General features: G+C 34.3%; 12 protein-coding genes, 4 long non-coding RNA genes and 5 other non-coding genes across 29 annotated transcripts; 6 read left to right on the top strand and 15 right to left on the bottom strand.

The window, feature by feature from the left end:
* The first annotated feature begins 5,633 nt into the window (after positions 1–5,633).
* Positions 5,634–13,170, top strand: LOC25482134 (S-adenosyl-L-methionine-dependent tRNA 4-demethylwyosine synthase). The gene is made up of 8 exons (XM_013610642.3): positions 5,634–6,582; positions 6,976–7,091; positions 7,629–7,804; positions 11,536–11,726; positions 11,808–11,894; positions 12,160–12,317; positions 12,413–12,623; positions 12,706–13,170. Exons 1-8 carry the CDS (start codon positions 5,746–5,748, stop codon positions 12,856–12,858), a joined length of 1,929 nt encoding a protein of 642 aa, XP_013466096.2. The 5' UTR covers positions 5,634–5,745; the 3' UTR covers positions 12,859–13,170.
* Positions 13,171–16,573: 3,403 nt separating this feature from the next.
* Positions 16,574–17,173, bottom strand: LOC112421287 (uncharacterized). Its single transcript, XM_024782392.2, has one exon. The coding sequence runs from the start codon at positions 16,983–16,985 to the stop codon at positions 16,656–16,658; it is 330 nt and encodes a 109-aa protein (XP_024638160.1). The 5' UTR covers positions 16,986–17,173; the 3' UTR covers positions 16,574–16,655.
* Positions 17,174–22,861: 5,688 nt separating this feature from the next.
* On the bottom strand, positions 22,862–26,009 carry LOC25482131 (F-box/kelch-repeat protein At3g23880). 2 transcript variants are annotated; one of them, XM_039833048.1, is made up of 3 exons: positions 25,815–26,009; positions 24,564–25,685; positions 22,862–23,630 (listed from the first exon to the last, which is right to left on the bottom strand). In XM_039833048.1, the coding sequence occupies exons 2-3, from the start codon at positions 25,640–25,642 to the stop codon at positions 23,585–23,587; spliced, it is 1,125 nt and encodes a 374-aa protein (XP_039688982.1). In that variant the 5' UTR covers positions 25,643–25,685; positions 25,815–26,009; the 3' UTR covers positions 22,862–23,584. The 2 variants fall into 2 exon arrangements, with proteins under 2 accessions (XP_039688982.1, XP_013466093.1); XM_013610639.3 differs by lacking the exon at positions 22,862–23,630 and having other exon boundaries at positions 24,109–25,685.
* Positions 26,010–30,645: 4,636 nt separating this feature from the next.
* Positions 30,646–34,401, top strand: LOC25482130 (uncharacterized protein At1g01500). The gene is made up of 3 exons (XM_013610638.3): positions 30,646–30,763; positions 31,173–31,930; positions 33,719–34,401. The coding sequence occupies exons 1-3, from the start codon at positions 30,742–30,744 to the stop codon at positions 33,950–33,952; spliced, it is 1,014 nt and encodes a 337-aa protein (XP_013466092.1). The 5' UTR covers positions 30,646–30,741; the 3' UTR covers positions 33,953–34,401.
* Positions 34,402–34,536: 135 nt separating this feature from the next.
* Positions 34,537–37,602, bottom strand: LOC25482129 (phosphatidylinositol transfer protein 3). The gene is made up of 6 exons (XM_013610634.3): positions 37,461–37,602; positions 37,012–37,115; positions 36,443–36,619; positions 36,256–36,354; positions 35,650–35,895; positions 34,537–35,055 (listed from the first exon to the last, which is right to left on the bottom strand). The coding sequence occupies exons 2-6, from the start codon at positions 37,075–37,077 to the stop codon at positions 34,762–34,764; spliced, it is 882 nt and encodes a 293-aa protein (XP_013466088.1). The 5' UTR covers positions 37,078–37,115; positions 37,461–37,602; the 3' UTR covers positions 34,537–34,761.
* Positions 37,603–42,498: 4,896 nt separating this feature from the next.
* Positions 42,499–45,278, bottom strand: LOC112418721 (uncharacterized). Its single transcript, XR_003008769.2, has 3 exons — positions 45,118–45,278; positions 42,970–45,022; positions 42,499–42,882 (listed from the first exon to the last, which is right to left on the bottom strand). It is a non-coding gene; the product is annotated as an uncharacterized lncRNA (long non-coding RNA).
* Positions 45,279–46,299: 1,021 nt separating this feature from the next.
* LOC112418723 (uncharacterized) lies at positions 46,300–48,089 on the bottom strand. The gene is made up of 3 exons (XR_003008779.2): positions 47,687–48,089; positions 47,259–47,335; positions 46,300–46,740 (listed from the first exon to the last, which is right to left on the bottom strand). It is a non-coding gene; the product is annotated as an uncharacterized lncRNA (long non-coding RNA).
* Positions 48,090–58,287: 10,198 nt separating this feature from the next.
* Positions 58,288–63,938, bottom strand: LOC112418720 (uncharacterized). 6 transcript variants are annotated; one of them, XR_003008763.2, is made up of 7 exons: positions 63,712–63,935; positions 62,070–63,623; positions 61,875–61,983; positions 61,376–61,415; positions 60,385–60,720; positions 59,907–60,037; positions 58,288–58,689 (listed from the first exon to the last, which is right to left on the bottom strand). It is a non-coding gene; the product is annotated as an uncharacterized lncRNA (long non-coding RNA). The 6 variants fall into 6 exon arrangements; XR_005645695.1 differs by having other exon boundaries at positions 60,385–61,415; positions 63,712–63,937; XR_003008764.2 differs by having other exon boundaries at positions 60,385–61,415; positions 61,896–61,983; positions 63,712–63,937.
* A 2,115-nt stretch (positions 63,939–66,053) lies between these two features.
* LOC25482128 (60S ribosomal protein L13-1) lies at positions 66,054–69,082 on the bottom strand. Its single transcript, XM_013610633.2, has 5 exons — positions 68,976–69,082; positions 68,758–68,873; positions 68,086–68,219; positions 66,618–66,776; positions 66,054–66,483 (listed from the first exon to the last, which is right to left on the bottom strand). Exons 2-5 carry the CDS (start codon positions 68,864–68,866, stop codon positions 66,262–66,264), a joined length of 624 nt encoding a protein of 207 aa, XP_013466087.1. The 5' UTR covers positions 68,867–68,873; positions 68,976–69,082; the 3' UTR covers positions 66,054–66,261.
* A 2,947-nt stretch (positions 69,083–72,029) lies between these two features.
* Positions 72,030–76,819, top strand: LOC25482127 (glucan endo-1,3-beta-glucosidase 7). 2 transcript variants are annotated; one of them, XM_013610631.3, is made up of 5 exons: positions 72,030–72,186; positions 73,075–73,742; positions 74,517–74,879; positions 75,294–75,609; positions 76,509–76,819. In XM_013610631.3, exons 1-5 carry the CDS (start codon positions 72,132–72,134, stop codon positions 76,544–76,546), a joined length of 1,440 nt encoding a protein of 479 aa, XP_013466085.1. In that variant the 5' UTR covers positions 72,030–72,131; the 3' UTR covers positions 76,547–76,819. The 2 variants fall into 2 exon arrangements, with proteins under 2 accessions (XP_013466085.1, XP_024631149.1); XM_024775381.2 differs by lacking the exon at positions 76,509–76,819 and having other exon boundaries at positions 75,088–75,351.
* A 3,461-nt stretch (positions 76,820–80,280) lies between these two features.
* LOC25482126 (protein LIKE COV 3) lies at positions 80,281–83,524 on the top strand. Its single transcript, XM_013610628.3, has 6 exons — positions 80,281–80,794; positions 80,995–81,047; positions 81,408–81,517; positions 82,222–82,389; positions 82,899–83,123; positions 83,272–83,524. The coding sequence occupies exons 1-6, from the start codon at positions 80,660–80,662 to the stop codon at positions 83,379–83,381; spliced, it is 801 nt and encodes a 266-aa protein (XP_013466082.1). The 5' UTR covers positions 80,281–80,659; the 3' UTR covers positions 83,382–83,524.
* Positions 83,525–85,952: 2,428 nt separating this feature from the next.
* Positions 85,953–94,752, top strand: LOC25482125 (protein ESSENTIAL FOR POTEXVIRUS ACCUMULATION 1). 2 transcript variants are annotated; one of them, XM_013610626.3, is made up of 9 exons: positions 85,953–86,125; positions 87,335–87,423; positions 87,593–88,477; positions 88,560–88,689; positions 89,580–90,371; positions 90,534–93,207; positions 93,468–93,658; positions 93,783–93,842; positions 94,114–94,752. In XM_013610626.3, the coding sequence occupies exons 1-9, from the start codon at positions 86,053–86,055 to the stop codon at positions 94,488–94,490; spliced, it is 5,271 nt and encodes a 1,756-aa protein (XP_013466080.1). In that variant the 5' UTR covers positions 85,953–86,052; the 3' UTR covers positions 94,491–94,752. The 2 variants fall into 2 exon arrangements, with proteins under 2 accessions (XP_013466080.1, XP_013466081.1); XM_013610627.3 differs by having other exon boundaries at positions 93,465–93,658.
* Positions 94,753–95,675: 923 nt separating this feature from the next.
* Positions 95,676–109,807, bottom strand: LOC25482124 (DNA-directed RNA polymerase III subunit 2-like). The gene is given in 17 exon segments (XM_039833015.1): positions 95,676–95,951; positions 96,587–96,715; positions 99,321–99,419; positions 99,592–99,642; positions 99,743–99,781; positions 100,272–100,331; positions 100,799–100,909; positions 101,016–101,121; positions 101,480–101,511; positions 101,513–101,548; positions 101,945–101,997; positions 102,087–102,177; positions 102,338–102,410; positions 102,652–102,744; positions 108,049–108,170; positions 108,291–108,373; positions 109,659–109,807. Coding segments are annotated over 16 exon segments (1,227 nt in total). The 5' UTR covers positions 108,366–108,373; positions 109,659–109,807; the 3' UTR covers positions 95,676–95,894.
* Positions 109,808–115,392: 5,585 nt separating this feature from the next.
* On the bottom strand, positions 115,393–115,479 carry LOC112418788 (small nucleolar RNA R38). Its single transcript, XR_003008868.1, has one exon. It is a non-coding gene; the product is annotated as a small nucleolar RNA R38 (small nucleolar RNA).
* A 76-nt stretch (positions 115,480–115,555) lies between these two features.
* LOC112418811 (small nucleolar RNA snoR20a) lies at positions 115,556–115,638 on the bottom strand. The gene has a single exon (XR_003008891.1). It is a non-coding gene; the product is annotated as a small nucleolar RNA snoR20a (small nucleolar RNA).
* A 115-nt stretch (positions 115,639–115,753) lies between these two features.
* LOC112418808 (small nucleolar RNA snoR64a) lies at positions 115,754–115,831 on the bottom strand. The gene has a single exon (XR_003008888.1). It is a non-coding gene; the product is annotated as a small nucleolar RNA snoR64a (small nucleolar RNA).
* Positions 115,832–116,236: 405 nt separating this feature from the next.
* On the bottom strand, positions 116,237–116,319 carry LOC112418791 (small nucleolar RNA R16). Its single transcript, XR_003008871.1, has one exon. It is a non-coding gene; the product is annotated as a small nucleolar RNA R16 (small nucleolar RNA).
* Positions 116,320–116,402: 83 nt separating this feature from the next.
* On the bottom strand, positions 116,403–116,487 carry LOC112418793 (small nucleolar RNA R16). The gene has a single exon (XR_003008873.1). It is a non-coding gene; the product is annotated as a small nucleolar RNA R16 (small nucleolar RNA).
* Positions 116,488–118,684: 2,197 nt separating this feature from the next.
* On the top strand, positions 118,685–119,591 carry LOC112417979 (uncharacterized). The gene is made up of 2 exons (XM_024774151.1): positions 118,685–118,694; positions 118,840–119,591. The coding sequence occupies exons 1-2, from the start codon at positions 118,685–118,687 to the stop codon at positions 119,589–119,591; spliced, it is 762 nt and encodes a 253-aa protein (XP_024629919.1).
* A 5,653-nt stretch (positions 119,592–125,244) lies between these two features.
* Positions 125,245–126,694, bottom strand: LOC112419017 (uncharacterized). The gene is made up of 3 exons (XR_003009024.2): positions 126,321–126,694; positions 126,091–126,248; positions 125,245–125,330 (listed from the first exon to the last, which is right to left on the bottom strand). It is a non-coding gene; the product is annotated as an uncharacterized lncRNA (long non-coding RNA).
* Positions 126,695–134,072: 7,378 nt separating this feature from the next.
* LOC25482119 (uncharacterized) lies at positions 134,073–137,426 on the bottom strand. The gene is made up of 3 exons (XM_013610620.3): positions 136,720–137,426; positions 135,518–135,856; positions 134,073–134,828 (listed from the first exon to the last, which is right to left on the bottom strand). The coding sequence occupies exons 1-3, from the start codon at positions 137,005–137,007 to the stop codon at positions 134,325–134,327; spliced, it is 1,131 nt and encodes a 376-aa protein (XP_013466074.1). The 5' UTR covers positions 137,008–137,426; the 3' UTR covers positions 134,073–134,324.
* Between the last annotated feature and the right edge of the window lie 5,387 nt (positions 137,427–142,813).

Here is a 142,813-nt window from a genome sequence, read left to right as displayed (position 1 = left end):
TCGAAATGTGAGTTTTGGCTAAGTGAAGTGAGTTTCCTTGGTCATATTATTTCTGGTGATGGTATAGCGGTTGATCCATCAAAAGTTGATGCAGTATCGCAATGGGAGACTCCGAAGTCGGTGACTGAAATCAGAAGCTTCTTGGGTTTGGCTGGTTATTACCGCAGATTTATAGAAGGATTTTCAAAGTTAGCATTGCCGTTGACTCAGTTAACCTGTAAGGGTAAGTCCTTTGTGTGGGATGCTCGGTGTGAGGGTAGTTTCAATGAATTAAAGAAAAGATTGACAACTGCTCCTATTTTGATCTTACCTAAGCCGGAAGAGCCATTCGTTGTTTACTGTGATGCGTCTAAGCTGGGTTTAGGAGGTGTTTTGATGCAAGATGGCAAGGTGGTAGCATATGCTTCTAGGCAACTGAGGGTGCACGAAAAGAATTATCCCACTCATGATTTGGAGTTAGCTGCGGTGGTTTTTGTTTTGAAAATTTGGAGACACTACTTGTATGGTTCCAGATTTGAAGTGTTCAGTGACCACAAGAGCTTGAAATATTTGTTTGACCAGAAGGAATTGAATATGAGGCAGAGGAGATGGCTTGAGCTGTTAAAAGATTATGATTTTGGGTTGAATTACCATCCGGGAAAAGCTAATGTAGTCGCGGATGCGTTGAGTAGGAAGACACTCCATATGTCTGCTATGATGATGAAAGAATTTGATTTATTGGAACAGTTTAGAGACATGAGTTTGGTGTGTGAGTTGTCGCCTCAAAGCATACAGTTGGGGATGCTAAAGATTAACAGCGATTTCCTGAATAGTATTCGAGAAGCACAGCAAGTGGATGTCAAGTTGGTTGATCTAATGGTTACTGGTAATAGTATTGAAGATAGTGACTTCAAGGTTGATGATCAGGGTGTGTTGAGATTCAGAGGTAGAATTTGTATTCCTGATAATGAAGAAATGAAAAAGTTAATCCTAGAGGAAAGTCATAAGAGTAGCTTAAGCATTCATCCGGGAGCTACGAAGATGTATCATGATTTGAAAAAGCTGTTTTGGTGGTCTGGGTTGAAGCGAGATGTTGCTCATTTTGTGTATGCATGTTTAACTTGTCAGAAGTCTAAGGTTGAACACCAGAAACCTGCAGGATTGTTGACACCATTGGATGTACCGGAGTGGAAATGGGATAGCATTTCTATGGATTTTGTGACGAGTTTACCAAACACTCCGAGGGGACATGATTCGATTTGGGTTGTGGTTGATAGGTTGACGAAGTCGGCACATTTTATTCCTATCAACATTAGTTATCCGGTAGCTCAGTTGGCTGAGATTTATATACATAGTGTGGTAAAGCTACATGGAGTTCCTTCGAGTATTGTGTCGGATAGGGATCCGAGGTTCACTTCTAGGTTCTGGAAGAGTTTACAGGACGCTTTGGGTTCGAAGTTGAGGCTGAGTTCGGCTTATCATCCTCAGACAGATGGTCAGTCGGAGAGAACGATCCAATCATTGGAAGACTTGTTGAGAGTGTGTGTGCTTGAACAGGGTGGAGCTTGGGATAGTCACCTACCATTGATAGAGTTCACCTACAACAACAGTTATCACTCGAGTATAGGAATGGCACCATTCGAAGCTTTGTATGGTCGAAGGTGCAGGACTCCGTTGTGTTGGTTTGAGTCAGGAGAAAGTGTTGTGCTGGGACCGGATTTGGTTCAGGAGACTACAGAAAAAGTCAAGATGATCAGAGAGAAGATGAAAGCGTCACAGAGTCGACAGAAGAGTTACCATGACAAGCGGAGAAAGGCCCTTGAGTTTCAAGAGGGTGATCATGTATTTCTAAGAGTGACTCCGATGACGGGTGTAGGACGTGCTTTGAAATCGAGAAAGTTGACTCCGAAGTTCATTGGTCCGTATCAGATTTCAGAGAGAATCGGAACGGTGGCATATAGAGTTGGCTTGCCACCACATCTATCGAACTTGCATGATGTGTTTCACGTGTCACAACTTCGGAAGTATGTAGCAGATCCTTCACATGTTATTCCGAGAGATGATGTACAGGTTCGGGACAATCTCACAGTTGAGACTTTGCCGTTGAGGATCGATGATCGGAAAGTAAAGGCATTGAGGGGCAAGGAAATACCCTTGGTGAGAGTCGTTTGGGGCGGAGCAACTGGTGAAAGTTTGACTTGGGAGCTGGAAAGTAAGATGAGGGACTCGTATCCGGAGTTGTTTGTTTGAGGTAAGATTTCGAGGACGAAATTCAGTAATTTGGGGAGAGTTGTAACACTCTAATTTTTTATTTAATTATTTTTAATTGTGTGGTGTCATTTATGTGATTTTTGGTGATTTATGTAGTGTATATTTATTTATTATATGATTATTTTATTAAATAATTAAAATAATATAAGAATAGGATTAATTATTATCTTGGGGGTTATGAAATAATTAACATAATTAGTAGGGAGTTAATTGCTAATTAGGGAGTGGGAGGTTACATTTTGGGAGTTGAGAAAAGGAAAGAAAAATAGAGAAAACAGTTTTACGTGAAAACAGTCTGGTTTTGGGAGAAAAGCTAGTGCAAGGGAGAGAAGCTTAGGAATCATTGCTGCTGTATTTTTTCTGCAATTCTAAGGTAAGGGTGAGGTTTACCGCAATTATATAGATTCTGAATGTTGATTGTGTTCTAACAGGTTTATGTGAGGATTTGGGAGAAATTGGGTTTTTGTTGATTAAGGAGTTTTGGGTGTAGGAATCATAGAATTGAAGGTAGAAATGGGTTCTGGGTGCATAAAACCTTTCATTTCATATCTGTAAACTAATTTGGGGAGTGATTTGAGGAAAAATGGGATTTTTGGGAAAAACCTGCATTCTGCCCGTACTGAAGTTCATCGCTCGCCTCGCGAGTAACCATTACTCGCCATAGCGAGTGAACAACTTCATCGCTCGCCTCGCGAGTGATACAGCTCGCCATGGCGAGTAACCTTGTAAAAATCTGGATTTTGAAAAAGTTGTTATAAGCCGTATTTTGGGTAGTTTCGTGTACCTAGATGATTCTTAAGAGGACTAGAGCAAGTTTTAAGTGTAAAAGATGATTAGGGAGCTTAGAATTGAGGTTTGAGTGAGAAAAATGTCATTTTTCCCGAGAGCACCATATTTCTGTTCGCCTCGAGTTCGCCTCCAACTCGCCATGGCGAGTACCTGTTTTTCTGAGCTCGCCATAGCGAGTAGATGAGCTCGCGAGGCGAGCTGCCCAGTATTTGGTTGGTTAATTTCTGTTGTTGTTTGGATTGTGTATTTGGTTGAATTATTGCATGGCTTGTATGCTGATATATATTTCCCTGGACGTTTTGGTTGGTTTTGATGAATGGATGCTGACTGAATGAATGTTGTATTTAATTAAATTCCCTTAAAGGTGTAAGTTGGTTGGTGAATCATATATACGTATATGTCTAGGTTGGTTGGTATGTAGATATACTCTATGAGGATTAGTTGCATTAACATAACAGTGGGAGAGCTTCGGCTCTGGAATGCTTAGTCGTTCAAAGTGGTGGAGTACTAGTTACTCAAAGTGGTGTAGTGGTGAGGACTTATGTCCTGTTGAGAATGCTTTAACCATTCGACAGCGGTGTGGGTCACGGCCCTGATTTTTGGTACCACATGCATGGGTGTTTAGAGGAGTCTTAGTGGAGTGGTGATAAGTTGTATATATTGTTGAGAGGTGTATGAATTAATATTGTGATAAGATGCGAAAATGATGTTATATAAACAATAATAATGTTGATGATTTATGATAGGGTGTTAGATTCAATTGATGTATTCTTTATCTATATTTTGTTGTGAATCTCACCCCTTCTGCTTGAAAATGTTGCCCTTCCTATGGGTAACTTGCAGGTGATCCTGAGTAGTTGGTGGTGGCTCAAGTGTCTAGGGCTCTGATACGTGGGATGGGATTTTATTGTTTAAATTCATTCTATGTATCAAATTTTGGTTAACGTTGTTGTAGCCCTATGATTGATGGAATATTTTATGTTGAGGCTTAATGCCAAGATTATTTTGGATAATGGAGTTTAATTTAAAGATTATTCCGCTGCAGTTTAATGAAGGATGTTGTTAAATAGTTTTAATCTATTTAAGAATTTATATTTTGTAGTGTGACATGCCGTTTAATGTGGAACTCTGATTTTATAATTTATAATTAAATTGATTTTGGGAAACGGGGTGTTACATATGGGAGAGAGCTTTACACGTGAAAGAGGAAAAAAATATATAACCGTATAAGTGAACAGTAAAAATATATACGATGGTGTCGTATTTTACTGTTCACTTATACGGTTATATATTTTTTTCCTCTTTCACGTGTAAAGCTCTCTCCCATATGCAAACACTTTATCCTCTCCCTGCAACGCCTCTGCAACTCAGATCTGTTCCACCGGCTTCGACGAATGTCTCATCGGCTCCGACGTCACTCCCTTGATCTCATCGGCGACCATGACATCACTCTCTTGATTTCAATCGCGATATCTCTCTCACTGTGTTCTCGCTCAGATCTGTTCTTTAACGGCGGATCTGTAAACTGATGGCGAGGAGGAAAACGATAGTGGAGAGGACGAAGGTCATGGTGCCAAGGACGAAGGTGGGTATTTGAACTGAGAAGTTGGTGGCGCGATGATGGTGGAGGGTGGTGGTGGCTGTTCATATAAGGGTAGATTGAACTGGGAAGAAAGAGAGGAAGAAATTGACAAAGTACCCTTAATTTCCAATTGAAATCTCAATTATGCCATTAAACTTTGATGGAAATTACATAATTGTCCTTGGTGTCGAATTTGTGTCTTTTTTTTTGTGTTCAGTTATCATTTCTGTATCAAAAAAATGGTAATCTTGTTGATAATGTTCTAAAGCATAGTGGACACAATGATGAGAAAGATGTTGATCATCATCATCCAGTACGTGATTGCAAAATGTCTCTTTTTCCAACCAACAACTAGAGTTACCCTTTCCACCATCAAAAAAGAAAACTTTTAGATATTCAATGCTACAAACAATAATCGGAGTGAGAATCACTCATTCAAGATTAATCTTACCACAAGTCTTACTTTATTTTATTTTTTTCTTTTCTTTTTAAAAGTTCTTATATTTTTTTCTTAAATATTTATTCATTTTCATCCTGCAGCCATCAATTTCATCATTTGAGGATAACTGTTCTACGAGTCCTTTAGTTTTGCTCAAAATCACTTGAGTTATCGGATCGTAATTTTTGATCGAACAAAATTTATCGAATGTAACTATTGATTGTACAAAATTTATTGGATCGTAACTCCTAATCAACTATTTATTCATCGAATCAAATTGTAACTTCACATCAACTTATCTAAGGGGTTGAGTAATCCGAGAGACGCATGGAGCAGCGTCTAATTCAAGCGATACAGGCAGACTGCTAAGAAAATTGCTTTTCTCCCATATGCTTTTGCTCATCCCCATCAAACGTAAGTTAACTCACACTGAAAAATACACCTACGTAAGTTAACTCACGTTGAAAATGTACCGTGAGTTAACCCTGTTTTGATGGGAACGAGTAAAAACAGATGGGAGAAGAGCAATTATCGACTGCTAAAGCCCACCAGGCCTTAACAAAACAACCGGGCTTCTAACTTCAAAACCTAAAGCCCACTAAACAGCACTCCCTCTTCGTCTTCATTTTCCCTCCCACGGCGTTTTCCACCGCCACACTTCCACCATCATCGAATCACCATTACCATGCCATTCTCATCAGTCCCAGCTCGTCTCACACTCCTCGCTCTCTTCTCCGCCACAACCTTCTACTTCTTCTACAAATCCCGCCGCTTACGAAACCTAAAACAACTAACCCTAAACTCCCAAAACCCTAACACTAACCCTAAAATTCTCTTCATTTCTCAAACCAACACTTCCAAAACCCTCGCTAACCATCTCCACCGTTTCCTCACCTCAAACAACCTCGCATTCGACATCATCGATGGCAGAAACTACGAACCCGAAGATCTCCCTAAGGAAACGCTTCTCCTTATCGTTGCTTCCACTTGGGAAGACGGTAAACCACCGCCGGAGTATAAATTCTTCGCTGATTGGCTTGCGGAGAGTTCGGAGGATTTTAGAGTTGGTTCGTTGATTTTGTCGAAGTGTAGATTCGCGGTTTTTGGTGTCGGTAGTGGAGGTTATGGTGATAATTTCAATGCTGTTGGTAAGGAGATTGTGAAACGGATGAAGGCTTTGGGTGGTAATGAGATGATTCCGTTGGGGGAAGGAGATGTTAATGGTGGTGAGGTGGATGAGGTTTTTGAGAAGTGGTGTGGGAAGGTTGTTGGAATGCTGAAAGGTGTTGACGATGGTGGTGGTGATTTGGAGAATGGGGAGGAGGAAAGTGGTGCTTTGAGTTCCGATGAAGAGGAGTCTGACGAGGAGGAAGAGGCGGAGTCGGAGATTGTTGATCTAGAAGATATTGCAGGTAAAGCTCCTTCAAGGAAGTTGGTGGCTACAGTGAAGGAGAGTAATGGGAGGTTGAATGGAAAGAAAGAAATGGTGACTCCTGTTATTAGAGCAAATTTGGTGAAGCAGGTATATTGTTTTTCAATTTTTACTTTGTGTAATGTAATTCATATATGCGTTGCATTAGATTCCAATTTCTTATATTGCTTATTTAGTGAGTTTGTCAGAAGAGCTATTGTGATTTTGGTATCATGGTGATATTGCTTGCTTACTTGGTACTTGTTTGGCATCACCGTGAGTTTGTCAGAATTATGATGACCCACTGTGATTTTGCAAAAGCTACACTCTGGTTTGGATTTTGCAAAATTACTATGGTGATCCAACAGTGATGCTAAATATGCAGTTATTGTCAATTGATTGAACTTTCTGTTTGTTACATTAGATATGCAGTTTTTGTCAATTGATTGAACTTTCTGTTTGTTACTTAAGATGTAATGTTTTTAAAATATGATCGATTTACAGGGTTATAAGATTATTGGTTCACACAGTGGTGTCAAGATTTGTAGATGGACTAAGTCACAGCTTCGAGGTCGAGGTGGTTGCTACAAGCATTCATTTTACGGAATTGAGAGTCATAGGTAATTGAGACTTGACTTCCTCTACAAATTACTTAAGTTCACGTTTCATTAGCATTTGGTTTTGGTGGTCTGAACATCGTTTATGTTTCGTGCTAGCGGGGACAACTTTATTATAATATATGTCATCCTGTAATTACCTTATTTATGCCAATGAAAACCTAAATCTCAAAATGGAGCTTGTTTGTTTTCGATGTACGTTTCATCGATGGTGTGACAGTTTTTAATCGTTGATGGATTGAACTTAAATTTGAATGAAAATAAGTTTGTAAAGTAATCAGGAAGAGAGAAGAAACAGAGTGTATCTTTTTTTTTTAAGTAACTTTGTGTTGGTATTTGACATGGCTTTAGAAGAAGAATGTTCTGGATTTATAATTTCTGTTGTACTTTTGCATTATCTGCAACTTTTGATCATTTCATGGGTTTTATTAAGTATTTTTTTGGTGCTTGTTATAAGTGGATTTATCTTCTGCTTTATGTGTTTGCAATCACACCTCAGCTATCATATATTCATTTTATCAACTTTTATGAGTGAAATAGGTGCATGGAGGCAACCCCTAGCTTGGCATGTGCAAATAAATGTGTTTTCTGCTGGAGGCATCACACAAATCCAGTAGCGAAAAGTTGGGTGTGGGAGATGGACGATCCAATAGAGATCGTAAATTCTGCAATAGATCAGCATACAAATATGATTAAACAAATGAAAGGAGTTCCTGGTAATTTTATATTTTCTTTGCTGTTATCATTTTAGAAGTTTGACGCTGCAACACTGTTGTCAGGTTGATGGACTTACATATGTTAATAGTGATTTAACGAGAGTAGCTCTAGATCATAACATGCACACTTTCATAAAGTAGGGTAAGTTTCATACGGGAGACTAGCTCTAGCTGTAGATTATAATGTTTGCGTGCAGGAGTTTGAGGGAAAAATAAATGAGGGTAAATTTTTTCATTTGACATAAGTATTCTCTTATTTGATTTTTTCCTATTATGAGATCATCATTTATCCTTTATTTGATTATATTCATCACTACCTCTTTCCCTAAATACTCCAGTTGAAAAAAAGTATCTTGTCCCTAAAGACAAACCCCTTTTCAAATTTCTAGGAGCACTACTTTTTTTTTTTATTAATAAAAAATACTACCAATTATTGTTCACCTAAAACATCAATTGGGAACAATTTTGGAACATCTATGCACGAAATGGACAAATTTAATACACTGTCGAATTTTTTTAATGTGTGATATTGAGAGAATAGTCCTTACAATAAGGGAGAACAGTAGCAATTTTTAATGGTTGTCAAACTCGCATTTCCAACAACAGATATGTTGGAAATGCTCAAAATTATTTGACGAGGGTTTGGAGCAAAAGAAGAAATAGAGAATTATCCTGGTTGAAGAAAGCGAGACAAACGGCAATCCCAACAACATCTATGTTTTTCATTTCAAACTTGAAGTGGGGAACTCAACGCCGCCTTAGATGCACCGACACCGCCATTATCGATACTGCTAGTGCTTCAATGTCTAACTCCAACGAATCAACGGAGATCGTGGCTGTGAGAGAGAAGCTGATGCATGATCTGAAAATCCCCGCGGATAGAATGGAAGACACGATTTTGAGAGAAGAAAGGGAAGAATATACAAAATCTCTTTTAAGTCGTAGAATCAGAGAATGAGGTAAAAAAGAGAGATTAAAGCTCCAACTACTGTTTTCAGTAATGTGAAACATGATTTCATTTCTCCGACGAGAATTGACAGTGGCGATAATGTTTCGTCAACGCTGAGAATTATTATTAATAGCAATAAGATTGAAAGACCGAAATTTTCTGTTCACCTTTTTCAAGGAAGGAAATCGAGGAAGATTTCATGGCATGGCTGGGCCGTCAACCAAGGCAAAGGTTTTCAGAAATAGTCTCAATCCGATTCTTCATCATCAAAACACTTCCCTTTCCCGTTCCTCTTCGCAGATCTCCTATTTTGATTTGCATCAAGAACCTCATACATTTCAGCATTAACCTCCCTTAACCACAATCCAGGGAAAACATTCTGCAAAAAAAAAAAAAAAATCAAATTAGGAGTTTATAATCAATGAAAGATTTAAACAAAGCAATGTCAGAGAAAATAATTTTTAATCAATAAGGAAAAACATGCAACTAATGTTTCGCATGCTATGAAAAGAGTTTTTGTATATTCTTCCCTGATTCTACGACTTAAAAGAGTTTTTGTATATTCTTCCCTTCTCTCAAAATCGTGTCTTCCATTCTATCCACGGCGATTTTCAGATCATGCATCAGCTTCTCTCTCACAGCCACGATCTCCGTTGATTCGTTGGAGTTAGACATTGAAGCACTAGCAGTATCGATAACGGCGGCGTCGGTGCATCTAAGGCGGCGTTGAGTTCCCCACTTCAAGTTTGAAATGAAAAATGAAAAATAAAAAATCAAATTATGAGTTTATAATCAATGAAAGATTTAAAAAAAGCAATGTCAGAGAAAATAATTTTTAATTAATAAGGAAAAACATGCAACTAACTCTAGGCCGCTTTTGTCTTGACTGACGGCCCAAGCATGCTATGAAATCTTCCTCGATTTCCTTCCTCAAAAGCTGATCAGATAATTTCGATTTTTCAATCTTATTACTATTAATATTACTTCTCAACCTGGATGAAACATTATTGCCGCCACCAATTCTCGTAGGAGAAGTGAAATCACGTTTCGCATTACCAAAGACGGTAACCGGAGCTTTTATCTCTTTTTTTTGCCTCATTCTCTGATTCCACAACTTTAGAGTCTTTATATCTTCTACACTTTCTCTCAAAATCGTGTCTTTCATTCTATCTGTGGCGGTTTTCTGATCATGTATCAGTTTCTCTCTCACAACCACGATCTCTGCTGATTCGTTGGAATTAAACATTGAAGCACCGACAGTATCGATAATGGCGGCGTTATTGCATCTGAGGTGATTTATTAGTTTTTTATAACGTATTTTATTTTTCTTTGACAAATAAGACAGTAGTCGTTGCCGTTTTCCTAGAATTATATGTAAACCCCTTTGAGATAAATAGTCTTTTGGGTGTAATTCCAAATGTGAAGTAAGTCTTAGTACCTTATTATGGAAATTGAATACTTGAAATTCAACTGATCCGGGGTTTTCTTCTTCTTGTTTTTTTTTTTTTGTGAAATAACAAGTATAAATGAATTTTTTATCATAAAATGAAATTAAAGCTTTTCTCTCCCCCTAGTTTTTGGTAGATATTTGCTTTGAGTTCCCCACTTCAAGTTTGACATGAAAAACATGTGTTGTTGGGATTGCCATTTGACTCGCCTTCTTCAATCTGGATAATTCTCTATTTCTTCTTTTGCCTTAAACCCTCCTCAAATAATTGAGCATTTCCAATATATTTGTTGTTGGAAATGTGTTAAGTTTGACAACCATTGTTATTCCCTCATTGAAAGCACCATTTGAGAATCTCTCAATTTCACACATCAAAAAAACTAGATAGTGACAGTGTATTAAATTTGTGCATAGAAAAATTGTTCTTCAATTTATGTTTTAGGTAAACAATAATTATTGGTATTTTTATTAAAAAAAGTGCTCCAAATAAAATGTCAATGGTTTAGGTTTTTTGAAACCCAAAGAAATCTCAATTGCTGTAGCTCTCTACAACACAGGTGCATCTAATATCTCAAATGTTAGCCCATCTGAGAGGAGGTAAACAATGTTTTATCGAGTCTCATCCCATAGCTCTCTGCATAAATGAATTCACAAACTAGAAAACACATGTTTGCAATCAGGCCAGGTAGGCGAAAGGATCCATCTCTGATGTGCTGAATTCTGGTCTGGTCTTATCCAGTGGCCGGGCCTGTCACTATCCACAAAGTACTTCAATAGATTCTTGAGTTTGTTCTTTTCCACAAAGTACTTAAACACGTCCAACGCTGTGGTTTCCTATTTGTGCTACACGCCAACATTTCCTTGTTTCTTTTTGTTTTCAATAATTAATTAATAACCGATCATGCGACTTAAGAAAAGCATACACATAAACAAAATATGAATAATAAGAAAATGTTTTTGGTCAAAAAATAAATAAATAATAAGAAAACGTTTTTTTTTATGGGGAGTATTATATTATTTAATTAGTAAGTATACAATTTATTTGTTATGCATATACATGAATTTATTGCGATATATATGTCAAATTTATTTGTGAAATTATGAATTTATTTGTGATCCCTCCCTGATCTTGTCTAGGATTTTGATTTTGACCCATTTTGTAATGTCGTTTTCCATATTGGCATTGCAAAGTTGCAAATATTTTTATAAATAAGTAAAATCGGACTCCAGCACCGTTATATCATTTTGACTGATACTGGGAGGATTAGCTTCAAAACAACCAACCGTTCTGCATATAATTAGTTTCAAAATTGGCTCATTTAACTCTTTTTGTAGGAGTCACCTCGGAGCGATTAACTGAAGGCATGACACCACGGCATTGTGCATTATCTCTTGTTGGTGAACCTATTATGTATCCAGAGATAAACACACTTGTGGATGAGTTGCACAAAAGGAGGATTTCCACTTTTCTAGTTACAAATGCACAATTTCCTGATAAAATTAAGTTGCTGAAGCCTATCACCCAGGTTTTGAGGTTTTCAGAATTTTATAATTTGAACATGCTGGATAAGCAAGCCAAACTTAATATTCTTGTTTGCTGCTTGCAGTTATATGTCAGTGTAGATGCCGGAACAAAGGACTCTCTTAAGGCAATCGATAGACCACTCTTTGGAGATTTCTGGGAAAGATTTATTGTGAGTATTTTTCAATGTCAGTGAAAATCTAGAAAAGTATAATCAAATCATGAATTCATGATGTATGATGTATGTAACTACTCTGATTAGCAGCCTAGCTGAAATGCATTTATTTGTGTTAAGAGTTTAGTTCATATATCATGGACTCTTTACTGCATGATCGCCATCTGAAGAAGGGGCGACTGCGCTGGATTTTATTTGACTGTTTGATGATACTGTGTCCTCTTGATCACATTGTCTATGTATTTTGATAACTATTTGCCAGGATTCCTTGACTGCTCTGAAGGAAAAACACCAGCGCACTGTATACCGCCTGACCCTGGTGAAAGGATGGAATGCTGAAGAAATTGATGCTTATTATAAACTCTTCAGTATTGGAGAACCCGACTTCATTGAAATCAAGGGTGTTACATATTGTGGCTCGTAAGTCTCCCCCTCTTCTCTCTCTATCTCTACCCCTTAGTCCAGCTAAATTCTTGATTGAAAACCATCTTCGAATGACAATGAACTCTTCTCAGGACTGCTACATCAAAATTAACAATGGAAAATGTCCCTTGGCATGCCGACGTGAAAGCTTTCTCGGAGGCTCTGTCTCTGAAAAGCCAAGGGGAGTATGAAGTTGCATGTGAGCATGTTCACTCGTGTTGTATCCTCTTGGCAAAAACTAAGAAGTTCAAAATTGATGGCCAGTGGTATACATGGATAGACTATGATAAATTTCATGATCTGGTGGGTGTTTATTTCCCTATTACTTTGGACTGAATTTGGATTGTTGTTTTGTTTCTGACATTTATCATCAATTTAAATTCAGGTGGCTTCTGGAAGTACTTTTGACAGCAAAGATTACATGGCTGCCACACCATCCTGGGCCGTCTATGGAGCTGAGGAAGGTGGATTTGATCCAGGACAGTTGAGATATAGGAAAGAGAGACATCACAAGTCGAACCGCAAAGAATCAGGTTAGAAGTTAGGCTTTGGGTAGCCAACATCCATTTCCCCTTTCATTTCTTTATTGTGTAACTATAGGTATTATTACAACATATTTCAATAGGATAGTTTTGTAATACAATGCTTTAGACATAGGTTAAAGCATTCCAGTGTATTTAAGTCCCAATGTTTTCCCATTTCGAGGCAATTGAGGAAAGAATTTTGTAGTTATTTTAATTAATTATTGTAGTTGCAGAATATAGAGATTAGTCTTGCAGCTATTTGTTTTTGAAATTGAGATTTGAAGAATATCTTGAGTTTTCCTTGCAATAAATAGCATTCCGTAGTATTTGCTCTGTTGTAATGTTGCTAACATAATAGTATTTTGGTTTGAAGAGAGGTAGATAAAGTGGTAATCATAATGCAAAGCAAACAAATAAAATGTATAAATCTTAGAACAATATTGCACTCGTTCCTTTTTTCTTCTTGGGGGTTCATTAGTTATTTATTAAGGTTTTAAAACCTTGGTAGCTATTGACTTTGATTGGCTCATAGCCAAGTCTTCACAGTTTCAATATTTTGTTTGTTAAGAATAAATATATATTTTAGTCCTTGAAAGGTTAAGTTTGCATCAAATTGACAGCAATTTAATCCATCAATCATATGTGATATCCAAACATAATTTTATACAAAATCCATGAGATTGAAAATTTGAAATATTAAATTAAATTGATGTCATTTCTTTCTTATTTTTGAACGACTGAATTGTTATTTTTCTTGTCTTATTGTGTGACTGAAAGGATGCTAATTATTTATCTGATTAAATTAATATCACTTTCTATGTATAAGTGATTAAATTGTTATCGTTTGTAATTTGGTTATTACAATTATAAAATCCCTTTTAAGGATCAAAATGGTAGTGTGTTTTCTTTATTAAATTGCATCCTAATTATATTATTGAAGTGAAAATCCTACTAGTACCTCATGTGATTTTTTTCCATACTGCATCACCCACTCTGTTCATATGCATTGAACTCGTGGAATTGTGAGTCATAATCTAACAATGTATCACTAAGTTATATGCATAATTTAATTTTTAAAATTTGGTTTCTGATGTTGCAAGTTGCAAGATTTATTAATAATTGTCCTGCGTGCAAATGTTAGACTTATAAGCCATATTTCCCTTTTTCCTTAAACACGCTTTCACGCAGTGGCACTAACAATTGCATTTTTTCTTAGTGGTCCCTATCAATTACACACATTTTCCATGGATGTACTTAACTAAGGAGTAAGGACTAAGGACATGTTTTAAACTGATGACAAATTTGGACCGTGATAGAATCGTCCTGTTAGAGAACTGACTCAATTCAATTTCGAGGGTCAAGGTTACTTGGTTAACCGACACTATTTGGCCTGATTTATTTTTACATTAACAGTGTTTATAGGCATTAATAAAAATCTCATGAATACTACTAAATAACACTAATAAAAACACTATAGTTTTTACTTGGATTATTTTCGTATCACCTTCAAATTTTGATAAATTGCATCTACGAAGTAAAAAGTTTTTTGTAACTACGTAATCGTACTACCCAAAGAAAGTCGGTAAAGATTCTGAGACGATGGTACAGATTTCCTGCTTTTGATTTGGGAATGGAGATTTTTGTATTTGATTCATTTGTCATTATTATGAACGAGAAGAAAAAAAGAGAACATATAGAAGACAACAGATCAATGAAGGAAATATACCAGTATTCAAGTCTCAAGGATCACCATTTTTAAGTTACACAAGCTTGCAACGCAATGTATAAAACGCCACTAAATCCTTAATGAAAGAGTGATAATATTTGTACAAACCATATGATAACTTTTGTGACAACAAACCTTCTTTTTCTTTATTCTTAATAGAGAGAAAAAGAATGGGAGAGAGTAAGAACATAATGTGAATATGAGAGATAATATTGTTTAAAAGTTGTCACAAATGTTGTATATATATCATTTCTCTGATGAAAAACAAATTAAGACGCAGCAAGGAAACACTAGATCATAGGTTGAACGTGCTTGACCATGCTCTGGACAAAAGCATAATACAATGTTTTCTCTCTGTATGGCACTGTTTATAGGGTTAATAGTGTTTTTCACCCCTATAATATATGTCATTTCTGATTTTCGCCCCTATAAAATTTTCGGTTTGATTTGCACCCTCGTAAAATTTTTATTTTCCGGAAAACACCCCTAATAGGCCATTTTCAGAATTTTTTTTCAAGAAATTTTGGTTTTTGAATGGCCTATTAAGGGTGTTTTCCAGAAAATAAAAATTTTACGAGTATGCAAATCAAACCGAAAATTTTATATGGGCGAAAACCAGAAATGACATATATTACAGGGGTGAAAAACACTATTAACCCCTGTTTATAATAACCAGATACATGGAGTTGTCAATGTGAGTTACAAAATATATCAAAATAAGTCTTATTCGAATCATTAAGCCTTAAATTTATTGTTAAAAGCACTTTTACTCAAATACATCTAAACATAAATAACTTTACATGAAAATCACTTTTATTAAAAATCAATTTTGCATAATCAATTCGCTCAATCACTTTTTGTAACTGTTGAACCAAATATACATTAAAGCACTTGGATGATTTAGAGGAGACTTGATTTTGTTTATAGAATTGATTCTATTTGAAGCTTTTTATAATTGAGTTGAACTTAAAATTTATTGTGAAAACCACTTTTACATAAATACATTCAAACATAAACCATTTTACATTCTACTCATTTTTATTCATAATAATCAATTCATTCGACACCTCATAACCAAACATGCACTTAATCAAAACACACAAACAAAGGTGCATACTCACGTGATGAGCTCCTGCAAATGGTATTGGTAAATTGCAATGGTACCCACTCACACTCACTTTGTCTGTGAAGTGAGAACCGAGAAAACTCAAACCCCATACTCCTTTCAGATTCACTGCACCCACACACGTGAGTGAGTCTTACCTATGTCATTTTGTTATTCTCCTCCTAATATTAATACTATTCTTTACCTTTCCAATCAAATCAACAAACTTGATGCATTAAGATACATAAATACTTTCAACATTTCATATATAGATCCAACATGCAATTGTTGTAATCCAACTATATGCAAATAACAAACAGACGATCACATATATAGTTAGAGTAATGATATTTTTACACCATAAATTTGATGTCAAATTCTTTGTTCTTTGGTTGTGTATTTTTAAAATACGTGTAACTTATAGAAATATGAAGTAAAAGAGTGATGAAAATACATATGTACATTTTGAAATTCAACTCCTATAACATAATTATATAAATAAGGGAAAAGAAAGAGAGCCTGGTTGTAAGAAAATAAACCTAACCACAAGCATGTTTCAATCACTAGTACTCAACTTATTCTACTTACCTAAATCTTAATAGTATAGATTCAACCCTAATAGTTCAAGCAATCGATATTATTCTAGTTCAAGTAAAGAAACAAATAAAATGAACTGAACTGAACTCACATAGAATCACAACACAATACATGGTTTTGTGCAATATAAGGATTAGATAATAAACCAATAAAGCACAAAAAAAAAAACTTCAAGATAAAATAACTTTCTTTTTTTAAGTGAGAAATTAAACCAAATAACTTGAAGATAAATAGTTTCATTTCTTTTGAAACTTATAATAATATCAGTTTAAATATCAATCTCCATAAAAACTTAGACAGATGAAGAAGCTAATAATTTCTTAATGAAAGCAGTAATCATTAATTAATTATAAGCAGAGTGATAAAATATAAAAATAAAAATATTATTGAGTACTACTCTTTATGGGTTTGCTTTTACGCCTAGCTCTGCTGCTTCTACAAGACACAGACACAGACACACCTTTTGGAACAAGTTGAATCTCTTGTTCACCTCCCTCTTCTTTTCTAACCATGCATGCTTCTACTTCTGATGATGTTTTTGTTCCTTCTTCTTTGTTTTCTTCTGCTTTTTCTTCTGAACTTTCCATCTTCACAACAATCTTACGAGGTCTACCTCTTTTTCTTGTAGGTTGAGGTTGTTGTTCATCTATTGTTGATGATGCTTCAGCTATTGCTGCCCAAACTTCCTTTGTTTTTTGTGGTTTCTTACCCATATATGATATATGATAAAACTATTCTTACTCTATTACAAATAACAACTTTCAAATCTCTCTATCTAGACAAAAACCTTACACAAACCCATCAATATCAAATATATACCATAATATCATTTGATAAAAGAGGTGAGAAGAAAACATATGAACCTCTTTCTTAGACAAAATAATCACTTTTTTCTCTCTCTTAAAAATGTAGTGTATATATATATTATTTATAATAAAATGTAATTAACAATATTTAAAAAGGTAGACCAATATCTTTGACCAGAACCAAGATTTTGCAAACACGGGTCCAAAAGCAAGCATCATTGTGAAGCACTCGTATAAGACACGGGATAAATTGTTAACATAATACGTGTAAAAGTTAGACCATCAAACTTTAAAGGTCGAGTTCACTTCAAATTCTTTGTCAAATGATACTCTCCCTTTAAAAAATTGTTCATTTTATAGGATAGAGTCCCTTTAAAATTTTAAGATACATTCATTAGTTTTTCACAAAAATGTTCTTATTAAATAAAGACAATTAAAAATTGAACTATTTCCTTTTTTTGGTAATTATTGAAAGATAATTTTGAAAACTGAATATACATTTTTTGACAAATTAAATATAAAATAATTATTGTTTATCTATAAAAAAAAATTGTTACTTTTAATTCTTTTAACGTGCAATATTATATATGTTAGACAAACTCATCTTAATAATTGTACATTGACTAAGATGGTCTTAGCTCTAAAATAATTTGAGAAAATAAATTGATTATCCAAAAGCACTATAATGAGATGATAAATGATTTTTTTTTACTTAACTAAATGTCTTGAGTTTCAAGAATTAACCTTCACAATTGCACGTAAATGATATTTTATTCACATAAAGATTTAATTAAATGTTATTATATTTATTGGTGTCGTATTGATGCTAGATATTGATACATTTTTAATCTAAAGTGTCGATGTATGAATAATTTTGAAAATGTATTAGGTTTATTTTTTCAATTGTACCATATAATATACTTTATCCGTCCTTATATCTAAGCACCCTTTTATTAGAGGCAAAGTGTGCTTACATATAGGACGGAGAGAGTATGTTACATATACCATTCTCAATTCAATAACTATTTGTTTTTATTTATAATAATGGTAAATTGATTAATACTTGATCAAATAGGTACAATTTTTGTGAAAATGAGAGAGTAAGTAATTAAAGGTCATCATTTTACTCTCAATGAAATAAAAAAAATCTCTTAAAAAAATGCTGAAAAAGTAATTTAAGTCATCTTTTACTTTCTTTTTTTGTCCATTCATTCCGTCCAATGCAATTCCAATGTACATGTTGTTTCCTTTCTACCATTGCATGAAAAAGGGGTAAAATAATAAAATAAAAAGTAGCTAAGGTACAATAAGAGAGTAGAGTATTGTACAAACAAACTAGGGAGGTGTGTGAGAGGACAAAAACCTTACTACATGCTCTTTGACTGCTGAATAAACTATGGTAAGATAGTAAGAAAGTGGAAAAGTGATGGTAATAGTAACCATGGTTAAAGAAAGGATGTGGACCAAAAAAGGGTATGTGGGGTATTTTTACTAGAGGTAGGGCAAGGTAAAAGGCAGTATTGGCAGGTTTGGTTTGGTGTGTTGTACTACTCAATATTGCAGTGTTGCAGTCTGACCAATTGTGTTGTTTTGTGTTATGTTGTTGCTTGCTTGCATGGTTCGGCGTCCTCTCTTCACTTATCACACAAGTGGGTACTTGTCTTTTTTTTACTATATTAATTGGACTCCATCTTTTTTCATGCGCCTCCTCTGAGTTTCTCATGCGATTCATGCAATTTGGATTCATAAAATTTTATAAAACTTTTAAAAATACGTTGAAATATTTTGAATTTTAGAATCCGAATAATAAGTGCGAGAACTTGATAGGATGAAAAAAGTAATGATTTATTAATTAACCATCAATTCTATCCTTTTTTTTTACGGTCATACATAAGTTACATTTTCACTCATATATGATGTGAGTGTGTAAAATCATGGTAGTGGTAGAAATAATAAGGAACTCTAGTGTTTGTGTAAAAAGAAATTATAATTGTACAATTATTTTGCAACAACTTTGATGATAATTTTCTCTCTCATACTTACATTATGTTTTTAATTTCTCTCTCTACTGCTTTGTTTTTCGTATCAATATCTACTTTTCTTTATAAATTTATATTTATCGTAAAAGTTGTCACACAAATAGTTGTTCAGATAACACACCTCTTGTATAAATTGTCTGGAGTTGGTTTGGGATGACTTCAAAATCAATATTATCTAAGTGCATATCACTCGCCCATTGAAGCGCATGGTAAAGGCCTAAAACTTCACCTTTGTCAACAGGATATACACCAATAAAGGTGATTGTTCTAGCCAAAACAAAGACTCCATCTTCGTCACGGATGCAAATGCCTACGCCTGTTTTGTTGCGTTGACTGGAGAACTCCGCATCAACGTTGCGTTTCATACTGCCATGCTCGGGAGGCTGCCACCGCGGCTGGACAGCAGCTGGAACAGCTGCTGGTTGGAAGACAGCAGGAACAACAGCTATTACGGCAGAGATATCAGTACTAGCAGCAGCTGGAACAACACTAGCATTAGTTCGACCTATTCTATTCACCCTCCTATTTATGAGAAAAAATATTACTTCATCCGTTTTAAAATGAATGGTGTTTTAGCAAAAATAAATCAATTCAAAATGAATGTCGTTTTGATTTTCAATGTAGTATCAATTAATTTTTTTCGGTGCCCCTAATTATTACTATGTACACTACATTCGAAGCACATATTCTACTTTAATTTATAATGATGAGAAATACACTAACAAGATTATTTTAGTATCCTTCAAAAAGAAAAAAGTTATTTTAGTAAAAATGTAATGTGTTTAGACAAAATTATTATATTTCTTAATATATATAGAAACTTTAAACCACACACATTTTAAAACGGAGAACGGAGAAAGTACTTCGAATGGCATGCACGAGACACGAGCTTAATGCACCAGAAATTTATGGGGTCAACATGTAAGAGTAATTCAAAAATTCAAGAATGCAGAAAATGGTATCGCTAAATCTGTGGGTCACTATTTTGGATTTTTTTTATCAGCATTATTTTGGGTTATACGGATCAAGATTCTCTCTATTTATAACTTTTTTCATTTGTTGCAATTTGAAGAGAGATAGACACATAGAAAATAATGATGGTGGGATCCACTTAGTGATAGGACCCACCACTTATATTTTTTTTGTCTATCTCTCTCCAAATTGCAACAAATGAAAAAAATTATAAATGGAGAGGATCTTTACCCAGGTTATACAGCTTTACTTAACTAAAAAGTGTAGATTATTGTCTAATCACGAAGTAATTAATTAATAGAATTATAGAACAAGACACAGAATGTGCGGTCTTATGTTTTGAGTTTTGATGTTTGTCTTATATGAGTGTTCTGGTTTTGCACATTACTTGAATCGCAAAAATCTGATTTGTTTAGGGGACCAAATTTGTAATCAATGACGCTAATTCATGTTTGCTTTTGAAGCTTTTTCATGTTAGTGGCTAGTGGGAGAAATGACTACTCCAATTAATTCCATTTGTAGACAGATGACAAAAAATTAATTTCATAATCATTAGTCAAATTAGAGAACTTAAATTGGTGGAGATACTGTAGACCACTGAAAAATCTTAATTAGGATAAAGTCATTTATCAAAAAAGTCATAATCAGACTAAAGTTGTTTTTTCCGCAAGTATATTTTATGAACAAACAAAAATACAAGTGTATCTTTAAAAGTTTAAAGAATTTTCTTTTATTTAGAAATTGTGTATTCAAGACATTGAAATTTTAAAAATGATTTTTTTTATGTAAAATTTATAAATTATATCTTCTTTTAAATCCTTAATAAATATCTTTTGTTAGCATAACCCTTAAATTAATACTCCCTCCATCCGCTTGGGTTGGTCGGGTGGTATTAGTTTGACATCTGGGAGTGTGCTGCTCCTCGAGGTCTCATGTTCAATTCTCACCGGTGTCAATTTAGATGAGTTAATTTAACTTCTTAAAAAAAAAAAATATTCCCTCCATATCAAATTATGTCATTCTGACAAAATATATTTGTATCAAATTATATGTCAATTTACAATATCAAAGAAAAATTAATGCGTCTTTTTCTATTATGTCCTTTGTTATTTATTTCTCTATTTTTTTTTAAATTTTTTTAAATTTATTTTCCAATATCATTAATGAAGAAAATTTTGTAAAATTACTCATAAATTCTCTTCTCCATATAACATTAATTACATTTATTAATTTATGCAAAATTATCAAAGTAACATATACCTCTTCAAAAAATCAAAGTAACATATAATTTAAGTTGGAGGTGGTAATATTTTAGAAGTTATGTAGTTAATTTAAAAAGATTTGGAATGCACAGCCTCCCCTATTGCTGGTCACGATGTAGACGACGGTGGTGGTGGTGGTGTGACGATGGTTCAACCGTCCACACCGCCTCTCGACCCTGATCTTCCGGTGGTTCATCGCGTCGGGGGCGTGGGTTCGCTCAGATCGCGCCGCCGTGACTGTTATCTGGTCTGTTCTGTCTTATGCTCGCCGAATTTCTGGTTTGGGTTTCTCTATCGTGGTGTCTGGATCAGGTTTCGGGTAAGTTGTGATCCGCTGCGGATCAGTTATTTAAAACCACTGGTTAATCCCAGAAACGCGGTCAATCTGTGGTGGCTGCGATGGTTGAAAACGGTCCTATTCTATTCTTAAAGGTGATGAGGGCTCGAATGGGTGTTATTTGCATCTACTTTGCTGGTCCTTCCACTTTGGATTGCGATTCGGATTGTGGTGCTCGAAAGGGTGATGGCTTTGTGATCGTGGTCGTAAACTTGTTGTGGTTTTCGTCGCAGTAAATGGCGTGTACATGAAATTGGGTTGTTTCCGTGTTAGCGGACAATTTCATTTACCAGTGTTGTTACAAATGAACGATCTTTACTATTGTTCGTACTTGTTAGGTTTGAAAGAGCATTGATGCATGCTGTGATTTGCTAATAGGGGGTTGTTGGAACGTGAATTTGATCGTGTTGGTGGTCAATTCATTCGCCGTATTGAGAAGAGTAGACTCATCTTGGTCTGATGCTCGTCAACCTATATGGGTCTTTAATCCGTTTTGATCCTTTGCATTAATTGTTGGTTCATGAATTGTTGGAGTACGGATTGTTTTGGACTCGAAAGAGTCGTCAATGCTTGTTACGGATGGTGCAGGGAGTTGATGGTACATGATCCGCTCTGTGTTGACAGTCAGTTCATTCACCAGCTTATAGACCCGGTTCGTGCTGGTAAACATCATTTGTTAGAGTTGACTAGGGTAGAATCGAGTGTATTGTTGTTCCTGATTGTATTTCCCATTAGGGTTGACACACTCGGATTCACTGGGTCAGGTTTTATGTCCCCCCAATTTTTATGTATTTTTTTTCCTTTTTTTAATAATATATATGAGCATTTGACATACGTAGGGTTAGAGTGGGGCGTCAACTTCGTTGAGATGTCCTCTATTCCTTACCTTGTCATCTTGCTCTGGCCTTACCAAAAAAAAAATTTAATTTTAAAAAAAAAAAAAAATCAATATAAAACTTCACTTATTTGATTTCTTAACAAGTGTAGCATGATTGATCCTAACAGCAAAATAAGAGTCTTTTGAAAAGAAAGAAAATGCGAGTGTAATAAGAGATCAAATATTTTTTTAAAGGGAAAAGAGATAAAATATTAAAATAATAATAAGGAGTACATATTTTTTGAAAACTAAGTACCATAAATTTACAAAATAACATGTTAATTAGTTAGTGCATCTCTCTCCTTTTCTATTTCGCAGCCAACATGATAAGGATATTGAGATACAACCAAGACGACTCAACAATGCAATTAACATACCTCAGAATTATACTTCACCAACACCAAAGATCCAACCAAGAGCCTTTTCAAAATTGTAACATCTCTACAACTCCTATCAAGCCAGAGAAAAGGCACCATGAACTACATCCCAGAAGATTGACCAACAATCAACTATTTCACCAAAGGATTAAACTCCACAGATCACCTGACCCACCAAACCTCACAATGCAAAGGAAAAACAGTTAACTGTTAGCGAATCAAAAGACAAAATACCCCAATCTGCTGCCATTAAAGAAAACTAAAATGAGACCTCCAAGACAACTAATACAGAAACAGTGAGACAAAACACCAATGCATCAATCTGGTCTGAAACTTCAGGTCACTATATCGCCCATACACACCCTCGGATTCACACACCATTGATTAATGTTGTAACCTGTGCTCTTTGATTCATGCAAATCTGGTTCATTTCAAATGAATAAAGTGCAAAGTGAAAAAAAAAATCGGATGTTATTATTTCAACAAACTCGAAATTTATTATGATATACTTACAATGTTCAGATTTAATTTGTTAATCAATATTCCATAATACTCTCACTTTACTCTATAAAGTGAGTTGCCTAATTTGTTAGTGTCAACCGTGCTTATGAATTATGAGCACTTATCTCCGGCTATTGGACCTCATTTCAATTTGGGCTTAACTTGACAAGTAATAAAGCTATCTTTCCTGTATAAAATTCAATTAAAGTTGTCAAACTCTTGAATTAATTCTTGAACTCTTACGTTTCAGATCACAAAAAACGAGCTAATATTCATCATAACAATACGAATACAAATATCATATATCCTTTCTAATGTAATTGTTCACAAGTTAGACATAATACCATAAGAACCTGTATTTTGATTGATGAATAGAGGTTTGTAACAAGGGAAATTAAGGAAAAAATAATAATTGTTTCAGTTTTTCAAATCACAAATAAATCAAAGAATAAAGACAATTTTAATAAACCAAAGTAGTATAAGTATCATCTGTTTTGATTTTTTCTTTCCAACTAATTGTGTGTCAACTCAAAACAATACCCTTAGAGATGGAATTTGACATAAGAAACAATAATATGGCCAAAAAAGTATATTTTGTTTCTCTCTTTTTATGAGGTTAAGAAGCTGCCTTTTTCCTTTCTATTTTGTAGATGCTGCAAAGCAAAAAACAGCTAGGAATTCTGAGTGTGGATCCTATATGATATTCTTTTCCTCTTTAGTTTACTCAATGTAATCTATCATCCATATATGTTTCTCACAAGTCACAATAGTAATCAAACTCCTAAAACCACATTTTCTAGAATTTGTTTTGTTTTTAATACAGAAAGACATCTTTTGTTGCATTTCTACATGAAAACAACTATTAAATAATTGAAAAACAGTAAGGAAGAACAACTATTAAATAATAAAAAAACAGTAATCTCAGAGAAATGTGATAGATGTTGGTAAACATAGTTGATCAATGATCATAACTCTTGCAGATATTCTTTCTTAGTAAGTCAAATTAGCTAAAACCTATGCTAAATAACACCATTGTATGCATTAACAAAATATATCTCAGTTTGGTGTGACTAATGCCTTAGCTAAATATGCTGACAAAGGAGCAATGCTTGGTACATACTCATGGATCCAGAAATATTTAGCATAATCAACATCAATTTGAAATTGGCAAAGTGAGTTGCCTTGATGGTCATATGATCTGAGCAGTTCTCCAGCCCTTCCTCCAAGGAGTTGATCCCCGTTCTTCCAAAGACCGCACATTCGAAAATTGAACAAAGGTGGGACAATGTTGTACTTTTTCTCCCATCCATTTCGATGATCCATTACCCAAATTTTCAAGTTGTTATAGTGACACTGCACAACATAAGCAAGAAAACCCTTGATTTCAGCAACTTCTTCATCACATAGAAAGTATCGATCTTCAGCTGATAAGGTTGGCCCTCTGAGTTGGTGAAATTGATCGTTGCGAAAGTTAAAGCATAAGATATTTGCAACACCATCATAGCGATGGTAGAATGAATTTTTTGTAATCCAATGATAAACGCCGTTAACAAGAGTGTTATATTTGAAGGGACATTGACGTGTGATGATAGTAAAAGGAGGAGGAGGATGTCGGGTAGGGGTCCATGATTTAGTGATTAGACTATAAACTTCCGCTGATGAAACAGAAAGTTTGTGTTTTCTCCAATGATTATTGATACAGAGTTTCACAACTTTGAAATCGATGATGTTGGAATCATCAGCACCGAAACCATACAAGTATGATCCATTACTGAGGTAGCAGGTGTGAGGGATACGATGGACCTCTCTAGTTGTCGGGTTCAAGATGGCTAACTCATTTACACAACTATTATACCAACAGAAACCTTTGAGACAAAAAACACCGTTACAAATACCTTCCATTGTTATGGGATAATGAGAATTGTTGGAAAAGGGGGATTTGATGTGTATTAGGTTGTCACATGAGAGAAGGGTTACATAATTTTGTTTTTTATTAAGGATCATGAGACTAGGACTATCATGCATATTCATGTGCCGCCGTTTCAGAAAGGCAGGGCTCTGAACAAGAACATTCCAAGATCGTTGAACACATCTGAAAAGCATCAATGACTTTAGTGGCAGCCACGCCAAAATCTCCGTCTCTAAATCTAACCCTAAATTCACCATCTCCGATATGTCTTGTATGCACAATTTTTTCATTGTTAGGGTTTTGATGAAAACAAGTAAGTTGTAATCAAGAAACCTATAAGCACAAAAAAAGAAACTATAATCAATGAAACATCACAGTGCAAGATTCAACATAGAAGATTCAATTAACAATTCAAAACGTAAGAATGAATAAGCAGTATGGAAAACAGAATCAAGAACGAACCTGGAGAAGAAAAGCAAAGTGACGAATATGAACAACGTGCAGAAGCAGGTTTTGCAGGCTGAGGTGTTGCTTTGGCAACCACCGTCGAGGCACGGTGGCGTGGCTGGCGGAGAAACGGGTTGCGTCGAAGCGTGAGAGAAGAACGATGGGTTTCAAAGATTTTAATTAGCGGGAATAATTGGAGAGAATGATTATACCGCGTTTGTTTTATGGTTGGAAAGTAACTTTTTATGGATTTATAAGGAGGTGATAATTATCGATAATGTCCATTCCCATCAAATTTTATATATTTTTTAAGGTGGATTCTATAGTGAGGGATATTCCACCGTCAGATTAAACAAGCCTACATGATCTAATTATTTACCACCATATTTGATCCAAATTATTTCTCCCTCTACCGGTAGATCTCGCTATCCAGTCTCCATTGCCCGCACCTTTTCTTCTCTCACCGTAATGTTTATGAATGCTTGCACACGATAACCCTTCAAATAATCATCAGTTTACACCCTTGTTTTACATGTTTTCAAAGTTTGTTAATGTCATTCATTACTGCTCCCTGAGTTGTAGGACGAATTTACAGTCATAAGTCCAAAGAGGATATCAATAACACAAAGCAATCAATAAATTTGACCATTGAAGCACCTTGTGAATGAAATCGATGTCAAAAGAGAAATGGAAAAGGAATCATATGCGGATATTATGTAGTATTTAAATTGTAAACAAACTATAATTAAATTGGGATATAGTTGTGATAAAAATGGTAGCTTTATCCCTCAAAATTGCTAAACACCCTAAGCTGAAGAAACTTCAATATCAAACCTACACAATATTAAATCAAAGTACGAGTTAAAATTTATTGTGAAGTTAAGGATTATGCAATTCTGGGTTTGTTAATTTTATTTGTTTTGAGTTGTTAATGATTTTGGTTTTCATCAAGGCATGAAAGGGAACGTGAACACAGAGAATAGAGGACATGGAGCAAAGATTCAGTGTGGTAATAAGTATTGAAATCTTGTAGACATATTTAATCTAACGGTGGAATAAAGTGGTTCACCGATGAAGGACTTAATTGATCCCTCACCTTAGAATCCACTATTTTTTAAATAAAAAATTACAAACTTACGTTTTTTCAAAAAAATATTTAGGAATTGAATTTTTATCTTTATATTTTCATGTACAATATTCCTAAGAATAATTTTAAATTCTTGAAACTTCCCTAAAATTAAAAGAAATACAAAAAAAACACGAAAAAAAAACCAGACGGTAGCACTAAACCGCATCTCTTTTTTTTTTGGCGGTTATGTATTATTTGAAAAAGTTTTTCCATTTTAACGGGGGTTTGACTAACTACTACCAGATTTTAAAGGGTGATTGGACATGAACCAGCCCGATTTTCAGTTCAATCAATCGAACTTTTTTTAAACATTGAAATTATTGAATATACTCAAAAATTCAAAAGAGTAGTTTAATGACATGTTACGGATTAAAATAAAAGTGATTTTAAATTTTAAAGATTATATTTTAGAGATTTTATGAAAAATCAGAATCAATTTTCTGTTTATTTACCGTAATAAAAATCAATTTTTTTTAAACAAATAATCTAGTTTGTTTGGATACAACTATACAAAAGAGAGCTTTTTGTTACAAAGAGTCCGTTTGTTATAGTTTTTTCAAAGAAAAAATCAGTTATTTTAAGAAAATAATCACTTTTAAGAATATTGCATCCGTTTGTTACAACTTTTAAAAAAAAAATCAGAATCCAAAAAAAATCTAAAAACAGCTTCAAATGAGAAGCTGTTAAAAGCAGCTTCTCAAAAAATATATTTTTTTTAGAGGAGAGAAAAAATATTTTTTAAAAGATTGAAGTTATTTTGTAACAAAAATCCATTTGATATAGTTGTATATATGCAAACAAACTAGATTATTTGTTTAAAAAAAAGTGATTTTTATCACGGTAAACAAACACAAAATAGATTCTGATTTTTCATAAAATTTCTAAATTATTTTACGTCAAAATCACTTTTATTTTAATCCGTAACAAACGGGTCCAAAATTAGTTCAACAATATTTTCTCTCTCTCCTCTAAATAAAATCTATTTTTTGAGAAGTTGTTCTTAACAGCTTCTCATTTGAAGTTGTTTTAGATTCTGATTTTTTTCAAAAGTTGTAATAAACGGATGCAAAACTTTTAAAAGTGATTTTTTTTTTTAAAATAAGTGATTTTTTTACTTAAAAAATCTATAACAAACGGGCTCTAAAACATTTTAAACATTTAGAATGTAAAAGGAGACAAGGGAAAAAAGAAGGTTTAATAGCAGTTTTGACCCTAAGTAATAGAAAATTGCAATTTTGTCTCTCTAACAAAATAAAATACAATCCAGCCCTTAAGTACGGCCTATTTTGCAGTTTGGGCCCAGACCAATTTTGATCAATTCAATGCTGATGTGGACGCCATGTGTAATTTTTTTTAAATTAAAGCATTACACACGTGACATTTTAATTTATTTTTAAATTAAAAAATTACACATGTGACATCCACATCACCGTTGAATTGATCAAAATTGGCATGGGCCAAAATCCCAAAAGGGTCGGTACTTATAGGGTTGGAATGTATTTTATTTCGTTAGGTGACTAAAATCGTAACTTCCTACTTAGAGGGTCATAACTGCTATTAAAGAAGAAAAAAAAATGAAATGTTATGTTTATACTAAGTCTTGAATAAAAAATAAATAAACCCTAATGAATTCGTGCATTCAACCTCTAAATTGTATCAACCTAAATTGGCTCATTTAAATTATTTACATTATATCTTTATGTTCCACGTATATTGAAAATTTCAAAATATAAGTGTATGGTATGCATTTTTTTTTTCTTGTTATTGATGATATTTGGTAAACATATTTTACATCATCATAATAAGAATAAGAACTTTCTTGTTGTTGCTCAAACTTGCAACATTGTGTATTTCGATATTAGCTAAGAATCAAGTCAATTAGCAGCATATGTGACATGATCGGAATTGTATTCAGCTATGCAATTGGCCTGTCTTGGCATTTCTTGTGCTAAGGTTTGGTCTTCATTTATATTTATAAAATGTTGGAATTCTGCAAGAATTATTTAATCAAAGACACAAACAAATGCATTTCCTTAATAAAAAAATAAGTAGACAAATATACGTGTTAATTTCCCAAGCAAGTCACAGATATACTTTCTTTAGAAGGAAGAAAAAAAAAAAAAACTAATGGATTGAACCAGCAGACTAGTATAAAACAGTCATAATCTCAATGTAGATTTTATCCTATCAAATTATGATTTAAATAATCAATTTAATAATGATATTAATTAATGAGCTAAACCTCATAAATAGAAAGTGATCATTTTTTAATAAAATATTCATCCACATCACGTTCAATTTAGACACCGACCGACCTCGTGAGACGTAAATGCAATTTCATCGGATAGGATTAAATTTTCTAGTCAGAAGGCCCATTTCATTGTACTAAACTACTAATATTATTATTATTTTTTGATTAATTCTTAGTCCCCCATCATCCTGTCTCGTGCTCTAAAACTTTAGCTTCAACATTTTGAAATCTAATATTGAAATTTCAAAAGTATACTCAGGCCCCATCACCATGTCTCGTGCTCTGTTTCTGGTTTATCTAATTAAAGTATTTCAATTTACCTTGTTCAAAAAATGTATTTAAATTTACAATTTAAATAAAAAATTAAATAAGTAATTTTTTTATTATCTCGAAGTAGCTATATATCATCATCCAGCCAAGCTATAACGTTACTTGTTAAATTCATTTTTAAAATAATTCAATAACAATGAAGAAGAATTCTATCTTGCAAAGTCAATTATATCTTATCATGTAGAAATTTATTCATATCTTTTTTTTTTAGCAATACTATGACAGTGAAATATGATTAAATATATGTACAAAGTTCATCATTTCATTGCCGCATAGTCATTTGTTAGTTCAAGTTTGAGTGGTTAAGTCACACAATGATTATAGATGAGTTTTTTTTAAAAGGAAGTGGATATAGATGAGTTAAATGTTGAATAAGAAAAGTGACGCCTTAAAGATTATTAGTGTAAATGTGACCTCCTTCTCTCTTGTCTTGTGGTACATTAAAAGTTTTCTTTGAGCCTTAAGGTATTTTATGCCTTAGATGAGAACATAGCGAGTCAAGGTTCAAATTCCCCCAGTACTATGAGAATTGAGAGGTACTTGCATAGTGTTTAACATGTCTAAGAACGTATCCAAGTGGAAATTAAATTTTTAAAAATAAAACTAATACGAAGGTAAATGTAAATTCCTTTAAAAGTGTTCTTTGAGCTTATAAATCGGGGCACCATTTCGACACCTTCAATTTTTTTCATAAAAAAAAAAGGTTGCATAATTTTTTAAAGCTTATAAATATATAAATTATATTCAATTTTTAATCCTCCAATAAATGCCTTCAAACAATGATCCTTCAAATGTTTCTGTCGGTATTTTGTCTCTATTTTTTAATAACTCAGGTGTACTCTTTCTTTTTTTAGAATAGTTTGTTTTGCAAGCATGTTTAAAATATTATATCAAAGTAAAAGAGCAAAGGAAAATTAAAAGGAGATGCTTTCGTAAGATTTTTGATCTACAAATGATCCTACAAGTAATCAGGTATTACAAAATAAATAAATGATCCTATACTTTCTTAATATATTTTTAATGTATTACTATATATTATGCTTTGTTTAGAAGAAAGAACACATAGTTGATATTGTTGCCAGCCTGCCACGATCACGGGGCAGGACTTAGATTATGTGGACAAAAGATATGAAAGGTACCTTGGTTTAAGAATTTGATTGCATATATAAAGCATGCGTGGCTGTGGTAAAGGATAGAGAAGAAAACATCATAATCAAAGTCAAAGAGTGTGCATGAATAGTTCAATTTTTCATGGTTAGAGTTTATTTCCTGAAAAATAGGAATTTAAATTTGTTTGTGGTGGTACATCTTCCTTAAATAAACACATAGATTTGTCTCCTAGTAAATTACTATATGAAGTGTATATTATTTGCTACATAAATAAATAAATGCTCTTCACTTTCATATACTTCACCTTTTCCATTTCATTTTCATTCTAATCTACAAAACATAAACAATATAATAAATTGCCATTTTTATCTTGTGACTTATAATCTTCCACCTTCACTCAAGTTCTCTTTCTTTCTACCTTCTTTTCTTCCCTTTAGATTTCATATTTTGTGTCCTTTTTAATTTGTTTTTCTTCTTTCGCTTCGAGTTTGTACAATATTTTAGGCAAAATTACATCAGCGATCCTTTAACTGTTTCGTTGATTGTGAAACAGGTTTTGTTTTGATTGGAAAAAAACATTATGGATTAACAATTTCAGTTTTGGATATGAAGATGGGAGGATCTTATGATGCATCATCATGCAATGGAGGAGAAGCAAGAAATAAAAGTCTTCAAATAATTGAATATTCACCATATGATCCATCATGCATCAAATTATCATTTTCATTACCTTGGTTTGATGTAAGAGTTTTTTATGTAAGAGTTAGTGGAATTCAAGTGAATGAATCCACACCACAATTTCTATATCTTCATCATATACCTTTAAGTCTTGATACACTCTTAGAGGTAAATGGTGTTAGAAGTAGCATGAACAGTGATGAAGATTCTTCAATTCTACGAAGGGATAGAATTGATAAGAAATCTGAACAAGTCACTTTTGTGAATACAGATAGTATAAGATTAAATGGTAGCATGAAGTTTGAGGTTTGTGATAAAGATCAATGCATTCTCTCCTGTGTTCTTGAGATGAAAAATCATGATAATGATAAGAGATATTGGAGTATGAATTGTGAAACAGAAATGGCATCTAATAGTGGTTTTTTCAAAGGAAAACATGTTTCTGTTCCTGAAATTGAGGTTTATGTTGCTGGTTGTTTCTCAGGAAAACCTATAATCTTAACTAGAACACTGCAGATCAATTGCAGGAAGAAGCATAATAGGAAAATGTGCATGTTGGATGTGATTCCAGAATATGAAACATCTGAAATTAAGAAAGATGTCTGTGATCATGATCATGGACTTGATTCACAGGTAAAATTGCACAACTTATAAGTGCGTGTTTGGAATCACCGAGTTTGATGAAATCACAGTGATGTCGTGATTTTGTTGAAGCATCTAGCTTTTTACAAAATCACGGTGGCACAATGTAATCATGTCAGACCTCATTGTCAATCCAAACATGCACTAATTTGGTGAATATTCCATTTGGTCTATTAGGGATATCATAATTTTCACTATCATGGGATATGCTTATTTCTTTTACCATGCAATTTTTGTGGATAATACAAATTACTAGGTATGAAGTTAATGACTAATTGACTATATTTTTGGAATTGGAATAAGATGTGGCATATTCCCTTGATAATACTGATTTTTTTGTATAAAGCATGTTCTATGGCTAAACTTCTGTTTGCTAGAATAATCTAATGCAAGTTGTTTATTAATGTTATCTATGTTTTGGTCCCTCTAATTTAGTACCTTTAGATATTGGTCCCAACAATCCTATCCTAGACTGTTGCATGGGGAGGCTCAAACCACAATACACATATCTTTTATTAACTATTGGGAACTACAAATTTAACTTATTATTTTCTGTTTTGCATTCTCCAATGTCCCTTGTAAATAGATTCTGACCTTCCCCATTAAAGGACAAGTACTGGTAGTGGGGAGGCCTTATTTTCTGCTATGAAGCACGTACATAGTGACGAACATGGGACACGACACGAACACTAACACATCAACACGGATAATAATCTGAGAAAATGACATAATTAAGTGTAATCATAGGTGTCGTGTCTGTGTCGGACACCGACGCATATCCGACACCAGAATACCCTTAATCCGAGGAGTGTCCATGCTTCATAGATTTTCTCTATGTTGTATCTCAACATCTTCATGTGTGCTTCAAGACTTTATGCTCTCTGTCTCAGATATAAACAAAAAAGTCTATCTATTAGATTGGATCAAATGCATATAATATTTTTATTTATATTTAAGACCAGATGAATGTACAACTAGAAGGTGTGAGTTGTTAAAATGGATTGACAAAGTCTAGTCAAATTGCACCAAAACTTTCAATCTACTCCTTCTATTATGGTACAAATTTGTTGATATTGAGTGTGATAGTAACCTAAATTCAAGAGAAACATAAAATTATATTATTCATTGAAATAAACATATTACTGAAGGAAAACAGCTATTCAGAGAAGAGTTAATTCTCTTTCTGTCTAAACCATAAGGTTTTTTGACAAGATAATAACCAATGTCTCCCCTAATGGTAAGTGTCTCCTTCTTATAACTACCTTTTCTCTCAAGCATATTGACCACATCAGCAATTGTAACTATATACATATATGGTTAGTCAATAGACCCCTCAATTTTGCTCCTGATCAGGTTGTAACTCCCGATCGGCTATTTTTATAAATGTGAGTAATTTTGAGGGGTCTATTGAGCAACCATCAAATACATATTGGTGCCCTCTATTCGGCCGATTTATTTGTCTAAGGTCCAAATCCAATACCTAACATAGTATTTGCTTTTAGAGCTTGATTTTTCATTTATGTTTTATCTTCTCAGGAGTATCTACTTAGTATTGTTTACGCATTAATATATACATGGATTTTCTTAGGAATTCCATCAAATAGCATTTATTTACCATTTTACTTTGACTTAAATTCTCCTAGTATTAGTCCTTCAACTACATATATCTAATTATAAAATGGCAATAGAATTTCCAAGTACTTATGAGTGTCACAATAGCAATAACTTTTATGTTAAGCACCTATTATATAACTTAGCTTGTTTGGTTTTGGTTCATAGGTAACTGAGTACAGAAGCTTCAAACCAGAACAAGAAGAGCATTACAACAACATGTATTGCCAAAGGGAAGGATATATAGATATGGAAGATGGTGAGCTATCATGGTTCAATGCTGGAGTAAGAGTTGGTGTTGGAATTGGACTTGGCATCTTTGTAGGAGTTGGTATAGGGGTCAGCCTCTTGGCACGTTCATACCAAACAACTACTCGTAGTTTCAAGAGGAGGTTCATATAATATAACTCCTTCTGTAAGCTGAAATTTATTTGCTTGATAGCTCAAAGTCAATTACTTATCTACCACTAGGTAGTGCGCATTATGTGTGAGTGTTGTAAATCTCGAGATACCGAGTTTGATTCCTAGATATAAAAAAGGGCAACTACTTAGAAGTTCCCTTGTTTAGCACACAATCTTTCATTTTCTGTGCCCTTCAAAGGCTTTTAAAGAAATGTTCTTGTTTTGTTTTGAAGGACAGTGGAAAAGTTTAATTGTTGTCATTGGAATCATAAAACACTTTGTATGAATGTGGTTCTATTGCTAGGTTGTAAGTAGCAACCAATGAAGATTGACACAAAATTCACACTAGTTTTAATTTGAATTCAAATCCAAATTTTCTCTTTAGTAGTCAATATGTAAATTTCATAGTAAATTCTTGTTGGAATTGATGATTCTTTCATGAGAGTAAATTTTACATGAACCAAAAAGAAAAACTTGTAAATAGCACATTTGTATGAAGCATGTTTCCATCTAGGTGATCAATTGACTTTTCTGTGAATCTGATGCAAAATTGTTAATACTCGAAAATTAAAATGGCGTGGAAGTTTTTACAGTCAAGTAATTACTTATTTAATCATATCAATATTGCACATTGCCATATTTTCAAAAATCACTCAGCTTGAGCTAATCTGCTAGCAGGTAACAAGTGTACTATTACTACATCGTGATGGAATAATAAAGCTGTTACTTATTATTAATTTGCCTGAATCGAATGGCTTTATGATAATTAATACTTATAACTGCACTAAGTTAAAACAAGGTTAGATTTCTCAAGTAGCTGGAGTTTCACTGCAAACTGGTTCTGGAGCTACCTCTGCTGCACAATGCCTGTGGTTTCTTAGCTTTTCGTCAGTGCCCCAATAGTCTGCACATTTCAAATCATCCTGAGCCATTATTTTGGAAAACTCCTCATGGTTGTAGTTCAATATGCTTTTTCCACCTAGTTCACTTGGAAGATTTTCGTCGTCAAAGTAAGACCTCATGAGTTCCACACTGTCTTTGTTCTTAGGGTACACAAATTTCACCTTATGAAATGTCTTGTTATCCAAGAAATACTTCACTATCTGCATAAAAATAAGTACAAACTTTAACTTTTTGATACTAAAACGCAATAGAATCAGTATTAGATTTATATTTAAGGGTGAAATTTGAAGATTTGGATCCATCACAGTCGCGAAATTATGCAGTTGTTGATCTAAACTATCAGATCAAGATCCGACACTTTAAGTCCTTACATTTTGTTTTGGACCAAATTTACCAATGTCGAAACGTGGACTGTCTAATCTTGATTCGGCGGTCCAAATCAAGTGACTGTGTCATATGTGTGATTCCATTGATCAAGGTCGGACGACAGTCCACGTCCATACTGTGTTTTGGACCAAATTTACCAAAGTTAAAGTGCGAATGGTTCGACTGTCCAAATCATGTGATTGTGTCAAATGTGTGATTCGCTCAGACCAAGATCAGATGGTTCACGTCCGACTTTGTGTTTAGGACTAAGTTCACCAAAGTCGAAATGTAGACTGTCTAATCTTTGATTCAACAACAGTCCAAATCATACGACTGCATCAAATGTGTCATTCCCTAATTGCAATGAATTTTGATCTGGAATTTAAGGATATCAATAGTAGTGGCCATGGAAATTAAAGATGACAAACCTTCCAAAAAGCTTCAAAAATTCGAGGAGGGTTATAAAGAAATGCTATGCCAAGCCTCTCAGGATAGTGATTCTGGAGAATACTGATGGTCTCTCTGGCTGATTTGAGGGGAACATTGTTGGTAATTGACCACCCAGTGAAGTCTATCAACCAGGCCATTTGTTCTTGCCCTGGTGGAAGATTAAGCATAGCATTTTCCAAAAGATACACGAGATGCTTAATCTGATTGTCTATTGAAGAAGTATTCTGCAACACATCAAACATTCAATTTCTATACCGTATAAGCTCAAGGATGGACTCTGTTTGGATAAACAACTTAATTAAGCACTTATATTAATCACTAATCAAATAAGTGCTCATGTATAAGCCATTTTTATAACAAAACATAAAATAAAGTCAAATTGTTTTCATAGAAGTTATTAGTTCTTTTCATAAGTTGTCCTGAAGAGCTTATGGAAATAAACTGAAACTAACTTATGAACATATCATAAACTGTTTCCATAGCTCTCCCAACCAGTTTCACAAGTGTTTGTGTCAGTGGATAATCTCAAATAAGTCAATACAAACAAGCCTATAGTGAAACCAAACATCTCAAAACCATGATACCTGCATTCCAGGTCTCAAAATAAGAACAGTCCTTCCTTGTCTGTCATGAAAACCTGCTCTATACATTTTACCTGTCTCTCCTTCCACGGCAACCTCATCCTGAATCATCATTTACATCGCCTTGAATTAAATTAAGACAATATTTATGCACCAAAATCATCAAAACAAGATCAAACACAAAACTCACCCAGCGGATTTCCTCAGGCTTATAGACTGATCTCCACTTGAGTGTCTCTTTCAACATCTTCTTGGACTTGTCGACATTCCAATTTCGAGCTTCCAGATATCGCTTCAAACAAGCATCGGTGCAGTACTTCAAGTCGTGTCCTGATAAGGGTCCAATTGCAAGCTTGAGCTCTTTAATCTGGTTTCAAGATTTCAATATTCAGAATCAGAACCATGATGTAACCCAACAAAGGTAATAACTAATAACATAATAGAACATAACATCACCAAACAATAACTTGCATATATCGTTCCCCTTTTCAATGTGCCAAAATTGATTCCATAGGTATAGAATTTATTCTGAAATGTTTAGCTGTTTTCGAGTAAAATTGATTTTGCATCCATAATTGATTCTAACTTCAAACTAGAATTTGATCTTTACGCCTCTACAATTGATTTCTAAACTAAAATCTATTGTTCAACTCACCTTTACACGAATGAATCCAAACGAAGATCATTTTACATTCAACTCACTTTTAGTCAGAATCAATTCATTCAAAATCAAATTTTGTCACCGCAGAACCAACTTACCTTGGATTCAGCATAAGCCTCTTTGTTTTGCTGGTCTTGTTGAGAGCCGCCCCAGAGATTAAACATGGCAATTGAAGATTCTTTTCACTCTTTACAACCAAATCCTATTTCAATAACAATAGAAAACAAAACCAAAACAATTATTAACAAAAACAAAATTATTAATATTCTTGTCTCAAGAAGCTCATAGATCACACGAACAGTATCCAATAAGGAGTATAATTTGTTTTTAAATTTTTGTCATTATCAATCTATAATGACAGAAGAATATGTACTATTGAAATATAATCATTGTAACAGATCCAAAAAATAAAAATAAAAACAAAGAAAATTAAATTATATATTTCATATTATGCTTAGCCAACCTAACATGCATAAACAGAAATCACAAGTTTGTGACAGAAAATAAAATAAAAATATATGGAGAGTGAAAGAACATAGAAGAGAACCTGTAAGGTATAGATTTTGTTTCATGTCATGAAAGTACAGGTTTCACAAGAAAGAAAGAGTGAGGAAAGAAAGAATAGATGTGCATGTGTCATGTGTACAAAAAGATGGTAAAGTATTTTTTCAATATTAATAAAAACAAAAACATATGACACTGCCACATTAACCATAGGGAAAAAAATAAATATAAAATGGTAAAGTACTTCTAGAAAGAATTGCGGATCTGCTTTTACACACGGGTGCCCTTGATAGTTGCACCTTTTTAACATTAACATCTTCGTTCCTTTTTAATTGTCACATTTTAACTTTTTATACCAACCAATACACTAAATATATTTCAATACTTTTGATACAATAATTTATGTTTTGCCTATAATATCCTTGAATATTTAATATCATATTTCATATACTTTTCTCTCTCCAATAAAATTACTAAAGGCTTTATAGAAAAAACAACATTTAATGTTACATTAAACTTTGAAAATAACTGCTAATTAGAAATAAAAAAAATCTGCAAAAGTGACAGTTACACCCGAGATTTTCAATTTATTTGATAGTATAGGAAAAACAACATTTAATTTAATGTTACATTGAATTATGATTTTTTTTTCCTTTTACACCATGTTAACGGCTTGTAATTTCATTTGTGAATTTCATATCAAAATCATTCACACAATAATTATATTTATTTGTCAACTTATTAATAAATAAATTTAAAATACTATTTTTTTTGTCAAAAATAAATAAAATACTATTTGGTCACAAATAGTACTACACAATATAAAAATGTTATAATATCAATAATATAATTACTAATCAAAGAGTAGTAATTGTCATAATATCAATATAATCTTGTTTGGTAGCTGTTGGCCCTTAATGAGTTTCACACTTTGCTTCCTCGTTAATTTTATTTTATTTTCAATTGTAGGTATTATTATCCTATGCTACTAGAAATATTCATACCGACCTTCCAAAAATATATATATATATATATATATATATATATATATATATATATATATATATTCATACCGTGTTGGAAAATGGGTATCGTATTGAATCATAATATCGCTTCTTTCACACAAGATAATAATTGCTTGATATGTCATAAACTTTTCATCTTACTTTAGGAGAATATAAGGTTGCTTTATGGCTTGATGAGAAAGTTAACGAGTATTTTGTTAAAGAGGATGATAATTTGATGAATAAATATATTCGGAAATAGTGTTCGAATACGTCACCAAAATAACTTCAATAAAAGATAAAAATAAAACTTTGCATGAAATTCCATTTTAGTAGTATATGTTAGACAAGAAATTCATTTTTTGTGGAAAATTTATAATGTGGTGACAATTGACTGGTAAACTGCTTTCTTATTCTGAAATTCTAGTTAGATATTTTCTTTTCTGGTTTATTAAAAAAGGAAAGTTTGGTGATGGACATTGTATTGTGGTGTTGTTTGTCACTTTCAATCAGTCATGAGAAAAAATCCAACCCAAGCATATAAAAATCTTTAGTACTCAGAAATTTCCACCACAAAGTAGATAGTACAGTATGTTGATGCTACCTCTACAAAGGAAAGGTCCAAAAGAAAAAGGTCAAACAACTTTGTTGGTCATTGCTCTCTAACTTTTGTTTGCTTTTCTTCCATGATAAAAATAACACAGAGAAAGGACTAAATTAATCATAGATATCACATGTAGTATCTCTTAAGTGTTAACGATCTCTACAACATGAAATCGTGATCCCTTGCACTGAAAAGCACAAAATACTCACATATTAGTGACAAGAGGCAATATTGAAAAACCAAATCAGCATACAAATCAACTAAACGATCAATCATACTGACTCAATAGAGAAAAAGGGATGAAAAATACTAACCCAATAGAGAAAAAGGGAACATGCAGAATTGTTCATAACTTTCACTACTTAAGATTTCTTACCAACTAACTAATCACTTGCATGCATGATATTTATGCCAAGTATTTAACAAGCTTGACATCAGTATTATTTCTAAATGATTAAATAAAAAAAATATCATTTATAAATTATTTCACAATATTTGCCTTAGAGAGTGAAAGTAACCTGCTAACTTACTCTTAAACTCTCTTCAATTGTACACCTCTTAACACTATCAAGGCCTTTCATACATGCCGCCACAACTTGATTTAGCGGACATATGAAGATGAGTGCTAATTGCTATGCATAAACATGATTGACAAAAGTCGGATCCAGGTGGAGTCGAACCACCAATCTCCCATACAAAGCAGTTTGGGGGCTCATTCCAATACGAGCATATGGATCCATCATAGGGTTCAGACACATCTAATAACAAATTCATTATAGTTGAAAAAGCCGGTTTATTTGTATGTTATAAAATGGCCTGTTCATCCAAACAAATTATCATGTGCGACTGACAGACTCTCAAGAAAAAGAAAGCTACCTTACACATCACTCTGTTTTCAATATTCCTACAATAAAAATATCTTATTAAAATTAATTGTAAATCACGGGCCTAAATTTACAGATCATTCTTTTTTGAAAATTATATCATAAACTGAAGTTTATTAAAACATTTTTTGTCTGAGGAATAAAATCATGAAATTCCATTTTATCCCCTAAAAAATACTCTGTCTCTCAGTACAATAAATAGGAGTTCATCGGTACTTCTAACAAGAAATTGTGCTTCTCCATTGATTTTGTTGAGTGAATTGTCTACCTGTCAATAATTATATTATAGAACACATCTTCATTCTCTTCTTTCTTTCATTCCCTTTTCTTCATCCTCAATGAATAAATAAATTCACTTTGTCATGTGATGAAGAGTAGTGAGTTAGGGTGTATGCCTCAATTCCTGCTACTCTGAGATATGCCGCAGCTTCTAAATTATAAACATGGAATATCCGATTTACAACCAAGTGATATCAAACACATTTCATGTCAACTAGCATCTGCATTTTTATCTATTGTCTTCACAAAAGAAGTTAACTGTCAGATAATTTGGATGATCCAATACCAAATCAAGTCTGTTATTATAAAGATTTAATGCTTTGAGCGGAATGAAAAGGTACAAGCATTGTTGGCAATCACAAATCACAGAAAATAGCACTATAGCAGTCTAATCTAACTCCGCTATACAACAGTGCTATAGCACCACTATTTAACAGACACCGGGTATTAATATGTTTAACACTTATAAACACAATACCGAATCGACGGTAATCTTGTGCTCATCTGAGTCTAATTGTAACATGTGTAACACTACAAAATCAAGTGCAGGCTCCTACAGTTGCAAACAGAAATTTGATTGATTTCAAACATATCCTATGTGTCATTTAACTGTGAAAATTTATTTCTAGAAATCACAAAATATATCCTAAATGTATCATTTAACCACAAGTTTATTTCTAAAAATCGCGAAAAAATGGTAACGGATATAAATAATAAAATATTGATGTAAATATTGCTCGTGACTGTCTTAAGTGAATAGAATGAACATATCGTAGAGTTCAATTACAGAAATAGCCTTCAATTCATAGCCTTCAATTTTAATCAATACACCACAAGTAATGCCACAAATTCAGGTTAACAACATAACCATGCACCTTGTCATCGCACTGTGTACCTCAATGTGTTGCCGATTATGTTTTGTTAATTAGAATCTTGTTATTAGTATGTGTGGCGCATAATAGTAAAGGAAAGCAACATAATAGAAAAAGAGAGGCTAGGAGAGACAGAAGAGGCAAGACACACAGCAGAGAGGGGGAGAGGCCAGGCAAAGAAATAGAAGAAAATGTCTCCAAACCTATCTCTCCCTCACCTCTCAAAACAAAATAACTATAATTTTATTAAGATATTTCAGACCTGGCATGCAAGCGCACCTGACATGGCAAAGATCCCTTAACTAACACAGAAACAGAACAAGTACCTTGTGTTGATGTAGTATACGCTCACATGCTCACAAGGAATAAAAAAACATACCTCCAACAAATTCTGTATATATACTTCATCGAATGCCATGAACCAGCTGCAACTGTCATTCGGGATAAAAACATATACCTCCAAGGCTTCCAACAAAAGCATCAAATGACCTTCCCTGCTTTACAAAATCTTGATCCTCTAGCAGCAATCAAGTCTTCAAATTTCACTTTTACAAGATGTGTTCCAGGTCGCACAAGCAAAGAGTGCATAACTTGAAATGGTTGATAATTCCACACATTAACAGACACGAGAATCTCAATAGTGCTTAAGGAAACTTTCTGGTTAATATTTTCTCATTTGGTATAATTCAGGTTCAAAACACTGAATAAAAAACAATACAATATAAACCAGATATCAAGTTCTTTCTCTCAAAAAAAAAAAACCAGATATCAAGTTACATTTGCTATTGTATTAGGATGTTTGCATTTAAACTCAATTAAAATTTTAGTGTAAACATAGAGTATGGAATTGACAGTATCTCCTCTCATCAGAGTCTAATTGTAGAATGTGTACCACAACAAAATCAATCACACACTATTAAAGTAGAAAAATTTGCAAAACTATACTTGATTGAATTCAAACATACCCTTAATGTATTCTAGAATTCAACATATAATTGTATTCTTTCACTGTAAAAAAATTATTTGATATAAAAATAATAAAATAACTCAATGATGAAAATATTGCTCGTGAGGTGACCGTCTAAAGTAAATCGATTAAACGTATCGTAGAGTTTAATTGCAGCCATGGCCTTCAATTTTAGTCAGAAACCACAAATAATGTCATGAATTCAGGATAGAGAATAAATCTGGTAATAATATCATAACAACACAACCATGTACCTTCTTATCGCATTATGTACTTCAATGTGCTGTCGATTGCTTGTCGAATTAGGTTTTGTTTATAAGAATCCTTCATAATAGTAGAGTAAAGGAATGTAACAGAACAGAGAAGCAAGAAAGAAAAGAAAAAACAGAGACAAGACACACGACAGGGAGGGAGGGAGGGAGGGGGGGGGGGGGGGGGGATAAAATAAAATGTCCCCAAACCTATCTCCCCTCTCAAAACAAAATAACTGTAACTTCATTAAGATTTTTCGGACCTGCCATGCAAGCGCACCTGACATGGCAAAGATCCATTTAACACAGATACCTTGTGCTGTTGTGTATATACTTCACACTCACATTACATGTATCTCACGCAACCTCGACTTCTGATCCCACCAATTGAAATTCACAAGAACAATATACAGCCAACAAATAAAAAACAATTCAGATTTTTAGGACCTGCCACGCAAGCACGCCTGGCATGGCGAAGATCCATTTAACACAGATACCTTGTGTTGTGTATATACTTCACACTCACATTACATGCATCTCACGCAAACACGACTCCTGATCTCACCAATTGAAATTTCACACGAACATATACCGCCAACAAATTCTGCAAAGAGAGTAAATAAAAGAATTAATATAAACTTAATCAAATGCCATGAGCCAGCTGTAACTGTCATTTGGGATAAACCTATACCTCCAACAAAAGCATCGAATGACCTTCTTTGCTTCAGAAAACTGTCGGACAAGTTGAGCAGACCAGTCCTGAAACCTTCATCCTCTAGCAGCAATCAGGTCTTCACATTTTACGCTACAAGATCTATTACAGGTCGCACAATGCTTAAAAAGAGTGCATAACTTGAAATTGTTGATCAATAGTAGAAACTACATCAAGAGCTTTGAAGATACACTGGACAGAGTTTTTTACAAAAAATCTGCACTCTTCAGCTAGTAAGCTCCTTGGCATATTATACAAATGGATCGTACAATAAAATTCCACACATCCAAAGGAAACCCAATTACAAGTCCAACAAACAGCTTATAACAGACGCAAAATGTCAACCATACAGTCCAACAGCCATTTTATGTTGACAGTTATATATAGTATTGAATGAATACGGATATCAGACATGATTACAACCATGTAGATATGTACTGGAAAATTATCAAATAAAATTGGCAAATGAGAAGTTGAGATTATACGTATCACAGTTCAAGTGGTCATGAGGCAACAATATATGCATTGCGTTTTAATTTATTGTATTCACCAATAAGTTAGCTGCCTCATCGGCAAGATAAATGATTCAGTACCAATTCGACTGTGCAGAATCAAAGAAAAGCTTATGATAGAGTTGTCAATTGCAAGTGCAATACTCAAATTTCACTATGCTATAACGCCACAATAGCGGCTATTTGACAACACTTTGTTTTAAACAGCGGATTATGTGACAGAAGTGATTTGTTCAAATTTTGCTATGCAATAGTGCCAAAATAGCCACTATTTGACACTAACTGAGAGCAATCTAACTCTCTATTGAATCTAATCGTAGCATGCATAAAAAAAAAAAAAAGGCAACTCGGTGCACTAAAGCTCCCGCATACGCAGGGACCGGGAAGGGGTCCCACCATTCGGTGTATTGTCCGCAGCCTTACCCTATTTTTTACACAAGAGGCTATTTCCAGGACTTGAACCCGTGACCTTCCAGTCACATGACAACAACTTTACCAGTAGAAAACTTTGCAGAAAACTTGAACCCGTTACCCCTCAAAACCAACTGCATTTTTTTATAGTAGAAAACTTTGCAGACATGTTATTATTTAAACAATCCAGACATGGTCAATTGAATTTAACCGTACAAAATTGATTCACAAAAAGCAAAAAATATGAAACTACATCCGTCCGTATATTTATAAGACCCTTTTGATAAAAGCACAAGAATTATGAAAAAATGTTCTTGCATTAAATTAGTAAACAATGTACAATCTTCTCAAAATTATCCTTCAATTATTAAGAGAGAGAATTGATGAATCTTGTAAACTTAATATTTGAAGAGGGTCTTATAAAATGGACAACAAAATTTGACATTTTTATAAATAGGGACAAAGGTAAATATAAATAATAAAATAAAATAACTTACTGATGAAAACATTGCACATGTCTATCTTAAACACAATGAAGTGTATCGTAAAGTTGAATTGCAGCCATACCTCAACATGTTGCCGATTGATTGTTGAATTAGGTTTAGTTAATTATAACTCTTGTAATTAGTAGTGTACGCATCGTGCATAATGGTAGAGTAACGAAAAGTAACAGAACAGAAAAAAAGAGATGCAAGAGGCAAGACACACACACAACAGAGGGAAAAGATAGAGAGGCGGAGAAAAAAACTATCCCCAAACCTATCTCTCTCTTCCCTCTCAAAACAAAATAACTGCAATTTTATTAAGCTTTTTCGGATCTGCCAAGCAAGCGCACCTGACATGGCAAAGATCCATTCACAAATCTCACAGGAATTCAACAAATAGCACCTTCCTCTCTCTCTCTCTCTCTCTCAACCAAAAACTTCCGATCTCACCGATTGAATTCGAAAGTTATACAAAATATAACAACATCTAAAGGATTGTTACCATAAACTGAAATTATTAACAACTAATATCGTGGTAATTGCTCTGATTCAACACAAATCTCCCATCAGTATCTCCAACACATGGAAAAACGATCATCGATTCATCAGTAGATCCACTGAGACCTACAAACAAAACAACGGAATCGATTAAACGAAATTCAAATCGATGCATCTCATCACAGAAACTAAAGAGAAAAAAAAAACAAAAATTAACTAACCTTATTCGATTCAGGATCAGGTGGAACGAAATTGAGATCTCGAAGATCCATGGATGAAACTAGAAGTGAGAATTGGAGAGAAAAGGTGGTAATAATAGAGCTATTTTTCACGCGGCAAATTAGGCGAAGGTAAGAAATGGTTTATCACCGGATTATATAAAGTGAGTGATGGAGAAAATAAACAGCTGAGATTAGTTGGTGACAACTGTATCAACGGTCCAGATTGATTAAGTTGGTTAGGCGGTGTAAAGAAATGAAGGTTCTCGATAATGATGACCAGATATTTTTGTCTGACACGTGTTTTTCGTTTTTTTTTTTTAAGCTTTTGGGTTAACCCAAAAACTAATACTACTTGTTTGGTGTTGATATTTGAACCCCTGATTTTTATATATACATCTTTACCTTGAAATAAACTAGATCGTCTACCCGTGCAGCAGCACGGGTCATATATAGCTAAAAATATTAGTTGAACTTCATTCTAATATGTCAAACGTAATTAATACAACTTATGCGACAACCCGTGCGCTATAATACACATAATTTTTTTGACTAAGATGACCTTAATATTATCTTTTTAACATCATTGTCAATGTTCATACATTATGGAAAATTTCTTTGTATACGACATTGGTAGTAGTATCATTGCAATTACCATTTTCATCGGTTAAGATAACATATCAATTTCAATTTAGATTTCCATTTTCATTCTCGTTAACTTTCCTTCCTAGTAAATGAGAGTGTATTTCGATCCACGTATATAGGTCGGAAATGCATTCAGGTACCTACATACCCAATCTTATGTAACAGGGATTAAAGAGTGGATTATTAGTTTATTTTAAATGTCATTTACCTTATAACACTTTACTATTTTGTATTTAATCTTGTTTTGTGCCGCATATGAAATCAATAAGATAGTGATAATTTATCACAAACTTCACCATTATTATTCAGCAAGACACTACCAATTTACAGTGAAGAATTGTAGTGGGCCCACAAAATAATGTGCTATCAAGATGGACAAACACTAAACAAAGTTCCATCAAGAATCTTGATATCTTATGCTTCGGTTTACACTGCTACACCTTAAACAGTGGTTGTCTTTACGCCCATCATAACAGAAGACCAAACCTACTACAAACATAACTACACTAATAGGCAGTACAATGTAATGACACCAAGAAAAAAACCATTGTCACATACACTATCATAGTTATCATATCAGATCCACCATACTCCAATGATTTAGTTCAAACCACCATTGTCATAGTAACAGAATTTTGAAATAAGATTGATAGTACAAAATTAAAGATTACAGAAGTGTTCAACACCAAGAAGTTTGTAACATAACCAAATTAGACCATTACAATGTGGCAAACAAAAGAGATATAACAGCAAAACCACTAAAAAATTCATCAAAACACATAAACTCGTCAAACTAAACCAACAAAGGTCCCTGCTGCTACAAAGAAGCATCAGTTGCATAGTCATAAGGCACCTCTCACAAAAAAAGCAACGGGAGGAGAATTGGATATCATAACTATTGAAAGTGGAAGCTAAGACTATCAAGGTGAACCTTAGGATTATTGCACTTTCGGCAAGCAGCGACAATGGTCCTGCCAATGTCTGCATTGAAACAAAAAATCAAAGGTTTATAAGTTACTTAATATTCATTCTAATATCCATAATAAATTTTGCTAATTAAAGGAATAGTTGTGTGGATGCTACAAAATCTATTCAAGGCAAAGAATAAAAGGAATTGGTGGATTGACAACAATCAATGATCATGGAATAAGCATGTGTCAGAGTTTCCAACAGTGGTCAAAACTTACTAATATTGATCTTCAATAATTTCATAATTACATATATTTTACTCTATTGAAATCTTAAATGATTCTCATGTTTTTTGACAGCAATCAAAGGTAATGATGTTATTTAAATTATATAATTGGAGGGGTTAGAACTCAAAAGGGAGTGGTTACACATGAATTCAAAAAACTCCTTATAAACAAATTTACTTTTACATAGTAGATAAAATTTCTAGATGTATCAAAGGAAGAGTAGTAATCTTTAAGTTTCTTTGATTGTACACAATTCAAGTAGTTCATTTCATTCACAATATTTTCTCTACTTCCAATTCATACCTGAAAATTCTTATTTCATCTTCACCTTCGAGATCTCTGCAAATGTCCATTCCAAATTTGTTGAAGTGGTCCTCAACCTATCATGTCCGAACATATAAACTTAAGTATTCTTAATTCAAATACGATCTAAAAACACATTAACTACCAACACTATATAGCAATTTGAAAATGAGATACATAACACCATCTGCAAAGACACATTCTCAACATAAAATATCATGCTAAATAAACCTTTTGGGTTATAGGTTGCTTTAAGATCCAAATGTGTCATACATTTTTGGTTCATGCCTAAAGATTTTATGAAGAATCCTTTTTCAGAAAATGATATAATTGAGTTTAGAATTGTTCAAAACTGAAATTCGTTTCAGTTGGCAAGCTATCATAAGAAATCACAAAAAGTAAAAGGTAATCAGTTTTTGAAACGTTACCATCAATTCAATCTGTCCTTTGACGCGGTTGATCAAATCAGATTCAAAACGAAGAATCTCAGGGGGGGCTGCCTTTTCATTACGCCAAGCTCGCTTGAGAAGCTCAACATCAGTCGTCGAAATCAAGGCATCCTAATCGTCAGTGAGTGATGATTGTTCTCCTTCCACAAATCTAGAACCCATTGATCAAATTTACAATGAAAATGTTCTGCAAGTGTTATTTTTCAATTTTGTTGCTCAATGCTATTCAATAAAAAGAACCAAGAGCATGGCCACCTGAAAAAAGTTAAAGGAGAGAATGTATTAATGTGTTTTCTGTTCTAACCTTGTTAGATAAAGTGATGGAACATGAACAGTGTCAGAATGATGTTCAACATCAGTCAAACCACAGATAATTATATACTCCCTCCGTCCCAAATTGTATGTCACTTTAGAAAAAATATTTGTCCCAAATTATATGTCGCTTTACAATACCAATGAAAAATTAATATTACTTTTCCTATTATATCCTTAACTATTTATTACTCTCTCCTTTCAATTCCTTCATTTATCTTTCCCATATCATTTATTGAGGATAATTTTGTAAAACAACTCATAATATCTCTTTCCCACACAATATTAATTACATTTCTTAATATGTGTGAAATGCCCAAAACGTCATACAATTTGGGACGGAGGGAGTAATTTTTAATTTTTTTACTACAATATATAAGGTTTTAAATAGAGGTCCGTGACCACAGCCTGGACTGCGACGTGATAACCTTTTATGTTATCGAAACAGGAATTCGGCCACGACTGAAACCGCATTGACTGCATCTCACTGCAACACTAAAGATCGTGATACAACCACGGCATTTACCACAACTAATGTTCAAAACATTGATAATTTACTAATTAAACAAATAATATAGAGACATTTGATACACTGGGCCGCGGTTTCAAATCCACAATTCCCAACTTCTTAGCACTTAGTTTCTCTGAGTTTCGCTGCACTATTCTTTAAAACCAATAATAATAATCAGTAGACTTAAACATGGTCATTACTGAACCATAAACATTGCCATCAAACCAACTACAAAATATACTACCCAGTACCCATAAAACACATTATATTCTTATAATCACCCAAATTCAATCAAATTTACTTACCCGTAAACAAACACTGAAACACATAATTCAACCAAATTGGAATAGACCGAATCCACTAAATTGATAACAATGATTGAATGAATACCTGCTCGTTCTCAATTGACTATTTAGTACACCTCCGGTGCTGATAAGGCCGGGACCGTGGCCGTCCGTCTCAGGTTTGCCGACGCGGAAGAGAAAAAAGGTGATGCTTTTTTAGGGATTTGAATTTGATTTATCGGGAACAAATATCAAAGAAATACCTGGTCTCAAGAAAAGGAAAAACGACGGCGGTGTGTTGAGGCTGAGGTGGACGGTGGCGGTCAAGTCGACGACGGCGAGGGATGAGAGGAGAAACACGATTGTGAAAGTAGAAAAGACGTATGGAAGAGAGTGAAATTTTTCATTGGCAGAGAGAGAGAGAGAGAGAGAGAGAGAGAGAGGTGTAGTGAAATGAAGGTAAGCAGAAAAGAGTTTCACAAAAGAGTGTTTGGAAAAGAAAAAAGCGTGGAAAAAGAAAATATGTACATTGAAAAAAGATCAGATAATAACAGCTGTTTTGTTTTTGTGTTTCATTTTTCAAAGAGTGTGATTTGATCTAACGGCTGATGTGCTAATTTTTCTAATTACAATGATCTAACGGTCAGAATAAAATGGAGCCAAAAAAGTAGGGTTAGAGGTTGGCAATTAGAGTTTGCATTGCTGCTAGGATTAGATATAAAGGATAGCATTGCAAATGATTTGAACATAATGTATCGAGACATTCATCAATGACACATTAGGACAAAACTTAGTTGTGTATTTCAATTTTCAAATATTGTATGTCCTGCTCCTCGCTCATATATATCAAAAGATTGTTTGTCTCTCAAAAGATCACTTGGTTTCGAACTTGTTCTTGCACCTTGAGGTCTTCTGTTTGAGACTTGGACATACTTTTAAAAAAAAATAAAAAATTATTTGATATGCATAATGTTACTTAAATTTCTTCTCCATGAACTTATATAAAGGAAGGTAGTGCTCTAATTAAACTTGCTGTTTTGATGATGAAATGGTTGTCTCAATTGTCAAGTATGGTTTGAAACTCGGTATTAGAATTCAAGAGAGCTATGCTTCAAACGCATGATGATCTTATCACCCTTTACTCATTCTAATTTGAAGTTAGAATACATAATTTTTGCCTTTACAATTGATTTTTAAACTCAAATTTATTGTTTATCATGTTCTTAAACATAATCAATATTACATAACCAATTTATTTATGGAAAATATTAACTTGAATATTTAAAGCACAAGTTAAAAAACTAAAGATAAAAATATTTTCTTGAAACTTGTGTATTCAATGTTGTAAAAGTTTAACAATTTATATTTTTCAATACAAATTTATTTATGAGTAAATAGGCAATTACCCCCTGAAATTGTAAGTTTCGTCAATTATACCCCTAAAATTTCACAACGTTAATCAATTTACCCCCTCCGTCAAATTTTTCTGTTAGTGAATATGACATTTTGCAAATACCGTCCAAAGTTTTGCACTTATGTGCAAAATGCCTCCCGAACTTAAAAATTTATATTATTTTCTCATAAGTGGAACACTAGAATAAATGAAAATACACACCATAAGAACAAAAAAAGTTGGCTCTATGGGGTGGGAAAAATTTATATTATTTTTTCATTACTTTTGGCTTTTTCCTTCTGTGAAATCTCTTGCTCACTATTGATATGTATAGAAATTATATGATATAAGAGTGCAAATGACAAAGTCATTTGTTCCTGTGCTGATATTTTTTGTTTTTCATTAGAATAAGATTGTAAGTACTATAGCCAACATGTTGGGTGCGTTTGATTGAGAAGATAAATTGTGAAGAGAGAAATAGATAAGAGAGAGTTTGAAAAGAGATAAATAAGTGAGAAACAAAGTTGATTTGATAGGTTGTTTGATATAAGAAAAAGATAGAAGAGATAGAGAAGAAAGAAATATTGATTATATTGGAATGTACCAAAATACCCCTAAGTGAAAAGCCTTATATAAAAATTAATTTAATGTTTTTTGAGCCATTTATTTAATTTTTTAAATAACTTGAATCAAGTTTCTAGTAGTTTAACCTATTAGATTATTTTTTTAATTGAAAGTAATATATTATATTATTTTTGTAATTTTAGAAATTATAAATTTGAATTGATAAATATTGTTATTGTAATTTTTTTTGACAGAATTGTTATTATAACTTTTAATTTTAAATTTAATTGACTAAATTAACCTATAAATATTCATAATTAACCCAAAGACCATCATAGTATATATACACGTTGTTCCTTTCGTCTCATCCACAATCACTTTTTTTGTTAATATTAACTTCTCTTACTATAGACACAAATGTTCAGTTTTAAATTAATATAGTTTTTTTGATAAGTCTATCAACGATTGTTATTATTAAACTCCAATTTGTTTTTAACCTCTGTCTTCTATCGACTTCTTTTACAGATACAAGGCAATATTTAAGCTGTAAATTTTTTGGCCACTAAGGAAAATTCCAAAGAGTAGAGAAGAAGCTTCTCTCCATTATTTACAGAGAAACATGGGTATTAATGGAAAAATGAATTAACGAATCTTTCTCTCTGTTTTTTTCGCAGGATAGAGACGAAGAAAAAAGGTGTGGGACCCACGCTGATTTATTCTCTCGCACCTGTTTCTCTCGTGTGCCAAACGAAAGAAGTTGACAGTTTCTTGGCTGTTTCTCTCGTCCATCTTTCTCTCTCTCCCCAACCAAACAGGTCGGTAATAATTACTTTTCTAATTCAAAAGAAATATGAAAATTAATTTATTGGTTCTCAACCAGTTTCCATTGATCTTGAATTTAGAGCAGTCATGTTCTAGTGTTTGTGTTTATGGTGTGTATTTTTCTTCCACCTATTAAAAAATAATATAAATTTTTAAGTTCGTGAGGCATTTTGCACATAAATGCAAAACTTTAGGGAGTATTTGCAAAACGTCATGTTCACTGACAGAAAAATTTGACGGAAGTAGTAAATTGATTAAAGTTGTAAAATTTCAGGGGTAATTGAAATTTTGTTAATTTCGATGGGTAATTGACGAAACTTACAATTTCAGGGGATAATTGTCTATTTACTCATTTATTTATTATTTCCTTTCTTAGTTCTTTAATTTGAGCCGTTAAGGGCACAAGTTTATCATATTAGGAGAGGAAAATTGTTTTTCCACATCAAGTTCTGCTTAAAAACACATGGAAAATACCATTTTATCCCCAACTGTAGTTAACAGCTGTGAAGCCCCGATACTTCAAAATGGATGACGTACCGTATCCCCTGCGTATCCTGCACCGATACCTGCCCGATACTTTCCGATACGTATCCGGAGAGTATCTAAATATTAAATTTTATTTTTTTAAAAAATAATTATCCGATACTTTCCGATACATCCCGATACGCACGGATACTTGTGTTTTTTTATATTATTTTGATTTCTGTTTTTTTTTTTTGTGTAAAAAATAAGAATAAAAACATTATATTACTATAATATATATATATTTCCTTTATCTTTCTTTGGTGCCAGTACGACCCACACCACACCACACAACCAATTGCATCTTTCCCTTTCTAAGAAATTAGGGTTTCAACTTTTTCTTCCAAAGTGGTCGCCGTCCACTTTGGCCACCGTCGAACTATCCAAAAGCTTGCTTTAAAGCTTCCTGTGCAACCTTGTTCTTCCTCCTGTTGTGAGAGAAATTTGAGTACTTTCTCTTTTATCCATTCTTTGAAAAGAAACAAAATGGATCCAAAAAGGGTAGAAGATTTGGTTTATGTGCATATTAATCTTCGACTATTGTCAAGGAAAGAATGTGGATATAAGAAAGGACAATCAAGAATGTGGGACATTAGAGGAGATGCGCATGAACCGCTTGATGGTGTTGGAATTGAGTTAGCAGAGTTGTCTTTGGATGAACCGGATTTGGAAGTTGATCTGTATCTTGATGATGGGAATGGAGGAGAGGAGATGTAAACGTCAGTTACTTGTTAGTGTTAACTCTTAGTACTGATGTGTTCTTTTTTTGGATATAGTGATTCTTTTTTGGATCGATATAGTATATCACTAACAAGTTCATTTTGGATATAGTGTAGCATTGATGTATAACACTGATGGTGCTCTTAATTTTGGTATATATTGCGTATGTAATTGACTAATGACCACTCTCTTAATCGTCAATATTATATTTATATTAATGTGCTACGAGTCTGGTTTCTTGTGTTTGTTAATATACTTGCATAATAAAAAATGGTTATAATTATATAGTACATTTAATTATATAATTTTTTTATTAACGTATCTCAGCCGTATCGTATCTTGATTTTTGAAATTTTGCCGTATCGACGTATCGGTGCAGTATCGTATCCGTATCGTATCTCGTATCCGGGCTTCACAGGTTAACAGTAACCATTGTTTGATTCCTCAAAAGCTAATACACACCCACAGGCTCATCTGCTGTTATAATCAATTTAGTATATGCCTTTTGAAAAATCTGAGACATCCGGTGGTAACTTGGCAGAAGCCATGGATGGTATGCTTAATCATGATGCAATTCTGATTTGGAAACACGTGAACAGATAAACAAAACATAGCACTTGCAAAACCAACAAACTTAAGTAGCAGTACACAAAATGTTGTAAAATTATGAGTAAAGTATCTCTATAGATGATAATCTTCATATAAATAAAAACATCAACTAAATATTAAAGAGAATAAACAAAAGGGATGTCAAGTAATCTTGTCCTCCTTTTCTGCCTCAGCAGCAGCCCTCTTGAGCCTAGCACCCAAACGACGCTTGTTGGTGCATCCAAGGCGAAGCTTGTAATAAGCTTTGAATGCCTTCATTACAAAGTTCGTTGAAGAGCCCGGTTGGCTATTATGTCTTGGCAATTTGTGTGCAAAGCAGAGATGAATGGTAGGAAATGATAGGGGAGGTGTTTTGTATGTTGGTTTGGCTTGGAAGAGACATTCAGTTACCAAAACCGTAGTTCTAGTACTTATTTCAATTATTTAAACAACAAATAATATAACAAGGTGCACCCTATAACAATATGTTATTTACTGTTTTATTCTTTTAGATTAACACATTGTTGATAGCTAACTATTTTTGCTATATAACATATTAATAATTAAAATTTAAACACATTGTTTATCATATCATATTAGTATAAAAGAATATATATTAAGCAAAATTTCACATTTACATAATCATCAAGCACCAAGATCTATTGCAAAATAAGTGCATATCGTTCATGGAAACCCCAATTACAAGTCCAACTAACAGCTTTATAACAGACGCAAAATGCCAACCAGTACTGTCTAACTGCCATTTCGTGTCGACAGTTATAGTATTAAATGAATACGGATATCAGACATGATTACAACCATGTAGATATGTAATGGAAAAATCAAATAAATTGGCAAATAAGAAGTTGAGATTACACGTATCTGAGTCCAAGTGGTCATGAGGCAACAAATATATGCATTTGCGTTTTAATTTATTGTATTCACGATTAAGTTAACTGCCTCTTTGACAAGATAATTTAGTTGATTCGTTACCAATTCTACTGTGCAGATTCAAAGATTTTTGGATGGAAATGAGAAGCTGATAATATAGTTGTCAGCTGGAATTTGCTTAAATTTCACTATGCTATAACGCCACAACAGAGGCTATTTGACTACACTTTGTTCTAAATAGCGGATCATGGAACAGAAGTGATTTGTTCAAATTTTGCTGCGTCATGGTGCCACAATAGCCGCTATTTGACACCAACTGAGAGTAATCTAACTCTCTCCTGAATCTAATTGTAGCATGCATACCATTACAAAATCAAGTGCATTTTTTTATAGTAGAAAACATCGCAAACATGTGTTAGATTGAATTTAAACAATCAAAACATATCCTAATTATATAATTTAACAGTACAAAATTGATCACAAAAATTTTACGTATAAGACCTTTTTAATAAATACACAAGAATTAAGAAAAATTGTTTTTCTTGGATTAAACTAATAAACAATGTACATTCTTCTCAAAATTATCCTTCCGCCCTCGATTGCTCCATCAATTTGAAAGCAAGGAACTCAAACCCGATTGCGACAAAAGGTCCGAAACCCTAAGGTCTAAAACCCTAACCCACCAACTCCCTCCCTCCTCCCACTCCGGAGAAAGACCTCATACTCTTTCTTTTCGAGGATGACGCCGGTGAATGGTATATTTTACCATTGGTTTATTCCCATTATCCCATAATTAGCTCTCTATCGAGAATTGGTTACTCTTCAACATAGAAGGCACTTCATTTAATCAAGGAAATCACAGTTGGTAAAGTAGTGAAATTTTGCAACCCATCAGACAAAATCGTAGACATCACACAACAATCTCTAGAACATGAAATCTTCAAATCTTGCACTGAAAAGGGATATGTTAGTGACGAAAGGCAATATTGAAAACGCAAATCAGTATAGAAAATGAACAACGTAAAGAAATTTGGACTCCAGTTCACATATGTAAAAAACAGATAAAATAATATATTCAAAAATTCACCGTCTTTGTTACTACCATTATAAACACGAAATAAAAAGGTTTAAAGAGAAATGGTAACATAAACGAGAGTTTACCTGATAATAGATAGATGAAAGAGTGCAACGCAACAGAGAGGTCAGATCTGAAACTGCATGAGATGATGAAAGAGAGTGGTTAAACAATAAGATTATGGTTACGATGAACATGGGATTGGAATTGAAATAAACTAGTTTTGCTATAAAGGAAGAAATGGTTAAGGCAGCTGCATCAAGAGAAAGAAAAGGACGGTTCATTTTGAAACCCAAGTAGTGTGGTAAAAGATAAGAAAAGTGACATTGTCCATACCAACCGAGCTAAACTCACAAGAATAAATTTCATTCTTTTGTTAATCTACTACTTTTTAAATAAGTAAATCAACTAACAGGTCAATACATCTATTTAATCCTTAAACTATTGAAAGACAACTAATTTTGTTAACGAGGGACTAAATAGTTGTCTGAAAAAATAGTTTAAAACTTTAGAATGATTTTAAAAGTTTAGGGTACCCTTTTTAGAGTATCCAAAATAATTATTTTTGGTATAGATTTTGTTATTTATGAGAAGTGAGTAATGTATTTTATTATGGATCAATGTTAACTAGTGTCCCAATGACATTTTTTAAGGATCTTAATTTAAGAATTATTCTTTTAAAAAGTTAATATAATGATTTCCAATGCAGTAATAACAGGAATTTTCATAAATACTTCCTTATTAAGTCCGGAGACACTTGTTAACATTTTCATGTTTGTAGTTCTTCAATCATATACTAACCTTCGTCTTTAATTATAAGATTCATTTTTTGTTTCTTTTTATAAGACTCTTTTCAAAATACATTAATTATTTCTTCACCAATATACCCCTATTTATATTACATATTTTTCTTCAATATATACTTTTGGAAACATTAACAAATCCTTTCTCCTAAAGGGTAAATTTGTGAAATAATATCAATTGTCAATAAAATTAATAGAATCAACTTTCTTAATTTCGTGCTTTTAACTTAATGTCCTATATTTATGGACAGAGGTAGTAATACTGTATCAATTTAATCATCTATCCATGAATTTCAGATGGCACATCATTCAGCTTAGACCTAAAATACATGTTCTTCTAGAGTTGCATTCAAAAATCTAATTAAAAACGATCAATCCTTCTAGCCCAAGTACTCAAATAATAGGTTTAATTGCACTTTTGGCCCCCTATCTTTTGAAAAGTTGCGATTTTGGCCTCCTAACTAATTAAAAATACAAAACAGCCCCCTATGTATTGGATCTTTGGCAGTTTTGGCCTCCAAGGCCACTTTTGACTTAGTCTTCGCTGATGTGGCACCCACATCCCTTAAATGAAGCAAAACTGTCAAAGATCCAATACATAGGGGACTATTTTGTATTTTAATTAATTAGAAAAATAATCGCAACTTTTGAAAAGATAGGGGCCAAAAGTGCAATTAAGCCAAAATAATAATATTCAGTGAACCGTGAAAAATACTAACCCAATAGAGAAAAAGGGAACATGTAGAATTGTTCATGATTTTCACAACTTAAATAAGATTTCTCACCACCCAATCCTTGTATGCTATAGACTTTCCATCTAATTAAGCTCGACATCAGTACCATTTCTAATCAAATCATTTCTACATGAATTCACAAAAAGTGAAAGTAGCCTGCTTTTAAACTCTCTTATAGCATACACCTCTAACACGTATCTGGGCCTTTCCATTGAATTACATGCTGCCACAACTTGATTTACCAGACAGATAAAGATGAGTGCTAATTGCCATGCTTAAACATGATTGACATAAGTCGGATCCAGGTGGAGTCGAACCACCAATCTCCCATACAAAGTAGTTTGGGGCTCATTCCAGTATGAGCATATGGATCCATCAGAGGGTTAAATACTATTCTAAATTTTAAACAATTAACACGAGCTCAAAGACATTGAATAACTATAAATGGCCAGTAATAGCTGTAAAAGCCAGTTTGTATGTTCGCATAAATATAAATTGCCTATTTATCCAAACAAAAATAAATTGCCTATTATCCAAACAAATTTTACCATACCCTAAAGAAAAAGAGATCTACTTTACACCTCCGACTGTTTTCTAAGGGTGTGTTTGTTTCAAGTTATAATTGTTGATTCTCGGGAATAAAATGATAAGAATGTATATGCCTATGTTTGTTACAAGTTTACTAAATTTTATTCCTGGGTATAAAATGATAAAATGTTCCTGGGAATAGAAAAAATTTCCCAAGGAAAATGGTGGGAATAAAGTTCCCATAGAGATGGGAATAAATTCATAAATAGTTTACCTATTATAATCCCTATTTTTATGGTTCCTAGGAATATTAAAAAGCTAACCAAACATATTTTTCATAAATTCCTTGGAATAAAATTCCCATCTTTATATTCCAAGGAATGTTATTCCTAGGAATAAATTTGGTAAACTTGAAACAAACACACCCTAACAAAAATAGACCATGAAAAACACATTTTCTCCAAATAAGATAAATACAAACAAACAAACGCATTTTGTTTGCAGTTTTTAAGAATATCCAAAAGAGAAATACTAAAATCTAAATCTATAATCTGGCTGCTATCTGATATTTAATGGAGCCCTAGGGACTCGGCATTGCTATATAGAGAACTATTGTCCCCATATTTGTTCTACATAAAAATATTATCGGTTCACCTAAAAAAGAAAATTATCTGTTAAAAAATGTATGTTAAGCTTGAAAATTATAATTTACAACAAATTATATATCACAAGCCAAAATTTACTATTCATTCATATATCTTAAGCCTAAATTTAAGATTCATTATTTTTTTAAAATGATTAATGATATCATGAAAATCATCCCGAGAAAAAAATCATGAAAACACATTAGATACCTTAAAAAGATACTTTTACCCCTCAGTATAACAAATAGTATTTCATCAGTACTTTTATAACACATGACATTTGTGCACTTTACGTAACATTGACCGTGTTGAGTCGATTACGTAAACATTGACTGTGTTGAGTTGATTATACACCTGTCATTATTAACACTACATTTAAAATTGAAAATTTTACTCCATGAAGCAAATTATAGCCCCTATACTGAAAGTGTAAGAGAAGAAGTTAGTGTCTGGACCAGATTGAAAATCATCAGATTAGAACTCATCTTCATTCTCTTCTTCCTCAATTGAATAAACAAATTCACTTGCGGTGCATGCTCCTCAATTGCTGCTATTCTGAGGAATGTTGCAGCTTCGAATAATATAGGTGAACTGATATACAATGCAAACAGACACAAGAATCTCAATGGTGCTACTATTTTAAGGAAACTTTTAATTGATATTTACTCATTTGGTATAATTCTAGTTCAAAACACTGATGTTTATCCTTTGAAAGGAATTAATGTTCAGCGTTGTATCTAAAAGAGTAACCTAAAGGGACCAAATTTTTCCTTGTACTATCTGTTAGTGTTCAAAACAAAATTGAATCTCATAAATCTATAATATTTGCTAGGCTCCTCATTTCAAATGCATTTTAGACTCATGTGAGACAACAAATTTACCAAGTCACAAATTGGAAGAACTCAATTAGCAAAGGCCAAAACTAATTAGTCGGAGATATATATACAGGTGATGAAAGTTAAATTAGAGGGGGATATGACGGTTATGAAACCACCAACAGCAATGGAAAAGAAATTTTAAGGTTGCTTTATATAAACGACCCCTTAACCCGGGGGAGCAACCTCTCCCCTGTTCGTCATCGACAAGACTCCCTGAATAAGAACCATCATAGTATCATATACTCTAATGACAGCTCTTTTCATTTCAACCTAGGTAAGTAAGGTAGGTTGTGGATACTCTGATCATCTCACTGAGAATTAATTAGAACTACATCCCAATATCACTAGAAACTAGTCAATAACTTATGAAACTAAAAGCCAAATTAGTGACAAACCTGTCACATAATACTCACCTATTGCTAAAGTTGATGATAAGAAAATTTTAAGAAAATGCAATATAAACCAAAGATATCAGGTTACATGCTATTACAAAATTTCCAAAGCATGCAAAATATTCTCTACCAACTAAAAAATTTCCAAAGCATGCAAAATATTCTCTACCGACTAAAACAGAATATTTTACATGCTTTAGAAATTTTGTAATAGCATGTAACTTGATATCTTTGGTTTATTTGCATTATTTCTTTAGCACTAGGTGAGTATTATGTGATATATCATACGAAGTGTAGGGGGCAGCTGGTCACTGATTTGGCTTCTCAGTGACCTACCTTACTTACCTAGGTTGAAATGAAAAGACCTCATTAGAATATATGATATTATGATGGTTCTTATTCAGGGTGTCTTGTCGAAGACGAACAGGGGAGAGGTTGCTCCCCCGGGTTAAAGGGGTCGTTTATATAAAGCAAATCCAACCTCCGCAAAAACATTAACATGGATGAGTAAAATACAATGAATTAAACAGATTTATACCGTGTTCACAGCCCAAGGCTATAAAAAAATCCACCAACAGTACGGAATATCTCAATGTACGGCTAAGAGACACATGTTTGTACACAAGCACAACCTTTAATGTTGATGCACCAAACAAAGCCAGTTACAACCTGGAAAGAAAATGAACTGTATTAGAAAATAATGCAATTTCCATTTCCAACAGACATACTGGCATTGAATATTTGGACTATATTATAATGCTACGCTTAATGAAGGTAAAAAGCAGCTTAATCAATCATGCCAAACAACGTTTTTAAGTACATAAGTTTTCAAACACTAACGAGAAATTGGATTCATCCTGATAAAAAAAATGGAGCCATCCAAAACAAACGCTAGTAGAGAAACGCTAGTAGGCAGATATGAACTTTAAAACTCCACTGTAAAGAAACCAAATAAAATATAACTATCCACTGCCTGCCATGAACTAGTAACAATCATTCATGGCAAAAACAAGTACCTCCAATAAAGCATCTGATGATCCTCCCTACTTCACAAAACTTAGAACAAGTTGTAGAAACCCACCCTGGAACCTTAGTAGCAACCATATCCTCGGAATTCACCATTTTATTCTAGGTCGCATTATCAGCTGGCACAAACTACACAACTACAGTGCCTACAGTTTTTTACAGCCATCTGCAATCATCAGCTAGCAAGCTTTCATACAACATCTGACACATCGCAAAAAGCCCAATCACAAGTCCAACTAGCCGACCAGTTTCAAAGTCAATTTCATGTCAACTGTTGAGTAGACGCATATGTGTATCAATGCTCTTGAATCGACAAATATATACATCTGTGTTTGTATTGAGTAAGTTAACTGCTTTCTCAGTCACATAATTTGGATGACCCAATTTGACAAATATATACAGATTTAATGCTTTTGAGTGATAATGATATTAGTAGTGTTGTCGATCGCAAATTGCAGAAAACAACAGCTTGATCAAATTCTGCTGTATAGCAAAAACTATTTAACGACACTTAGTATTAGTATGTTTGACACTTAAACTCAATTAAATTTAGTGTAAATATAGAGTATTGAATTGACAGTAATCTCGTTCTCATCAGAGTCAAGTAGAATGTGTATCAAAACAAAATCAAGTACACGCTATTATAGTAGAAAAAATTGCAAAAATCTGCTTGATTGAATTCAAACATATCCTTAATGTATTAAAATTCAAACATATCCTTCATATATTAGAATTTCAAACATATCCTTAATGTACTCTTTCACTGTATTTCTAGAAAACACAAAATATACTTAAATGTAAATAATAAAATAACTCAATGATGAAAATATTGCTCGTAGTTCGTGACTATCTTAAGCAAATCAATTAAACATATCAGAGTTTAATTGCATCCATGGCCTTCAATTTTAGTCATAAACCACAAATAATGTCATGAATTCAGGAGAGAATAAATTCTGGTATCATAACAGCATAACCATGTACCTTGTTATCGCACTGTGTACTTCAATGTGTTGTTAATTGCCTGTTGAATTAGGTTTTGTTTATTAGAAGTCCTCGCAATTTTATGGGTGGAGCATAACAGTAAAGGAAAGTATCAGAATAGAGAAGCAAGAAGAAAAGAAAGAGAGAGAGAAGACAAAAAAAAAAAAAAAAAAAAGAACAAGACACAACAGAGAGGGAGAGGGAGGCGGGGATAAAAGAAAATGTCCCCAAACCTATCTCCCCTCTCAAAACAAAATAACTGTAACTTCATTAATTTTTCGGACCTGCCATGCAAGCGCACCTGACATAGCAAAGATCCATTTAACACAGATACCTTGTGTGGTTGTGTATATACTTCACACTCACATTACATGTATCTCACGCAACCACGACTTCTGATCTCACCAATTAAAATTCACAAGAACATATACAGCCAACATATCAAAACAATTTAATTTTTTTGGACCTGCCATGGCAAAGATCCATTTAACACAGATACCTTGTGTTGTTGCGTATATACCTCACACTCGCATTACATGTTTGTCACGCATCCACGACTTCTTATCTTGCCAATTGAAATTCACACGAACATATACTGCTAACAAATTCTGCAAAGAGAGTAAATAAAAGAATTAATATAAACTTGATCAAATGCCATGAGCTGGCTGTAACTCATTCGGGATGAAACCTGTACCTCCAACAAAAGCATTCAACGACCTTCTCTGCTTCAGAAAACTGTAGGACGAGTTGAGCAGACCAGTCCTGAAACCTTCATCCTCTAGCAGCAATCAGGTCTTCAGATTTCACTCTACAAGTTCTATTCCAGGTCGCACAATGCTTGAAGTTGTTGATCAATAGTAAACTACATCAAGAGCTTTGAGGATACACTAGACAGAGTTTTTTAAAACAATCTGCACTCTTCAGGAAGTAAGCTCTTTGTCACCTTATACAAATGGTTCATACAATAAAATTCCACATCCAAAGAAAACCCAATTACAAGTCCAACTAACAGCTTATAACAGAATCAAAATGCCATCCAGTACTTCCCAACTGCCATTTCATGTTGACAGTTATAGTATTGAATGAATACGGATATCAGACATGAATACAACAATGTAGATATATACTGGAAAAATCAAATAAAATTGGCAAATAAGAAGTTGAGATTTTACGCATCACAGTCCAAGTGGTCATAAGGCAACAAATAAATGCATTGTGTTTAATTTATTGTATTCACCAATAAGTTAACTGCCTCTTCGGGAAGATAATTTAGATGATTCAGGGCCAATTCGACTGTGCAGATTCAAAGATTTTTGGATGGAAATGAAAAGCTGGCGATAGAGTTGTCAATTGCAGATAGTGGAACAAATGCAATTTGCTCCAATTTCACTATGCTATAACACAACAATAGCGGCTATTTGACTACTTTGTTCTAAACAACGGATCCTGGAACAGAAGTGATTTGTTTTAAATAGCGGCTGTTTTACAGTCTTGAAAATAAAGACGGAGGTAATATATAGACTATGTAGCGACCCTTCTGATAGAGACCACCGACACCAAAACTTGTGATTATTTACAATTATATCACTTTATTAAATTTCTACCAGAGGTTTTTCAGTGTTTGTGTGTGCTGTGTCTGTGTCTGTGTCCGTGCTTCGTAGTGTATGGATGTAAACAATAAAATAACTTATCGTAAACAAAATGGAGCGTAATCAATAACATATCAAAAAGTTCAATTGCAGCCATACCTCAATGTGTTGCGGATTGCTTGTTGAATTAGGTTTTGTTAATTAAAATTCTTGTAATAGTGTACGCGCCGAGCATAATAGTAGAGTAAAGAAAAGCAACAGAATAGAAAAAGAGACGCAAGAGGCAAGACACACACAACAGAGGAAGAGAGAGAGGGGGGGCAAATAAAAAAACTGTCCCCAAACCAATCTCTCTCTTCCCTCTCAAAACAAAATAACTGCAATTTTATTAACTTTTTTCGGATCTGCCATGCAAGCGCACCTGACATGGCAAAGATCCATTCACAAATATCACACAAACTCAACAACTACCTTCTCTCTCTATCAACCAAAAATTTCTGAATTCGAAAGCGATACAAAACATAATCACTTACTAAAGAATAATTGTTACAAAAAAACTCAACTAATTTTGTGTTAATTGCTTTGATTCAACGCAAATCTCGCATCCGTATCACCGCGATGTGGAAAATAACCACGATCATCAACAGATCCACGGAGATCTACAAAACAAAACAACAGAATCGATTAAACGAAATTCAAATAGAGCTACTACAGATATTGAAATTCAAAAGTAGAAAATCAGCTAACCTTATTCGACTCACGATCAAAGTGAAAGAAATCGAGATCAAAAGAGAGAGTTTCAACGACTCAACGAAATCGATATCGAAGGAGAAAATTTACAAGTAATCGATCGTTGAGAAACAGATCGAGGTTCCATTGAGGAAAAATGGAGCTGAAAATTGGAGAGAAAAGGACAAAAGGTGATAATAATAAAGCGATTTTTCACGCGGCAAAAATTAGACGAGGTGAAGGTAAGAAATGGTTTAGGAGGTGTTTATATAAAGTTAGTTGTGGAGAAAATAAACAGCTGAGATTAGTTGGTAACAACTGTATCAACGGTCCAGATTGATTAAGTTAGTTAGGCGGTTTAAGGAAAAGAAGGTTCTCGATAATGATGACAAGATATTTTTGTCTGAGACGTGTTTTTCATTTTTTTTAAGCTTTTGGGAAGGCCCATAAACTAATACTGTTTGATATTGGCTTTAAATTGCTGCTTAGTACCAGTGGGAGTTTTATATTTGTACCCCCCTCCCCTTTTTCCAAACTTTTATCAAAGGCAGCCATCTTACCAGTTACGACCAATCACACATTTTGCACACCTGAAGCACACTTTGGACATCATTAGGAGTGTGCTTAAGAATCGTGTCATAATTTTGTGACTATGAAAGACTTGCTACATAAGTATATATTAAGGGGGTGTCCGTGATCTATTCTAATATGGTGACCCATATGTTCTAAACAGAATGTAATGGATCAAATTGTAATGAAGACAAATGTTGCTATTGTATTGAATATGATCACAATCAATCCAATTCCCAGTGTATAAGCTAAGAACTTGCGGAAAGAGTACAAAGTATAAGAGAGGGAAGAAGAATTTCGTCACATATATTTCATGTCTAATTTCCTTAGCTTTCTCTTATTTATATGAGTCTACATTCTTATTTCCTATATTACAGTGTGAAGTCAACTCTTTGACGCATTACAGAAAATATGCATAGTATGACCTCACATCATAATGTGTGTGTACGGAGTTAAGGATATCACGTGTCTTGTGATTTTATTTTTACTGTGGAAGATAGCTTTTTTATTTTTCTCTGCGTTTACTATTTTAAACTTGATCTTCTTCTTCTTTTCATCCATACACCATGTTTTTTTTTTTTTAACTGAATCCATACACTATGTTTAATGTTTTTGAATTGTCTCAAAATTTCATATATTTGAAAACATTCTAAATATTAAAGCAATGTACTATTTTGTCTCAATATTCAATATAAATAATAAGTATTTTTTATTGATTGTATAAAATTCATTAGAGATTTTATTGGTCAATATTTCGGGCTGTAATGAGACTAAGGAGTTAGGGAAATACTTGGGTGTCCCTCTCACGGGGAAAGCACCTAAAGGCTAACATGATACTATGATAGAGCTTATCTACCATGTAGAGCAAGAGCAAATTAGCATTTTGGAAGGCTGAGCACCTAAAATTCGTTGCTTTGTGTAGTCGTTAAGGTTGTTAACAAATCAGAGACTAGGTAAGATGCAGCTAAGCACAACAGCGTGTTATCGCTGCAGGGATGTCAAAGAAACCATATTGTATGTCCGATTGCGATGAGTATTTGGCTTAACATGTCATGGTGGATGCTTCTCACCACGGTGGTGTTTTTTGCAGTTAATCTGCAGCATCAGTGGAGGGGAATCCGGGGACATATGATGATCAGAATGGTGACATGGCTGTGGAGTTTTGTGGGATGAGAGGGGTACGTGGATATGTAGTTTTTACAAAGTGCTTTGGTGTGTAGGGCTTATGTTGAACTTCACTTAAACAAAGAACATACAACAAACATTATTGAGAATATTCCAAACAACTTAGTTACTCTTTTGTTTCCCATCATAAAAAACATCTTCGTTACTCTTTTGAAAGTTTTAACAAACACTGAACTAAACAGTAAACAACCTTGATCAGCTAATGAAAGAAAGAAAAAATTATTACAAGTTTTTGTACCATACAAGTTTCATATTCAAAGTAAATATTTCAATTTCAAGTTTCAGTACTAGTAAAATAATTTATTGATATTCTCGTCTATCTACCCAAAAAAAAAAATATTGATAAAGGATGGGTAAACTCTTACGGCAAAAATAAATTAAAACTTCCTCGGCATTTTTCTCAAAGAACCCAAATTAAATTGAACAAAAGTTTCAAACTCCCTCGACATTTTTCTCAAAGAACACAAAGTAAATTGAACAAAAATTTGAAGGGTGTGAAGTGCATAATATACCAGTTTTATTCTCGCAAAACTTGAGCAACAAATTTTCTTCTAAGTTTTAGATAACACGTGAATGGATAATTCATATTAGTCAGAACATGAACATAAATTAAGGTGTAAGTAAGCATTGGAATCAGAAACAGAACATAGCACTTGCAAAACCAACAAACTTAAGTAACGGTACACAGAATAATAGTAAAGCAAAGAGATCCATAATTTAAGACTTCGCATATTCATAAGAAAACTAATTTGGAACAAAATTGTCATGAAACAACTATATGAATGGATTATAAACTCGGACTTCTCAAGGTCATCACTTCTTGTCTTCCTTTTCTGCCTCAGCAGCCCTCTTGAGCCTAGCTCCCAAATGACGCTTATTGGTGCGTTCAAGGCGAAGCTTGTAATAAGCTTTGAATGCCTTCATTTCATCTGTAACCTTAACAAGTTCAACAGTTGGCTTCTCCCTCACAATTGGCAAGTATGATCCTTGGACTTGTGTGGCATTAGCAAGTTCCTCAGGTGTAGAGTCACCAGCCTGCAGACAAATAAATAATAATTCAGCTGACTGTCCGATTAAAACTTCCTATTTAAACTCTAGCAGCAATGATGGTATCAAAGTTAAGGGAACTAATATATAAACTAAACGCATCATTGAAGTTTTTATATTACCTTGGTCTTGCGTGCGCGCCTTGGGAAAACAACCAACTTGGCCTTGTATGTTTTCAGCCTCTGCACATTAGCTTGCAGACCCTCCAAAGAACGGTTCTTGCGGCGATGGTCAACAGAAATGCCGATGGTTGGAGCAAGCTTCTTGGGGATACCTGCAGCCTGTCATAAAAACAAGTAGGTCACTAATCAAGAAGTTATAATATGTAATTTATGGATATATAGTTGAAGACTATAAAAGTCTTGAGGTTTTCTAGAGTTCCAAGTTTTATTCAGGAACAATTGAATTGTTACTAATTACTTATGAAAATATTCCAAGAAATCAAATAGCCATATATAAAAACTTGTCAAGCCATATGTATAACCAATCATTAAAGTGTTGAACCATATGTAAAACCCCGTCATTTGAGTGTTGAGCCATAAGTTTTTTTTGAAATGGCAAACATTATTCTCGTCGAGTATATGCAAGACGCACAAATCTCGCGGAAAAGGAAAGAAAACTACAACACGGTGCCGCTTATATACGGAACACAACCACACCAGAAAAAATAACCCGAAAAAAACTGCAGGGCCTCGCTCACTGAGGCTGAGATATACTTGATACCACCACACATACCACCGCCTCAATTCCAAAAAAACCCAAGTACAAAACTCCCCCACCTGATCCCGATGCAGCAGCCCAGACCCCCAAAACAGAAAACCAGCAGCTCATCTGCTGACACAACAAAGGCAGCAGCACAGGTAAAAACAGCAGCGCTGTTCCTACTGTCCACACCAGAACCATATGTAAAAACCATCATCCATATGTAAAAACCGGATATTAAAGTGTCAAACCATATGTAAACCCATCAATTAAGTGTCTAGTCATATGTAAAAACCCATCGTTTAAGTGTTGAGCCATATGTAAAAACTCATCATTCATGTGTATAAACCCATCAATTAAGTGACATGTGCAAAGACTCGAAGTAAAAGTGTCAAGCAGAATAATAAAGACATAATATGAGTTTACCCATTACAAGAACTATATGTTACTCTTAAATGATTTGTTACTCTTCAAGTTATTAAACATGGTTTTAGTACAAAATTGAAGACTATAAAAGCCATACATTCCTTTTTGCAGTTTAAGAAATATTCAGGCACAAATGAATGTCAGACAGTCAACAACTGTAAATATTCCCATAAATAAATTAGCCATATGAAGAAGAAATAAAAAATCAGCGTTTACATGTCTAGCAAAGTAAAAGAAAAGAAAACACAGATTATAAGTTCTTCCACAACAAGAATTATATTAGATATAATTAATGCAGGGAGGTTTATTTTTCATAGAATATTCCAATTTAATTTTTAGCGTAAAAACTATAATTGAAAAGTGAATCTATAGCAGGATACCTAATAAAAATCTACAAACCCGTGATTTGTAACAACTACGCAGAACATATGACACAACTAAGAGTTCAGCAAGCTATTCTACCTTCAACTCTTCAAGAGAAAATCCTTTCCCGGCACGAAGTTTCATGTTGTACTTGGCAGTTTGACCGTGAACAATTGGCCTAAGAGGTCCAGCAGTTGGCCTGGGGAAAATCTTAACGGCCTTTTTTTGGCGGGCTACAATAATCCAACATAACATATCAAAATAAATGAATCATACAACAATACTATAATTTAAATTAACAATTAAAAACACAGCACATCTAAAAAAAAAACTCAATCCAACAACAATACTACTAAAATTCAAATCAACAAGGTAAAAAATATATAAAATATAATAATTAGCAAAATGAGGGGCCTGTTTGGATTGACTTACTTTTGAGATTATGCAAAACGACTTATGCAAATAAATACACTTTTATGCAATACTCTTAAACTTGTCAAATTAGTTTATGAATTAACATGAAAGCTCATTTATTTGCACAAGCAATTTTTCATAAATAAGCCAATCCAAACCAGCCCTGGTTCTACAAGAGCATGATAATTTAATCAAAAGCAATTCCATATATCGAACTAACAATTTAAGACACAGACTATCAAAAGAAATTCAGTCCTTTCAATGCTATAATTCAAAATAACAATTTCAAATATAGAACTAACGCAGATCAATTAGCATAGTTGTGTTGTAAAAATGCAAAAAGACGTAGTTATTTACCCAAACGTCTTCTGGTCTTCCTTGCTGGTTGATTGAACCATGTCTTGACATAGTTTTGCCAATGCTTACGGAAGTGTTCATTTGGGATAACATTGTTGTGCTTCACCATGGCTTACCTAAAAATCAAAAACAAAATCACAACAAGCCTTTGAAGCAGCAAAAGAAATGAAATATAAATTCATAGAGCAACGGATCTAGAAACTAGAAAACGGCGGTACCTGTGAGGTTGGAGCTGCTGGGAGAGAAGTGGCGGCAAGTGAAGGAATAGCAATTAGGGTTTGTTGTAAAATTTTAAGGAGACGGAAGCTTGTATTCATGGGCTTAGACAATGGGCCTCCATAATATGATACCTATAAAATACTTTCTTTTTTTAATGTAAGAAACACTTTCTGCACCCACTAATATATATTAGTGTGGCAAGCACGAGTGACCGATGTGATGTGATTCAATTTTTTATTTTGCTTAAATAAAAATTTAGATGAGTTGGGTTCTAGTCACCTACCAAAAAGATATGCATGTTAGGAGTGGTAGTTAAACCCGTGTTTATTGAGTGAGTCACACCTCAGCAGTTGAGTCAAACTTCATTAGTTGGTTTGATAATTTTTACTCACAATATTGTTATTCACTTAATTAATTAAAATGTAGAGGTCTCTTTTTTTTTTTTGCTTTCGCACCGGTTTCCGATCCATCAAAGGTGGGCGACTAATCCGGCTTGTGCGTAAAGGCATGCGCACTAGAGCCCAAGCAACTTGGTTAAAAATGTAGAGGTCTCTTGATCAACTTCAAAATCGAAAGATTTTTGTCAATGAGTGATGCTTAGGTTAGGTGGCAACCCCGCTGATATAGTCATTTCAAAAGATTTAGCGAGTCCAATTGAGGGATTACAATGATAATCATTTTTCTTATAGTAGATGTATAAGCAGTAAATTAGCTTGAATTTATCTCAAAACGTATTTATACACCAAACATCCCAAAAAAACATAGCAACTTAGAATTTCAATACCTACCTTCACGCTTTGCTCACACACCTAACCTGAGTTTTGAGTACGATTCTCACATTACAATTCTTATTACGACTCTAATACTATGTTAAATGTGTTTTGATATCATCCTAAAATGAATATGATGATCCAACCCATTTAACATTATTAAATTAAATTTATAGATACATACACGAGAAACATGCTTCCTCAAATATACTGTTACACTTACACTGTTGAAATAATTTAGTCATGTTTTGTTGGGTAACTTACGAACTAAGAAATGAGAATTGTTGATGTAGAGGGATATGAATATGAACAATTATTTAGCGAAAGTGGAGGCCGTGGCCTACCCCTTCGTCCGACTCCCACAACACTACTTTCTCATTAAAAGCCACAATGCAATTTAACTTAGATTTTTGCTTAACTTTGAATGTGGAGCCAAGCCAAAAGAGGAAACAAGCACCCACATCACACGTCTTTATTGTATTTGCTTTACTTTTGTTATAAAGCACTATTTTTTGACCTTATATTTGAATTTGAATCGTTTGTTATAATACTTGGCAACACCAACTCGTTTATTTGGAAATAATTGAGGTGTTAAGTGCTGAATTCGGTCCTCACAGCAAGTATTTGCCAAAAGAATGTACAAAGTTTACCCTAGCACATTGGTTTGAAACTTTGAAAGGATGGATGTGTCTGGATGGCACTGCCTAAGTTGCCTCATCCTTTTTTAGTGATAAAATCTAAGTATACTAACTAAAATTACCATCTCTCAAAACCTATTTGAATTGGTTCGATGACGTTCACGCGAAACTTTGGAATGTGTTTATTTTAAGATTTTATGTTTGATTTATCTCCGTAATATTTTCGATGAGTTAGTCCAAAGAATTTTGCACTAATCTTATATGAGGCCCAGATAAATAGACGGTGCATCTTGACTCACCTACATGAGTCTAAATGAGTTTCATATCGAGTTCAATTGACCTAAGCTCGAAGATATATCCTAGCACGCCTACATGATCAAAAAGTTTAACTAGGCATGTTACAAAAAATAAACAAGTCCATTGAATGTTTTTTTTTAAAGGTCTAATTAAATGTTAGACTGTATTCGAGAAAGAAAAAAAATTCTTGGTTTTATTTAAGCCATCGTCTAATATTATATATTAATTAATTATCATTGGCCTGAAAAATTAGGTAACATTTATATTTTTATTCATAATCCTAAAAATATCATGGTATTTTTTTTAATAAAATATAGTTATTAATATGGTAAAAGTTAAAAACAAAAGTATATGAAAAAATCCGGTTGAAAAGGGATAATCCACCTTGATTCATCGACATAAATTGTCATTGTTATTTAACTTCGTAAAAATTATTTTGGTAAGAAAAAAAGTGTGCTATTTGTGATTTTTTTTCTCTGACTGATGGTGGTATTTTTATTAAACTATTAAAAACGTAAAAAGATTGCTTGCTCATGGATTGTGCCAACCTTGCCAAAGTTTCCTTAGTCCTTACTTGCTCCTGGAAGCAAAAAAACATTCCACTAAGCGCTGCTTTTGATCAAGGACGTGATCAAATATAAAATGCTACCTTTACTTTATGCGTCGTTCAAAACCGTCTCACTTTTATGCTATTACGTGACTTCGTGTTCGACTGCGAGAATGTTCTTTGTTTAACATGCAAGGAATAGCTACTAGGTAATGCATAACTGATTCCTATGGAGTTTACACAAATGATTTTTTTAATTAATCCTCTAAAAAATTTGATTTGCTAGATTGTGAGTTTTGCTAAATTGAACCGATCTCTAACTAAAAATTAACTTAAATGATAAGAATATTCAAACACATTTACACACCAACAATTTATAAACCGGAACAATTTTTAACCTCACTTTAATAATAAAATAATCATATTAAATAATCTTGTATCTTATTTTAAAAGTTAGTTTAAACAATGAGGGTGTCTAAATACATTTATACATCCATCGGTCTAAAAAAGTTAAACACAACAAAAACTCGAAACAACTTGAGTAAATTCAAACTCATGTAAATTGTACTTAATACTCCACTTACAGTCTAGCGTGTACAAGTTTTACTGCTAAACTAAATGGATTAAACAAAACAAAAAGTTTTCACTAATGATTTTATTCAAATGTTAACTTTTTTTTATTGAATCTCAAATGTTCACTTTTTGAAATGCATATTAAGTAGCCACATACATTACTTTACTTTATAAATTTTAAATTTAAGTGTGTGCTTTATAAAATAATGCTTTGTCAAAATAAAAACCTAACCCTTGTTAATTTACAGGTTTACCCTTTGATGACTTGCTATATATTTCCGTTACTCCTTTTGGTTTTAAGTGCAGTTTCAAAGTCTTCCCAACGTAAACATGACAAAAATGGTTTCTAGCTTTCTTCTGCTCTTTCTGGCATTCAACCTTGCAAGTAAGTTTCCTCACAACCCTTCTTTCAATCTCAGTTACACTTACACATGAAACTTTTGTTTTACTCTAAAGTCAAAACCTTTCCTTAGATCAAAACCTTTCCTTAGATCGGAACTGAACTGAAGTTTCATGATTCACTTGTTTCTTTGTTTCATTAAATCTTAAATTCTTCTTTACATATCCTTTAATTTTGAAGATGTTTTAACCGCTAGCATCTTTTCATTTGTTTACTTTTACCGCTCTTTTAAATTTGTTCTAAACGGAAAAAGGAAAGTGAAGTTTCTATTTTTGTTTGAAATAGTCCATAATTTCTAATTTTATGAATTAAACTGAGCTTATAATAATTACGAGAGTTACTTGATAAAAAAATCAAAAGCTATGTGTGAATGAGTTTGAATCGTTACAAAGAACCTCTTTTTGAATCATGATTGAAGGAATCATTTGTAAAATTTCATTTCCTTGATTACTTCTTAGTCAAACTTTATAGTGTTTATAGTCTTCGGGTCAAGGCCTCTTTCAATATCAAAAACTGAGAATTAAAAAAAAAAAAAATTGGCTTAATTTTGAAACTTCTTAAACTCTGAATTTTACCCGCTGAGGTCCCAAACCAATCCCACCGAACTAATCTAATTGAATTATCTAAATTATTATATATCAATTTATATATCATATATCATCTGAAGCATATACCAAAACATCATTTTTTAGCCTAAGAATTTTTAGAAATTGACGAAAATTGAGAAGAATTTTTAAAGAGAGGACCAATTCATTGAAAAAACTAGGATGCAAAATATAATTAAACAAAAAATTTACTTTAGAAAGTTAATTTTTTAAATTACTAACGTTATTTTTTGTTAAAAAAATTTACACAGTTTATTGTTGTTTGCAGAATCTGACCCATTCCTCGGAGTGAACTATGGCCAAGTCGCCGACAACCTTCCACCAGCATCCGCAACCGCAAAACTCCTCCAAACCACCGCCTTTGAAAAAGTACGACTATACGGAACCGATCCCGCCATAATAAAATCCCTCGCAAACACCGGAATCGGAATCGTAATCGGAGCCGCAAACGGCGACATTCCCTCCCTCGCTTCCGATCCAAGTTTCGCCAAAACCTGGATATCGACCAACGTCCTCCCTTACTATCCCGCCAGCAACATCATCCTCATCACCGTCGGCAACGAAGTCATCACTTCAAATGATACAAATCTCATAAACGGAATGTTACCAGCTATACAGAACATTCAAAAAGCGCTTGATGAAGCTTCTCTTGGTGGTAAAATTAGGGTTTCTACTGTTCATACGATGTCGGTTTTGAAAAACTCGGAGCCACCTTCTGCTGGAAGTTTTCATGATGAATATAGTACCGTTTTGCAGGGTTTGTTGTCGTTTAATAAGGATACTGGTTCTCCTTTTGCTATTAATCCTTATCCTTATTTTGCTTATAAAAGTGATCCTGGAAGGGCTGATAATTTAGCTTTTTGCCTTTTCCAACCGAATGCCGGTCGGGTTGATGCAAATACTAAGCTCAATTACATGAATATGTTTGATGCTCAGGTTAGTCCAAACATCAATTCTGATTAATTCCTTGTTTATATAGTTTTTTTTTTTTTTGCAGAAGCTAAATTCCTTGTTTATATAGTTTTATAATGATAATTTATTATTTAGTTTACTTTGTATTCGTAAAAGATTAAACTAGACAACTAGTATGTAGCATCGACACTTGTGATGGAAGGTGTGTCCAAGTGTCCGTTACATTACATTATGTCATTTTCTTAAAATTTTGTCGGTGTGTGCGGTGTTCATGCTTTATGGTTCATAAACAACTTTGAAGACATAAGAATAAGAATTAAGGAAAATATAACTGCACATTTTACGTATAAATGTCAGGTTTTATTTAATCTATTCTATTATACTGCTATATGATTTGAGAAACTGTATGGTTATTGAGCTTAAAGACTATCTAGTGTATAGTTATTGGGTTTAAAGGCTATCTGGCGTCAGTGCAAAAAGAAATTTACACTAGCATCCCATCATACTTCACAATACATATATTTGTGGAGTTAAATAATTTATCAAACTGACATCATGGAAGATATGAATACGATTGAATATACATGAAAAAAACATGGTCGGCACCGCACCGGCACATAACCATTAAACTCATAGTTGTCACACTAGGGATGATCCTGTGAAATAATCATATTTGAGAATATTTCGTGTACTATGGAGTTAAATAATATAACTCTTATTTTTGAGCAAAAAAGTTATACATTAGCTCTCATGGTAATCTTGATGTCTAAAATGCATCTTTTTGTGTGTATTGTGCAGGTGGATGCTGTTAGATCTGCACTAGATTCTATGGGTTTTAAGGATGTTGAGATTGTGGTTGCGGAGACAGGGTGGCCTTACAAAGGAGATAACGACGAGGCTGGACCGAGCATTGAGAATGCAAAGGCTTACAACGGTAATCTGATTAAGCACCTGCGATCTAAGGTTGGGACACCCCTGATGCCAGGAAAATCAGTGGACACATACATCTTTGCCTTGTATGATGAGGACTTGAAGCCTGGAGCTGGTTCTGAGAAAGCCTTTGGGCTTTACAACACTGATCAATCGATGATCTATGACGCTGGCCTCTCTAAGCAACAAAGCACTACTCCTACACCTACTAGCAGCCCCGTGGTCTCCCCGGTATGAATTCTATCTCTTTATTAAATTATTACATCATCATTCATTAAATATTGTCGTTGATTAATGATTACGGACTTCAAATAGTTTAATGGGCATAAACCATGAACCTTCAAGTTCTACCATCAAGTATCATCATTTTCATAGCTCTCATCTTGATGCTGTTCTAGAGTACTTGCTCTTAACTATGTATTTTTGAATTTGATTGAAGACTCCGGAAGTATCGAAAACTCCAGTGATTCCAGCACCAACAGGCCCAAGTTCTACACCAAAAGGCCACAATCATACACCAAACAAAGCGGAATTCTTAAACGGACATGAAGCCAGCATTTTGCAATCATTAATCATGCTCACATATCTTATCTTAATGTTGTTCTAGTAGTGTATAACATTTTGTAATTCTGAATTTTATTGAAGATTAATCAAGATGTGTCAAAATCTCCTATGAATTCAACGCCAAAAGTTCCAAGTCCAACAACGCCGTATAATAGTAACATAGCATGGTGTGTGCCAAAAGCAGGATTAACTGATGTGCAACTACAAGCAAATTTGGATTATGCTTGTGGGCAGGGGATTGATTGTAGCTTAATCCAACCAGGAGGTGCTTGTTTTGAACCTAACACGTTAGCTAACCATGCTGCATACGCCATGAATCTCTTCTATCACACTGTTGGGCAAAATCCATTAACTTGTGATTTTTCACAAACAGCCACACTAACATCAAATAACCCAAGTAAGTTCTCATGCGGTTTTTGCGCGACATTTTTTTATATCCTATCTTCCGATCTTTGAGAAATTCAATTTTTCTATAGTGAGAAAGCTATAATCTCAACCATAAAACATAGTATGTGCAAAATTATAACAAATTATAAAATGTGTTTGAATAACAACATCAATTGATTATCCCCGTGAGCTTAGCTCAGTTGGTAGGGATATTGCATTTTATATGCAGGGGCCGAGGTTCGAACCCCGGACACTCCACTTTTCCACAATTAAATTGTGTGAGCTCTGGCCACTAGGCTACTTGACCAAAAAAAAAAAACATCAATTGATTTTCTTGTCAATAATCAATGGTAGATTTTTACTTTATCCATGGATAGCTCATTTTATAGTAGGCAAGTTCCTTTTAGACAATACTATATTAGGGTCTTTTGTATTCTCTATTAATTAGGTAATAACTGATTATTAGTGGGGCAAATTGGTTCTGACTTGGTACACCATTTTCTAATAACTTTTGTCTTGTTTATCCCTTTAGATTTTTTTTTTTTGAACAAGCCAAAATGAAATTATATTACCAAAAGCGATAGCAATCTCTTCGCACAAGGTGTGCCAAAAGACCACTAACAACAACACAAAGAGAACAACACAGTAACAAAGTCAAGAGGAAACAACCTCCGGTGATTAGCCAAAGCCCAAACAAACCATAGGACTTGACCACCACATCTGAGTTTCAAAAACAAAAGTGGAAGTGTTTTCTGAAAGTTATATGACTTTTGTCTTGTTTATCACTTTAGATTTTGGCAATTGAGAGTGTGGAAGATATGATTTTAAATTTCTAGACGATTGAACTACTTTGATTATTTTACTAAATTGAATGCTCACTTTACAATATATGCTTTGTTTATTTTGTAGGTTATAATAGTTGTATTTATACTGGAGGGAATGCATAACCTAAAAAACAAGAAAGTAGATAAAGGATGATGCTATTTTTATTTTTGTTGTTTTAACTTTTAATTATTGTTTATTAATTATCGTTAAAAAAATGTTTTGGTTTGAAGAGTGCTCGGAAATAAAAGAGTGGTGTCTGTGCAGAGGAGGGTCTTCCTCCTCCTCTATTTCTGTTAACGTTTTTAATGTCTCTATTAGAAGCAAGCTGTGCATTTTCTATGATGTATGTTTGTTGAGTCATTATTGAAATCTTGATATCCAAGTTATTCAAATAATATGATGTTTTTCTTTCTTAGAATTTTGTCATCTTTTATAGGTAAACTTAACTTGTTGAGAAATTATTGCTAAAGCATGAGACACTCTGCTACATCACTAAAAATGGAATGTTATGATGATACATAAGCAATGAGATAGGCAATTTTGCTATAACTGTTTTTATTTAATTAAGGGAATTTTGGTATAACCGTTAACGACAAAAATGAAGCCCCAAAATAAAATTAAAATTAAGGGTGTGTTTGTTTCAAGTTTATTAATAGAAAAGCCAATTCAAGCATTAATATTAACCAAATTTTGTTAATTTTGTTTTTTGAAAGGAAATGTGATTAGTGCACACAATAAATAAATGTGAAGAGTTCTCATCAGAATCATAGAAAATACAAGACTTCTCTACTACCAAAGCTATTTATAAAACTCCTCTGCTAGCAAAGGCAGTTCTTGTATGAATTTTATCCAATAGTAATCTCCAAAAATAAAATGATAGAAGCTTTAAGGGTACTATACTCTTCAAGTAAGAGTCAATATTTTGATCAACCATTCAAAGATTATGGGACTGTAAGTAAGATCTAATTGACAAATATGATCGAGTAATTTTAGAGCTATCTTATTACCAAAACCAGGGCCGTCCTTGAAAATTCGGAGGCTCGGTTCTGAGAATGAAAAGAGGTCAGTGATAAAATCAAAACGTATTTTTTTAAAAGAGCAATGTTCTATTTATATTTTTTAAAAGATAAATACAAAGTATCGTATATATGCGGTACATCCAGAGGTGAAAATGATTGCCGTATATAGGGTTGGGAATAGGCTAGGCCAGGCCAGGCTTTGATAGGCCTGAGCCTGGCCTACGAAAAAATTTGCAGGCCTGAGCCTGGCCTATAGCCTTTCATAAGCCTATTTTTTTGGCCTGGCCAGGCCTATTTAAAAGTCTGGCCTGACCTGAAAGCCTATTTACAGGCCTACTTACTATTAAAGTCACTAAACATTCCATTTTATCTACTTTTAAATAGGCTTAGTAGGCCTCAAAGCCTATTTCAGTGTAAGACTTCTCTATCACTACTATAAGGCCTTAAAAACTTATTTCACTATAAAGCTTTAAAGCCTATTTAAAAAGTTCACTATGAAGTCTAACATGCATAAACAGGCCGACCTATTAGGCTTCATAGGCTTTTTTGATAGCCTAAGCCTGACCTATTTACATAAATAAGCTTTTTAAAAAGCCTAAGCCTAGCCTTTTTAATAAACAAGTCAGGCTAGACCAGACTTAAAAAGGTCAGGCCATAGGCCCCTGTAGGCCGGCTTGGCTTATTCCCAACCCTAGCCATATACATGAGGCTTTGATAGGTCTGAGTCTGGCCTACGAAAAAATTTGCAGGCCTGAGCCTGACCTATGGCCTTTCATAAGCCTATTTTTTTGGCCTGGTCTGGCCTATTTAAAAGTCTGGCCTGACCTGAAAGCCTATTTACAGGCCTACTTACTATTAAAGTCACTAAACATTCCATTTTATCTACTTTTAAATAGGCTTAGTAGGCCTCAAAGCCTATTTCAGTGTAAGACTTCTCTATCACTACTATAAGGCCTTAAAAACTTATTTCACTATAAAGCTTTAACGCCTATTTAAAAAGTTCACTATGAAGTCTAACATGCATAAACAGGCCGACCTATTAGGCTTCATAGGCTTTTTTGATAGCCTAAGCCTGACCTATTTACATAAATAAGCTTTTTAAAAAGCCTAAGCCTAGCCTTTTTAATAAACAAGTCAGGCTAGACCAGACTTAAAAAGGTCAGGCCATAGGCCCCTGTAGGCCGGCTTGGCCTATTCCCAACCCTAGCCATATACATGAGGCTTTGATAGGTCTGAGTCTGGCCTACGAAAAAATTTGTAGGCCTGAGCCTGACCTATGACCTTTCATAAGCCTATTTTTTTGGCCTGGTCTGGCCTATTTAAAAGCCTGGCCTAACCTGAAAGCCTATTTACAGGCCTACTTACTATTAAAGTCACTAAACATTCCATTTTATCTACTTTTAAATAGGCTTAGTAGGCCTCAAAGCCTATTTCAGTGTAAGACTTCTCTATCACTACTGTAAGGCCTTAAAAACTTATTTCACTATAAAGCTTTAAAGCCTATTTAAAAAGTTCACTATGAAGTCTAACATGCATAAACAGGCCGACCTATTAGGCTTCATAGGCTTTTTTGATAGCCTAAGCCTGACCTATTTACATTAATAAGCTTTTTAAAAAGCCTAAGCCTAGCCTTTTTAATAAACAAGTCAGGCCAGACCAGACTTAAAAAGGTCAGGCCATAGGCCCCTGTAGGCCGGCTTGGCCTATTCCCAACCCTAGCCATATACATGAGGCTTTGATAGGTCTGAGTCTGGCCTACGAAAAAATTTGCAGGCCTGAGCCTGACCTATGGCCTTTCATAAGCCTTTTTTTTTGCCTGGCCTGGCCTATTTAAAAGCCTGGCCTGACCTAAAAGCATATTTACAGGCCTACTTACTATTAAAGTCACTAAACATTTCATTTTATCTACTTTTAAATAGACTTAGTAGGCCTCAGAGCCTATTTCAGTGTAAGACTTGTCTATCACTACTATAAAGCCTTAAAAACTTATTTCACTATAAAACTTTAAAGCCTATTTAAAAGGTCCACTGTGAACCCTAACATGCATAAACAGGCCGACCTATTAGGCTTCATAGGCTTTTTTGATAGCCTAAGCCTGACCTATTTACTTAAATAAGCTTTTTAAAAAGCCTAAGCCTAGCCTTTTTAATAAACAAACCAGGCCAGGCCAGACTTAAAAAGGCCAGGCCATAGGCCCCTGTAGGCCGGTTTGGCCTATTCCCAACCCTAGCCATATACACGAGGAACCCCCGCTTAACACCAAAATCAATCATGAGGAACCCCCACTCTTGAGGCCCATCCTTGAGGGAGGCCCAACTCGTTTGAGCTGTTTGCACCCCCTCAGGGACGCCTCTGACCAAAACAAGCAATGAACGACACCCTTACCTAAAGGAGATAAAGTTTTATTCACCCACCTTGAAATTCCACACCTAAACTCCATCCCTCCACTGTCCCATATCAGCAATAAAGACTTCCAAATCCTCTGATAATTGATAAAACATAATTGATAAAACATTGGAAAAGCATTCTTCAAGCTCGCAAAGCTAATCCAATATTTCAACGAAAATTTTAGTTATGTTATCTTTTCAATTTGGTACACAAGTGTTCTTCCACAGATCTTGATCAATTCAAAACTTATCACATTTTTTTTGGTACAAAAACTTATCATATTTTTAAACCGTAGTGTATATGCATGGACTAATGGTAATAATATGAAAAATATTGCTCAATAAAAAAAGACCATAAGCACATAATGGAATTTGCTTCCCACTTCTTATAAAAATATAGTCAAAATTAGACACAAAGGGATGCTTATACACAAATTATTTCATTTTTTTAGCAATACAAATTATTTCAATTGTGTCAAAAGGAATGGTGATATTCATGAGCTAATATTCTAACAAAAGTGATTGCGTAAGTAATAGGATGCCAAATGGCTCACAAAGGGTAAAATAGAATCACTCTCGTTTATTTATGACCACTTCTCCAAATTAAAACATGACATGTCACAATTACTAAGTAAAAACAAAAGTGCACATGCACAAACAACACAAGAGGATGTTGTTAAGCTTGATAATTGGTCAAATTTTATGTTAATTAACATTATTTTTGTTAAAAAAAAATGTTAATTAACATTCTGTTGCATGTTTCCGAATATCCCTCGTTCCTAGACCCTGAAAGAGAGAAGTAACAATAGTAGGGAGAATAAGAAAGAGGATGTCTGCTTCACGAGATCTGGAGCTTCTCATTCCAGTGTCAAAAATTCCTGAAAATGGAGGCTCTAAATCATCATCAACTTCTTCGTCACCGGGTGGAATGGTTCTCTCCACCCAACATCACTCCGGCCAGGAGGTAACGTTCATATATACGATAAGAGATCAAATTACATGTAACATTTGTTAGTGTTACACCGACTTTTCTTCTTTAATTTGATGAAAATGTAAAATGTCATAATTGATTTAATCGTGGCATTTCTTTTTCTTCTTTAATTCCACTTTGTTATTTATTATACTTGACAAAATGAAATTTCTTTGTTCACTTAATTATTTCAGGCATTTTCTAAAGTGATTCGAAGCTGGGCCTCAAAGAAGTTTATGACAGGATGGTACGTATACATCTTTGTTTATTTGGATGATCACTCATAAGTTTTCTTGTTTTTTTAAGATATGATTTGATACTATATATTAATTCATGATTGAATTTATCTTTTACGTTTTTTTTTTTGCCAATGAATGCATTCTATTGAGATATACATGGTTAGAGAGGTTCACATAGTGACATGGTGGTAATAGAAGACAAATTGAACCACTAAACTTTTATGGTCCAAATGGTTGAGAGTACATGAAAATTTTGGTAGAGGTTCTAGGTGATTTTCTATGAAGTTTTTTATAGCAACACTCATGAAGATTGTTCTGATTGTTACCATTCTTTGGTGGAAATATTAACAATGTGACGTAATATGCAGTGTGATCCTTCTTCCCATTGCAATAACATTCTATATCACATGGGGATTTGTTCGGTTTGTTGATGGTTTTTTCTCCCCTGTGTATAATCATCTTGGGATCAATGTTTTTGGTAAGTTCATGTCTATATTTCTTGCATTTTGATTTATGAATACGAGCCATTTTCTTTACATTGTTTAATTAAGCTTAACTGTTAAAGTATCTGGCTGTCGGGTTTCAAACCGAGTTTCTCGAGGTTGAAGAGAGAAACTTTCAACCAAGTGATACCTCGGGAGACAGGTTAATTGTTAAAGTATTTCGTCATGTGCTTGGTTATAGCTTTAAGAGGACATTGATTTAATAGACTCTAATGTATAGGTTAAGTTTTATAAAATTCATATTGGAACAGTATAGCTTTAATTAGGATAATAAACTATCACCATTTGGATTTTAAAAATTGCATATTTTTTGGGGTGGAGCATATAATTCATGGCCAATGCCAATGCATTTTTCTAATTGATTGATATAATCGTCTGAAAATATTTAATTCTCAAAAGAATTTTTCACTATATATGTTGTTTCTTTTCATTTGAAGCAAAGCATAATAAAAAGCATGTGGTCGCTGAGCACCATATATCCCTTGCAAAATCAAGCGGCATAGATTCATTTGATAAACTTGAATACAAATATATATATATATATATATATATATATATATATATATATATATATATATATATATATATATATATTTTAAGGTTGAATACAAATATATATCTCTTGCAAAAAAATAAGAAATATCATATCATATGTTACAAAATTTGATTAATTGGGCAGGTCTCGGATTTGTTACATCCATCACTTTCATCTTCCTAGTTGGAATTTTTATGTCATCATGGTTAGGAGCTTCTGTCCTTACCTTAGGTGAATTGTTCATCAAGAAAATGCCTCTTGTAAGCTACATATATGCTGCCTCCAAGCAAATTAGTGCTGCAATATCACCGGGTATGTATATTTTTTAAATGTATTCTCCTAACTTATTATATTTTCTTCCATCTTAATCATTAATCACTATGTTGGCATCAATAATAATTCGAGAAAATACAGTAATTCAATGCAACCATATGTGTTGTTGATGTATCGGTCTATGCCACATTTTCCATGTATATATTCAACTCAAACCTCACATAAATTTTTGGGCTAATTCTATGGTGCTTACGTGAAAAGTATTGCACACGCTATTTGTTTTTGTTTGTAAAGAACCGTTGTCAATAGTGTTACACCAATGGATCATGTTTGACTGTAATTTTCTTCGCTTAGCATGCCTTGTGCTAGCGAGTTTTTTAGCAAATCATTTTTAGCTTTTGCAAACAGAAAATTTATTTCCATCATTAGATCGTTAATTGATTCAATGGTGAAAATAAACATGTGCATAGTGCAAGACTGACTTACTTGTACAAATTAGACATAGTTATGATTTTGTTTGATACTATAAGGTTTTTACCTACTTCCAGATCAAAGCTCTAATGCTTTCAAGGAAGTGGCCCTTGTTAGACATCCTCGTATTGGAGAGTATGCATTAGGATTCATCACATCTACAGTTATACTACGAAAGAGCAGAGATGAAGAAGAGCTTTATTGTGTTTATATTCCCACCAATCACCTGTACCTTGGAGATATTTTTCTCGTTAGCCCAAATGATATTTTGAGGCCTAATCTCTCTGTTCGTGAAGGAATAGGTATGTATAAAGTTCCTTGCCACATAATACTTGGTAAACAAAACTTTTGTATTAAAATTGTTATATCTGGTTAATAATTTTGTATTGTTATTCCCACCAAAGTTTTTCGATTTTCGTTAATAATTTTTGTTCTCATGTGTTGATACAGAAATTGTTATATCTGGTGGCATGTCAATACCTCAAGTAATGACTACTGGAGATGCTCATGCCAAACTTGCCTCAAGAATCCCCATATCCTTTGCAACATCAAAAGTATAATGATGGGATAATTTGTGAGCACAAGTGTGTGTTCATTTCAATTGTGGTTTCTGTGTTGATCATAGTAAATAGAATTTTGTATTATCTCTAGGTTGTCCATTTATTTATTTATTTTAAGAAGGTTGTCCATTTTATTCGTTCAATTGCTCAATCATATGGATTTTGATTAGTTTACTTTCCTTTAGTAGAAAATGCATAATTTTTATTTTTTTTATATAGCTATTGGTGTGTAGTTCCACGATTGGATTTAGATTTGTTATTTAGGACGTTTTTTCATTAAAATGATCCATAAATGAGCTTAGAGTTTCATCTGATTTCTTCTTGTCTAATTTAATAAGTTGAACTCTTATGCGTTATGTGAGTCATGATGAATTGAGATACATACATTTTTGCCAACTACTTCAAAGACTCTACTGACCTCCTCATATCATATCAAAACCATTTTAATGAGATACATATATTTTAAGAAATTCATCACTTTTCTCTAAAAAAAATAATAATTCATCACTTTAAAATATGAATTTAATATTATGTTTGTACTAAACTAATAATTTTATTAAAAATCACACACAAAACAAATACAACACATTTTATGAGATCAACATATAACACAACTGAAAAAAATACTTCAAAATTGAAAATGTTAAATATTTTTTAATTAAATTTATTTTATAAATATGTCAATTATTACCATATTCATTTAACATAACACCATAAAAATACATAGATACAAAGAAGGACAATGCTCAACTTTACAAAGGATTGACACAAGAAAGGCACAAAAATATTTGATACGTTGATTTTAACACAATAATAACCGCACATGACTTTTGGCAAATTAACAAATTTTATTTTTTTTTGTTTGTTATTTGAAGTGATATTCTTGCTTTTCTTGTGGTGCATTCTTAGTAAAGAATAACATTGCTTTAAAAAGAAACAAGAAAAAAAGAAGAATGAGAGGATAGACCAAAACCTTCTTAAAGAAGCAAAAAGGAAAGAAGGAACAAGACAAGAGGGAATTACAAAGTAAAACAAAATTATCTTAATCTATATAAAGAAACCTTAAACAACATTTATAACTAACCGGGTTAATCCTCTATAAAAAAACGGAAAATGCTAGATATCAAGAATGATTTTATAAGAAAAATTCAAGAATGACATGGCATAATATTCACCTTTAGATTTCAGTCTCATTTATTAATCTTTCATAAAAAAAAGATACATAACACCCACCACCCCATGATTTCCGGCCAGGCTGAGATTTTATTGGTTAACATTAATTTCAGGACTATTTCTTGATAAAATCTAAGGGTGATTATTCTGCCATGTCATTCTTGAAATTTTCTTAAAAAAATCTTTCTTAATATATAGCATTGCTCATAAAAAAACTAACTAGGTCATTTTCCTAAAAAAAAAAAAAAAAACTAGTAGGCATATATTTGCAAAGGATAGAATCAGAACCTTTGAATTTCAAAAACAAATTGTTAAAGTAGAAATGGGAGCACCACAAAAACAATCGACGAGGGAAAAATCTAACACAAGGAAAATATTCCTCTCACACACACCCCCAACGAGCGTGCAAAACACGAACATCCAAATCCAATACCGTGTTAGACACGGTCAACACTACAACGCGTGTTAGATTAAATTTAGGATCTTTTTTAAAAAAATCAACTATTACAATTTCAAATGCATTCATTACATAACTTTTCATATAAAATTTATCATTTAAAGTGTTTAAAGAGTATCTCAAAGGCACTCGTTAACATTTCCCTTAAATTTATCTTAAAATAAAATCATATATACTCCGGTCATATTTATAGGTGGAACATAATTTTTTAAATTCATTTAATAACTAATTCAGATACATTAATTATTCGATAAATTTAAAAATTATTTTTTGCTAATAAATATGACTAGAGAAAATATATATTAATCAAAGAGTCAAAATCCTATTAATTTATCAATCTATAAATTTTTTCCATTTGCAGAGATAAAGACACAAAAAAATTTAAAAATAATTAATATTAATGGGACCCATTACATATTTTTTGTATCTATCACATTATTTATTTACTTCTCGTAAATGGAGAAAATCTTAACTCATTAATCAAACAACTAAATTTATATGTCAATAAGAACGAATTCTTCAAATGAACCTAAATCTTAATTTGATTAATCGTGAAATAATTTTGTGTCACACTTTATTTTACTAGAAAAATGCAATGAACACTCTCTTTCTAATTCTCTCTCTAACTCTCATATTGGATGAAACTCATATGTGTTGTACCATATGTATTTCACACAATAAAAAATGAGTGTTAGATACTGTGTTATAAAACGAGTGTTCATAACACTCCTAGTTTTATCGATCGAACCTGAACTACTAAAACTTTTTTTTTTTTCCGATCGGAACTCAAAATTGACGAGTTAACACAAAAATAAAAATTCCTTCAAAAAAAAACACAAAAATAAAAATAAAATTACATACCCTCACACTAACGTGCGCATAGATGGTTACAAATTCTTATCCTCCACACTACCCCATTTATATTGTAATCTCAACCTTAACCTACATTTTCTCCCTCTAACGCACGCACGCACGCACCCACACACACCCTTTCATCTTCGCTCAGTGTTCACTCTATCGTTCTTCGATCAATCTTCTTCAATGGCGGCTCCTCAAAACTCATCTTCCGATTCTCGTCCCGTTCACACTGCATCTCCATTGCAGATCTCCAAAGGTTTTACCCCTTCATTTTTTTCGATTTTCATTTCCGTTTCCTACTAAACCCTAGCTCTCGTAATCAACTTTGGGTTTTGGATTTTCAATAACCCAAATGCGCTTTATTTTTCCGTCTTCGTGTTTTTTTAGGGTTTTGTAAATTCCTCGCCTTTCAAGGGTTTTGTAATTTTTTTAAAATTTTTTGAATTTATTTTCGTATTTGCTGCATTTCTTATATGATTGAGGTCTGCAAGTTTACGCCTTTACGATGAAGTGAACGTCACTGTTTTTGGATTTTTTTTTTTTGTTGAAGTTATAGATTTCATTGTATTTTTAGGGATGTTAGTTTCTTATGATTGAAATTGGAAAATATTTGATTTTTTTGAGTTATTATCGCGTTTGTTTGCCAAAATAACGAATAAAAATATTATCTTTACCTGATGGATTTCACTGCCTGGAACTTCAGATTGTATTTTGGTTCTCAGGATTGAAATTGAAAAATATTTGGTATTTTGAGTTATAACCGTGTTTGTTTAGGAAAATAATGTAAAAAAAAATATCTTTGATTATGATTGTAGTGTTGCTTCACTTCTCACTCTCAGTCTTTTTAGCTCAATTGATTACGTTGTTTTTTCAGAATTCAGGTTAACAAATAGAAGAAACTATTTTAATAGTTGTGATTTCTCAAATATATTGATTTTGAAGTTTAAAGTTTGAAATTAGAAAACTATTGTAATATGTAGCGATAAGTATTTGGATGTTTTATGCTTCTTTTTGACTAGATGTCAACTCCTGTTTCTGTATACCTTGATTGTTATTAGGCATTGGAACGTTTTCCACGTTGTTAGTGTTAATGCTGTACCCCGCGTAATCAACATCCATTGTCTTGATCCTATTCAACTAGTTGATTTCAGCTTCTTACTGCTAGAAGCTACCAATGCCTAAAATTTGTTTTCTTTCTATGAAGGTTCATCTTTTTATAAAAATTTGTTTTTTTCTTTCTGTTTTCATGGTATGATACTGGGTTAGGGGTGTGTATTAGAACAGAACCGAGGGCATTTAATTGGTTATTTTCTGCCAAATGCTGAAAGTTTTCTTTTTGTAATGGTCAAAGGCTATATTATTAGGTTATACATGCTTCATATGTATTTTTTTTCCTCGCTGAAACAGTCATTAGCTTCTGTCAATTTTTTTATTAACTAATAAAACTTTTCTTCCTTTTGTACAGATGTCCAAGGCTCTGACAATCCGATTCCACTTTCACCACAATGGCTTCTGTCAAAGCCAGGGGATAGTAAATCTGGAACAGGACCTATGGTTTGTATTGACTACTTCTGGATGCTTGTTTTTGTCTGTCTATAATTTTGTGAAGTGTTTTTCTGTAAATAAGATTTGGGTGCAGTGCAGCCATAGCATTCTAAAAAATAATTTATAATTGATTTTAAGTTTTTTGCTTCTCCTTTTCCTTATGTCTCTTATGATTCAGGAAAACCATGGGATCTCGAATCCATCACATGGCAGTCGCTCAGAGACTGTTAAGACACCTGGTGACGGAGAGGATGCACAGAAGAGAAAGGATGTCTTCAGGCCATCCATGTTTGACTCGGAAAGTGGACGTCGTGATCGATGGCGAGATGAAGAGAGAGACACTGAGAGAGACACTAAGTCCTCCGTACGTAAGGATCGTTGGAGGGACGGGGACAAAGACCTAGGTGATTCTCGCAAGGGGGACCGATGGGGAGAAAATCCAGCTCCAAAGAACTTTGGAGAAGCACGTCGTGTTACATCTGATGGTCAGAGATGGAATGATTCGGGAAACCGAGAAGCTAACACTGATCAGCGGCGTGAGAGCAAGTGGAACACACGCTGGGGTCCTAATGATAAGGAGCCAGAAGGTCTTCGTGAAAAATGGAGTGACTCAGGAAAAGATGGTGATTTACATCTGGATAAAGGTTTGTCTCATGGGAAGGATGAGAAGGAAGATCATGTTCGACCATGGAGACCTAGCTATGCACGTGGTAGGGTAGAGCCTGGTCATTCCCAAAGCACAACGCCGAACAAACAAGCCTCTACATTTTCCTATGGTCGTGGTCGTGGGGAGAATACACCTCCACCAGTTTTCAGTCCTGGACACGGCCGTGGCGGTAGCTCTTTGAATAGCACATATACTGGAACTGCATTGGACAAAGTCGAAAGTGGACATGAAGAACCTTACCCCTTCAGATATAACAGGACAAAATTGCTTGACGTGTACAGAGTGACTAATATGAGTAGACATAGAAAACTCGATGATTTTGTGCAGGTTCCGAATCTTACACAGGATGAGCCATTGGAGCCTCTTGCTCTTATGACACCAAGTTCTGAGGAACTGGTACGTAGTCTCTTTGTTTGTATTATACTGGATTCCATCATTTTTTCTTGTGGTTTAATATACTGGTTTTCTGTTTGAACAGTCTGTCTTAAATGGCATTGACAAAGGAGAAATAATTAGTAGTGGTGCGCCTCAAGTGACCAAAGAAGGAAGGGGATCAACAGATTTTGCTCATACTAGACGAATGAAGCCTGGAATCACTCCTCTCCAAGGTACACTTTGGATATGTACTTATAGATAGTTTCCGGTGTTGAATTACATTCTGCTATACAGCTAATGTGCCACTTTAGCCCCTACTTGACAGCACTTTCTACTAAACAGCGTATAACAAAATAATAGTGCCACCACAGCTGCTATTTAACAACACTGTCTGAAATGAATTGTTTTGGTTTGCTCTGGTGATAATTTCAGAGATTATGGTTGTGGTTTTTTAAGTTTCAGTGTTGTTGAATTGTTGCCAAGTAGCACCATCACATTATGACAGGGCGGATTGTGTACCTCTGCAATGCCTGCTATATCCACCACACATCTGCCATAGGCCGCACCACAATATTTATACTGTGGATTTTTCACTGCTGCTATAATCTGTCATTCATTATACTGTTAAATTGTTTATATGAATTGGTCAGTTATAGCTCCCTAACTAATTTGAAAATATACAAGCATCAAAGATATCCTCCAAAAGCTTAAAAATTAATGCAGGACTGGTGATAATAAAATCTTGAAATTAGGGTATTTTTGGTATCATCAAACAGTATGTCAGTTATGTCTCTATCTTAATTTCAAGGCGTCATTTATTTCATAATATAGTGCAAAACGAGAAAATCTCAATTTTAAAGATAATCATGTTTTTTTGAGTTTGCCACAAATAAGCTTAGTTGATGAATTTCTCTCTACTTTTTTTTCCCCTCCTGTGTCCATCATGTTTTAGTGTTTTATTACATTATCAAGTTGCTATTGATTCTTCCCTTCCTCATCCATGTGTTGAAATCAAATAAAAACAAGCCTTGCTTATGTGCTATAATTTGTTTTTGGCATCTCATAAATATAATTTCCTTTTCCTGCACATATTGCGAGTTGTTCTAAAAACTTTTATGCACAGATAGAGGTGAAGATGGAGGTTCTTACAAAGTTGCTGATGAGTTGACAAGCAATAGAGATTCATCCTTTGAAGGAAATAGTTCTGTTCATCCTGGTGCTGCACGGCGAGCCAACCCAGCAGGTGATCATACAAGTTCTCTCTTGCACAATAGCAGAGATGTACCTAGTGATGTTAGACCAAAGAAATCAGATGCGAGTTCACAACAGCCAAAAGATCCTCACAGTGAATGGGAAAGCAAGTTTGGTTTTGTATCCGACTCCAGAGAAGTAGGTAAGTGGCACACTAGTGAAGATCCCTTTGTTAAGAGGCAACTATCTGGTGTTTTGGAAAGTGAACTTGGAACCAGAAGAGTTCCTCCAACAGCTCCGGAGGATTTATCCCTTTTGTATAAAGATCCTAAGGGTCTAATCCAAGGTCCATTTAAAGGAATTGATATTATAGGATGGTTTGAGGCTGGATATTTTGGTATTGATTTACCTGTTCGTTTGGAAAATTCAGCAGTTGACTCACCATGGTTTTCTCTTGGTGATGTCATGCCACATTTGCGAGCTAAAGCTCGACCACCACCGGGATTTTCTGCACCACAACCGAATGAATTGGCAGATCTAACTGGCCGCCAAAATCCTACTACATTTGGAAATACCATTACTAGCTTGAATGAGGTTGAGATGTTGAAAAGTGATTCTAGACATCGGCAGGGTTCTGATGCCGGAGCTGAAAATAGGTATCTGGAGTCACTCATGTCTGGTAACAGGAACAGTCCTACACTTAACAACCTGGCATTATCAGAAGGTTATTACCTGTTATGCTTAATTATTTTTTCATTTCTTTTGATTATGTTGATTTCAAATTATTTCCATATGATGAAAAAAAAATTCTTTTCTTTTCTTCTACACACTGTACTACGTGTTGAGGGAATGAGGTTTGACAACATTTATGTTATATGCTATTCAGGTTTTCAAGGGTTTGCTGGAAATACTTCAAGTAATCTGGGCCCATCTGGAGTTGATAGTGGAAACAACATTTACTTGCTTGCCAAGAGGATGGAACTTGAACGCCAGATGTCCTTACCCAATTCATATCCTTATTGGCCAGGGCAGGATGTAGCATCCCTTGCTCCAAAATCAGATGTCTCAGATGTGTCACTGCATTCAAAGCTCTTGTCTTCAGTGAGTGACAATTCACGTCAACCTCAGTCTCAAAATTCTGAATTGTTGTCGATAATCCAAGGATTATCTGACAGGACATCTGCTGGCATAAATAATGGCACTGCTGGATGGCCAAATAATCCCTTACAAGGGGGATTGGATCTCCTTCAGAATAAAATTGACCCACTTCATGATCAGAATTTCCCTCAAATGCCATTTGGAATTCAGCAACAAAGGCTGACCCCACAAAATCAGTTGTCTTTAAGCAATTTACTGGCTCCAGCTGCGGATAACCCATCCAGTTCTTTGACAGCAGAGAAGCTACTTTCTTCTGGTTTGTCGCAAGATCCACAAATAATGAATCTGTTGCAACAACAATACTTGTTGCAGTTGCATTCTCAAGCAGCTGCTTCAGCACCGCAGCTGCCCCTGTTAGATAAACTCCTGTTGATGAAGCAGCAGCAGAAGCAGGAAGAGCAGCAGCTGCTCTTGCGGCAACAACAGCAACAACTGCTTTCAAAAATGTTGCAGGACCAACAGTCTAACCAGCTCTTTGGCAATTCATCTTATGGACAGTTGCAAAGTTCATTACCAATGGGAAATTTACGTGTGGATCCTTCTCAACTTCAACCCCCGCAAGAGATTTTTCCCATGAGCTCCCAGACACCAATTCCTAGTGTGCACAATGAACTTAGTACCGACTCTATGAATTTGCATCTTAATGTCAGCCAAGATTCAAGTTATACAGTTAACAGTAAAGCTTCTCCTATGCGCCTGCCTCACCAGTTATTTGGGGATACAACTCCCCAAAATAACTGGGCTCCTACTACTCTTGCTGAGCAAATTAATGGAAGTCATAGAAAGGAAACTCAAGCTCCTCATGTTGATAGTTCAGTTTTGCATGATCTGAACAGATCCAAAGAGGAACCCCACATTGTTCATGATTCTGTTTTTGACTATACTGCTAAGTCATTGGAGCACGTCTTAAAACATGATGGTGTTGCCATACCGACAATTTCTATGCCATCTGTACATTTACAGTGTGATGCACCTGCTGTTGATAAATCTTCAGCAGAATATAGTGAGATTGAGTTGCCCCCAGCTAGTCATCGTGGTTCAGATGTGAAGATCAGATCTGATATTTCACATCAAGAGCAGCTGGCTGGAATAGACAGCTCCAGTGCTGTGCATGTTGAAACACATGAACCCAAAAAGGCTACCGAGAAGAAATCTAAGAAGCAAAAATCTAACAAACAGTCCTCTGACCAAACAAAAGCATTGCCAAAAAATACAACTTTGCAGCCATCAAAGCAGTCAGAAGTTGAAGTACCACCAAATTTTAATGAGTTGGGGGAAACAAACAACAACGAACCACATGAAACATATCTGCAAAAAACAAGAAGTAAGGTAAGTCAAATTGAAGAAAATGCTGTCCTAGAGACAGCTGATCATCATGATGTCAGTGGCCAGGCTGCTGGTGTTTCTAGAAACATTACCGAGAAGTTCCTTGCAGACGATTCTAAGGCAATTGGTTCTGTTTCTACACACAATGTCGAAGTTCCTGCTGGACGAGCTTGGAAACCTGCTCCAAGTGTCAAGGCAAAATCTTTATTAGAAATTCAACAGGAAGAACAGAGAAGTGCACAGACAGAAACACTTGTATCTGATGTTGCTGCTTCTGTCAATTCCGTGAGTCTGGCGACGCCCTGGGCTGGGGTTGCGTCCTATCCAGACTCTGTTAAAGTATCTACAGAGTCTACTTTTAATTCTCAAACTTCTCAGAATCTGAAGAACAAGAAAAGTCCGCTGCATGATCTATTAGCTGAAGAAGTTTTGAAGAAGTCTATTGAAACATATGTAGACCTTCCAGATAGCATGTTGCCTTTGCATGATATTGCTGTGCATTCAGAATCAATAGATGATAATAACTTCATTGAGGCAAAAGAAACTAAAAGAAGCCGCAAGAAGTCGGCAAAATCAAAGGGTTCAGGAGTTAAAGCCCCAGTCCCCGTTGCGTCTGCGGAAGTACCTATATCTTCAAGCCCTATTGAAAAAGGTAAAAGTTCCCGATCTGCACAGCAGGAAAAAGAAGTGTTGCCTTCAATCCCTGCAGGACCCTCTCTAGGAGACTTTGTTGTTTGGAAAGGAGAGCGAGAGCAACCTATCACATCTCCTTCTCCAGCATGGTCTACTGATTCTGGTAGGGTTCCTAAACCGGCTTCTTTAAGGGACATCCTGAAGGAGCAGGGGAAAAAAACTTCTTCTGCTGTGCCTGCGATCCCAGTGCCTACGCCTCAGAAATCACAGCCTTCCCAGGCTAATTGGAGCAGTGCTTCTTCACAGTCAATTTCAGCTTCCTCTCCATCGAAAGCTGCCTCTCCACTTCCGATAAACTCGCATGCTTCTAAGCAATCAAAATATAAAGGGGATGATGACTTGTTCTGGGGTCCAATTGAACAATCTAAGCAAGAAACCAAGCAGTATGACTTCTATCTCTCTGATGTTTTATCAATTATGCATGCATGGTTTTGTTTATTAAGTGAGCAATTTACTTTAGAAAGTAAAGTGAGTTTTATATTAATCTTAGATAAACAAATCATTGGTTGATAATATATCTCACCATTAACTACTCACTATAGAGAAGCCAAATATCAATCGAAAGTAGGTGGCTAATCATTGTCGGTTTTGATGGAGATAGTTAATGCACCATGATTGATTTGTTTTTTGTATTTGTAAGCAGGTCAGATTTTCCTCAGCTGGCTAGCCAGGGAAGCTGGGGATCTAAAAATGTACCCTTGAAAGGTAATTCCCTGGGATTATTAACCCGGCAGAAATCAGCAAGTGGCAAACCAACTGAGCGACCTATATCATCACCTGCCTCGTCTCAATCAGCACTGAAACTGAAAAAAGATGCTATGACTAAGCAATCTGGTAAGAAGATACATTGCTTCCACTTTCTTAGTTCCATGTAATTGAGTTCCTTTGTCTGATCCACTTAACTGGATCAATTGATGATTCTCTAAATTACTGATCCGTTGTTTGTTTAAATTTTCAGAGGCCACGGGCTTCAGAGATTGGTGTGAGAATGAGTGTGTTAGGCTTATTGGGACAAAAGGTACGTGTACCATTTCAGTTTTTGGCTGTTATTCCCTAGTTTCAAGAGTCAAGCCACATTAATCTAAAAGTTCAACAATTAAATATTTACCGGCTTATATGATACTTATTTGCAATGTTGAATATGATGCCATGTTTTAAGGTTGAGTATGAGATGTATGCTTGTTTATTATTATCATTTGCAAAATCCTGCCATTTGATGTTTATGGTTTAGAGCATGCTATTTTTGATGCACAATTAAGCGTCTTCAACTCTTTTTGGTGGAATGGCAGATACAAGTTTCCTTGAATTTTGCTTGAAGCAATCCAGATCAGAAGCCGAGATGCTTCTTATAGAAAACCTTGGATCATTTGACCCTAACCATCAATTCATTGATAAATTCCTCAATTACAAGGATATGCTACCATCAGATGTGTTGGACATAGCTTTCCAGAGTAGGCATGGTAAGAAAGTTAACGGGCTTGGCGCTGCTGTCAAGGCATCAGTTAATGCAGATATACAGGATGTGGACAACACTGAAGGATCCTCCAAAGCAAGTGGTGGAAAGAAGAAAGGCAAAAAGGGGAAAAAGGTTAGCCCTTTAGTTTTGGGATTTAATGTTGTGAGCAACCGGATCATGATGGGTGAGATCCAGACTGTAGAAGATTAAAGACAAGGTTAATGCAGAAGATTTAAGATTAAGATAAGATTAATGCAGGAAGTTGTTGCAGTAGATGTACATACATTTTGGTCGTAAACTGTAAATGCTTTTGTTGGACTTGGGATTTTTATTTATTTCCTACCCAGACTGTTAATTTAGGTTCTTTGACGATTCGTCATGAAGAGAGACTGCGATATTTTCCGCAATTCAGTTTAATGTTCATTTTAAAAATTTCAACTATGCATCTGAATGGTAATAATGGTTGAATCAACTATTGCTGGTAATTGTTTTAAATAGTAAAATTGCTACTACCTAATTGCAATGCCAATTTATTGGCTGATAATTGCATTCTTGTGATCAACATTTTCTGCTCAAAACGCAGATTCGCATAACCATTCAAGCTCAACATATATCGTCTTTAACTACCAAATGTGAATGTTTGTTCTAGCTCGTTTCTGCAATTAACGTACATATCACTGTTGGTGAACTTGTTCAAAACCACCAAGTTGCTAACTATCGAGAGTGTTTTTCAAGTTTCTAACTATCATTGAAAGATGTTCACATTTTTTCAGCATTAGGGTTGTTTTTCTGTATCAGCCAATCTTTTTTAGAACATCAACATCGCGTTTTCTCTGAAATTACCGGAGTCGCAATGTCGATATTTCCATTTCATGGTAGTTCAACCTTGGCTTATTATTATTTATTTCAGCTACCAGAAGCACTATGGCGAGTACATTTCAGCTACCAGAACCTTGCCAATGCCAAACTGCACCTCTTCATATTTGGATTGGATGTTTGTTGACATTGATTTTTTTTTTAAAAAGGAAATTTCCCACCAAAATAACCCATTCCAAGTTTTTTAAAAAGATGAAATTTCCTAAATAAAAAGCATTGCAGTTATTTAACACTGCCAAACAAAATATTGGAACGTTTTGATTGCTTGGTATTACGAATGGAACAAGTTTTTAATTTTTAGGGAGTTTTAAATTGTTATTTTCATAGATTTAAAGAGCATTTCAGTATATTTACAATTTTTTGGAGGGTTAGAGAATAGTTGTAGGGGTAGCAAGTAGATTCCTCCGCAAATTAATGTTTTAGGGTTATTAGCTGTTAAAATGATTTAATTATCTCTCCATTTGTACCACTTTAACCTGAGTAAAAGATTAGAGCACCGTTAGCTTCTTGAGTAAACCATTTCGCCATAAGTGAAATTCAATTTCAACATAAAAATGAAACCATATAAGTCAAAATAACTTCTCTTTTTCCAACGTGAATCATCAAAATAACCCTGCAACATTGTTTCTATGGTAAAATAAATGTTTAAAGGGGTTCTAAGTTCTAACATCGAAGAGACAAAAATTCTACTTTGTATTCACTTGAAAGCTGCATGCACTCTCATAATAGCATCATCTCTTAAACTTTGGTATCTTCTAGTTTTAAGCGTGGAACAATATTCATTGATTGGAGTTCCTGAAATTTTGAAATAGAGATCAAATTGATCAACATACACAGGTAAACAATAATAATAAATTCTTCATTGTATAAGTAAAATAATTCCTCATGTAACTATTCTAAAATAGTTTTTAATAGACAAAACTACATCAACCCTTTCACTGAATATAAAGTTTGAAACATGTCCTTTATCCTTTTAACATTAAGTTAATATTTTATGTTTAAAAACACCAATGTTGGACCAAAGTTCATTTTTCATCTACGTATGTTACCAAAAATCTTATTTGGCCATTTAAAAAATTTAAATTACAGTGTCGATTCCGTCAAAATTAACATGATCTTAGTTATTATCGAAGATTGTGACCTTGTTGTCAAAGGGAGTCTAACTGTGGAGATGAGCAGAGAAACATTTTTTTATAGTTTATCATTCAATTATCATGTACACATTTGTAACAGAAGTACAGTAAGAATAAAAGTTGGTTTAAAATGTAAATTTTTTTGAAGATAAAAGACTAATTTGAAAAGGATATGTTTGAAACCAGTTTGGTTTTGCAATTTTAATATTGGTAGCAACTGATTCTATCAGCATGAAATATATGCCATTCCTACTATAGTGATTAATATCTAAGATATTATAATTTCCACTGCATTACCTGAATCAAGAGCTTGCATGCATATGGTACTTTCACGTTAGAAATCTGCTTTCCATTCTTACAAGATGAACAAGTACCAGCTTTCAACTTATGGTTGTAATATCCTAACAACCCACACGCTCCACAGACCTGTGTAAAAAGGGAAAACTAACATCAGCCACTATAAAATTTACGAAGTTTTTTCATTATTCACAAAACCAAAATTAAATGAATTTTCAATTGTAATACATATATCTTTAAAATAAAATTCTGAGTTTCTCAAAATCAAAGCCTAACAATTAATTATGGGGTGATGTGGTTTTCACTACTGCACATTTAATTAACGGCATGCCAAATTTATTTTATTTTTTTAAATGACAAATGTTAGTAGTTAGTTATTAGATTAGTATATACTTATTCGTTCAGGTTTGAACCCAGGACATCCAAGTCCTTATCCCTTAACTCAAACCAATTAAGCTACCCAACGTCCCAACCCCCCACCCCCAACCACATGCTAACTAGAGTTTTACAACTTGAACCTCGTGTTATCAAATGTGTTGTTGTTATTTGATACTCCCTCCGTCCCATAATACTTGACACGGTTGACCTTATTACGCATGACCCTCTAAATCCTATCAAGGATGTTTCTTTATCCTCTTTACCCGTAGACACCAGTACTATCAGTACATCTACATCAACTTTACATACCTCACCTTTACCTACATCAACTTTACCCAACTCACCTACTCCCACTATCTTGTCCCCTGCATCTGCAATTTCTCCTTCTGCAGAGTCCTCCCAATCTCCGATTATCTCTCAATCTGCCTCTGAGTCTTCCTCTAGTTCCTCTTTCACTACTGCCCCTCCTGTCAACCAACACCCTATGCAAACTAGATCCAAATCTGGTATTGTTCTTCCTCGTCTCAATCCCACCCTTTTACTTATGCACACTGAACCTAAGAATGTAAAACAAGCTCTGGCAGATCCCCAATGGAATGCTGCTATGAAGGAAGAATTTAATGCCCTTCAGAAAAATCATACTTGGTCACTTGTGCCCCTTCCACCCAACAGAAAAGCTATTGGTTGTAAATGGGTGTTTAGGATAAAAGAAAATTCTGATGGTACTGTTAACAAGTATAAAGCACGCTTAGTTGCTAAAGGCTTTCATCGACTTCAAGGATTTGACTTTAATGAAACTTTCTCTCCTGTTGTGAAGCCTGTAACTATCAGAATTATTCTTACTCTTGCTATCTCATACAAGTGGCCACTTCAACAGCTGGATGTTAATAATGCCTTCTTAAATGGCATCCATGAGGAAGAAGTGTATATGCAACAACCTCAAGGTTTTGAAAGCAGTGACACACAATTAGTTTGCAAGCTTCATAAGGCTCTCTATGGCCTCAAGCAAGCTCCTAGACAATGGTTTGACCGGTTAACAACTGCTCTAATTCAGTTTGGGTTTAAGGCCAATAAGTGTGATCCCTCACTATTTACCTATGCAAAACAAAAACAAGTGGTTTATCTTCTTGTGTATGTTGACGATATTATCATCACATGCAGTTCTTCTGATCTTGTTAACACTTTGGTTCACAAACTGGACTCTGTTTTAGCCTAAAACATCTTGGCTCTCTAAGCTACTTTCTTGGAATTGAGGTCAAACACCTTGATGATCACTCTTTACTTCTTACTCAAAGTAAATATATAAAGGATCTGCTTTCAAAAACTAACATGCTTGAATGTAATCCCATAAATACTCCTATGATGTCCAGCTGCAAGCTATCTAGACAGGGTTCAGATATTTTTCATGACATCTCTTTGTACAGATCAGTGGTTGGTTCCCTGTAGTATGCCACCATTACCAGACCAGAGATTGCATACTCAGTCAAAAAAGTATGCCAGTTCATGTCTCAACCTCTAGAATCTCACTGGGTTGCTGTTAAAAGGATACTCAGATACCTCAAAGGTACTCTCAACTATGGTCTGAAGTTGTTCCCTGCCCCTATTCATAAACCTCTCCCTCTCCAAGTGTTTTGTGATGCTGACTGGGCAGCAGACCCTGATGACAGAAGATCTACTTCTGGTGCTGCTATTTTCTTTGGTCCAAATCTTATCTCCTGGTGGTCTAGAAAACAACCAGTTGTTGCAAGATCCAGCACTGAAGCTGAATATAGGTCTCTTGCTCAAGCAACTGCTGATGTACTTTGGGTTCAAACTTTACTACAAGAACTCACAGTTCCCTTCACTTCTCCTACCATTTTTTGTGATAATCAATCAGCAGTTTTGCTTGCACACAATCCTATCCTTCATACCAGGACCAAGCATATGGAGATAGATCTTTTCTTTGTTAGGGAGTAGGTTTTAGCTAAACAACTATCTGTTGTTCACATTCCTGGAACTGACCAATGGGCGGATGTCCTCACCAAGCCTCTCTCAACTGCTAAGTTTCTTTTGATGCGCACCAAACTCAATGTTGAAGAAAACCCACAGAGTTTGAGGGGGGTGTATTAGAGTATCTGTTAAGATAAGCTTAGCATAGAGTATTTGTATCTAAGCCTAGTCTTATTGTAACTGGCAAGTGTAAGTTAAGCCTTACACTTGACCTGCTATTACAGGTTACCTGAATTCATCTATATAAGATGAAATGTAACAGAATTCTTCATTCAATGAAATCAGAATTTAGATCCAGAAAGTTAGTTAGATCAAAAAGATATGTCTCTCTCTACTCCTTCAAACTTTATAATGTTAAAGATATTACCTTGTCATCCATTGCATCCTTATTTAGAATTGCATCCATTATGCGTCTCATCATAACAGCCAGATATATACATTTTGGCCGAAAATTATCTCCGTGCATCTAACGACAACAGATGAAGCAGTTAATCAAACCAAACTTAACATGGCTAAAGGAAAATTAAATGTATTACGATAGAATGAAATCAAGTTGTGCAATGATGAAACTGTCAGAAAAAAAAAAAAAGATAAGCCCTCAATACTCAAAATATACTTATGATTCGAGGAAAACTTACTGGTACGTTTGCAAGAAATTCATTTTTTAGGATATTAAATGCTCTTCCATCCTACATAAAAGGTTAAAATAACAAAAAGTCAGAAAGTTGTTGAAGACAGACAGACAGACACACACACAGAGAGAGAGAGAGAGAGAGAGAGTTTTGAAACCTTTTCAGCTGCCATGTTAGAAAAACGGGGACCTTTTGCCTGATGTGCACACGTGCCATTAGAAATAAATTAGAAACCAAAATATATGTTAACTACATGTATGTAAATCACCACTGTACAATGTTGATCAAGCAAACATGCCGCAAAATTCTTTCAAGTTGATATTTGTTAGGATGTATCATTAGGACAGAATAAGGAAAACAGCTAGTCAATTAGCTAGTTAGACCATTTAGTTGGTTAAAAAGCATTAGGAGGATTTACATAGGTAAGAGCAGCATCGACAGACAAATTCTATAATTGGATAAATTGTGTCTCAGATTGTATAAACACTGCACAGGCCATATCTCTAAGTAATGTGGGACTAAATCCACCCCTTCAAACCCAACAAAATGAAGGTGTTGGAGGCTGCAGTGAGGGCAACCCAAATGCTGCAATTAGGCGATTAGGGGCAGACCGCAATGAAGGCGGAATTTCCAACAGTGCGAAAAAAGAAATCGGAGAGAAATCCTTTATAAGAAAGACAACTCACTTTTGAATCAAGGTACTCCAATGCTTGGGCTTGTGTAAATACACGACAGTTTATATATTCCTGATTAGAGGGCAAAACATATTTAACAGATCAGAGATAGCATAAATGATAATGATAATGATAATAATAATAATAATACAATATGCTTTGTTAAGCTAAGAAAGAGCAGATAAGTATGTAACTATTATACAAGCCACTAGCTTCTACCGTACTCTATAATTTAATGTGTGCAAAAGAATTTTTAAATTTAACATAGGAGGTATTTGGAAGAGCTAATCTATAATTTATTTGGACCTATCTCAAAACATAAGTATTTATTTTGGTGTTTGGAAGTTATAAAAATATTTTATGAAGTATCCATCTTGTCAAAAAAACATCTAATACATACGTTGTTTTAGCTTATTACAATAATTGCCGCAGCTTAATAATAATTGTTTAGCTTAATCTCCCCAAAATAGCAGAGTGAACGAAACAGTAACAAGTAGTTTATCCGAACACATTCATATCCAAAGTTGTATGACAATTACCTCAATGGATGGCATAAGTAGAAAACTGTAACGAGGATCTCTTCCAATCAACTGTACAACTTCTTGGTCGATCTCCATCCCCATAGCTTTCATTACAACCATAAGAGGAACCTATTGGATATAAAAAGAAGAAATAAAAATCTCCAAAACCTAATTATAATGCAATCAAATGGCTAAAAGTGAATAAGACAGAATGAAAGAAAGGCCAAGTGAAAACCTTTTTTGGAAATTGATTAAATTCTAACCACATCTTCTCCTTTTCCATCAAAATGGTAGTTTTTGTTTTTATTTTCTCTGTACTGCTTGTAACAGATGCAGTAATGCTGCCAAAATAGGAACCAAAATATACTTTAAATAATATGAAATAGGACACTGGTAATCTAATTATCTAACATAGAGGGATAAATGCACAACCACATACAAAGCTAACAATAATTCACTCAACAGCCTTTTTAGATAGAGAAAAGAGAAATTATTAGAGAATCTTATAATTATTATTCTGAAAACACAACAATATCTAATGTGAGAGCAAAGAACGTCCAAAAACACTCCTACTTGCTTACCAGGTATGATAAAATGGGAAGCAAGGAGGACAAAAATCATAAATGTCAATATGTATATGCATAGCAAAAAGAAGAAGAAGAAGAAGAAGCCTTCATCATATCAGAAAGAATTACTTACTTTTTTTTGTTGTCAGTGCCTAGAATTATTCATTCTATTGTTCGAAAGTTGTTCTTGTATTAAAATTACCTGAAACGGATTAGTGGAGTTTTTTTGTAAATAAAATCATTGAAAACTATATAGAAGAAAGATAAAAAGAGCCATATTTCGATGAGTAAGAAAACAAAACAAAATTTGTACAGAAAAAAGAAGAAGAAAACAAAACAAAAGATATCATCAAGGATTCTTTAGTAAAACATCTGATCTCACAAGTTCAACAAGTCAACCAAAAATGTGTATCAATTTTGATACACATTCTGATCTCTTGTAATGATATTCATCAATTATTTCTAACACTATTTCTCTAACCATCCAACAAATAACTCATATTAATTTGTTTTTTATGCCCAAGTCAATGGGTCCCGAGGAGATTAAATAACATGTAGCGTCTCTAACATCGAGAAGTATTTAGAATCACAATATCACCTTCTCGTTCCCTTTGATTATAAAATATCCTCCAGGATCGAGGGGACACTCGCCTAATCAAAGAAAAACTAAAGGTTAGATTTTATTTAAAAGAATGAGAAACGCAACAGATTAATAAAGCGGTTAAACGAATAAAACGAACCAAGTTTTGCAAGCTCGTCTTCATCTCTATTATTCAAAACACAACAACAGCTCCGCAACATAATAGGCATACTTCCGATATTAACTTCAGGCTGCGGGGAAAAAATGTTAGCAGTTAATAAGATATATATATATATATATATATATATATATATATATATATATATATATGTATGTATGTATATTTGTCGAACTCATATGGTGATGATGATGATGATGATGATAATAATAATAATAATAATGGTTGATTACCCTTGTTTCTTTTCTTAGGTTATCAGGACTTCCCAGAGTGTATTCAATATCAACGGTTATCGGAGCCGCGTACCTTTTTATTAGACAAATTGAAGCATAAATCACAACATGTTAGGAACAACAAAAACAAGTAACATTTGGTCAGGCTACAACTTCCAATTAGTAGTATAAGTAAACTAAAAGAAATTGAAACATCATAGAACTTCACAAGCAAATTAAGAGAATACTTTTGAGCAATATTAGAATTCTATCAATAGCCCAGCAGTGTCCAATTAAAAACATTAGATCATGATTCTAAGGGAAACGATTCCTACGTTCGATCAGATAGTCGGCATGTCTGTGGGCTAATGAGATCAGAATTACCATCCTTCATTATTGACGGTTTACCAATTTTGACGTTGAAAAACCTGCAGAATAGGTCATGTTGTACATCAGTCTCGAATAAAGAAAGATTGAAAAAGTCATCTTCAATTCAAATTAACTATCATGATTTATCAAAATTAAAAAATTAAGAAAATAAGAGGAGCTAGTCATAAGCTAAGCGCTTGACTCCATTTCTCCATTCCCAAACCCAGTGTAGAATACGTTTGGAGGTGTTAATTTCAATATATACTACCATGCATTATATTCTTGGAAATACTATGTGTTGGAAAATACATCAGTAGTTGATTTTCCTATGTTATTGTTCCCTATGATATTATTTTCTAGTCAAATCTAGAGAATTCCATTGTCATTTTTTCAATGTAACAATTTTCTAGGCTAGTCTAAGAGAACATTAATTGTATTCTCTCTATAAAAACCAGCCTTTGGCTGAGGAATAAATCATCAAAGTATTTACCTATTATCTTTCAATATGGTATCAGAGCTCCCGGTGTTTGGGGGTCTCGCTTCCGCGTAAAAAAAAAAAACTCTAATTAAGCCACTGTAATTATAGGTACTTGTGTTGTACCTCTATTACCAAGTATATCACCACTGTATGTCCGATCACCATTCTATGCTAATAACTGGCCAGACCATCAGAACCAGAAAAGAAAAAAACCGAGTCAAACGCCGAAAATCCCGCCGTCGTTCACTGCTACACGCGCTTCTTCTATACCGGCGTGTGAGGTCTACTCGCAGCAACGTTGCCGTCGCGTGCGTACCACACGCCGCCTTCCAGACTGCCGTTTCTCGCCATATTACATCAGTTTCTTCATCGGCGCTTTCCTGTTCTATTTGAGCGGTCAAAATTCAGATTGGAGACACTTGGTTTTTTAGTTTTCTTTGATTTACAGTGTTGATTATAATTTGCCAGCAATTTGGCTTTGGTGGCTGTTTGTTGCTCTCTTCTTTTAAAGATGGCAGAGGTTATTCATGATAAAATGTCAAACAATCCTTGGTGTGATTACTGTAAACGGGAATGGCATACGCGTGAAAATTGTTGGAAGCTCAAAGGCAAACCACCTAACTGGAAGAAGAAAGGTGATTGTGCATTTGAGGCTAGTAATTCTGATCAAGGGCAGCAATCCTCTTCAACTCAGCTTCAACTCACTACGGAACAACTAGACAAGTTGTACAAACTCCTCGAGTCTCCAACTCTTTCTTGCTCTATAGCAACAAAAGATAATTCTGCTTTTCTTAGTGTCAGTCCCAGTCATGCTTGGATAGTAGATTCAGGTGCCTCTGATCACATGACAGGTGGGTCCACTTTGTTTTCTTCATATAGTCCATGTGCAGATAATCAAAAAATAAAAATTGTAGATGGCTCTTTTTCAGCCGTTGCAGGTAAAGGGTCGGTTGTGTTGTCTCCAGAGTTATCTCTTGAAAATGTTCTTCATGTTCCAAAATTATCATGTAATTTAATGTCTGTCGGTAAATTAGCCGAAGATGCAAATTGTCAAACTAATTTTTTCCGATCTCACTGTGTCTTTCAGGATTTGAACTTGGGGAAGATTATTGGCGGTGCTAAGAAGAGTGGAGGACTCTACTACCTTGACGTTGGATCTGCATCACAACTACCTTCAAAACCAATAAATTCTTGCTTTGAATCTTTTCTTGTTTTGAATAATAATGATGACGACGTTATGTTGTGGCATTTACGATTAGGTCATCCTAGTTTTCGTTACTTAAAACACTTGTTTCCTAAGTTATTTCATAATAAGAACTTTTCTTTGTTTAAATATGAAGCATGTGAATTTGCAAAGCATCATCGTTCCCAATTTCCAATACAGCCTTATAAACCATCATAACCTTTTTCTATTATTCACAGTGATGTTTGGGGCCCTAACCGTACAAGTACACTTTCACTCAAAAAATGGTTTATCACATTTATAGATGACCATTCAAGAGTATGTTGGGTGTACTTGTTAAAGGGGAAATCCGATGTTTGTCAGGCTGTAAAGGATTTTATTACAATGGTGCAAAACCAATTTCAAACAAATATTAAAGTCTTTAGAAGTGATAATGGCAAAGAATATTTTAACACTATTTTGGATGATTTTTTTCTTAAAAATGGGATTGTACATCAAAGTTCATGTCCCAATACTCCTCAACAAAATGGAGTTGCTGAAAGAAAAAATAGGCATTTATTGGAGGTTGCTAGAGCCTTACTTTTCTCAAGTAAAGTACCAAACTACTTGTGGGGCGAAGCTGTTTTAACAACTGCATATTTAATTAATAGAATGCCTTCCAAAGTTCTCAACTTTCAAACCCCGATTAATACTTTCAAAGAATGTTTTCCTAGTACTCCTGTTTCAACTGGTTTGACATTAAAAATCTTTGGTTGCACAACCTTTGTTCATGAACATAAAAATGTTGGAAAACTTGAACCACATGCTATAAAATGTGTTTTTGTTGGATACTCTCCAACCCAAAAGGGATATAAATGTTTTGATCCAAAAAACAAGAAAATGTTTGTCACTATGGACGTTACATTCTTTGAAAATAATTTTTTTTTTATAACACTCATCTTCAAGGGGGGGATATAAAGGAAGACTCGTTTCAAACTGAGGACATGAGTTTTTCAAATAAATTGTCTTTGCCTGTATCACAAAGTTCTAAGACTTATACTTCTGCACCAATAGAAAATGGACATGATTCTTTATTTGATCCTACTCCTGTTATGAGTAAGGAACTTGGTGAATCCGAGCCTACATTTTCTCATGTAGAAAACAATGAGAATCTTGAAGCACTTGATAATGATGATCTAATTGAAATGCCACAAAATAATGAGTCACTTACAGAGAACAGATTTGAACTAGGAAACGGAATTTGGAAAGGGAAGGATTTTGTGAAAAAGCACCACAAAGAAAGGGATGAGTCCACATCTCAACACTGTCATGAATTTGAACCGGGGAATGATCAACCTCCTAAGAAAAGGAAAGGTAAATCTATCTCTGTTTCTGAGAGTCATATTTTGTATCCTGATATAGATGATCCTGTTGCCATTAGAAAACCTGTTAGATCTTGCACTAAACACCCTATGTCCAATTTTATATCATATTCAAATTTGTCTTCACCCTTGTCTGCCTTCACCTCAAAATTGTCTAGTTTAGAAATTCCAAAAAAATGTACAGGTTGCTCTAGAAATTCCAAAGTGGAGGGAAGCCGTATTTGAGGAGATGAAAGCTCTTGAAAAGAACAAAACCTGGAGTGTCACGACATTACCAGATGGCAAGAAGACGGTTGGATGCAAATGGGTGTTCATTGTGAAGTATAATTCAGATGGGTCAATTGAAAGGTACAAGGCTCGCTTGGTGGCTAAGGGATTTACTCAAACCTATGGTATAGACTACTCTGAGACATTTGCTCCTGTTGCAAAATTGAACACCGTCAGAATTCTCTTGTCTCTTGCTGCTAATCTGGATTGGCCTCTACATCAGTTGGATGTTAAGAATGCCTTTCCGTCAGAATTCTCTTGTCTCTTGCTGCTAATCTGGATTGGCCTCTACATCAGTTGGATGTTAAGAATGTCTTTCTCAATGGCAATCTAGAAGAAGAGGTTTATATGGACATTCCTCCTGGTTTTGAAAAGAAATTTGGATCAAATGTATGCAAACTAAATAAGTCTTTGTATGGATTAAAGCAGTCTCCAAGAGCTTGGTTTGAAAAATTCACTCAATCCATGAAGAAACAAGGGTACATTCAAGGACAGGCTGACCACACCTTGTTCACAAAGTTCTCCCATGATGGAAAAATCGCTGTCCTGATTGTTTATGTTGATGATATTGTCCTTACTGGAGATGATACAGTAGAAATGGCAAGAGTAAAAGAGAAATTAGCAGTAGACTTTGAAATCAAGGACTTGGGATCCATGAGATATTTTCTTGGTATGGAGGTTGCACGATTAAAGAAGGGTATTGTGGTTTCACAGCAGAAATACATTTTAGACTTATTAAAAGAAACAGGAATGAGTGGATGTCGTCCAGCAGATACCCCTATGGATCCTAATGTTAAGCTTTGGGGAGAAGGTAGTGTTCCGGTTGATACCGGAAGATACTAGAGATTGGTTGGGAAATTGATTTATTTGTCACACACCAGACCTAATATTGCTTTCTCAGTTAGAGTAGTAAGTCAGTTCATGCATTCTCCTTTCGAGGAACATCTTGAGGCAGTCTATAGGATACTGAGATATTTGAAGGGAAATCCCGGAAAAGGCTTATTTTTTAAGAAGACTAGTGAAAGAAATGTGTCTATCTTCACCGATGCTGATTGGGCAGGTTCAGTCACAGACAGAAGATCAACCTCGAGATATTGTACCTATGTTTGGGGTAATCTTGTGACATGGAGAAGCAAGAAACAAGAAACAAGGAGTTGAAGCAAGAAGTAGTGCAGAAGCTGAGTTCAGAGCTATGGCTCAAGGTATTTGTGAAGGATTATGGATCCATAGAGTCCTAGAAGAACTTAAGATGAAAATTGAGCTTCCATTAAAGTTATACTCTGACAGTAAAGCCGCTATTAGCATAGCTCATTCAACATGACAGAACCAAGCATATTGAGATTGATCGACATTTTATAAAGGAGAAGTTAGATGCTGGAATAATATGTCTACCTTTTGTTACTTCGAGTCAACAAACTGCAGATATCTTGACCAAAAGCTTGGCAAGACCCACCTTTGAGCATTTGATAGATAAGTTGGGCATGATAGATATATCTATGCACCAACTTGAGGGGGGGTGTTGGAAAATACATCAGTAGTTGATTTTCCTATGTTATTGTTCCCTATGATATTATTTTCTAGTCAAATCTAGAGAATTCCATTGTCATTTTTCCAATGTAACAATTTTCTAGGCTAGTCTAAGAGAACATTAATTGTATTCTCTCTATAAAAACCAGCCTTTGGCTGAGGAATAAATCACCAAAGTATTAACCTATTATCTTTCAATACTATGTATAAGAATGTTATTCCCAGAAAAATTCAGAAACATGTTTCATTAACATTTAACATCGATATAGGAATATTCTTCAAAATTCAAAAGATGAGACAGTGATGGGAGTGGAAGTTAATTTTCATGACATGTATCATCCACTCCTGCTACCACCCTCTCCTAATGAAAATAGGCTAACAGCATTGAAATATAATTTTCTCGGGAATCAATAATAATAATAATAATTTCTGAAAACTTGTACCAAATATGTGAATTTAAATTTCTCATTCTAACAAGTAACTTTACGAACAATCAAACAAACACAATACAGTCATAACAAAAAGTAGCATAGGACATAATCCATACCTCAGATAAATATATGGGTGCCTAGTAGCTTCGACACGATCATTTGCACGAACAATTTTCTTGATGCCAGTATTCACGAAATAGTTAAAAGAATCCAAATGTTGTTTCACCAATCCTCTAACCTAAAAAAATTGAATTCAGTGAGAATCATCGGTTAGTGAAAACTATTCATTCATTGGTATCATTATTATCTCTGAAATCGTCATGACGCAAACAAGAATGCTAACGAACGAGTTAGTTACCTTGAGGAACTCAGGAATAAGTTGAAACTTGTCAACAGCAGAATTCACAGGAGCAGTTAGAAACTCTTGATCCATGATAGAATCTGTAAAAGTATTGCCCTTTGTTAAACACAATTGTATACAGAAAAAGATTGAGCTGCTCCAACTTGTGTTTCTTACACAAGGGCAGATATGTGTGTACGACTCAAACTTGTCTCGCGACTCAAACTTATGTTTCATGGCAGCGGGAAAGCTTTTTTGTTTAGATGAAGCTGCAGAGTTTTATTGTTTTAGTGAATGATGAGTCGCTTCAAAAACAAGGGGTTTGGGCTTGGGATTATAACTAGCGAAGACAATGGGTAGGTAGGTACTAAAGTACCCGCCTCTGTACCCGCAGTTTGGAAAAATACTCTATCAGAACTCATGCACGCGTGGATAGCAATCTTATTACCCGTGCATGTACCCTCTGTGTACCTGAGTACCTATACTCGTACTTGTAAGTCGGATTTTAACTAAAATAAATCTATAAATCACAAAATATCATAGTATTTTATCACAAATACACAAAATGCGAGTTTATACCCTACAGGGTCTCTTCAATGTGACCTGCATTCATATTGGAATAAGACAACTCAATTTCTAACTTCTAAGAGTGAAAATGGTACCAACAAGAAAAAAATAGCAGCAACAAAATTAAATCAAAGGAAACAAACAACGACATAGAAAAACAAACAGCAGCAACAGAAAAATCTAACACAACACAAACACTGGCAAACAGGAATCTAACCAAACACAAGATATCTAACAACATTAAGGGTCTGATTCGGAGGAGTTTTGGAGCGCTAAGTCTATATTTTGATATTTTAGAAAAAGTTTAAATATGATTTTAGTCCCTGTTAGTCCCCATAAGTTTTTAGTCCCTGCAAATTAAAAAATGGTTGTTTATCTCTAACATCATATGTGCCCAATATAATCTCTCATGTGAACCAATAAGCTAACATTATAGACTAAAACTATAAATTTTGAATTAGCAGAACTAAATACAAACAAAAACTTGCAGAGACTAAAACCAAATATTGTGTCTAAAATCATATTTAAAACTAAAAAAAAAAGAAATAGAATAATAATTAAATCACAATTTATTTAAAAAAACATGTTATAGTGTGCAAGACTGCCAGTAACTTAAAAGAAAAGTAAGTCGTCTCTTACCCTAACAAACGGATTAGCATAAAGAATTTTCTAATAGCAGCAACAACATACTGAAAAAATTCATTAAATAACAAGAAAACACAATTGATTATTCAACAACATAAAATTAGTAAGGTGTGAACTGAACAGAACATGATTAGATAATGAGGAAAAGCAGAGGCGTAAACAGAGAAAGCTTACTGAGTCACTGGATAAACAAGCTTCTGGTGCGGTTGCCGGAATGACTCACAACGCGGCGGCTTGAGGATAGGGCAAGGGTGGAGGCGCGTGAGTGTGAAAGTGGCTGCGTGTTATTTGTTAATAGTATTATTTAGAGTAAATTACACTCTCATCCTCGTGCAATTACACACTCCTTTAAAGTAAAATTTATACCCCACTCCCTTATAACATGTTTGAATTACAACCCTCCCTTAATCATTAAATATGATTTACACTTGAATCTATTTAACATAAATTAATATTAATATTTGTATGATATATTTTAATTTCGAACCATTTAAGAAAAAATTATTCATTTCTTTATAATTTAAATGTCAATGATAATTAAATTTGATCATTTTACTATTGATTTTATAATTTAGAGTATAAAATTAACTTTTAAATAACCTTATTTTATTGTCTTTTGTAACTCAAGCTTCTCTTAGGAGAGGGTGTGAAAAGTTTTCTAATATGTTTTGAATAAGAGGGGATGGGATTGTAGATTTTAACATAAAATGAGAGGGAAGTTTAATTCAAGCATCTTAGAGGGAAGATGAGTGTAATTTACTATATTATTTAATTGTTTTTTTTCATGTTTATGTGGGCCCTGTCATGTGTTTTTTATCTGATTATTACTTTTCTCATCCTATATCATTCTCCCGCCCTTTTTTTTTTTTTTTTTGGTTTTTACAATTTTACTTTAGTTTGGATTTTAAATTTCGAACTGTTTTAGGATTATAAGATCTGAAACCATTCAAAACCTCAAAACAATCATGTCTGCTTTGCATCCTTGACAATAGTAGGGTGTAACAACATCCAGAATATATAATCTGAAAGTTATTTACTTGTTTCAGATTATATATTCCGAAAAAACCTGCATTTTAAAAAAAGCGGGGAAGATATAATTTGGAGTAGCAATTTAATCATCAAGGGGTGTAAACATCATCATTTTCGTCTGACTGCAAAGGTAATGTGTATATAAACTCTTCCTAATTTGTACCGGAGCGTTTCATATTATAAAATCTGAAATACAAGACTATGATAATAGCTGCATAGAGGATGAGATCCACGTGAGAATCATATTCACACTATGTTGTTATAGCATTTATTTTGACATAATTGTTTCCAAAATCACTAACTCTTTTCTTAGAAATTACGTCAACAAGAACAAGTTAAGTGCTAAGTATTGTCCTACGTAAAACCAACTGGCAGACCTGTTCATAAAAATTGTGAAGCGAAATATGGGTGGTGAATTTCGTTAGTTTTAAATTAAGAAGTATTGGTTGTATAATTTAAGGTGGCATTTAGCTTGGACCTGTGTAAGTATTGGTCCATAATGGACCAATATTTATAACCATTGGATTATACGTGTGCACAATAACATAATGCACCTCACACGTTTAATTATTTCCTTTACTCTTTTTAAACTATTTTTCTGCCTTCTTTTTCTTTCTGTAATTTCAACATTCAATCTTCAATTATTTTCAATAAAAACTCATCGTTTTCGATCAATATTTAGAATTAATAATTTAACATCTTTTATATTATAATATTAAATTAATATTTACTCACAAAAATTTATTTTCATTTACTTAAACATAGCAACAAAAAAGTTTGTTTTATAAAAGATACAAACGAACGGTTAGAGAATGTATTATTTATTATTACTGCTGTTATTAGTCTTTTGGAAAGGATAATATGACTATTCTAAAAAAACAATGAAAAAATAAATAATTGATAACGGTAACTAAATTAAACTTTTTCAGGTCACATTTACATGTATTTTTTTCTTTCAAAAAAAAAAATAACACGTACCTTTTCTTATTTTAAAAAAATAGCATGTACCCTTTCTCCTATTCGTAAAAAAAAATTATTTTCTCCTTAAAAAAGAATTTGTACGTTTTCGTAAAAATAAAATCAAATAATAATATGCAGCTGTCCAACATTTACCGTAACAAATTCGTAAAAAAAAGTGTAAACACCAACAAAAAAAAATTACTGTTGCAAATTTGTCAAGAAAAAAAAATTACCATAACAATATGTAATTAAAATAATTATAAAGGGTAAAAATGAATTTTTTTATAAAATGATAAGGGAAGATGGGTTAGATTGAATGTTTATAGATCATGATAAAATTTTGGGGCTCATCTAATCTAACCGTTGAAAAAATTGATCCATCATGGACCAATATTCTCATGGGTTCATTTTATAAGGAACCATAATTCAAACCAATGGCGGAGCCAGAAAAAAATGTCAGGGTGGGCCACTAAAATTAATTATTGAAAAATTGTTTAAAGTCTCACAAATTAACCTATAATTGAATTATTTAAATTTTTCGGGTGAACCACTATACTAATTTGCAGAAATTTGGATCAACCGAAACCTAAAACCGATATAAATTTGTATAAAATCTCACAAAATAGATCTATAATTGAATTATTTAAATTTTCGGGTGGGCCACTACACCACTTTGTAGAAATTTGAATCAACCAAAACATAAAACCGATACAAAATTGTATAAAATCTCGCAAATTAGACCTATAATCGTTGATTTTTTAATTTTTCCGGGTGGGCCGTGGCCCACCCCAGCCCATGAAGGGCTCCGCCACTGATTCAAACTAGTTTGTTAGTTAGCTTGTGTATCTTAGAGGATCCCTCCAAAGGATCATTTAGAATGTTTTACAAGTATTTTACCAAAAATTTGATGGTTTATGAAACTTGCCGATATTTTACAAGTTTGGATTATGAAATTTGGGTGTCTTTTGGATAACTTTATAAGTCTTGATTTTAGAATCGAAACGTGATGTGGTCGAGAGTTCACCAACAATTTGTGTGATCTAGAACACATCGACAATTTGTGTGATCTAGTATTTTAAATGTACAAAATTTGGTGTGTTTTGCAATGATTTTGGTTTGTTTCATCATTCGGTCACAAACCACTTAACCCAAAATTTGGTTTGTTTCATTATTAATTCACAAAGCACTTTACCCATTCAAAATGAATTCTTTTTTTTTTTGGTAGAGAGAGGGCCAAAATCCAAGTTTACACGAACACTTCTAGACATCCAAGTCCCGGAAATATCATCAAAAAGGAGACTTGAAATCCCACTAGAAGAAGCTTTTTAACATTAATTTGAAAAGAATCAAGAGAAAAGCTAAAATTAGCTAGTCAATCCGCACTTCTATTCCCCTCCCGCTATGTATGATTGAAATGCACCTGCCAGTTTAACTTTAAAAGCTCTTGAATGCGGTTCACCAAAGTAGGTGTTCTACCCTTGAAGTTGACGGTCCCAATGATCATATCAACCAACATTTTTTAGTCGCTTTCCACTTGAAGATGGTGGAAACCCTGTCTCAATGCAAGCTTCATGCCCAAGTACAACGTCCCACATCTCAGCGTTAAGAGTGTCACAAGCTCCAATTTTACGCGAGTATCCTTGTAACTTTATAACTTGAAGAAACAAATTATCTTCTCAATAGAGGTGTCAAATGGGTTGGTCCGGCCCTGCCCGACTACATAAACGGGCCAACCCATTTGTAACTGAGCCACATATGTTAGAGACCAGTCTGATCTGTGTGGGTCATGGACCAACCCGTCCCCGGTCCGTTTTAGTTTTTATTTTTTTTTAAAATTTATTCATTTTTTTAATATATTTTTTTATATATTAGTTGGTCACAACTATCTTTTTGCTAAAATATGATCGGATGGACATAGAAGTGTAAATAATTTTTAATTTCTAGATTTATTCCTATAAGTGCTAGAAGTAGTAATTGGATACTCCCTCCGTCCTAAAATATAAGCAAAAAATTATCATATTCTTTGTCTCAAAATATAAGCAAAAAAGACTTTTTATGCTATTATTATGTTTTTTTCTAACAAATCATCTTTTCCAATCTAAAATTAAATGCAAATTGCATTCAATGCGTTATCCTTTTTATTTTCTCCATAATTTTTAACCAATGAGAATTATTTTTACTTTCCATGAAACTTATTTCAAGGAGAACACAAAAAATCATACCTCAAATCACTAATTATTAGTTTTTTAATAAATGTGAATTAGTGTTTTTTTCTTATAAATTAGGATGGAGGGAGTATATATTAAGCACTTTTGATTACTTGTTTCACAAGTTATTCATGGAAAAGCTATGAAAATGCAAGAAAATGCCTTATTATGCTTTTTATGTCTTACTTGACCCAATTGTGCAGGAAATGAGTGAACAAGACAAGAATCAAAGAAAGAAAACTTGAAAGAATCACAAAGGAAAACTCGCCCGAGCGAGCCAAGTTGCCACGGCGATAAGTACTTCCATAATGTCAGCATCCAGCTCGCCATGGCGACACAAAGAGCGAGATTTCGCCACAGCAACGGAAAGGCAAGCAAGAGGGCGAGAAGTAGTTCCAGAGACCACGTTTCAAAGATTATATGTGAAAACGATGATTCTAATCACACAAAGCATTGGAACATATTACTATCAAATCCTTTAATAGATTGAGAAATCATCGATTAAACGATACGATTAATCTCACAATATTATTTAGACATGAATGATGTTGTCGGGCTAGAATAACATTCGAAGCTTGATTAACAAACTCTAATCATAACGCTGTTTTTATTACCGTATCTTAATTATAAATTTTTACAATAAACAATCAATCAATCCCTAACTTAAAATGATAATCCACAAGGAGACGATATAAAAACATATTTACTTTTGATACTACATCAATTCCTTCAAAATTCATAAATTTAGAATTTTAAAACTTTGAGCTATATTCATCCATTTTTAAAATCAGTTGATAATTTTTTCAAATTTTTTTTAGTGTTTTTTAACAAAAAATCAAATAGAAATATTGATACTGGACCGGCCCGAAGCTCAATGGGCTAGTCCCGCCCGACCATTATGCGGGCTAATGGGCCATTAGCCCAGCCCATTTTTAACAGCTCCATTAACCCATTCGGTGAGATACAAAAGGGATTGTCTGTGTCGAATATCGTCGGGCAATATATGCAACTTAGTTGGACATGTTCTATTCATCAAAACGGCGACGATATAAGAATCATGATCAAATGTGAAATGACCCAGATGCCCTTCCTAAATAACAAATGTGAAATGACCGAGTTGTCCCAAAATCCATGTGCAAATTTCATTACTCTTATCTTATACGATTGACACTGATTAAAAAAAATACACAAACATAAAGAAACACCGTATTTTGTCAATTGTATCCACTTACATGGTTGGCTCAAAACAAAAAACAGAAACATAAAGGAACACGGTAAATTTGTCACCCTCTGCTGCATATCCATTAAACCCAAGTTCTCTACATCGGTTACGCATCTGGACTCTCTTCCAATGGGAAGACCGGATCAGAACAGTCAGTTAGCAAAGAATGTGCAATTCTAAACTCATCTGGAGCACTTGTGTTGATGTGTAATGTGAGTTAAACTTACATTGAAAGTAAAAGTATATATTGAGAAACATGAATGTGAAATGGCCAATATACAACAGATTTTGAGTGAAGATGTGTCAATCTCATTTTTGGGGTTTCTCTTGGTGGAACATTAGCATATGTTTTCATTGTATGGCATAAATTATGTCCTAAAGTAGTGCTTATGCTACAATCAAAATGCATGAAAATAATAACCTAGCGAACAAAGCCAACATTGTAAGACAACAAATAAACATATAACTATCAATTGATAAAATTGAACAAACAAGTGTCAGATTACAAATTTTCAGCACCTGCACTGCAGTATCAGACAGGGATAACTGTAAAAATTTATTCTCATCATCCACATAATTGCTTAATTCATAAAAATAAATTTATTACTCAAAAACAGTTAACAAAGACCAGTTGTTGAAAATGAATTTTAGTAGCCTCAGACCGTCCTAGTTCAAAGTTTTCAACAAATGCAATATCTTGCATTTCTGAACCATATACAAAGTATGCATCATAGACTACATTGTAACAGAAATAATAAATTTACATTATTAAAAATACAATTGCAGAAACATTTGAAGAAAAATATTAAAAAAAATAATACGAAATGGGTGTACAAAATTAATGTTTCAAGGCATCAGATCTTCCTATTCAAATAAAATATTCACAGAACTCAAATCAGTGTTTAAGTCTCAATGATTTGAAAGATTCATCATTTGGCCAATTAAAATAAAAAATAAAAAACACAAATGATTAAATGTAATAATACTGCTCAGAAAGTAGCAAATTATATCACAATAAAACTTCATATGTCCAGACATAATTGGTGCAACATCATCATAGCAGTATCAATACAATTTCACTAAAACATTTCAAAACACAGAATGAATCATATAGAAATAAAATTCATAACTGAATTGAATTGAATCTCAGACATTCCAAAGTTGGAAATGGCAGACAATCAACATGGCATCATTTCAGTCCGCCCGTCTGCTTTTCAACATCATTGATCAAACAAATAAACAATTACACAAAAATCTCACATTTATCATACCAATTAAAAAACATACAGATAAACATACACAGATTAATTTCAAACTAATAAAACTAATACAGGGAAGGCATCAGATAATAAGCGGAGTTTTTGTTCATCAAAACATCAGTCTATAGAATGACAAATTTTTAACATCATTTACCAACCCTTATACAAACCAACAACGTTAAAACACAAAAACAGGAAGAAAAAAAAAATCAACAAAACATTAAAAGATTGAGGAAATGTATATGGCATCAGTTAGTCAGAGGTTTTTGTCAACACTTGTTATTCAGTATATCAATAAGCGTTAAAATTAATCATCATTTGCCATATACTTTCCTCATAAAAAAAAAAAAACAAATTTGACGGAAAAAAGGGTTTTTGATTTGGATTTCGGTAGATCCATTTGACCCATTGCAATTTTTTAAAGTTTTTTGTGCAATGAGCTGGTAAGTCTACCGTTTTGGATCTGAAGAGGGTAAACAGATGCACAAATTCAATTGATAATCGAATTTCATGAAGAATCGAAAAAATTGAATCTAGGGTTTCGAAAAATAAACTAATTGGAGTAACCGTAAATAAGTAAAGAGAATGATAGAAAAAATGCAGTAGGAATGAGATTTGAGAACAAGGGTGATATGAGAAGATGAAATTTGTGAGTGAAGCGAGGGAGTATATATAAGGGGTGAGAGGAAATTAGGGTTTGGGATTGGGCTTTGGTGCAGCGGCGCTCTATTGTGGAATTTCGTTGCCGTTTTATAAGCTTTCGGCGTCGTTCTAACCTATACTAAACGTTGTCGTATCATTGTTGTTTATTTTAATATTTTGACACAATTATTGTTTGTTTTTTTTGGTACAAAAATTTGTTTATTTATTCTCTTATATATGGTTTTTTTGACCGAGATTTTTTCTATTATTAATTCATAGTTTGCATGCGAAGTAAGGAATTAATTCATGGTTTATACGTGAAGTAAGGAAAGTCTATAAAACAATTATTTTATTTAAGAATTAAACTTCATTTTCTTAAAAAAAAAATAAAGAATTAAACTTGATTCATCTCGTCATTTGATGAAATTTATTAATTACTTGAACTCAAATACTTGATTCGTCAAATATTTTTAAAGTTAGATAATATTTACTTAAATCCCGTTTGTTATAGCTTTTTTAAGAAAAAAACCACTTATTTTAAAAAAAAAAAATCACTTTTAAGAGTTTTGCATCCGTTTGTTACAACTTTTTAAAAAAATCAGAATCTAAAAATAATCTAAAAACACCTTCAAATGAGAAGCTGTTAAGATAAGCTTCTCAAAAAATATATTTTTTTTAGAGGAGAGAGAAAATATTATTTAAAAGATTAAACTAATTTTGTAACAAAAAATCTCTTTTATATAGTTGCATCCAAACAAACTAGATTATTTGTTTAAAAAAAGTGATTTTTATTACGGTAAACAAACGCAAAATAGATTCTGATTTTTTATAAAATCTCTAAAATATAATCTCTAAATTATTTTATGTCAAAATCACTTTTATTTTAATCTGTAACAAACGGGCCCTTAATCCTCTCAACAAAATAAAAATCATCATGCGAGTTTAACTCAGTTTACATGGATATTGCATAATATATACATGAGTCGAAGTTCGAACTCTAGGCACCTCATTTATTCATCTTCAGAGATGATTTTCTACGTACGAGACTACTTGACCAACACAGATATATTTACTTTCATCCCATATTTTTGGCGCCTTCTACCGTACACCTGAATATATATATGTATCGATACTCCAAACCAAAGTGACCAATAGTTTTCTGACAGCATGGAACAAGTAAGTTTGACTGGATTGCAGATTTAGCACTACCAAACTTGTGAATTTTGCACTTTGAGACTTTTATTTTATGATATAATTATTTAATTAACTCCATTCAGCTTTTTCTCGTTGATTGCAATTCTTCTTCTCCTTTGTACCAGCATTTCAAGTGAAATTGATGGAGAGAAAGAATCGAAGCAACGTAGTACCATAGTGAGAAAGAATTAATGCTATTAATTAAATGAAGTTTTGTTTAAAGATGTGAGAAACTAAATTGGTATAGATGAACTTTTGTGTTCCCAAAAAGGTTTAGATGATGAAGAGGAAATTGTGATGGCGGTTGATGATTTTGTTTAGTTTTAATTAAAAAATAATAATTAATTACTGAATAAATAATTTGTCCAATCCATGGGGGTTAAATTGAATAGACAAACGTACCAATACTGTCAATCTCTAATAATGCTGACATGGATCATTTAATTGAAATGTCGCTCTTTTATTGATCAAACATTTGAGAGTACCGAAACACTCAATTTTGTTTAGAGTACAATAGATAGATAAGATCTTCTCTCCCAAAAAAAGATCAATGAGATCAAATTTACCAAAAGAAAGTGATGAAGAGTAACTAATAAATTAATATAGGCAGAGTTGTACTAAACTATTGATTAAATCTTCAAAACTTAAAAAATGTGATGGATTAGAGGTGAGTTTGATGAAAAGCAAATGATTGTAGGTGATTTGGTGTTTTTTTTTTTTGGTTTTAAGAGGTATTAAAAACGATAAAACAAAAGTTAGTAAATGTTTAAACTCATTTCAAAAAACACTTTTGCACTGTTTACGAGACTGCAGTTTCTCTAAGAATGTTTGGCAAAAAACAGGTTTTACGGATACTCATTTTTTCTCTGAACAAAATGTTCACAGTTGGGTAAATGTCGTTGCTACTAGCTCTCGTGGTGCGTGTTTCCTTGCTGCCCTTTGGTGGATATGGCGTCACCGTAACTTGATGTGCCTTAACAACGAAACATGGTCCCTGTTCCGCATTACCAATAACATTCATAATTCGACTAATGGAATTATTAAGACTTTTCAACAAAGTGATAGAACTGCTATTCTGGAGCGGTTGGTTAAATGGAACTGTCAGAATCACTCAGGTTCAATCCTTAATGTGGACGGAAGTTGTTTAGGTACTCCCATTCGAGCTGGTTTCGGTGGTTTCATTAGAAACAACCATGGTTTTTACCTATCCAGTTTTTCCGGTCACATCGCCAATTCTAATGGCATCCTTTTGGCGGAGCTCACTGCAATTTACCATGGTTTGAACTTGGCTATTGATATGGGAATAAATGACCTGGTTTGTTATTTAGACTCCCTCCTCTCCATCAACCTTATCACGGTAAACACTCTGAAGTTTCACACCTTCGCTGTCCTCCTTCAAGACATCAAGGACCTGCTGAGCAACCGCAATTTTACTCTTCATCATACTCTAAGAGAGGGCAACTATTGTGCTGATTTTTTGGCGAAGATGGGAGCAGCCACTGACGATGTTTTCAAAGTGCATCATTCGCCTCAAGAAGACTTGTTGGCGCTGATTAGGAGCGACACATCATGCACTTTCTTCTATAGGGCCTAGTCGTCTGTCTCTTGTTTGTTTTTTTTTCTTCTGTTTTTGTTTCCTTTTTGTAATTTTGCCTCTGTAACCAAAAAAAAAAAAACTCATTTCAAAAGTTCTCGTGAGCTTAACTCAATTAGTAGAGACAATGCATAATATAAGGTTCATAGCTCAAACTCCGACCACCACAAACCAAAAAAAACAAATCAAATGTTTAAACCATAAACTAAACATGACTAGTCCGAATTCTAAAATGTGAGAAAATCAAGACTGAATTTGAAAATCCAAAATTTTGGAAAAAAACAATAATCTAGAGACACGTGAGAATTGTGTGTATAAATAAATTTTTATATTTAGTTTTTCTTGAAGGGTTTTTATATTTAGTTGATAATTCTGCCATTTTTCCTTAAAAAATAACTTTGTTGTTTGAGTTCAAAGTTAAAAACTTTTTTTTCTTCGGGGTCGAACTTCAAACTTTACATATATTTTGCATGAGTACTGATATTTGAACAACTATTTTTGACAACTATCATGACAACTTTCTTTTTCTCTCTTTTTATTGGTCAAAAACAATGGAGAGAGAAAAAAGAAGAGAGATAATAAAAACATAATGTGAGTATATAAAAGAGAGAGTTGTGAAAAAATTATCATAAAATGTTTGTACAAATATGATTTCTCATTTTGCATTGTTCTTAACAAATGAGATAAGTTCATGGGACAAAGTTCAAACCTTGTACCATCCATTTATTGTCGAATGGTTATAAATAAATAATTCGACGATTATTAGTTTTTTTTTTTGGACAAATTCGACAATTATTAGTAAAATTCACTTATTAAAATTAGTCTCATTAATCTTCCGTTGGTGTTTATCTCTTATATAATTGGACCCCGGGGTAAAATGGAGAGTCCGGTGGAATCCTAGCCATTAAATGATAAATACATGTGAGGAATTAAATAGAAATTAAATGTCAAAATGAAGAGAGATAATGTATTTAATGGTTTAGATTTAAACGGTAGAAAACTGGAGAAAGTTTTCACAGGAGGGAATCTGCTCCCCCTTTTGTTACCAAAAAAACAAATAAAACTTTGGTTCTCTACCTCTTGCTCGTAACCCTAGTATCCAATTTGTGATGGATTTGTGTGCAGAGAGAATGAACTGGTCGAGTTTAAACTCAGATTTACAGATAGAGATACTATTTCATCTACCGGTAAAATCATTGATGCGTTTCAAATCTGTTGAAAAATCTTGGAACATTCTTTTCAAAACTCCATATTTTGTGAATAGGTGGAAACTGCACAATTCTGAAAACCGTAAAGGCCATAGTCTCATGATCATTCCCAGACCCATTGAATTCAGACCTCCCTATATCGCTCTTCTCTCCTGTGACGACCTCGACCATGAGGAGGTGGAGCGCATCTGCTTCTACTCCCTCTTTCCTGCTAACAATAAAACCATACTCAAGATTGAATCATATGGCAATTGCAATGGTGTTTTCTTTTTAAAAGCTTTTTATTGGCATTCAACAAATCTTGGTCACTTGATTCTATGGAACCCAACAGTTAAACAAGTTCACCGTATCCCCTCCTGCACCCTCATTCTCTGATCTAAATATGATGATTCCTTGTATGGTTTTTGTGCCTTTAAGGATATAAATAATTTCAAAGTTGTTAGACTTCAACATGACGTTGTCGTAGGGAAGCCGATGCTTTATGCTTCGGGAGCAGAATTTTATTCAGTCATGGACCCCTGTCCATCCTCCTCCTTTTAACTGGATCACAATTCATTATAATCCTGCTTATACACCGGTTGTTAACTGCGTTTATTATTGGATTACAGCCGTTAATTTTTTTACTATTTCAAACATTCTTTGTTTTGACTTTCGCAACAATCAGTTTCACGAACTCAAAGCTCCGCGTATTGCTGTTGAACATTCTATTGAAAACATTGCCGAGATCAAGGGTTCACTTGCTTATGTTTTGGAGTATCATCTTCCTAGTCCTATCCAGTTGGAAATTTGGATTATGGATCAAAGCGGGTGGGCTAAAAAGTACAACATTGGACCGGTTGAGTGGACTTGTTGCAGACGTGGTTTTTGGAAGGATGGCGATCGAGTTTTTGGAGGAAAGGTTGGACAGCTGCTGACTTCGTATGAAGATCAAGGAAACCTGCATAGCGAATCTCAAACTTCTATTGAAGTATGATAGATGTTTATGGGGTCATGAGTATTTGCAGAGCATAACTCCCTTGTCAACCTAGCTAGCTAGCATGTGATAAACTAGATACATTGGTTATTCAATAAACTTGAAAAAAATATGAATTTTTTGCTTATATTTGAGAATGGAGGGAGCAAGATATATTTATTTATTTTAGTCAAGTAAGTATATGCCCTGTCATACTTATGCTTATGCATATGAATTGATAGTGTTAGCTATAGGTCTGTGTTGGTCTGTCTTATTAAGAAAGAACCTTCATTATTATTTATTGCCTTTTGATTTATAAAGAACTGCTATGGTTTTATAACAAAGGGATCGATGCATTGGAGGACAGGTTTAATAGATCATGAAACTTAAAAAAAAATTCAACAATTTTTTATCCATTATGTTGTAATACTGTCATAATTATCATTACATACACAAGAACAATCCATCCTTGCCTGTCACAATATCCTCTATAATCAATCACAACACACGACCTGTAATTTGTGCTGAAACTGTCATTCTAAATACATTTTCTTGATAATTTGCAGTTGCGCATTCTTTTGTGTATTTTTTCCTTTTCCTATGTCTTGGCAGCAAAGCAATAAATTTAGTATTGTTGCATCAAATCTGTTAAATATCATGCTTAGGACTGCTGATGTGTGTGTTGTCTGTTTTTATTTTAGTAACTGTTGTACAATTTTTATTAATTAATTGTGTTGTATTGTGGTAGTTATTGGAAGTTTTAGTATTGCTAAACTATGTAAAAGAGGTGTGTATGTTCAGTTTGTATTATCAGACCAATTATATGAATGAAAGCAGTTATTTCTCCTTTGTCTTGTTCATTTTCTGCAACCGTTTCTTGTTCAATTAACAACAATTGGTATCTAGAGCCCTATTCTAAGGGATCTGTGTGAGTTTAGCGTCATGGAAACCGAAGCAAGTCTCTCCGGCATCGCTTCAACGGGTGTTCAACGGAAGCAACTACCAACTTTGGGCAGTGCGTATGGAGGCATATTTGGAAGCTTTGGATTTGTGGGAAGCAGTGGAAGAAGATTATGAAATTCCTGTACTTCCAAACAATCCCACAATGACACAAATAAAAATGCAAAAGGAAAAAAAGACAAAGAAGGCAAAGGCAAAGGCCTGCTTGTTTGCTGCTGTCTCAACCACTATTTTCACAAGAATCATGTCCTTGAAATCAGCAAAGGATATATGGGATTATCTCAAGAAAGAATATGAAGGTGATGAAAGAATTAAAGGCATGCAAGTCCTGAACCTGATTCGGGAATTTGAACTTCAAAGAATGAAGGATTTTGAGATGATTCAAGATTACTCTGACAAACTTCTCAATATTACAAACTTCTCATTATTATTCGGGAATTCTCCGACTCAAGAATTGTTGAAAAAATTCTTGTAACTGTACCCGAAAGATATGAAGCAACCATCACTACTTTGGAGAATACCAAAGATTTCTCAAAAATTTCTTTGGCAGAATTGCTTAATGCATTGAAGGCACAAGAACAGAGAAGATTGATGAGAGAGGAAACAACACTTGAAGGAGCATTAGCAGCCAGGTAGCAGAATGTGGGCTCAACATCAGCCAATGCAACAGAAAAGAATGCAATTCGAAGAAAATCTTATCCTCCACGTCAACACTGTGGAAAGAAAGGTCATCCACCCTTTAGATGTTGGAGAAGACCTGATGCTAAGTGTACCAAGTGTAATCAAATGGGGCATGAAGCTGTTATTTGTAAAAATAGGAATCAACAACATAATGATGAGGCAAAGGTTGTTGATCAAGAGGAAGAGGAGGATCACTTATTCGTTGCAACATGTTTCTCTAGCATCGAATCAAGTGAGAATTGGCTGATTGATAGTGGTTGTACCAACCACATGACACATAATAAGGATTTGCTCAGGGAACTAACCAATGCAAACTCAACAAAAGTTCGGGTTGGAAATGGCAATTACATTGCTGTGAAAGGAAAAGGAACAATAGCAATCTCAACCTATTCGGGTACAAAGTTAACTTCTGATGTGTTGTACGTCCCTGAAATTGATCAGAATTTGTTAAGTGTTGGGCAATTACTTGAAAGAGGTTATAAAGTGTTGTTCGAAAATGAAAGCTGCTTGATTAAAGATAGTGATGGCAAAGACATTTTCAAAGTAAAAATGAGAGGAAAAAGTTTTGCTCTAAATCCGTTGGAGGAAGAGCAAATTGCTTTTCAAATGAAAGAAAATATCACAAACTTATGGCACAAAAGGCTCGGGCATTATAATCATCAAGGTTTGCTGCAATTGAAATCCAAGGAGATGGCAAATGACATTCCAGAACTTGATGACCATATTTCAAATTGCAAGACTTGTAAGTTTGGAAAGCAAAGCAGGAAGCCATTTCCAAAGACAACTTGGAGAGCAACAAAAAAGTTGCAATTAATTCATACTGACATTGCAGGCCCACAAAGAACATCTTCTTTGAATGACAGTCTTTATTATGCTATATTCATTGATGATTTTACCTGTATGTGTTGGATTTTCTTTCTGAAGCACAAGTCAGAGGTGGCACAAGTATTTTGGAAATTCAAAGCAAGAGTGGAGAATGAAAGTGGTTGTAAAATTCAAGCTCTCAGATCAGACAATGACAAAGAGTATACTTCTGAAGCATTTGATCGATTCTGTGATGACGCTGGCATTAATCATCAATTGATTGTTCCATACACTCCACAACAAAATTGAGTTAGTGAAAGAAGAAACGGATTTATATTGGAGATGACCCGATGTATGCTGCATGAGAAGAACTTGCCAAAGCAATTTTGGGCGGAATCGACAAACACTGCTGTTTATTTGCAAAATAGGCTTCCTACAAGAGCAATAAAGGATAAGACACCATTTGAGGCTTGGTATGGTTATAAACCCTCCCTGAATTTCCTTAAAATATTTGGATGTCTGTGCTTTACTCATGTTCCAAAAATCAAGAGAGATAAACTAGACAGAAGAGCTCTTCCAGGCATTTTTATTGGCTACAACTCCATTGCAAAAGCTTATAAAAATTTTCCAGCCATAAAATGGTAAAATTATTGTAAGTAGAGATGTGCATTTTATAGAAGATGAAGAGTGGAACTGGGATGACACAAATGAGATGGAGGTAATTTCCAAAACTCCAGGTTCCTACCTTAGAAAAAATTGATGAAAACATTGAAGATTGGGAAAATGAAATGGTAGATGACGTTCCTGTCAGAGGCACAAGATTACTTTCTGATGTTTATCAAAGATGCAACATTGTGCCTGCTGGTTTTGAAGAAGCAAAATGTAACGCCCCGTATTTTTGATCCAAGACATTACGCCTAAATCATTTTCTTTTTCTGAAAAAAACTACTATTTTCTTTTTATCATCAATAATAAATTCTTAACAAAATCTATACAAAATTCTTTACATAATTTAATAAAAATTCCTAAAATAAATATCCTTTAAAATTTACAATTCAATAAAAACCCAATTTGTTCCCCCCGTACGCACTTCAAGCAAACACACCAAAGCATACACCATTCCTTCTTTGGTACCTAAAATGTTAGTGTAAGGGTCAATTTCCTTATCCAAATTGGTTCATACTTAAAGCACAAGAACAATGCCACAAAATAGATAGTATCAAAACTTCTCAATCAAAAAGAAATAAGAAAAATACATTTAAGTCTTTAAGGTAAAGTTCATACACATTTCTTTTGTATATATAACAGTTTAATTTATCAACACACAGATGTATAACAGACTCAATGCAATGCAATGATGTGTAAAATGCATGCTCTTAAATACTACATGATCCGGATATAACCCGCCACACAGGCACCACACAGATGCATATGCCATGCATGATCAGGAAAATAAATGCACATGATATTAACCCGCCACTAAGACACCACATATAATCGTAACCCGCCACTAAGGCACCACACAGAATATAATAGTAACCCGCCACTTAGGCACAACAATGCAATATGATATTTACCCGCCACAAAGGCACCACATAGAAAATATTTATATATCTCACAACACCATGAATATGATCAAAAACAATCTTTTCAATAAGACTCACATTTTCATCTCTTTTCCTTTTTCCTTAATTAATCAAAATCTAACATGTCCTTCTCAGCATCACAAAAACATAATAAAATAAAATACAATTAACATTCCACATCACATCATACACAACTATCATATAAATATTTTAATTGTTTTCTTCTTTTCAAAAGACAAGAATTGCTACCCCTATTTAATCATAAAGCCCTAGCACTTAGTAAGAACGTATGGGGAAAAAGCCCTTACCCGAGACACTTTTCTTCCTCACAAGACATTCCTAAGGTTGTATTGAACCGAAAGCACGAGCAAGTTTCTTGACCCCAATCTCACCAATAAAACGAGTTGGACTAGAGTGGGAGACTTAGAATGAAACCTGGTAATAGTACTTTGAGACAAGGCCAGCTCTTCAAAAGAAAATGGGACTCAATATTAGAATACGAGCAAAAGAACGGAAAGCGAAAACAACATGACTGTACCTGAAAGACTATGTACAAAGATGAGGTGGTTCCATGAACAAGAAGGTGGGTGATGTTGATGCTTGGCGTGAAAAGGTTTTTAGTAGTGGTTCCTTTGGAAATTCTTTGGCTTAGGCATGGTGATTTGGAAATAGCTGCTAGATGAGATTTAAAAATGACAAGGCTACTGCAATAGAAGGAATTGATTCAACCAACAATTGTATAATAGGAGAATGAACGTAGTCAAGAAATCAATTCTTATATGGAACGGTCTATTGAACAGGGAGTAGAGGAAGCATACTTGTTTTTCTTCAACTACAAAATTAATTAGTAGCTTTATAGAGCTTATTATTCCACTAAACCAACCCCATTAACAGAACGTGGGATGTAGAGAAGAAATCAATTCCTAACTAGTGGAAGTTACTAACTAATAGATAGGAACAATTAATCCTACTAAATATGAGAGCTAATGAAAACGTGGAAGTTGTTATTACTTCTCTCAAGTAATGCCACTACACCCAAGTAATTAGGAGATATTTTGAAGCATTTTGATTAAGAAATTAGACCAAGAAAAACGTGTGGTATGACCATATCAAAATAGATAATCAATTAATAAAATAATTAATATAATCCAAATTACTAACTATAAAATAGATTACAAATAAAAATAAAACAATAAATGATTTGAATAAAAATAAATTATGTAAGGAATTATAGCCTATTTTTGTCATACCAAATTGATTAATAAAAATTAAATAGATGAAATCAGATTCAATTAATAAACCAAAGTAAAGAATGTGAAGATTTTGTAAAGTTTCTCGCACATAAAATAAATTAATGAACAACCAAATGGCAAGTAAAGAAAATTATTTAAAAAAAAATACATATATAAAATATTGGGATGTTACACAAAACTTCATAAAAATTGGATGGTTGCAATGAAGGAGGAGTTGTACATGATTGAGAAAAATAATACATGGCAACTTGTTGACAGACCTCAAGATAGGAAAATCATTGGCGTCAAGTGGGTTTTCAAAACTAAGCTCAATGCCGATGTCTCTATCAACAAGTTCAAGGCAAGGCTAGTTGTTAAAGATTATGCTCAAATTTTTGGAGTGGACTACTCTGATACATTTGCGCCAGTGGTCAGGCTAGGCACCATAAGGATGCTATTTGTAACGCCCTATTTTATTATTTATTTATTTGATAGAGTTTAGAATCTTTTTATAATTTAATCGATTTATTTTGATAAGTGATATTTTTGTTGTGTATGATATTTATTAGTAACCCCTATTTTATTATTTAGTGGAGAAATATAATTAAAATAGAATTATGAGGCTTGGGGGGGCAGAATTGAAAATAAGGGAAAATAAGTAGGTTAAAGATTTGTATAAAGGGGAGAGTAGAGTTAGAAAAATTAGAATACTGCAAACTGTTTTTTTGGGAGAAAAGGGAGAAAGTGAGAAGTCGGAGAAAGAGAAGAGGAGCAAGCTTTAGAGTCCGGAATCATCTATTCTAAGGCAAGGGTGATACTAGCTTTCTCTAATAATGAGTTGTATAATTCTGAAAAAGGGTTTAACATGGTTGTTGTTGTTTTGTTAATTTAGATTGTTGAGAAAATTAGGTTTTGAAACTAAAATTGATTGTTGAAAGAGTAGGTAATCCGATGATGAACTAAGGTAATAATTGGTGTTCAGGTTGTAGAATAATCATAGGTAGAGTTTTCTATCAAATTTGGGATTTTGGTTGATGAAATTGGGGCTTTTGTAGTGAAAACCAGTCTGTTCCCGTAGAGCTACAGTGACAGCATCCCCTGTTTCATATTCTTGCGTCTTTTTCACACGTTTCTGTTTTGAATTGACTTTTGGTGTAAACATGAAAGTTTTAGATAACTCTGTTAGATTTCTGGTGGATTTGGTTTTAATTGAAAATGATTTTTGGTTTTTGAGTTATGATGAAAATACTCCAAGGAGGTCTTAGTGAAATTTTATGAAAATTTCGAATAACTATTTCTAAGTCAACCCAAAACTTATGGATTGTCTCCAAATTTCAAAGCTTGTTTACTGTGAGTTCAATTAAGGAGCTTAAGAGTATATAACCTATGTTGTGATGAATCTAACTTGGTTTGATGTGAATATATTTGATTGATGAATTATTATATGAATGTATATGTTGATGAATATGATGTTATATGATGCTGTTCATGAAAGATGAATTATTATATGGATGTATACGTTGATGAATATGATGTTATAAGATGTTGTTCATGATTGATGAATTATGATATTATGATGCAAAGTCGTTGTTGTTGTCGTTGCCGTTGTTGTCGTCAATGTCGTTAAAGTTGTAAGTTGTTGTCGATGCCGTTGAAGTTGTTAGTTGTTGTTGCATTTGTTGTTGAGTCCATGCATAATCATTCATATTAAAGTTGAGGGCTTGATGCTCTGGAATGTATAATCATTCATATTTAAAGTAGAGAGCTTGATGCTCTGGAATGTATAATCATTCATTTAAAGTTGAGGGCTTGATGCTCTGATTGGTACCACATGCATATTGCATTGTCAAGTTGATGTTGTTGTCGTTGCATTGTCAAGCTGAAGTTGTTGTCGTTGCATTGTCGTTGATGTCGAGTTGTCGGTGTTGTCGTCGTGTTGTCAAGTTGTCAAAATAATTAATGAGTTGTTATTGATGAATTACGTGAAGCATTGTTAAATGATGATTTGAAGTTAATTGATGATTTATAGTTGGAATTATGTGAACCATTGTTGATGATGATTTGCTGTTGTTTTATGTTGATAAATCCTCTTATCTAAATTATTGTTTATTAGTATTGCTAATGATGAATAGATGTTGTTATGTGTTGTTAAATTCTTTTTATAGAATTATATGCTTATTATTATTGAATGTGAAATTCCACCCCTTCGGTTTGAATGTTGCCTCTACATGAGTAACATGCAGATAACCAGGATTGGCTGCTGATGTGAGTTGACTCTCTCACGCGTCGTCTTAGGGTCGCTCTGATACGTAACAAGATGGGGATATTTGTATTGTTTTCCATTTGTTACGTATTATTATGAATTATGTTGATGAACCATTTGAAATGGAATTTTTAAGTTGTTTATGTTGAGGCCGTAGTGTCATTTTGTTGAATAATGAAATGTTGTTTTTCCGCTGCAATGTAATTTGAATTATTGATAAAAGATGTTTAAATAAATAGTAATTTTACTCTATTTATCTTTTAAAGAAGTGTGACATCCTGTTTAAGTTGAATACTCTGATTATTATGTATTATTTTGCATGTTGGGAAAATGGGGTGTTACACTAGTTGCTGTTGCAGCCCAAAAGGGTTGGAAAGTATACCAGTTGGATGTTAAATAAGCTTTTTTAAATGGTTTCTTGCAAGAAGAAATTTATGTTGAACAACTTGAAGGCTTATGAAGAAAGGGGAAGAAGACAAGGTTTATCTTCTTAAGAAGGCTCTTTATGGATTGAAGCAGGCACCAAGAGCTTGGTACAACAGAATTGATAATCATCTGTTGACTCTGGGCTTTGTGAAAAGCTTGTCTGAGTCTACCCTTTACATCAAACACAATGAGGTTGATATTCTTGTTGTTTCTCTCTATGTTGATGATATTTTGGTGACAGGAAATAATGCTGCATTGATTGATGAATTTAAATTGGAAATGATGAAGGAATTTGAGATGACAGATCTTGGATTAATGACTTACTTTCTTGGAATGGAAATCAAGCAAATCAAGGATGAAATTTCCATTTGTCAAAAGAAATACGCAAAAGAAATTTTGAAAAAGTTTAAACTTGAAGAATGCAGAGAAATGAGCACTCCAATGAATTCAAAGGAGAAGCTTGGCAAAGAAGATGGAACTGAAAAGATTGATCAAGCATATTTTAGAAGTCTGATCGGTTGTTTGATGTATCTGACAACCACGCGGCCTGATATTTTGAATGCGACAGCAATTGGGGAGGTTCTGCTGATGATATGAAAAGCACTTCTGGCTATTGTTTCACACTTGGTTCTAGTGTTTTCTCTTGGAGTTCGAAAAAACAAGAAACAGTGGCTCAATCAACTGCTGAAGCGGAGTTTATTGCTGCAACGACTGCTGTTAATCAAGCTATGTGGCTGAGAAAGATATTGAGTAACCTTCATCTTGACCACAAAGAAGCCACTAAGATCTTTGTTGATAATCAAGCTACAATAGCTATTTCTCATAATCCAATTTTTCACGGAAAAACCAAGCATTTCAACATCAAATTGTTTTTCTTGAGGGAAGTGCAGAAGGATGGTGTTATTACTCTTGTTTATTGCAAAACAGAAGAGCAAAAAGCTGATATCTTAACAAAGCCCTTATCAACTATCAAGTTTGAAGATATGAGATCAAAGCTTGGTGTTTGCAGCTCCTAAAGCAAGGAGGAGTGTTAAATATCATGCTTAGGACTGCTGATGTGTGTGTTGTCTGTTTTTATTTTAGTAACTGCTGTACAGTTTTTATTAATTAATTGTGTTGTATTGTGGTAGTTATTGGAAGTTTTAGTATTGTTAAACTATGTAAAAGAGGTGTGTATGTTCAGTTTGTATTATCAGACCAATTATATGAATGAAAGCAGTTATTTCTCCTTTGTCTTGTTCATTTTCTGCAACTGTTTTCATGTTCAATTAACAACAAAATCAAATGTTTACTACATGCTGTAGATGAATATATTGGTACCGCAGTTCGATTTGGCAGGGCTTATGGAATGGAGGGCTTATGGAATGGAACAGATCCCTCAAGGATCACTTAACGTCTTTACCTCTACTATTCCTCACGGTGAAGATGAATACATTGTTTTCTCCTATACTAACGGTTCTGAGTTGAATTGGAACAGGATAAATCAACTTCTCCTAGAGTATTTGTTAAAAAATGGCTAGTATAAAGCCCCCTCGCATGGTTTTGAGGACCGTCCGTGCTTGGCCATGACTAGTGAGTAGTGATGGAAACTTCTCCTATTAAATCAGCCTATCAATACCTCACTCGGGATTTGGCTTCACATATCGAATCTCTTTACACCTTGCCATGGAATTCACCATGTCCTCAAAAAATACAAGAGGAAACAATATAATTTGTCATGGTCGCCACCTCACAAATGTTGAGCGCAAAATCTGTCACATGACTAATGACGTTACTTTACTTGTGCTTGGTGTGGTGACCAGGAGGAAACAATTATGTGTTTGCTTCGACACCGTGACCACATCTGAGAAATTTGGGATCCCCTTATTAAAGAGGATCATTGGTTAGAGTGGAACCTTTCCACAAATGATATTGGTGCTGCCACCACTAAGTGGAATGTTTTCTTTGCTGTTGTGGTTTGGAACTTATGGAAGGACAGAAACAATCTTATTTTTGTGGGTGGCCAAACTGTTATTGATAGTAGTCTTCTTGCCTCCTCCAATAATATGGTTGAACTTGTAGTCCAAGACACATCTCGTGATATCTCACTATACTATCACTACAAATTAAATGTTGACAGTTCTATAATACCATTACTCGTTCATTGTATTGTGCTCGCATAATCCAAGATTCGTTTGGGAACTTCGTCAAAAGGAATATTGAAATTGATAATATCATTAAAAAACTTTGTCAAAAGGAATATTGAAATTGATAATATCATTTTATATATTTTTTAAAATTTTAATTTTTTTTGTTTGGAGACGAAATGATAAACATCATCTAAAACTCACACACATAATTACGATGTTTCAAGTTTGAATCTAAGTGAAAGTGTCCAACTTAACCAACTATAGTAGCATTTTTCAATTGAATTAAGCATCACAGACAATATAACTTTCCCTTGATAAAAATGTGTAAAATGAATATTGAAACCGGAATTTAGTTAAGAGAAATGATATTTGTACAACTAATTTGTGACAACTTTTGTACAACTTTATCTCTCATTCACATGATGGTCTTATCATCTCTCTTCCTTTTTCTCTCTCTATTATTTTTGACCAATAAGAAGAGAGAAAAACAAGATTGTCACTAAAGTTGTCATGGAATGGATGTACAAATATCATTGCTCTTTAGTTAAATTTGAATAATATAGATATCATGGGACTGAAGTAAAAATAAAAATTAAATTAGAGTCGCGCAAGAAGTGCAAAATCTTGATTTTTTTCTTTGAAACAGCATAATTTCATTAAGAGACCTTGCACAAGAAGTGCAAAAGGCTGCAAGAGCTACAAAGAGAGGTTGGAAAAGCGTAAAATCCACCACACAAGCGTGTGAGTCAAACACAAACCACCTAAAAACAAAAAACTTTTACTAGAAAGATACTGAAAAAACACACATCAAGCCGCCAGCCAACACCTAAAAAACCAAAACCAAAACTGTCATGCGCCTAACTAACTGCTGCAATATGACAGCAAAACACGCAAACCAGCAGCCCAAAAACACCACGGCAGCAGCTCCCAGCCAAGAGTCCTCTCACTTTCTCTTCAAACATTCTCTCGGATTCCAGCACCACTCATAATAGAGGCAAGACACAACCTCAATAAGAGATAAATTCAAACATTCTCTCAGATTCCAACAAAATCTTGATTAAATGAACCCTATTATAACTTCAATGATAAATTCAAACTTCTGGTTGCACACTAGTTGATTCAATTACTGGTTAACAAGTGTGAAAATCAGAGAAGGTCATAAACCAGATTATCCAAAATTATTTTGAAATAAAAGCAATATAATTGGATTCTAGATTACACAGCACAAACTAACACCGTGTCAATGATGTCATGAAATTATTTTGACACATTTGATATAAGGGTGTGATTTTCTATTATACCAGAACTCATGTGACCTTATCCTGTGAAATATCATTGCTACTTAATGGAACTTTACTTTGTGGGCTGAAGAGAAATGTTTTGATGCTGCAACTATGGAGGCTTTAGGTCCACTAGTTGCAGTATCTTTGGTACTTGTCTTTGTAGTCTTCACATCACCACAAACTAACAATGTAAAGAATCTTTGTATTGATGAAAACAAGCTACTTTTGTTGTCCTTTTCACCCATTTTACTGCTCAGTTTAAAATTTTTGTGCTCAATTTTATCAATTTAGACGACTCTGATTATTGATGCATTTGAAACTCATTCATTAACTATTACACTTTATATAGACATAGTTTCTTGTTGGATAATTAAATTGGACAACAAGTTTGTTAATTCAAAATATTCACTTTATACTTTTGACCAATTTTATACTTCTTGTCCACGGAACTTCTTCAATCACTAGCAGTTTCGTCCATCATTTTCCAGGAATACCTTTCATGAATATATTTGCTTTAATAGACTCTATGCTTATAAGTCCATTTTGAAGGCTCAACTATAAATTAAATTATTAATCTCGTTCAAATAATAATAATGATGATAATTTTTTTAAAGAATAATAATGATAATGATATTAATACTAGTAATGAATATATATGATTTTTCTCGCGTCCAAAAGGATAAATCCAAACAAGAGTGGTTTTTAAGAAACACGGGGGGTTGGAAAAAGTAGCCCTCGTTTCTAAAAATATTTTGAACTATACCTTTCGTATTCATTTGAAATAACTTAATGTAATGTAATAATGCTATGCATATGGAAGAAAAATGCTTATGCATGTAGCTTCCAAATCTTGTTGTGTTCTCCATATTTCCTTCTATTGTGTTAAGATGCTTATCACTTGACCAACAATTGGTTAGAATTCTCACCCAAACTCCTTAAATGCAATGGCAATCAATCATACTAACATTCTTTGATAAAATATTGATAATCTTTGCCTTGTTTATGAAGTTTAACATTCTTTTCGATTTGACAACAAAGTCCTAAAATGCCTCGTAAAAAAAAGTGCTAAACATCGAACCAAAGACCTAGAGAAATATTTTCGTATTCAGCTATGATTTGCTTCTATAGTTCTATACCATATGTACAAAATTTGTCTTACGGTTGACAAAAAAGATTGAAAAAGGTAAGGAAAATCCAAACTCTTTCCTACTACACAATTTGCTCTACAGCCTCATGTTCCTTCTTGATATCAGAGGGAGGCAAAAAACAATCCATTGACAAGCCACAAATGTTAAAATCAATTTCTTCAATCCTCCATGTCTCCTCAATTCTTCGCCTATGGTTATGTGCTACGCCATATCTATATAACATGGCCACTGTTTTTCCACCATGCGCTATTTTAATACCATCTACGTATCTATAATCCTCAATCACTGATTCAAAGCTTGTTTCCCAAAATATTGAATCATTTCCCTTGGTTGGTTTCATTCTGACCAACTTGGTATCCTCGAATTTGACAAGTAACCCTGTGCGTTGGCTAAAGTATCCCCACACAGTGTGTCTAATAATTTCTGTGTGTGGTGTGTTTTGTGTTTGGAGGATGTCATGAGCAGTCTCTATCTTGAGCAGAAAACAATCTTCTTTATTAATGGTTTTCTCTCCTACACATACTGCGTCTAAAAACAAGTTGGCTGTACACCTTGGATCCAGCCCCTGATAATAAGATGCACAAAGTCAACAACAAATATTGGTTAAACAATACCCTTTTTAACTTCAATGATAAATCCAAACTTTTGGTTACACACTTAGTTGTCTTCATTACTGATTAACACAAAATGCGAAATTCAGAGGTGGTAAATCAAATTATCCAAAATGCACATACTCAAATTTAGCTTGAGTAAGTTTCAAGTTTTATTTTGATATATAAGATCAAAACCAATTGAATTCTAACATCATGTTTTTAAATACTAGCTGGAGACAGAAAAAATCAATAGAACAACTAAATGCATGTTACTTTGACTCATTTGATATAAGGGTATCATTTTATGTTGTACCAGAACTCATATGAAACATAATGGCTACTCAATGCATTGGATTAGTTTTACCGAAAACAAAAGGATAGGATTACATTCATAGATTTTATGAAAACACTTTCTTTACTGTTTACTAAGTCACAAATTTTCAACTTGGTAACTGCCAAAACTTTTGCATTTTTCAAATTATTTCTAACAATTACTTATATTTATGGTTTCACATCTTTCAATTAAGGAACTAATAACCTCTTATAAGCTTACAGTGTCATTACTAATTACTCCAATTGGAATAAATTAAAAGTGGTATAGGCATTTGGTTGTGCAAAGATTAAACAATAGCAAATATGTAATGTCGTTGTCAATTAGTACCTGAAAGAAGCGACGAAGAGGTCTTGGAGGACCTTTATTAGCGTGACAGGGTTTAGAAGAAGACTGTGTCCATGCCATCTTCCCATCACTCCCTGCACTAACCTTGAAACCAGAGACAACCAATTCAAAGTGCCACAAATCTGGATTCTTTTGCCACAATACAAAACCTCCCACTTCAGCCCTCCCAATTGGTTGAATGCTATCATCTCCTTCGCGCATCTCTGATCCAAACATCCTCACTTGCCCCACTGCATACATACTCTTCAATGAATCCAATGCTCCCACTCCTCCTGTTGCAGCTATGTATTGCTGCACTATATACTTTGCACTAGATGCTTCCTGCATATTATTTCATTCAAATAACTTTTACTTTTATTCAATTGTAACAACCACAAAAAAAATTATGTCAATTAGCTGTAATACTATTACTTTATGAAACAACTCATTAATCAGTTTAACATTCTAATAACCAATTATGATATGAACATGGAATTACCAAAAAACATCCAAGGTTAGAGTTGTTAGTAAGAATAGCAGGATTGCAACATTAGACTATTCAAGTTTTAACCTTGCCAAATTGAACTCAAATTCCCTACCTTCCTATAGCTGATCCGGTCTAATATCAACAATTGGAATCAATGGCTAATAGTATTAATCTCTTAACTAATTACTCAGTCCGGCTATAGAGGATCCAAGCTCCAACGGAATCTGATTTAAAGAGAACTCAAACATGAACAGTCGCTTAATGCCTATGACATGGTTTTGGTCGCAAATTAATCGATGCGGCTGCAATTGCCGTTTGCAGAGACCACTAACTGAATGTTTAGATGTGTGGTGGTAATATAGGCAGAATCACGGTGAGCCACCGCAATTTTGACAAAAGCTACCCTTTGAAGTTTCAACAAATTGACTGTGCTAACATGGTTTTCCCCAACTTATTGTTCATCCAAACATACACTAAATTTGTTATATTACATCGAAATTGCATGCTTAACTACAATTTGGGAAAAAATTTAATTTGTATACACCATCACTGTAAAACTTTTTACATCGCAATTGCATACCGAACCACAATAATAAATAACTGCATGCAAATAAAATCATTGAATCAAAACCACAAGAGTATCTCATTACTAAATTAATTCAAGCAATCAATAAATAAATACATACAAATACGAAATCGATGAAGAAAGGATGCTTACGATATTAGAATCTTGAAGAGGACGAGTCAAAGTATGATCACATTGAACCTGAAGAGGAATCAAGGGAGAACCAACAAGTTTAAGCAAAGCAATGAATTCATTATTAGAAGTAGCAGAAAGATGCGAACATTTATCGTTAGAAATTTGTGCTTTCATCAAAGCACGAAGATTCTGCCACCGATTTGAACCACTGCTTCCAATTCCAGTCCACATATCTTCAGGAATTGGAACTTCTAAAACCGTTTCTAATCCATCAACTTTATCGAAATTTGGACACAGTTTCCTCATTGAATTTGAGGAACTAATTTTCCAATTATCTTCTCTAATTTTTTATATATCCTAGCTAGGTGAATGAAATTTGATGAATGAAAGTGAAATGATTATGATTTTTCTGGTTTTGGTTGATTTTTGAAGGCGTTATTTGCGGGAAGGTTAAATTGGATGCGACGTGTTTGTGGTAACGGAATTAACGGCATATCGTTTTCCTCTTAACTGAAATCTAGCGGAAACAACCTCATATAACTCGTAACCTTTACCTATCTTGCAAAAGTGATTATGACTCATGAAGAGTTTTTCATTGGCGCGTTGTTTTTGGAAACGAGAGTTATATAGATTGATGGAAGCAAAATACGAAAATCCAGTGTAGTGATGGCATTATATGTATTTTCATTGAGTATATGGGAAAATTAATCTGAACATATCAACTTATTCTTTTGGAAAGACTAACCGGTGCACCCTGAAACATAGTAGTATTTAATCAGAAGTCGTGGAGTCAACTTCAAAATTTAAAAAGTGTCTATTTCAATTTAACTTTTTTATTTTATTTTTATTTTTATAACCAATGTTCGAAGATATTGTGTTCGAAGATATTGGTTAATATAACTCTTTTTTTAGTATGTGCACCTTGAACGGATTAAACTTTGCAAAACCTACTTTTACTCGGTCTAATTCTAACTTGTTTATTTATAAGAAAGATAGACATAATTGGAGATTAATGGGACCCTTAATAATTGTACCCAAAAAAATGGGACCCTTAATTAATAAATAAGTGGACTTCACTTATTAATTTCATTAATGTCACACTTATGTTTATCTCTCTCACATTCTTTATCATAAAGTGACAATAAATATTGATGTCGATAAATGAAATAAATTCAAACTCTAAGGTTTTGTTTGGAAGTTTAGAGGGGATGGAGGGTTTTAGAAAGAAAAAAAAAAAACAGAGCAAGTGGAACAAAAGAGAAATCAATGGGTTACAAGAATAAGTCTGCCGCCTAATTCTACCCAAAGCCCCAATCTCTTCCCGTAACCCGTAACCAAGAGATTCAATCGTAATAGTGTTTCCCAAGGTGAATCAACCCACAAACCCTAGTTTTGTTCCGAAGAGACAAACTCTATACAAACCCTAGTTTTGTTGTTGCCTTTCTAAACCCTTGTTTCAGCCCCCCTCTATCTCAAAGTTTGCTCTGATACAAGGTCTATATAAATAGTAAAAGTTTCGCTTAAAATTTGGAACAAATCTGCACCCAAAAATACGTTTATGTTATTCGCCGCCAGCGCACCATCGTGCCACGATGCGACCCCATCATGCCACGATTTTTCCAGTGCCTTGCCTCAAAAAACTGAAACCTCCATCGTGCCACGTTGCCCAACCATCGTGCCATGATTCTGCAAAAACCTGGAAAGTAGATAAGCCTATTCCCATTGGCTTTCAAGCGTTTTATTTTAGTACCCTAACGATAAGCTAGGACCAAACTAAACTGACCCACGCACGCCCCTGAGTCTTAGGCCCTTTCATTAGAAAGAAAGCCTGGAAAGTCCCAGCCCACAAAAGCTCAGTTTCAATTGAGTCTAAGTGAATACACTACGCCATATAGTTCGGGATAAGAAAGCGTCTTACCAGCGTTAGGAGGAAAGAGTTTTGAAAGAAGAAAGCTGTACATGAAGGTACGGTATCCGCAGTTGGTGTTATAGAAGTGGCGGTCTTGAATAAGCAAGCGGTGCCAGTCTTTTCTGTTACAGTAAGAGCTTTTGAGTAAATAGAAGCTCTGGTCCTATCCTGTTGATGACGAATAAGAGTTTTTGCTATAGCCTTCATGTGCTGATACCAACTAGTATCATATAGTTGAGTGAAAGCTAGATATGCCTTGCATTCCGGAAGTTCTCGCTTACCGAGCCACGCGAAGAGTACCAGACCGGTGCTTGTACGTCTGCCCATTCCAGGGTCGATAGAGTCTACGGACGGAGTGAACCAAGTCAAATTAATTGAATTGTTTTTCGAGACCAAGAGTGAGTCGTAGATAGAAAGACCTCTCCTATCCGCAGCTCATGGACGGGACTCTGGGAAAATAAAAGGGTTCTTAGATACCTTCTTAAAGTTCAGTAGATAAATTCACTCCTTCTTTACTTGAGCACTGGTTAGACCGCTTGCAGGCTTTCTTATGGAACTAAAGCATAATATGACTTGCTTAATTTATTTCTCAATCTTTCTCTGATTCTAGCCGTGTAGTGGATCCGGCTTTAGTCGGCTAAAAAGAGGTGTGTGTGGCCGGGCTTCTTTCTTTATAGTGCTGCCCGCCCCCTTCTTCATTCATCCATTTAGGCCCGACTAGGAACACGTGGATCCAGGGAACCTGGCTCGGGAACAGCTTCTTACTAGTGGGGGCTAATCACAGTAAGAGAGTCCAATCTCTGAAATAGAGCTTAGTCTCTCCATAGTAGTAACATATTAATTGAAACTAATGCGACGGTTGTCAAAGACCGGATCTTTGCACTTCGCGACCCTATCCGAGTATGGACTTAGTGCAACGCCTTATAGAACAATGAAGTAATGTATCCATACGAGCTCCGGCCCTCAGCAGCTCGAATACAAAATAAACTTGTTCATTTATGTTACCTGTTGTGGACCTTCAACGTTTCACCTTTCATAGATCTGGGAAAGGCGGTTTAGGTTTGGGAAGTGACGTCGAGACTGGGCACGTGCGATAAGTAATAAAGAAAGCAAAGGGAAATCAGAGGAGTTAGAGCAGGGAACTATGGGCGTCCCTGCCTGGAAAACAAAGAGTAGAATTACGCGAAGGACCTCTAGCAACTCTACTACCGCCTTTCCTACCAAAAAGCGAACCCAACCGAAGGAAATAATCTAAGGTCTGGAAAGGGCTGTAAAGAATCAAATTCCTTCCCCCCTTTCTTCCCCTGTTCCGGAGATCGATAGAGCCCTCTCGAAACCTAGCTGTGTGAGTTTGGGGGCAAGCAACTTCATCCCCGAATGGTTTTTCCTTTCAACCTCGGCTTTATTTTGTTATTTCTGTGGCCGATCACTCTTCTCCTTGGGTTTGGTTAACGCTGGGCACTCATAGGGCTTCCCTTGCACAAGTTCAGCCACACACACCTCTTCGTCTTCAGATTCAGGGGTCGAATCATACTCGACCACAGCTATTTCTAGACTTGGATCCTTGTAGTAAGTGCCCTTGGATGAAGTCCTTCTCTCTTTCTTTTCCTCCCGCAACCGCTCATAACTAGCGGCTCTAGTGACCAGGTTAAACAGATCGGTGAATTCTTTCCCTTCAAACTTCTCTCCCATATTTAAGTTCAGACCTCTCAGAGCCAAACTAACACACTCCTTTTCGGTCAAGGAGGTCTGACATCTAGTCCTCAGCTTCCTAAACCTCGCGATGTACTTTTTGACCGACTCGCCTTGGAGCTGACTAAGTCTTGCCAAATCGGCCACTGTAATGTCAGGTTCTGTCTTATAGAATTGCTCATGGATGGAACTTGCTTTCCAGATCGGTTAATAGAGTGTGGAGGGATGTTCATATACCAGGGGAAGGCCGATTTAGTAAGAGAGTTGGCAAAGAGCCTCAACTTGAGGTAGTCCTTGGACCTAGCTTCCCCACACTGGACCGAGAACCGAGCTATATGCTCAATAGTCGACTTCTTCTCCTAGAATAGAACAAACTCAGGCACCTTATACCCCCTTGGAAACTGATGAACTCGGTCGATCCAATCAGGGTATGGTTTCCTAGACGTCGGCCTCATTAAGGGCCTGACGTCAATTCCAAGCTGCTGTAGCGCCTCGACCATGTAATTTCTTTCCAGATCCGATGGTGCCTGTGGAACTGTTGTGGTGGGGAATGTCTCTAGTTGTGATGCTTGCAGCTCTGGTTCCCTTTCGCCCGTCGACCGTCATACACGTGATTGAGACTCCGCACCTTGCTCGCTTCCTTGTTGGCCGACAGGCATTCCTCCTACTTGACTCGGGAGCAAGTGCGTGTAAACATGCCCCCAGCCTGGGCATTTTCTATACTGGTAGCAGGATCGGCCACCCCGGCCCCAGCATTGCTCTAATTTGAGCTCTGAGCTGGAGCAGTCTGCTCCCCTGACCGACCTCAGGCCTCCTGATCAAGTGCACATTCCCATACTGTAGGATGGGCCTTTAGTTAGTTTAGTGTTGACTCGACAATTGGCTTAAGACCCGTGACCGTCTCGTACATTGGGCTGAGAACAGTAGCCGCCTGTTGTATCATCCTCAGCATCATATCGTGATTATCTTTTCCCACTTGTTGCCTAATCATAGCCACCTCTTGGTTGGTTATTCTTGCAGGTGCCACAGCAGGAAGGGGGTTGGCTGGCGGAGCCACGACAGCGAGATTGGCCTCCGCGGCTATATGCGAAGATCCTTCAGCAGGAGGGTGTCTGGTCCCTTCCGCCGTAGTCTCGTGTTTGCCATGAAGAGTACCATCAAAATTTACCTACGGATGAGATATCAAACCGCTCTTCCAGGACTAACTGCCAGAAAACTACCTGAGAATGAACCTGGGTACTCACTTTAGAGTAGATTCCTTCCGACTCGGGATACTACCCATTCACTCACTGTGCCATTTCGGCACACCCTTGCGGCTGGTTAACGTAGTAATGTCCTTCCCTGCATTAGTTTAGAGCCTAAGAAGGTCTCCCCTAGGGCCGCTCTACTCCCTGTGTTCTTTCAACTGGTTAAACTGCCTTTCAGAACAGAAGCTGAAGCCTCTTTTATTATCTTTTAGGTACGGGAATTCTCTATCATAAATTGGGAACGAATAGGAACCCGCCCTTGGCGTAGAGTAACCCGTCCTCTAGCCAGTACCTCTGTAGAATTAGTTCTTTCACTTGGTGAACCAACATGTGAGTGAGTATCTTTGCTTGCTCATTTCTCCCGCCCTTCGATTGGAGCGCTATTCGACCCGTTATCATTTCCTGATTAGACGACTTCTCTTCTGATAATTTTAGTTATTCGCTGCTTCCTTACTCCTATTTCGGAAATATATAGAAAAAGGTGGGAATAATATATAACAAATGGGTAAGACAACCAAGGGCAATTCAACGGCTTTATGAGATAATCGGTATACTTTCTGCGTAGGCAGGCCCAGCAGTATCCAATCAATGTAGTTGGCGGAACAAAGGAAAAAGGAATGAGATAAGTATTAGAGGAAGATCTAAGTACCGAGAGGGAAATGGAGCTCGAATCTGTAGTAAGCAGTACCCTTCGCAACGGCTCCAAGAAACGTGCTTATACCCCATACCGTCTGGATCATGAGATGATTGACCGAGAGTACTTATTAAACCCGGCATTGAACTAAGGGTTTTATCTGCGATCTCCTGCCACAGAACACTCAGCTTACAAATGCTTGAGAGGCGCGATAGAGGGGCGCCTTTAAAGCTGCATTGAACAACCCGTGAAGCTCTCTAAAACCCTAAAGCAGGGGGTCTTCCAAGTATGGTATCAGAGCTGACTGGCCACACCCGGCCTGAGCTGCCATCTCTTTCTCTTGGTCAAAAGGCATTTCCGCTCCTAAAGGAAACACTCTTGCTCGCCACAAAAAAGCAATCCCCGGCACATTCATCAAGCTTAGGAAAGCCGGTAATTCCTTCAAAGATGAATGCGCAGGGGATTCAGAGTAAGACTAGCAGCTTCTTCAATAGCAGCTCTAATGTCAAAGCTGAAAAATATCATTGCCTCTAGCACTAGCATCCGATTAAAGCATTGATGCATAGACTCGTCCTTAGGCTATTCCTTATTTTCGAATGCGGCAAGGTGTATAGCCTTTACCTTCTTTCT

The sequence above is a fragment of the Medicago truncatula genome, chromosome 1, assembly GCF_003473485.1.
Source record: "Medicago truncatula cultivar Jemalong A17 chromosome 1, MtrunA17r5.0-ANR, whole genome shotgun sequence".
In the NCBI taxonomy this organism is placed as follows: domain Eukaryota; kingdom Viridiplantae; phylum Streptophyta; class Magnoliopsida; order Fabales; family Fabaceae; genus Medicago; species Medicago truncatula.
Note: the sequence above shows the minus strand (reverse complement) of the source record. Positions and strands in the feature narration are given on the sequence as shown.

What these genes read in the sequence shown, in the direction of transcription:
- LOC25482129 (XM_013610634.3), bottom strand. Translation starts at nt 37,077, where the DNA reads ATGTTTAATCTCTGGGGCGGCTCTCAACAAGACCAGCAAAACAAAGAG. An exon ending in TTTTGAGACCTGGAATGCAG is followed by an intron (nt 35,896 to 36,255) that starts GTATCATGGTTT and finishes GATGTGTTGCAG; the next exon opens with AATACTTCTTCAATAGACAA. An exon ending in TTTTTGAAGCTTTTTGGAAG is followed by an intron (nt 35,056 to 35,649) that starts GTTTGTCATCTT and finishes ATTTTTATGCAG; the next exon opens with ATAGTGAAGTATTTCTTGGA.
- LOC25482119 (XM_013610620.3), bottom strand. Translation starts at nt 137,007, where the DNA reads ATGAGGAAACTGTGTCCAAATTTCGATAAAGTTGATGGATTAGAAACG. An exon ending in CTCTTCAAGATTCTAATATC is followed by an intron (nt 135,857 to 136,719) that starts GTAAGCATCCTT and finishes AATAATATGCAG; the next exon opens with GAAGCATCTAGTGCAAAGTA. An exon ending in CTCTTCGTCGCTTCTTTCAG is followed by an intron (nt 134,829 to 135,517) that starts GTACTAATTGAC and finishes TCTTATTATCAG; the next exon opens with GGGCTGGATCCAAGGTGTAC.
- LOC25482126 (XM_013610628.3), top strand. Translation starts at nt 80,660, where the DNA reads ATGTCTGCTTCACGAGATCTGGAGCTTCTCATTCCAGTGTCAAAAATT. An exon ending in AACATCACTCCGGCCAGGAG is followed by an intron (nt 80,795 to 80,994) that starts GTAACGTTCATA and finishes TAATTATTTCAG; the next exon opens with GCATTTTCTAAAGTGATTCG. An exon ending in CTCTGTTCGTGAAGGAATAG is followed by an intron (nt 83,124 to 83,271) that starts GTATGTATAAAG and finishes GTGTTGATACAG; the next exon opens with AAATTGTTATATCTGGTGGC.
- LOC25482134 (XM_013610642.3), top strand. Translation starts at nt 5,746, where the DNA reads ATGCCATTCTCATCAGTCCCAGCTCGTCTCACACTCCTCGCTCTCTTC. An exon ending in ACAAATGAAAGGAGTTCCTG is followed by an intron (nt 7,805 to 11,535) that starts GTAATTTTATAT and finishes CTCTTTTTGTAG; the next exon opens with GAGTCACCTCGGAGCGATTA. An exon ending in ATGATAAATTTCATGATCTG is followed by an intron (nt 12,624 to 12,705) that starts GTGGGTGTTTAT and finishes ATTTAAATTCAG; the next exon opens with GTGGCTTCTGGAAGTACTTT.
- LOC112421287 (XM_024782392.2), bottom strand. Translation starts at nt 16,985, where the DNA reads ATGGGTAAGAAACCACAAAAAACAAAGGAAGTTTGGGCAGCAATAGCT.
- LOC25482128 (XM_013610633.2), bottom strand. Translation starts at nt 68,866, where the DNA reads ATGGTGAAGCACAACAATGTTATCCCAAATGAACACTTCCGTAAGCAT. An exon ending in TTTCTCTTGAAGAGTTGAAG is followed by an intron (nt 66,777 to 68,085) that starts GTAGAATAGCTT and finishes TTTTTATGACAG; the next exon opens with GCTGCAGGTATCCCCAAGAA. An exon ending in GGCGCGCACGCAAGACCAAG is followed by an intron (nt 66,484 to 66,617) that starts GTAATATAAAAA and finishes ATTTGTCTGCAG; the next exon opens with GCTGGTGACTCTACACCTGA.
- LOC25482130 (XM_013610638.3), top strand. Translation starts at nt 30,742, where the DNA reads ATGAATAGTTCAATTTTTCATG. An exon ending in GAATAGTTCAATTTTTCATG is followed by an intron (nt 30,764 to 31,172) that starts GTTAGAGTTTAT and finishes ATTGTGAAACAG; the next exon opens with GTTTTGTTTTGATTGGAAAA. An exon ending in ATCATGGACTTGATTCACAG is followed by an intron (nt 31,931 to 33,718) that starts GTAAAATTGCAC and finishes TTTGGTTCATAG; the next exon opens with GTAACTGAGTACAGAAGCTT.
- LOC25482131 (XM_013610639.3), bottom strand. Translation starts at nt 25,642, where the DNA reads ATGAAAAAATTGTGCATACAAGACATATCGGAGATGGTGAATTTAGGG.
- LOC25482125 (XM_013610627.3), top strand. Translation starts at nt 86,053, where the DNA reads ATGGCGGCTCCTCAAAACTCATCTTCCGATTCTCGTCCCGTTCACACT. An exon ending in TCTAAGCAAGAAACCAAGCA is followed by an intron (nt 93,208 to 93,464) that starts GTATGACTTCTA and finishes TGTATTTGTAAG; the next exon opens with CAGGTCAGATTTTCCTCAGC. An exon ending in TGCTATGACTAAGCAATCTG is followed by an intron (nt 93,659 to 93,782) that starts GTAAGAAGATAC and finishes TTAAATTTTCAG; the next exon opens with AGGCCACGGGCTTCAGAGAT.
- LOC25482127 (XM_013610631.3), top strand. Translation starts at nt 72,132, where the DNA reads ATGACAAAAATGGTTTCTAGCTTTCTTCTGCTCTTTCTGGCATTCAAC. An exon ending in TGAATATGTTTGATGCTCAG is followed by an intron (nt 73,743 to 74,516) that starts GTTAGTCCAAAC and finishes TGTATTGTGCAG; the next exon opens with GTGGATGCTGTTAGATCTGC. An exon ending in GCAGCCCCGTGGTCTCCCCG is followed by an intron (nt 74,880 to 75,293) that starts GTATGAATTCTA and finishes ATTTTATTGAAG; the next exon opens with ATTAATCAAGATGTGTCAAA.